The sequence below is a fragment of the Xiphophorus couchianus genome, chromosome 22, assembly GCF_001444195.1.
Source record: "Xiphophorus couchianus chromosome 22, X_couchianus-1.0, whole genome shotgun sequence".
NCBI lineage: Eukaryota > Metazoa > Chordata > Actinopteri > Cyprinodontiformes > Poeciliidae > Xiphophorus > Xiphophorus couchianus.
The window spans coordinates 17,707,677-17,851,855 of NC_040249.1; the positions used below are offsets into that span (position 1 = coordinate 17,707,677).

A 144,179-nucleotide genomic window follows, 5' to 3' on the forward strand; every position below is an offset into this window, starting at 1 on the left:
TGAGGAAAATCTGGTCAAAATAAAAACCATTTAAGTCCTAAAATTGAGATTATCTAAGGTGATTTAGTGAATTTAGCAACTCAAAAATTTAACTCAGTGGATTAGACCAAATCAGTAGTGATATTAATCATGTTAAAAAGTAAATCAGATGAATCTACTATAACTTTCCAGTTATTGTTATTTATATAGGGATTCTCAAATGTATAGGAATCAAAGCAACATTTCAGGTGTGTTTTTGATGAGAGAATGACATAACATAAAGCTAAAAAAAGTTGATATAACATTGAGCATAATTCAATTCACGCGATTGGGTCAATCAAAAGCAGCATTCAAAATAACCAACATCTGAGCCCAATTAACATTTTACAGCAGATTTTATTTCGAACATACTCTCATATACAAACCAGTGACTGAGAAAATGGCTCATGTAAAGCTGTACTCTCCACGTACAACATCCTGTTTGCCTTTTTTAATCTTTGCTTGCTTTCAAACCTCATGGATTTACAGTAAACTGGAACTGCAGGACATTTCTCTTGGTTAAATCATCATTTCAAATAGTCCTAAAAGTACTGCACTAATCTCCTGCTAAACACTGGACTACTGTAAATACCTGGACATGATACATCACATCGTAGTCAAGCATGTCCACACAGCTGAGGCGGGGGAGGAAAAAAAAAAAAAACTATTTACAGTACACAGCATTCAATTCAAACAAGAGCAAACTGGCCAAAATGTGTTAGATATTCCTAAAAGTTGACATCTAGAATCAAGTCTGTTTAATTTTAACTATATAACCAAAATGGTTTACTTTGGACACATAAGCGTGTAATCTTCAGAAGTGTACAGTGGCTTCAATCTAAGAAACAGGCATGAAATTAATGGTCTGTATCGCTCTACCAGCGCTGCCTCCAAACACACAGAACTGACATCCCAACCACACTTATCAAAAACAAAAACTCAAACTCACGCTGCACTGTAAATTTTTAAGACTGAATATATATTTTTGTTTATTATAAGTATTTGTAATTTTACATCCAATGTTAAAACCGACAACATTGCGACAACCAGCTTCCCCCCGCCCCCGAAAAACAAGCTTGTTAAAATAAATTTTTTTAAAGACCTTTTTAAAGCAAAGGCACATTCGTCAATATAGGTTTTTAAAAAGGAAAATAAAGGCAGGTCAAGCTAGCAGAGTCAGTCTGGGGAAGCTGAGGAGAGGAGCTGGGAGGCTTCTGTCTCAGAAACGCAACACGGAGAAAAACTTGGTTTAGCCGAGGAGGATCTGGGATGAGCGCGAAGGAAGATGGGACCTCATATCTCCGCTCCTCACTGCCACTTGTCCTGAGCCTCTCTCCTTTCTGTGGAGGTGAAGTTTGAGTCTGTCTGCAGGGGGCGCTGTGGCCAGTCACACCCAGGCCTGCCTGGATGGTGGGGAGTGAAGGAGGTCGGGACCAGAGAGCAGTTCCTCTTCCTCCTCCTCCTCCTCACAACCTATTTGAGGCTATTGGCTACATAGTCTGCGAGTCCAACAGGAGACCAGTGGCTAGTTTGAGGTGGGACCAGACTCGCTGCCTTACTGTCCTTCCCCTGCTGTGTCTCTATTGGTCCCTGATCGTAGGAGACTGAGTCAGAGAGTGAGGCTGTGGTGGGGGAGGGACGTGTTGCTCCGTGTCATACGAACACCTTGGCGAGAGCGTCCGCCCCGGCACTGGCGATGTAGCATTTAGACGGATGGAACGCCACGTCGTGGATCGATTCCTCGAATTTCTTTCTGTGAGCCGTGAACTCTTGGATGCAGGTTTTACTCTCCAGGTTCCACAGACGGATGGAGCAGTCGTGACCTGAGGACAAAACATGCAGGAAGTTGCTTAGAGGTTTGATATGGCTTTTAGCCCTGAAGAAATTTAATATTTTGCATGAATTAGGAGCAATGTTATGCTTCCTTGAACAGGTTAGAACAGGAGATACAAAACATGTTCATTGCCTTTTTTATACAAAATCATTCTTAGATAATGAGATTTCTGTATGCTCAGTCCTATTTCAAGCTCCTTTCAGCTGTTTTAGGGCCTCTTGTCACTTTAAATCCAAATTAGCTGCTCCTGACCCCCCAACTAAACTTTTACACTCGTGCGTGAAAATGGCTGCAAATAGCTGTGCAATTATACAACCCTACATCTTTGAAAAGCAGAAGTGTAGCCTCCTGCACTAGACACACTGACCAAAATAAAACATTATTTTTCTAGAAAATATTAAAAAGCAAACAAATGAAGCAATTTAATATTTTCTTTTTCCCCCTCTGAGTGCATGCAGTCAAATTAAAGCTTGGCTACTTCTACAATTTGAGATCCTGCAAGGAAACGTAAGGCTAAATAATACTTTAAGGCTTTCCGCACATCTTTACCAGTGGTGTTAATTAATGTTGAGGGAGGTGTAGTAAATAAATATAATTTAAAATCCTTGTTCGGCATAATTCACATTTTCTAAATACTGCCAGTTATTTTAGACTGGGTTTGAGTCAACCATTCAAGCCACAGAAGAAGAAAGCAGAAGAGAATGTTAGATACTCACTGCCTGACATGAGATAAAGTCCGTTTGGATCCACAGCTAAGCTGGTGACGGCGTCCAGATGGGCCACCATGGAGTGAATCAGCTTCCCGCTGTTATTGTCAAAGAATTTGATGTGTCTGTCCTCCTGCGCTGTGATGGTGATTGGAAAAGTTGGGTGGCTGAGGACCTTGTTGATCTGGCAGGGGGTTCCTGGTTAAAGGAAAAAAAAAAAGATTTAACGATGAAAAACACAGAAATATCTGACTCCAAACAAAGATGTGACAACCAGAGAAAGTGTTAGTCAACACAGATTCAATGGTCAACACAAGTTACTACATAAAGGGAGCGTCTTGCAAAGATATTCACAAATAGGCCTGTCACAACAATCAATAAATCTATTAATTGCATAATAAATGAAAACATGCTTAGTAATTTCCATTGTAAAAACTTTTGCAAGAAAGTCCTTTTAAGGTGTTTGATGCATAATTTTCAACATTTTGAAATGAGACTGCACACTGCAAGAACAATAGCTTACTAAGCAAGAACACTTGAAATAAGACAAAACTAACTTACAAGCAACTTTTCAGCAAGAAATTGGTGCTTGTTTTAAGTCAATAATTCCTTAATATTGATAAAAGAAGCATGAGTTCCACTGGCATATTATTTCACTTATAACATGGGATCACTGTCTTGTTTTAATAATTTGTCAGTGAAACTGGTACGTTTTCAATCAATATTAAACAATTATTTACTAAAAATAAACCTCCTTTGTCTAACTGAAAGTTACTTTTTAGTTTTGTCTTATCTTAAGTGTAGTAAGATGTTTACACCAGAACTAGACAAAAAATACTCTAAGATTTCATGTTTTTTGAAGAGCAGGAAAAGTTTAATAGTGCATGATCGACTTTAAATGATTCGGTTTCCTCATAAAATTAAACTTTGTTAGATCCGAATCACTGGGAAGTGAAGAGGAAAATGGCTGCACACAAATGGATGTAATTGCCCAGTAATTTAGTCATTTAAACAGTGAGTCAATGTTTGTTCAAGGTGCAACATGAACAATTTGTTCTACATTTTCAGCCCACCTCGGTTTATGCCTTGTGCAGCTCGTCCCTAAACTTACCTGGTTCCAGATTAGATTCCATACTGAGCACCAGCTGGCGGGTCTCCATGTTGAAGAGGCCGATCTGGCCGTTTGTAAAGGATGTGACCAGATGAGCTGGTTCACTGCACACCAGGTCCACAGAGGACGAAACTCCCAACTCTAGCAGAGGGTTAAACAAGTGCAAGTTTTAATTCATCAATTTTTAATAAAGACAATAAAAAGGTAAACTTAATGTATTTGAATCTGGTTGTTACTTTTGTTTTCGTTGAATACTGCGAGCGAAGGGGAGGTGGTGTTGGCGTCCCACAGCCTGACGGTTCCGTCGGCGGAGCAGGAGAGGAGGCGCTGGTGTGCGCTGCTGTACACCAGACCCCACACCGAGTCGGTGTGTCCACTCAGCTCCCCGCGCAGCACTGACGGGTCTGAAAACACGGGGACCAAGGTCACCTTTCATGCTTTGCCGCTAAAAATCACTCCTGGTTCAATCAAAACACACGCTGAGGTTACCGTAGGAGTCGTAGGGGTCGATGTTCGGGTTGGGTGTGTTCCAGCACTGGATGGTGCCGTCGACCCCTCCGCTGAAACACTGTTCCCCTGTACTGCTCATCACCACACTCAGTACAGCGCCTCTGTTGTGTTTTACATAATAAAATAGCAAACATTAAGTAATCTCTATCACAAGCTGAAAAAAAAAAAGAATCGACAAAAGTGCCGTATTTTACCTGTGGGCCCTGAAAGTGTAGATAGGCTCCACGTCTAAAGATGTACTCCTGCTGACAAAATGTTGATTAATTTAATAAAAAAATAAATAAAAACAAATATTTGAAATCTGAAGCAAAATTAAGCCTCCCATTGATTTACCACTGTGGGACAAAAATATAGCTTTATATGGTTTAATATGGCTCATATTTACTGCGACAAACATGAGCCTCAAATAGGACTGAGACTGAAATCATGCAGAAAAGGCTGAATAAAATCACTGCTGGGTAAGAAATTGAACATAAATAAAATAATCTTTATATCTTAAATATTGTACTAATATGCTTCTGATTTAATATTTGTATTTTTATTTTGTTTTTGTTTTGTTCCATTTTTTTCTGATGCAAGTGGAATAAAAAGTGGCCAAATTTTGGTGGGAACTCTAATTTTTCATATTTTTTTCCACAAGCCTTTTAATATTTTTAAAAAAATGCTAGATATAAATTTTTACAAATTTTTCCATTGATTGGTTTTGGAATCCCTTCACAATTTCACACAAGCTAAATGTATTTTTAATGCACAAAAAACAACATTTTGATTCATAAAATAGGATCATTTATTTTTAACATTCAGCGGCTCTAATTGTGCCCAATTTTAAGCACCATTTCTGGGTCATTTACATTTTTTTGTGACAATAAATATTTCATTGTAATTTCTACTTGAAACAAGTTACACTAGAGTTATCTCTTTGTTTTATTTTCCTTAAATTTTTTTTTAAGCTACATTTTACACACCAAGATATTTTTTAGCTGCTTGTTTTCTGTAATTAGTTTCAGTCATGCAGCATAAGTACAATGCTGAGATAAAAAAAAAAATAAAATAAAAAACTCATTTCATCTTTTCTAGTCTTGGAGCTGCTGGGTTACGTCCTTCTGCAGAAGAGTGTCAAATAAACACACAAAAAAGCTGCAGCTACAGGATTTGTTTTGCTCATATTTGGTAGGAAAAGTAAAAACCGTGGTATGAAGGTGAGTTAATAGAGAGCTGAAGCTTTCTTACTTCTTGGCTGGAGCGGTTTTCTGCAGGTTCCACATTTTGAGCGTGTGATCCTCAGAAGCAGTGATCAGGACCGGCTCCACAGGGTGAAAGGTCAGAGCGCGAATCCCGTCAAAATGACTCCGCAGGGTGAATTTGGGGTTCCACGTTTTTCTCATGGCATCTTTATTGTTGCCAATCTGAGGGAAAACAACAGCAAATTATAAAAGTGTAAGGACAATCGTACAAATAAATATCACTAAGAATGTTTCCAGCAGAATTAAATAGTTGATTTTCATGGTTATTAAAGTAAATCTGCAGTTGTACAGTTAGTTTAGGGAATAATGATATTTGTGTTCTACAAGAGTCTATCTCACTTAAAAAATATATATATAAAACACCCTTTGAATTTGACATTTCCAACACAAGTAAGTGACATAATTTTGCCCCATGCCACTCACATCATACACCATGCTGTCGGCCTCGTTGGCCACAGTGAGTCCAGCCAGTTCCCCCAGGCCCAGAACGTTCTCCAGGTCCTCCTCTGTGGCCATAATGAACGACTTTCCTGGTGTGGGTGGGAAAGTGAGCGCTTCAACTGCGGAAAGGACAAATAAAAAACATCTGTCAATCGGTGAAGAACTGGCAGAAGGGACAGGAAATGCGTTTTGTACTTAGTGAGTCACCTTCTTCTGTCCTGTTCCCCTCGTGTTCGCTGAAGCGCGGCACGTTGGGCCGGGACTGTGGGGTCGGCTGAGGCTGCATGTGAGACAGGTCCTCTGTGTCTCTCAGGTTAGCCAGCATGTCTTGCAGCTTAGAACGGTTGGGCCCTGTTAACGAGTTAGGTTCAACGTTCAAACAACCGACATGTTTGGATGGAGTGGAAGAAGAAAAAAAAAATAACAACCAGAAAGCGGTGGGTATATGCTGAAGCAACAGAGAAAAAAATGAATATAGAAGGAAGCACTGAAAAAAGAAAAATCAGTAAAAACAGTGGATGATGGGAGGCCAGTAGTAGAGTCCTGCAAAGGTAGAGAAGAAGTTAAGGCACATTTATCTTTAACGGTGAATTGTGGAGAGCAACAGTCATTGGCTTGAAGGTAAAACAAATTTTGGTCTTTATATATTTATTTTTAAGTTACATAACATTAAACTTGAAATAAATTCTAAAAACAACAATTAGAAGGACATTTTCCCCTTCAGATTCTTCAAACAGAACTATTTTATCTCCAATTTGGAGAAATGTGCTGTGAACCCCCCCCCCCAAAAAAAAAACAGAGCAGTGCTTTGAATTTATTGTTATTCTCTGATCCACAAACAGTGAAAAATACCAATGATTATTTCAGTAATCAATTATTCTATTGAATAGTTAAATAAGAAGTGGCACATTCTGCAGATTTTAACCACTGAAGCATTTTTGTACATCAGAAATACATTAAAATATGCACATAAACAAATAATAAATTCCTTTTTAAATAATAAACATTTTATTGCCTAAAATGCAATAACATATTTTCATTTAGTGTATGCAGCTAAAAAATATCTTGATGTGAAAAATGTAGGCCTTTCTGTGCAACTTGACATCAAGAGCTAATATGGCTAAACTGCTGAAAAACAAAAGGTGCTTATAATGGGGAAAAAATGTTTATTATTATTTTTTCACAGTAGTTGAACCTGGTGAATTTAAAACTATGCCACTTGAGGTCTGAGTAGAACATATTTAAAGACAAATCAGGTTTCTTTTTAATTTTATTTATTTTACTTTAAATGCAAAATGTATATTCTTTTTAGAGTTTTGGCTTAATTGCTGCTCTGAATGTTATTCTTTCAGCAAATTGACTTTTGGATTCTGTACACTTCTTGAAGAAATGTTTGTGTGAACTTTTACATCTATTATCTATTTAGCTTCATGCACCTGCTGGAAATGAGACTTAATGACTTAACTCATGAAATCCAACTACATGTCCCAACAAGCCTTTAAAAATAAATCTTAGTTTAGTAAAAGGCAGCCTTGTGCTTGTCAGTCAGTGGTCTTTGATATTTTAACTTCAGCTAGAAAGTCTCTCCACATGAACACCAAAGTGATAAAGCACCAAAAGAGTGAAGAAAAATCTTAGGATTTCTGTTAGATCATAACAGGAAAAATGAAAGCGAAAAAAGTTTGAGAAAAAAAAAAGGAGTTGAAGTACGTTGTTGATCTCATGATCAATCAAAGAAGGAAAAGTCTGCATGGAACATGTAAGAGCTCTCAGTTGGTAAACAAGGTTTAAGTGAGTTTTTAATCTGAGAGCAATCTTATTACTCAGCTAAGTCACTTCTCAAAAAAGCTTCTATTGGCTGTTAATCTATATCAGCAGCTATATTATTTGCTACTGGAGTATCAACATGGCAGGTGGACAAGGACATCAATGAAGATCATTATGTTGTTATGGCTACAAAGACAGAGAAACAGATGTCTGCAGAGATGGCTAAAAGCCCAGAAAGGAGACGGAATGCCTTACTGACACAAAGTGTTACTTAGTTGCTAACATTTAACAAAGACGAGATGATGGTGTGAAGATGAAATGAAGGGAAACAAACAAATGCAACAGACAAGACATGCATCAAGCATTACACTTCATATGGGAGGGGATTTAATGGCATTTGCAAGCACTAACTGGAAAACAAAGAACAGAGAGAGACAAAGGAAGGAGCGGCTAGAGGAGGAGATGAAAAAAGATGCTCTCTTTTGATCGGAGGCATTTTGATCGAGCTCAGAAAAGTCAGGCTCTGCAGAGAGAAGAGACTGAAGGAGGCAGCAATGTCTATCGGCACTTACTCTTCACCCCCTTTTTCCCCTTGCGCTCCTTTTTGTACTGCTCCTTGAGTTTGTTTATCACTCCCGGGTCCACATCCCAGGCCTCAGAAACGGGACCCTGCTCGTCCTTGTCTACACAGGGGAACAAAAACCAGACCGAGAGGCTGTTGAGGAGCTGCATGGCCGACGAGAGGCTGAGCTGGAGATGCAGGCCTCTCTCAGGCCCAGAGGTTTTATTGAGTTGGTGGGTTTTAAACAACTAGACTAATAGGATTCTCCAGATTCTCCTCATATTTTTTTCTTTACTAGAATTGCGTTCTGTTAAGAACTACTGTTGGGTGAAGAATTAATCAAATTTAGGAACAGTCAGATTTTTAAGCATTAAAAAAGATTTTTTTTTCACATAGTTCCTAACTAACGTATTGAATTTGTTTGCATTTTGTCACGTTACAACCAGAAACTTCCATGTAATTTAATGGGCATTTATGTCAGAACAAAACACATTAGTGCACAACTCATGTGGAAATAAAATCATTTTCAGTTTATTTTTGTAAGTAGAAACATGAAACTTTTTGAAGGTTATTATAATACAGTTCACAATTACTAGATTAAAAAATTAATTGATCATTATTTCAATAATTGAGTCATCACGATTAATCTGATTAATCATTTCAGACCTATGTAATTGTAAAGAAAAATGTTTGAAAGACATTAATTATGCATTACTTTTGCTGGTTTATCATATAAAATCCCAATAAACCACACTGAAGTTTATGGTTGTAACGAGAAACAAAAATTATTTTTGGGTTGCGAATATTTTTGCGAGCTACTATGTATTTTTTTTAAGGCTGATATTGATCTGGGTGGAAACAAGTGAAAGACACAGAGTGGGCTGGCTATGGGAACACAGTGGAAGACAAACTGTGGGTTAAACAGAGGCAGTCATGGTTCATGACCACAGCGTGATTTATGAATGAAGACTCCAGAAACATCACCAAACTGTTAGAAACATTTTAAGATAACTGCATCAAACAATAAGTGATGTGTTCTCATCAGTTTTTCATGTTGTTGACTCTGTGACCGTTTCTGATGTCTCAGACTCACCCCAGTCAGTGCCGTCTCCGGTCCCCCGGGACTCTGATGACGTGTCCATCTCGTCAGGATTCGACAGGAAGTCGAAGTCCTTCAGGGCCTCCTTTGTGTCGGGATCCTCACTGGTGTCCATACTGGCTGGAGATGATGACGACGACGATGAGGGCTTTTTTCGCACAATCTGAGGAAGAGTTTAGTTTCTTTACTCTCCATGAACATCCTGGACCAAGCTAAACTGTTTTGACGTAACAACGTAGACAGGTTCCTTACAGTCCTGGATTCCACATTAGTCCTGTCTTTCCCGTCGCTGTCTTCCTCCTCATCTTCATCACTGAAGTCTGCATTCTCGATGAATTTGAAGGCCTCCAGCACAGCGCTTGTGTCAGAAAGCTCAGCTTTTCTGCACAGACAAAAATACTTTTATCAAAACAGTTCCCAAAACACATAGCGCTCATGGATTTGATTTACACGACCCCAGGGTTTTTTATTTATACCAACACATCAACATGGCCGAGCAATAAATGAATCAGAGTTTCATTTATTGATTTAGTCTCTACAATAACAAGCACAACGGATTTTATGCTTAAAATTAGAAAAAAAAACATGTTTCCATGTTTTGAAAATGGTGCTAGTCAAACGGAAAAGTCCAAGTTAGAAAAACCTGAGTTATAACGATGGGGAAGCTTGAACCTTGATATCCGTACTCTATAACATTCTATGATAATGAAGGACAAAATTAATCAGAATGTCAAAATCTAATTTTCAAACTTTTTCCTTTAGCAGCTATCAGGATCTAATTTTTAAAATCAGAACCTTACGTAAAAATATATAAATAAAAATAGTAATAATGACAACCAGGATTTCTTTGTGTTTAAGACTTCTAAAAATCTTTAAGATTTAAATGTAATACCTTCATCAATCATAAAGACAGTGGTGTCCAAACATTTTGTCACATGGGCCAAAACAAACCCACATGTACAAAAAAACTATTTCAAGAAACATATATAAATAATCAAAGCCTGCAGTATTTTAATTAAATATATAAGGTTATCAGATGTTATTAGTAGGGCAGAGATGTGTGTATCATTGTGAATCTGATGCAAAGAAATTTTGCTCATTTCTCTTTTTGCAAATTGTTTTTAGTTCAATTTAAAAAAATTGACACATTTTTGTGTTTTCTCACGATAAGAGCAAGATTTGGGTCACGCCTTCTTTAAAAATGCCTGCTGTGTTTAGCTAAGTTCAATAAATTCACTAAAAGCAGATCTGGAAGAACAAACATCTTCTGTGTTTAAGTGGATGGATTGATATAATTATTCTTACTAAGAAATGAAAGAAAATGCAAGTCTGTTTATTAAAGACAAATACATTGTGTTTAAAACATTTTATCCTTAAAGGACATTTATCACTTTTTATTTTTCTCTGATTGCAAATAAAGACTCCATCTGATTCAACCATCTGAGCTGGTGAGCCATATTTATATCATTTGGTTTTATCCTGATATTTTGATATTATTTAGACAAATATTGCCCCAGCATGGTGGAGCTGATAGTGGATACAGTAACAGCAACATTCTGATTTAAGTTTGCAAAACAAACCGTATATGCCATGATCTGTTGAAATACTAAATAATAACTAACAAGAAACATCCAGTTATGCTATTTCAACAAGACAGTCAAAGTAATGAACCTCTTGGCAGTTTGGCATTTCTGTTGTCTGTCAATTATTATTAAGACAATCATCAGCTACATCTTTATTTAACCTTTATTAAATCATGCAGGACAGATTAAGAACAATTTCTTATTTACAATTGTTGCTTAGTGCGAGGAAGGAGCTGTTATAGCAGGCAAGATTTAAATAACAAACTAATATAAACATTATACCATGTATTCATGTTAACAAGGACAATTAGAAAGACATTACTAAATAATCAAAATAAATATAGAGTCACTAATCCAGCCCCAACTGGGAACGTCAGGCGGCACGAAGAGCAAAACACTGATTATCTGGAAGATGTTGGCAACATAAACCGCAGAGATCAAAGTTTCCTGAGATGTTTTGTAATATGTTTGATCACATAAAAAGAAACTGAAAGAAAAGCATGAAAGACATGGGGGGATACTTCTTGGAAAGACCTGTTCTAAACTAAATGTTTGCAGCTTGGAGCAAATAATGAAACTGAAACAATACAGCAGAATAAAGTGCATTTGCAGTTCCGCAGCGAGGAGGTAATCATCTGTCTGCAGCCAATTGGATGGGACAGTCCAGCTCTGCTCTGTCCCAGAACAAACAGATCTATAGATAGGCTAAAGTGTTTGTTTATCTAGATGTGTCTAAGGATCAATTCTGCACTCAGATTCCTTAAAACTGATTATCTCACAGCATGTCCTCAACAGATGCAGGATTACTGGCGTATACTCACCCTCTGGTCCCCTTTGGTGTCGAGTTCGGCCCGTTGACCGAAGGCTCCGTGCTCATCCGTTCTCCAGTCTTGCCGGCTCCATCGCCGGCGAGACCCAGCAGGGCTCGGACCCTCTGTGACTTTACATCCAAGATGGTGTCTGTGTAACCCACCTCCTGCAGGTACCTGCAAACAAGGTAGAAAGGGAGTTTAGAAAACAGAGGAAATAAGCAACCCCAGAAAAAAACGGAACTCTTCTCTTCATCTGCAGCCCACAGTAAAATTTACTCTGGCCTCCAGCCTGAAACGGTGCCTCCTTGCAGATAGATGGCACTGCTGTGAGGGCTCTTCCTGCTGCAGTGCTCATTAGAAACAGTGACCACCACACTGCCAACCCCTCTTTATAGTGCAGAACACATTTATTGCCCCTCCTGGTAATTTCTGATTGGTCATCCATGACGTTTTGATTAATTAGGGTATAAAGACTTGTGTCTCTTTAGTCACTGCCATGAGTGCTGGGGGATGACACCTAATTACAGCAACTCATCTCCATGTACGATAAAGAGGATGGTTAAAGGGTCAGTGTTATGCATTTCCCAGGCACATGGATCCATTTTATAGCACAATAAAGTAACTATGTGGCCTACAGTTGTTATAAAAATGCTATTTATATCAAAGGCTTTGAAATTGGCGTCAGTCTTAAGACGTTCCTCAGCTGTGTTGGGTCATCAAGGAGATTAAAGGATTTCTCAAACAGGCATGAAAGAATCAAAGTAAAAATCAAGGTATGTTTTTGATAAATAAACTAATGTTGAGGAACATACCTTGTTCTTCATCAAGGCATGTTGATTTACATCATTTGAGCTTTACATGATGTAAAGCTAAAAAAAAAAAACAAAATAAACTTTTAACCAAAATAGAAAAATGACCATTTAAGGCTTTTAAATTTTTTTACCAGGATGTCAAAACAATTTATTGTGTAAAGAGCTCTGACCAATCCTTGTGATTTTGTATGATTTCAACTTCAAATCATACAAAGTTCCTGTATAATAAGTTGGTCTTTATATTTGAGCCACTTTTCCAGCTTAAAGACATTAAAGCTGCAGACTGTAACTTAAAAAAACTATTCCAACATATTTGTTAAAAATGTCACTCTGTTGTGACAGCATAGTATGTGACACATAATCTGTGAAAAAAAATTAGCTCCAGTGCTCCCAGTTCTAACTGCAGAAATAAACCAGTCAGTCAGAAACAACCAATCAGAGCCAAGAGGAGGGTCTTGGCACTGTCAATCACGCCTGTGTACACACTACTCATAGCTCCCCCCTCACTCTCTACCATGCTACAGCATCATCCAGACAATTGAGCTTGTTGTTGATGCTAAGGCTAGTTAGCATGGCCACCAATGACAGCAGATAAACAGCTTTCCTGTAACGGTAAGTCGTTTCTTCGCCATTAGCACTTTTAGCAGCGACTACACGAGGTCAGGAAGGAGGTGGAGGTCTGTCAGGACATGGTGACAGTTTTAATAAATTTGTAAAATGTTACATACTGTTGCTTTAAATTAAATATTTTTTGTACCTGAGTTTACTAAAAAGATGTGAAAAACATGTTACTCCTCATAGTCTGTTCATCTCTCAGCGGTTTAGTTCATGCTGTCAGTTCTCTTGCAGCAAAACAAGCTTCTCATCAAATATTACACCAACCCCGCAGCGAAGGAGGATAAGCCCTCACAATCTGAGTGAGTGAGTGACTAATAGAAAGGGAATGGAGGGGTAAGAGGGCAGGGTGTTTTGGCACATTATTGATCCGTCGCTTCACACAGACGGCTGAGTAAAATGGCTCCTTTCATCAGCCGGCATGTTGGGGCAGATGAGGAGCAAAGCTGCAGGGATGATGTCAAAACTCACAGACTTTATAGAGCAATGTAATAACCACCCTCTAAACAAACAGGGAACATCTAAAGAAAACACAGATTTAGTGATGACTGCAGTTGTCCATGTGAGGGTGCTGTTCACCATCGTTTTCCTTCTGTTTGGCCACAGCTGGCCCAGCAACAAATGTCACAAAACCTGCTTGCCTGAAAAGAGCGGCTTCTTAGCCCCGTAATCTCAGGCTTTTCATTTCATTTAAACACATTCGGTTTGTTTTGGGCTGGAAGAGCTTGTGTACGTACTGTCTGAGGAGCTGCCGGCCATGTTTCCAGGACAGCTGATTGTTAAGTGATCCAGAAGAATCGTTCTCGTTGGCCTCATCTGAAGGAGAGAAGAGAGGCACAAATCAGAGCTTCACAAACAACAAAGACGAACAAGCCTCTGACATTATTTCCACTCGGCAAACAGCGAGAGCATTCCTGCATCGCTGCACTCTGGAGACGACACACATTCTTTACCAACTTTATAAAACCAAATGTCAAATCCAGTTGAACAGGAAACATTTTTCTCTTCAATCTGTAAAAGCTGGGACTCCAAACCCTAACATCGTTTCAAATTTACATAATCGAAAATATTTTTATCCCAACACATGAACTGTTGTGTGACAAAGGCAGCAGAAACCGTTGAAACAGCTTGAAGTAAAACAAAGCATCTGACATCTTGTAATGTCAAAACTCAGATGACTAATCTGTGCTCCACTCGATTACCATGAAACACTAGAAAGACGAGTGATGTCAGTAGCAACGAAACACAAGCTTTGTCTTCATCAAGAAGGAAATGCTGGTGCAAATAAAAGATGGTCAGCCCTCGAGCGAGGAGCAAATAATCATAAATAACACAGACTGTCTTGCAAAAGCATATTAACACCTGATCTCCACATATTGTCTTGTTAGAACCATAAACTCTAAAGTGTGTTCTTTACTTCTATCAAGACGCCCTGAGTCAATACTTTGCAGAACCACCTTTAGTCTACTGCAGGTTCGAACATCTGGAAACGGACATTTTTGCCCAACCTCCTGTGCAAAACTAGAGTTTAGTCAAATTGCATTTTATTACAAAACTGTGCAGTTTAAAAACTTTTATACAGAAGCACTTTTCAAAACATGAAAACACCTAATTGACATTCAAGCATTTTGAAAGACTCCAAGCACCTGTAAGAACCCTGTATTTTCTAAACCATTTAACTATCTCTGGCTGTATGTTTAGGATCACTCTCCTGCTGGAAGGCAAACCTCGGGCCCAGTCTCGAGTCTTTATTGGTTTCTGACAAAGCAAGTTCTTCTGCAAGTTTTCTGTGTTGTGGCAAATGGTGAAGCACTTTTTATTGCTTTCTTCATTGGTGGATTTCTGCAGTTTTATCTCTGAGTTACCTGGTGTGTTTTTTGTCTTCATCGAGGTTGACCAAGTCCAATCCTCAAAAGGTACTATCCTGTAAACACCTGAGTCCCCTTATTAACACATTATTCATCTCTGCAGAGGCCGGTTAATGAGCCATTTGATTCAGCTGTGTTGGAGATGGGATGCATCTAAACGTTGCAGGATATTAGGACTTCCGGTCTTCTTGTTCTCTACAAACCTCTTGGGACTTTACTGAACAGCTGCACCTACACTAAAATTAAATTAGATGAAGGTGGAGTTTATTTCTGAAGGTATTTTGGATTTTCGGTAACAATATAAGAGTAAATGCAGCTGACAAATATTCTAATCTTTAACCTTTGCAAAGCCACATATTATTGCCCTTAAACTACGTATTATGCTTCATTTTGTTGTTCTATCACATAAAATCCCAAGAAAATAATTGTAGCTTATGAGATTCATATTGTAGTATGGCTGTGCCATATGAATTAAAATTCAACTCTGATGTTTCTATGCCAAACTCAATTAGTTTTTTTTCTTAGAAAAAACAATACAAATGACAGAAAATATCTAAAAGAAACTGGCTTTTATTTAAATAACTGCTTCTGTGAATTGACCTGAAATCAAAGTCGAAATAAATACACGCGGTGGACACGCTTGTGGGAAGAAAAAAAAAAGGTAGTTCTTGGGTGGCCTAACATCACTCTGAACTATGGAAACCCAAGGAGCGTAATGGTGAAAAAAAAATCCCAATCTTCCAAAAAAATAAATCTTCAAAAACAGAAAATGTTATTCTACATTGTAGAAGATGACCTGAGAGCAAGTGTTGAGAGGCAGGCGGAGGTGAAGACGTCTCAAAAACTGTGTCAGAATTAACGCAGAGGGTGATGGGCTGGCAGACGAGCCACCAACACCTCTCTTCTTCACCTTCTCCAAATCATCAACACTTCAAGGGTTCTGCGCTTTGAACATTCCTCATGAATAGAGATGAGCAGAGAAGAGAGGAAGCATCGCTATCCTGGCTGATGGTTTGAACACGAGGAGCCGATAAAACCAGAATAAAATAAGAAGTAGGTGTTGTGCTCATAGTGATCATGTTTCTATTGTTCATCAACTAAAAATATACCATGGATCAGTATTCATTTTGTTTATTACACCTATTGTTTCAGTTCAATTACAGTACAGAAAATAAATAATTTTAAGCTCTAAAAATAATGTCCTCAATACTCCACAAATAATCCACAAAGCAAACTGTGAACCCTTTCATGAAAGCTGTTTTCTACTTATAAATGTTGTAAAATTGCCGACAGCTCGATGGATTAAAGAATAACAAAGACAAGCTTCCAGTGGAGTGCTTTCGATTTTTCTCAGATATAATCATTTCAGTGCTTGGAGCAAAAACAAAGTGTAGAAAAAATGAATAACTAAATAGTTGAAAAGCTGCATAGTGTCAGAGGTGAGTAAAATCTGAAAAGTTTAATTCAGGTGAGCAAATCTTTTGCAATTTGTCGTGACTGCTTGAAACGCTCATTTCTCAGGCATTTTTTTTCTCTTCTACATCTGCAACAATTGCTCTTTCGTAATTCCAAGGTTAAGTACGCTGTGAAGCAATGCACCAAAACGAACAAGATCCAACATGAATGCAGCCTTTTACATGTGCCAATGCTGTCATCCCAGGTATGTATGAGCTCAGCAACCACAGTGATTTCGAGGTTCTGTCGACTTACCAGAGTCGTAGCTTGGAGGTTTCATGTCGCCCTGATTTAGCTCCGTCCCGTATTTTAATTTGTAGTACTTTGCTCTGAAAGCAGAAAAAAAAGCAGAGTAAAAACTTGGGACTGGTAATAAAATCAGGAAAATATTAATAATCGTCTGTACTTTGAACCCTGTTTTCTGTTACTTGATAAATCTGATGAATAATTATTAAACTATGTCTCATAATATATTTACTTCAACGCTTCTTTGGCATCTACATAGTTTAAAAGCAAACAGACATTTCTGCAAATGTTATTTTGCTGGAGTCAGTTTTCAAGTTTATACAGCACGACAAACACAGCTATATTATATCATCAGCAGGAAGTGTTACGTTTTTCCCAGCTGAGGTCGACTGACAACGGAAGAAAACATTTTAGCTTAGCAGCCCCCTCCATCCACCACTGTGACGATCCAGAGGAAGCGACCTCATTAAAATTAAAGCCATTTCAAACAGGGCACATCCCACACTCAAAAAAGCCATTTCTGAAATTGCTTTCAAGACACCCTCGGAGACGTGACCTGTTGCTTAGCAACCAGGAGAAGTGGTAGTATTTCTGGGTTAAGGGTTCCTCCTGAGGGAAGGCCTGCAGTCATCTCACTGAGGCTAAGTAGATAAAAATAGGCTGTTAACAGACGGAGGACGATTGTACGCTGAACAACCCATGACGACGTGCCTCGGAACCAAACATTAACTAAAACTGGAGCTGACTCGGGGGAATGACGGGGCAAAAAAAGCCATCCTGAAACTCAGTTGACACAGTTGTGTTGAGGATTTTATTTGTTTAATCTCCCTGCTGCAAGATCTCACAAAAACACATGAGGTAAAGTAAATACATTACATTTACTCCCTACTCCAGGTTTGGAGTTTGATACTGCCTTATCTGACATGCCTGGCTACGCCTGCGTCAGCAACGCTTTGCATTCGTAGGATTCCTCATGAAGGATGTCATTTACAGTCTCAGACCTCTAACATCACCCACAAAGAAGTCATGAACATCCTATGTAGTTGAGTGAGGGAGCAGTTAAGACTGGAGAGAAAAACACAGCCTTAAATCACACTCTTTCAAAAAGTAACTGTAATGTTGATGCAGTCACTCTGTCTGAATTATTTTAGTAGCCAAGAACTCATATTTGAAGTACAAGTTCTCCCCATCTTTTTTTCTGTTTGTCTGTCGAACACCCCATCTGTACTCAATGTTTTTGTTCTGATTTCTACAATCAATCTAACATGTTGACTTCATGTCAGGTGTGTCAGAGAGATCTCCCTGATTGGCTGTTCTGTACAGTGAATTTGAAAACAACAACATCAGTATGTCAAACCAGGGCTTCACCATTTCAGGACAACATGCAGTATGTTATAAGGTTGGTGAAAGCCTCAATAATGACCCAAACTTCAACAAATAAACAAACACCCAGGTACAGCCAAGCCTGAAATTATTCATATCACTGGCATATTTAGGTTTGAAATGATCTTTTAATTTGACAAAACATTTCTTTTTCTTTTTTTTTAAACCAGTAGAATTGTAGAAAAGAAGCCTAACAGATTTACCTTCACAAGTGGAACTTTACAGGTTTTGCTATAACATTCCACAATATTTGCAACAACAAAAAAAAACTGGATGTCAATTATGATTTCTACTTTGATTATTGAGATGGTATAAATCTTTTTCACTACTTTCTATACAAATATAATGGATGAATAAAGTCACTCACATGCAGCCTTCACTCCTTGTAGCGGGGATGCACTGCTACAGGAGTTGTGGTCTCAGAAGCAGATACTGATTTGTTGACTAATGGCCTAGTATCTCTTTACAGGTTTCTTTGATGGTGATAGTGGGTTATTTAAAGAACACACAAGCACCATAGCTGAAGCAGACTAGCTCAGACATTTAATGGTTCACTCACCTCTCTTGCTTCAGTGCGTACTCCAGCATTTTGATCCTCCGAACGAGGTCTTTCTTTAGGTTCTCCTGGCCTTTCCTCTCCCCCTGCAGGAAGGCGATCTGCGCCTGAAAACACAAAATAAAAAGATTGTCAACTTACACTACAGCACTAAAATATTTCCAGTGGATATTTTCTAATAATAGAAGCAAGTTTTTGCACTTTAATTAAGAGTCAGCTTCATTAAAAGCCTTTACTAAAAAGAAAACCTTCATCAGGGAACATCTAAAAAACACCCTCTTGTGTCAAGATTGAAATAGAATAGTCTCAGATAAAAATGTGTGGCATGATGGGAAATAAAAAGCCTATCAGTGCTATTCTATTTAAATCTACCTCCTCACACCCTCCCACACACCAGTCGTCCCTCTCCCTCCTCAAATCCCCGTCTCTCTTCAGTAAGAGGCAGCAGCTGTCGGCGAACTCAGTCTGAGTCAGCATTACATTACATTACCGGGTACCACACACACTTGGACACACAGAAGCATGGCCACTTAGATCGATAGTGGGGCGAGCTCCAAAGCACAGTCCAGCACTCTTCACACAAGCTGCTGCAGAAAGCTACCAAAAAGCAGAATCACAGGGATTTTAAAAATTACCATCATAAATCACTAGAAGGTTTGCATGTCAGCAAATGGAGAGAATAGTCCATTATGTCTAATATGCATCCAATTTCACTTTGATACAATGATTTTTTTACTCTTTCTTATTTTTTTACTTCCTATCCTAGTCTGTGTCAAAAATATAAAAGCCTAATAAATCAATAACAATGTTTTATATACAGTTTTTTTGGCTAAATATATAGTGTAATTATATTCCTTGAACTTTTCTCTATTTTGTGATATTACAACTTCAAACTTCATTGTATTTTACTGACCAGACCAACAAAAGGAAGAGGGATATCTATGGATTACACTTTTATACACTCCCCTTTACAATGCTGCTCCTAAATAAAATCTTGTGCAACTAACTTTCTTCAGAAGTCACGTAATTACAAAGCAGTGTCCACTTGAGACAATTGAAGTCATTTTCCTAAAAAAGTCATCTGCACGTTGCATGAAGTCAAATTTAAGACTTTTTAAATGCCACCTTTTTTAATTTTACAGAAAAATCTATGAATAAAGGAGATGGTTGGGGAAACTTGCTGCAATGGACCTTTCCAAGCTCCGCCCACAACCGAACTAGAAAATCCCACGTGGCCGCAAGTCTCACAAACAAAGCCTCACAGCGCCTTGTTTCTATGTAAACATGGCTTATTCCACTTTGACTGATTCTCTGCAGTGTATTTCTGACTCGATTAGTGCATCATTTCTACCAGATTTTCACAATTTATCAGCTACAACAATGGACAGAGGAACTAAGAAGTTCATGTCATCTTTTTTGGATGAGTTCAAGGTGTTTGAGCCACGCCATGCCTTCAACATTGTGCACGTCACTTTCGCTCGATGAGGAAAACAGTAGATCCACACACCCTCTACAATATGGCTGTGGACAAGATCACTGATGCCTATTGTTCTTGCAAGGCTGGGTAAGTCAGGCATTCATCGTTTTGTTGGTTACTTTTGAAATCAGTGGGTGATTCCTGTGGTTTGTTGGCAAATGTTTAGAGTGTGCCTAGGCCTGATACACTGTACTTGGTGCTAGAATGGCTAACACGAGTAACAGTTTAGTCCAAAGCCTTTTCTGCTAAAATAAAATCTTTAGTGTATGTCAGATACAGTACACATTGCACATTGATCTGTTTAGCTAACGTAAGACTGTGTAGCAGACAGGCTTCAAGGTGTAGAAGCCTTGAAGCCACAAGGTGTAGCAATGTTCTGCTGATCTTAAGACGTTTCTCAGCTCCTGAGTCACATTAATAGCTCTGCAGAATCTGTTGGCATGCTGAGAAAGTAATTAACTAATTTGAATCAGCTGCATTGGAGAAAGCACACATCTGGACATAATTCAGTGAAATATGTTTCTAGAAAGCATTGACTTGGATACCAGGAAATATATTTATAATGTGAGCTTAAGATTTTTGTTAGTGGGGAGAAAAAGATGCACAATTTTCCTCCAGGGAAAATCCCCAAAATACATATTCACGTTTGAGGTTGTAAGGTGTAAAGATTTAAGGATACGAGAACTATTTTTAGGAAATTTTAGATTTTAAGAAGTAAAAAAACATACAAAAATATCAGTTAACATGCAAAACTGATCATGCATCATTGAGCCAAAAAGCTGCCAAAGAAAAAAAGAAGAGCATATGCTGTTGTTCTCCATCAAAATCCTTCCTTTAAAATCCATCTGACAAGATCACCAACAAGCACATTGAGACAAGCTTCTGTCCAACGTCAACATGAGAATCAAACTTTGTCTAAAGGGAGAATAAACAGACAAATTTCCTTCAGCTTGCTTCAAAACGCAGAAGGTGCCAGCATGAGTAGGCTGCATCACACTTTCACAGCACTCACAAGTAACAGTTGCCGCCTGCAGAAATGAGTCACGTCAGCTCGGTCTGCCTCCAACGACTATGGGCATCTTCACAACACCGTCACAATTCAGTGAACAGGACTGCCCTCAGAACAACCTTCCTGAAACAGCTCCAGTTCAACCGGGATTATTATAACTGCTGGCACTCAGTTTGACAGAGTAAACAGTGGAGTATTTGGCACCGATCACATGCAGAGAGGCAGAGTGGATCTTTCACCACTTCACCCACCACATTTCTACAACCTGAAGTTCTTTATTCAATCCAGTTTATGAGGATTTACTCTGGGTTTATTATAATGTGGTTCAAATAAGCAGCATTAAAAACCTAATACAACCTCTTACCAACCAATGCCAACATAAAAAGAGCTTAAATCAGATAAATGTCATCAAGAGGCACCGGTTATATTTATTAAGTCAGATACAATGGTTGAAAGGATGTTAAATAAAGTCAGGGGTTTGATTGCGTTGTTACATCACCTTTAAAAAGTGAGGGAAGGGAACAATAAGGCAATAGGAAACTAGGCTTGAACAGATCAAACTGTTCCACTCCATGGAAATTTCTCACTGTTTTCATTGGACTTTGAGAGTCCCTGCAAATAAATCACTCTGACTAAAAAGGCTGAAATCCAATTATCAGAGGGAGGAGAGTTTCTGAAAGCTCAAAGTGGTCCTAACAGCAACCTCATTAGGATAATTGTTGGGTTAGTTTTTTGTTTTACAAACCTGGGATGTTTATTTATTTTTTGTGCCTTCTTGGTTGTATTTGAGTAAAAACCCAGCTGAAAATAACCAAATACCTGTCCATGTTAGGTTCAAAGATATTTCATTCAGCAAGCCATTAACGTTTGAAAGTGTAGGCCACACTGCATCATTACATTATTGTACTCCTGTTTTCTACACGGTTGGTACTGGGTTGGAAATTCAGATTTTGTATCATCATAAAAGTAGTAAAACAAAACACCAAACAAAAACAAAGAACCATAACTGCAGCAGAAAACCACTCAGATTTATGACTTTCCTCTCAAAAACATGGAGCAAGGCAAACTAAAATATAACCTCTGACATTTACTGTAAGAAATGCTATGAAATTATAGCATAGATATATCAAGGTAATTAGCATGTGATATTGCTGAATATTTTGTATGTTATCTTTTATTTTTCTTCATTCTCAATGAACTTCAGCATGTAGCTCACAAATATCTGCAGACATGGAGACTAAGAGCAGCATATTACAGGTAGTCACTTCATAAATTAATGGAAAATTACGTAACTTTGCTTTGATTCAATATTTGTCTGTCATTTGTAATAGTAACAGTGATGAATCCCTGTTATATTTTGTAGCAGCTCTACATCAAATCAGAACCATTCAATCTTTTATCTTTTATCAGTGGACATGTTTCTGCGGTATTAGTTGATGTTAGACAGCTTACTGTTACAATTAGAGTGGAGCATTTATTAGGGCCATTGTGAGGAAAAGAAAAACAAATGTAATTTTTTTTTTTTTTTTTGGAGTAAATTTCCCTCCCAAAAAATTTAGAAATTTCTACATTAATTTCACATAGATACAAGAATAAACCTGTATTAAATTAGCAAAAAATTAGCATGACCAAAGCCAAAACCTTGTGGTCTGTGAGATGTTATGATATGGAAAGTGCTCCTTACACTTTGGAAAATATCCAGCTGTGCATCTGAATAATTGAACACGTAAAACTTAGAAAACTTCTGATGTTTTTGTCTCAAATGTCCAAGTTTATGTCAGAATACCTTGTTTTTAGTTTAAATCATATACATTTTCCTTCTTGACTTAAATATATAACTTTTTGACATCAGACACTGACATTTTTTCTTGTAAAAATAATCTTTTCTTTTTTTTTTTTTACAGAAATTGACTATTCCTATTTTATTTATTTTACCCACAACACTTCTTGGTGCATATAGCAGTAACCTTAACCTCTCATCTTGAGAAATTGCCGGAGTGACTGGAGTTTTCTTCAGCTCTGTGCAGCACAGAGTAATCCAAATACTGATGTGCACTGTTAGTTGAAGGCGTTTTCAACTAGAGCAATTAGATCACAATTTGGTTTTAAACTGTAGGTTTCCTCCTGTGGCACCGTGATATTTATACAGGTTATCCTGCATCGAGAATCTCATCTCCTGCTCGCGCCGCAGTCGACTCGCCTGTGACATCATTCCAAACGAATGAGCTCCAGCTTTTAAAGGCAAATGTAACACAGCATAAACCCAGGAAGTAATTTTCCAGGCAACCAAACAACTTGCTATAAACCTCACACCCAGCTTCTTCTGTCATAATGTGCACAGAGACAAGTCTGAAATCAAAAGTAGGAAAAACAAAACAATGAAACATTTTATCAATATGAGCCAGGTCTTTATCAAAACTACACATAAGAAAGCTTTTTTAGCTGTAGATGAAATTGAGTCTGCATCGATGGAGACGGAGAGCTGACCGTCCACTTCCTCGTCCACATGAAGCGCTGGACCGGGAACCATTTGGCGTACTGCCGTGTCAGAGATAAAGAAGAAGAGTGTGGGTCTGTGAGTCTCTGGCTCGGTTTCTCGCTTCTATCAAACATTAACCTCGGGAAGAATGTAATGAGTCAACTCTGGACATAAAGAGACACAGGAAGCATTTAATTCCCTGCCTCACACTGACTGCATTATTGCTCTGCTGGATAAGGGCCCCTCTGATGCATTGACCCAGCGCTACTCTGGGAGGAAAAGCAGCCAGAAGAAACAGATTTAGTGCAAAGTAGTAAAATTATGAATATTTTTTTTTTTTACTATAATAAAACCTTTTAAAGAAAAAGCTGCCTGTTGCTAGAAACTTATGTTTCTCTTCTGAGTTTAGCCATTTATTTAATCCAACTGGAAGACAAGAAACAAGAACAAGAACTAAGAATGTAAATGCTAAGTTTATATAAAACCACTAATTCAAAGTCCGAAATTTCCCCAACAACCAGATATATCCGGCATCATCCAGACGTCTGCTCCGACACAATGAGTCCATTTAATCTGGACAGAGTGCTTCCTTCATTCAGAAAAGAAAGTTCACAACTGTGGGAAATCCACACAAACAAAATGGTCACACATGCTGGCCCCCACTGGCCGCAAACTGGGAGAAGGAAAGGAGGGTGTTGGTGCAAATCCCATATTTACAATGCAAACGAAGCGCCATTCAGTTACCGTCGCTTTACGCTCACAGAGGACCAAGCAACACGATGACTGACCTGATAACCAGCCAAGTGCATTCCACGCATGCCTTTACACTAGTAGCAGCAGAGAGAAGAAAGCTGCAAAACAAGGCGAGGCAGGAGACTGCTGTGATCTGGTTACAGTCATGTTCTTTTCTCTTATAACTTCAAATTACAACCATACAGTCATGGCCAAAGAGTAGAATGAATCTGAGAAAATGAAATGGTTTCAGCGTGTTCCCAGTGAACCTGACTGGAGGGTTTTTCTTTCTATTACAAGGAAGGGCGTGATATTTTTTTTTCTATGCTGACAGACTGGATATGAGCAGCCTTCCTGGTTCTCATCTGATGTGACATCTGCAAATGAGGAAAAATCCAGCAGATAGGAGGTTCTGAGCTTAAACATTAACATTTTGCAATGAGAGATCATGGAACTTTACATTAAATGACTTTTAACTCAGATTTGTAACTTTTAATTGTGAAAAGTCTTCACAAGCATTTTGAATATTTTTGTGTTTAAGTCTCAACCACTAGATGCTTTTAATATCCAAAAGGAAGATCCCACTGCTCCAAATACATAGAAAGCTCTTGTGTTTTTATGCATGTTTTTTTTTTATTATCCAGTACAGTTTTACACATTTTTAATATTAGAATATACTGAATGACAAGCATCATCATCATGGTCACAATTTCATTGGTTGCAAAACTGCAAAAACCTGCTTGGATGCAATAGTTGGTAGAATGCTATAATCCTGGGTGCTTGGATCCTTAGTAAATCAATACAGTGTTTGTTCAGTTAAGATGCTAACGCTCAAGAAGTGGTGGGAATATTGAGTAATAGTAAAGAAAGAAAACAAAGTGTAGGCTAATCATACTAGATTTTATTTTTCTAAAGTCACATCACCCTATTTTTATCTATTGTGTCATTATACAGCCCTGTGGTGGGCACTGGTACATTGGTACATCTGTAGTAGGGATGCACACATTTGAAAATTTTGGATGATATCTGCATCCAGTGATAATTTTGCTGCAGCAACTCTCTCATGCATAAACCCAAAATAACCTAAGTATGCATCAATAAATCCAGTGGGAAAAAAGTCTCGGCACTACTATAGATGCTAATATCTACAATCTTCATTATTTTTGTACTTGGGGGGGAAATAGACAACAATGTACCAAGCAGAATTAAACTCTGGAACTGGACGTAGATATTTGGACCTTATATAACAGGTATCAATAAGTTTAACTTATAATAATTATTTTTAAATATGGATAAAGTGTAAAAAGAAAAAGTGCAAGTTTCTGTAGTTATTTTTATGGAATAGTTGTCATAAACTTCTACAGCAGATTGACACCAAAAGTACCAGTAATATTTTACTTATTTTTGTCATCAGGTTAGAAACGTTTCCAGTTTAATTTTTTTTACTTTTTTTATTTTTTTTTTTACATAATTTGCCACAAATATAAGCAATCCAGAGAAAAACATGTAATTCCTGCTTTTGTCAAGTTTGATGTTTTCATTATTTTTATACTTGAAATTTTAAACTAAATGGTGGTTCTTCAAAGATAACAAATTTCTTCTTATATAGTAACATTAATCTAAAATTAGTCTTTTTTGGTGAAAAGTTTGTGTAATAATTGTGTCTTTAACAAGTTTAATGTAGTTGAACGAAGGGTAAAAATGGCTCTTTACTTTGAAGTGATGGCAGACCATTTTCTTTTTAATGCTCCACAAAAAAAAATCCAGAAAAAGATTAATTTTACAGAAAAAATTTGGAGTTGCGTTCCACAGAAAAATATTTGAAACGGGAAATACTGAACCAGGCAGAGGTCCTCTATGTAATAACATTTAAATAAATTACATGCAAGACTTAAGCATGTTATAATTTGGTCTGGGACTCATTATTTTTGTCATTTAGGCATATTCTGGAATCACTTAGTTTAATCCAGTGTTCAAAGTATGTCTCCCACAAAATAGATTACAGGGCAAGATGCCTTCAAATGCTGAAATTCGATCCTGCTCACGTTCACAAGTAATGGATTTCAGACAGACAGGCTGACACGGTGAGCTGCTCTCACTCGGGTTTTGATTTCTTCTCAGCAATCCAGAACACTGAAAACGAACCAGAGAAAATCCTTAGACAGAAACAGCTCAGAACTGCGTCGTTCTGCCTTCCACAAACAGATTTCCACTCATTCAATCATGGATTTTCTTTTCACTCAAAGTTCATTTTGCTCCTGAGCGAGTTTCCTCACTGTGTGTGCAAGTAAAGGCGTGATGTAAGAGCTTTCAGGGCAACAAAAAATTATGCAACCCACCTGCGGGCAAAGAGAAACATACGACTGATTTTTTTTTATAAATACCTGGCATGATTCAACCCAAGGTATACAGCAGCTTCTACAGAAACTGATGAGACCCTAAACTAGAAGATAAGCCAAGATGATTTAGTACAAATTAAAGAGCAATTAAAATATCTTTTGGCTTATAAATGAAGATAGCTCAGAGTAGCATCTTATGTTTAAACAATATTCATTTTCATACAAAAATATAAACATATGCATGCCAAAGATGCTGCTGGTTCTAACAAACTTCTTCAAAAATGTTTTTTGTACATGCATTTAAACTTGTGCAGCCATCTTTAAAAAGAAATCACAATGAGTACCAACCTAAACCGACTGGTACATTATTGTGAAACTTTTAAAAGAAAATTAATGAAAAATTCATTATTTCCTGAAAAAAAAAAAAGGGAAAACATTAAATCAAAAATAGATCTAGGACGACTATTTTAGCTTACAAGCGCATCAGCTTAAAACCGGAGTGGGCAGGCGAGTCACTGGCATGCCCGCGTAACCAGATGAAGGCTGTTAAGTGTGAATGGAGGAAGGAGAGGGGAATTAACAAGCTGACAGCGAGGCATCTCGGCAGCAGAGTGAAACGGCTCTAGTGTCAGTTCTGGTGCAAAGCTCGGAGGAAGATGCTTTAGTTAGCAACACAGCTCCCAGAGGGCCATCATACAAGAAAACCCCTTTAAAAACTACTCACTATCGTCCCCGGAGTATTTTAGATCAGCTGGAGTAACTTCTTATCTGAGGACAAGGATATAGTGACAAACCAGCACTTCCACCATGCTATTTTTAAATCAGGAAACGAGAGCCTTTTTTAAGCTTTGCCAGGCAGTAGGTGCATGCTATAGAGCAAAAAATAACCCGCAGAGTGCGGGTGGACACGGTATCAACCGAGGAATGAAGGTGACTCCCTCCTCTACCATTCTGAATGCCACAGTGTGCATATGTGCACGGTTTGATGCACGCAATTGAACCACTGGGATAATTATGCTTCAGGCTTTGCTAGTTGTAAAAAGTAAATACAACTATGATGGGAAAGAGCTCCATGCAGCTTTCTGCAGAGCTAAGAGGGAGAATCAAACTGCAAAGGACAAATCCACACCTCGCACTCTGAGTCACCTTCAACCTTCTCTTGGTGTCTGATTATGGGCGCCTCGAGCAAGGAGATACCCCCATGGAGCAAAGGGTTTCCCCAAAGCTAAAAGAACTGAGGAGGTACACTGGATGGATGGCCTTCACGGGACGTAATCTGACCCAAGGCTGGAAAAGATCTTGGGACTAATCAGTAAAACAGCAAATGCTGGATTTTCATTGCACTGTTTTGTTGTACTGTGTTAGGATTTTATTGAAAATCCCGATTTTTGATTTTTAAGTCACAACAATTATTCATAATGATTTCTGCTTCAATCTATAACTGTGCAAACGATCCTCATGATAATGCATCCTAGCTGTGCTAAGAACTAAAACGAGACACTAATGACAGTTTAAGATGTGAAGTTCTACGTTTAAAAAGAAAATCCAGTTTTAAAGTATCTGCTTTTTTGGCAACAGCAAGACTGGGGAAAGAACACATTGAATGTCGTTCTTGTAACTTCTTCAAAACAGGTCAAAGCTTACAAAACCCAAAGAGAAGAAAGAGGCCACAAATCTCTGATTGCTGCATCTCTAATTTAATTAGAGACGCAGCTAGTAACAGCTGCATCTCTACTGCTCTACTGCTATACTATACGGTTGTAGTAGAGCAGTAGAAATGCAGCAATCAAATGTTAATTTCCAAGGTTTGAACATTAACAGAGCTGTAACAACAGAGGGAGCTTTTGTTTCGACCGAGTTGTTTCCCTTCTTTATCCCCTTAAGGAGCAAAGAAACTTGACCACACACCACCAACAGATTCGATTCAAGGAGTCCCTCTTCCGCTGGGCCGACGTTGGTTTGTCTGTCTTATCCAGGCCTCTGAACTGGATTATCTCCATTAAATATGTCAATATGGTGTCTAATTTTTGCAAGTAGTGTAGCTAGACCAATGTTAATCAAAAATCAACTGACATCAGGTATGCTATAGGTGCAGGTGTGCATGTTCCACCTAAAACATGCAGGGCAGTGAGCCTCAAGGACCAGGCACCATCAGAACCACTGATTATGCTTATTTATACAAGAAAAAAAAACAATTCAGTATCAGAGAAAACAATAATATTCAGCAAAGTTGGTTATTTTGATCACCAGGACAAAGTTGCAACTACAAGTTACAGCTCTTGCCTGTGAGCTGATAGGAAAAGATCCCACCTATGGAGTTTAATCATGAATGAGTTACTGAGAAATGGCAAGGCGACAGGTTTCTGTGCCCTCCCTGGTAAAGAGGAGTGGCCCCCCCCGGAGCTCCAGTTAACAGGCTGGTTGAGCAACATTTCTACAAGCGAGCTGCTTTGAGACACCTTTAGCTGTTTGACAATACAAGCACTAATTTTAAAAGAAAAGCAGCTTTTAACAAGCACAACACATCAGCTCAGACTCTAACGTAGCAAAGTAGGAGGGCATCGGATGTGGCTGCAGGAAGTAGTGAGCAAAAAAAAACAAAAAAAAAAACTACAATGCTGCTTGGCATTGTCCATTACGGTGTCCAATGCAGCCATCCATTATTCATCACTAAATGTTAATCCACCAACGTCTTCTATACAGACGTGCAGTATATGTAAGCATTCCTCAAGGGCAGCCCGAGGTTACTGCCCATAAGGAAGCTTTACCGTCTTCATTGCTCCTGCTCTACGGTTGTGAGGAAGTGCTAAATAAAGATAGGAAATGGTGACTAAGACCAATTTCCATAATAGACAAAAGACGTGTCCCTTCTGGGATCAGTAGGAGAGTTAGAGGGATTACAGAGCAATAATGAGAAAGCCAACCGCTGGTAACGGTCTACAGTCAGTCAATTACGGTCAGGGTTTAGTGCGACAAAAGCAAGAATTTAAACTGAGCGCGCCCCATTTTGCCGCCACAAACAAACTACCCGCAAAGCCGCGTAGCAGCCTTCCCCAAGCCGTGCCGCTGCTGCAGCGACTGCTCTGCTGATAAGCTCATTTCATGACAGCAGACAGGAAGCAGAGTTACAGCAGCCAGCCTGAAAGTGCTGCATGAGGCTGAGTCAAAACGTGGAATACGTCATCAATGTACAAACAATGCAGTGTCTCCCTCGCTGCCGGGTGATGTGTTCTGTCGTCTGGGATCCAGAAAAGGCACAATTACAACTGGGTCAAAAGTCGAAAGAAAAAACAAAAGAGAAATCAAGGTTTTAAATAATATATTGGAATAAAGCTAAACCCTGACAAAGGATGCCACGGTTCTCAAATTGCGGGACAGGTTCCACCATTAGCACGAAAGCTGATGAAGTGGTGTTGAGAAGAATGTTGGTGCTAATTATCTGTAACGCCATTAATCTTAGTGAGAACTAACAGGGAAAAAAAAGACAAGAGAACCTTCCTGTCTCATTAAATATGTTTTTAATAATCTGTATGAATTAATTTCTATGCTCTGTTATGAAGCGCTTTGTGATTTTTAGCTTTTAAAGGTTCTGTATGAACATGATTTATTATATAGATTGTTTTTGCTTCATCAGGAAGAAACTCCAGAGTTTCCCCAACTTCATTTTCATTTTCTAGACATTTCTTTTTTTTTAGGCTATGATTGACACCATTAGTGCAAAGCATTTTCTTTGCACCTGCTTGCACATTAGTAGGGCATTACCATCTGATGCTCCACGCATCACAGAACAGGTTGAACCTAAATGTTAATCCACCTTTCTATTTGGCTTTCTAACATGGCTTTCTATTTGATGGTGTTTTAAAGGCAAAGTTAAAGTAATGTTAAAATTTCATACATTTCCAGCTGAATATTTCTGTATCTTTTTCATCAGAAGCCTTCATAACATTTAGGACATTTGAATAAAGAGTTTCATATCAAATTGGACACAGAAAAACTGGTAAATGCTTTTATTTTTATTCAATTATGTAAGTAGCATGGTGTTAAAAGTTATTTGTAAAAAAAAAATACTGTTAACTACAGCTTCAACATAAAAGTCAACAATTGTTTTATCACTTCATTTCTGTCATTTATTAGCCCGTTATTTGCTAGTCTGGTTTTGAATTTTCCAAAAGTATTTATGTTTTTCATATCCATTCTACTTTAGATTGACTCCATTACAATACCTATAACATTTATATTTATCACATTTGGACCATATGAATCTATGGCACATAAAGATTATTTATCACAGTTTTGTGATCTGTGATTTGTTTTTTCATTTGTAAAAAAAAAAAAAAATCACATATAATAAATGTGTAAGAACTCTATGGTCTTCCAGACTTTTCTAAACACAGCTGTAAAGTTATTAACAATGAGCCAAGAACAAGTAGGGACAGGTAATAAGATTCTTTTTGACACAAAATATGTAAATATTCAGTCATCGCTACTATTCAGCTATCGTACAATGACATTAAACATACCCATTATCAAATAAGCTACTTCATTACACAAGCTACATTAATTGGTACAGCTGTACCATCAAAGAGCAGATAGTAATTGAATTCAATGATGTTTTCAAATTAACTGACTTCCATTAGTCAGATCAAAGTACAACAATCCCAACCATGCTGTCAGTTTTTGAGGATTGCAAATATTATCACAAATTATTTATTATGGTTATTATTCTGGTCTGGAAATAATATATTTCCTAACCCCTGTACTAAACAACCGGGACAATAACAGTTTATTTTTCCGCATCTGAAACACCACAGCAACACAACCACTAGCAGACGTTCATGACAGACAAATAAAGAGTTTGTTATTGCAGGTATACTTTGAATATGTTGCAGCCATGTGGGGTTTTGCCATCCGAGTTGGTGAGAAACTTCGGACTTTTGTCGCTTTGATTCTAACTGCAGGATACTTTATACACTTCTTTTCTTTTGTCCCTTTTATTTCAATAAATATTGGCAATAGAAAAAATTTGATTACATTCAAATAAAAATAGCACTACTCCGGTATATTTTTACTGAAGTAAAAAGTAGTCATCCAAGATATTATTATAAAAAGAATAAGAAAATATTTTTGGCATAGGACTATGTAAGCACAGAGTAACAGATGATGTCTTCAGAAAGAAAAACATATTTCTTTCTCACATTCTGGCGAGAAAACCCACAAACAAATAATCATAAAATGAATTTAGGCAGGAAAAAATGTTTTCTAATTAAAAAATGTTCAATGTAAAACTTAGAAAACCAAAACTCACAGTAGATAATGTTAGAACAGGGTAAAGGCATTATATAGTGTTTACTGTACTGTGTACTGATCTCCAAATGGAACAAATGGCTCAGCAGATAGAAAACAACAACAGAACAATAAAGCTTGTGTATAAAACAAGACATTGTTCTTAATTTAATGAAGAACAAACAGATTTTACGCAAGCAAGAACAACAATGCTTAATAATATTACTCAAGTAAAAGTAAAAAGTATGGTGTAATAAAATTACTCCTAAAAGCACAAGTAAATGTAATAACGAGTTACTACCCACCTCTGTCCAAACCAGGCTTCCCAAACTACGACCACTCAGGTCAATCTAATTTATTATACAAAAACTACTAGTTTACACCATTTCGTTAAAAAGAAGAAAAACGTGATAAAGCATCTGTTAGCCTTAGTATAAATACACAGTATGCTGCATTTATGCAGGGATGAAATGGAAGAAAACTTGTACAAAAGACCATCAGGACGGTATCCTCTCTTCAGGAGTGGCAGTAGCTTGGAAGCTAGCTTTATAAACAATCCTGACTCCTGATTCACGCACTGTTAAGAACAGTAAAAGACGGCTCCCAAATAAATCCGAACACCGTAAAAGTGTGTTATTTTTGTTTATTCTATGATTTTTACTAATAATTAGCACATAAAATGCATTTAGGCGACGTCCAATACGTTTAAGTATAATATATAAAGGAAGGGAATCCGTCTTACCTTGCTATACAATAACTAGTCTGACCGCTATTAGCTGTCATTACGGTTTTCGTTGTGACATTTCTTTAATATTAGTAATTTCTAAAGCACGTCTACTAAATATCTGGCAGGTTTAGATGTTTAAGAGCGTAAAGAGATCGGAAACAGCCGTCGTGCAGCTGAAACGGGGGTTAGAGGGCGCTGCAGCTCCTCCAGCTAACTGAGCTAAAGCTAACGAGCTAGCTTGGTCACCAGAACAATCAAACAGAGAAACTCAGCGGGATATAAAACACACAAATCAGCCAAACGATCATCAGTGACAAAACTACGTGACGTGTGCTGAAGCGTTTTTCACCTGCAACTCGGCCCGCTCCACCTCCCATTGTGCCCTCTCTACTTCGAAACGGGCCCATTCGTGCTGCAGGAAGTGCAAGATCCCCGGGATGCTGTACTGCGCTCTGGCCGCCTCCCCAGCGTCGCCATCGGGCAGCGGTCCTTTCCCACCGCCGGCTAAAACAGAGTTGTTATTGTTGTTGAAGAACACGCCGGGCCCTGCCTGTTCGTCCATGGCCGGGCTCGGTGAAGAGGTTGATCCGTTCTTGCCGATTCGATGTACTTAGATGTCAATAGGAATAGCAAAAGAAAAGAAAAATAAAAACTATCGACAACGCTCCGTCTACTCGACTCGGGGAATGAACTCACTTTCTGACAGCTAGCTGTCATCCAGTGACGACAGCAGCAGACCACGCCCACAGACTGATAGGGACGTTCGATTCGTTCACCGGACTATCCAGATATCACACTCACAGGAAGTAGCTAAATCTATTTCAACGGCGTAATTTAATGAGGGTCAAATGTATCACAATTTAATAAATAAGCATACATATATAGAAATGAATAATTAAAATGGAAATTAATTTTTTAATATTAACTATAAAGGCGCCTCTCAAATTTGAATATCTAAAATATTTTCAGTCTTCAAAGGTGAAATCACACGTGTGACAAGTTTTCTGTTAAGTTTACACGATTATGACTTCCAGCTAGTTAAACATTTCAAAAGTATTTTTCTAGAAAATCCGATTATTGCATAAGATGAAGAGAAAAATAATTGGAATACTGAAATCCAAGCCTACTGAGAAGCACTCAGAATTTTGTGTGGCGTGGGATTTAGGTAATCAGCCAGTGGCTCTGCTGTCATGTTTACAAAGCCCAGTTTGTTTTATGTAAATCATCCTCTTTGTATATCTTGTTAGCAGAAGGAAGCATGAAATGCTCTTAAATTTTTTTGGTAGAAGGCTGTGTTGACTTTGGACTTAATAAAACACAGTGGAGCAACATCAGCAGATGACATGGCTTTCTCACCTGCTGTGGAAACGTCATGCTTCACCTTAACTAACATGGATCCCACGCCTCTTCATTCTTCCTCCCTTACTCTAGTATATTTTTTTATTATATTTCTTTACAATTCAGTTAATTATTTTCTGGACTAATAATAATAATAATGTGAAGTCGATCAAATTTTAGAAACAGAAATGAGTGAAAGAAACTTTATTCAAACTTCCCAAAAATGATAAAAGTAAGCAATTAATGTTTACATGATTACTAGCAGTAAATAATAAAGAGGGTTAAAATTCATTCATGGGCAAAACAGTTAATGCAATCTGAAACAAAAACATTAAATGTCAAAATATCCCCAACACCTATTATTAGCAAAAGAAATACAGCATTTGAAGAAATTCTGCAAAATCTCAAATCTGGCTCAATAAAGTGATATATATATACAGAGTATATATATACTGCATATATATATATTCTCATTTTATTCTATCGTTTTCTGGATTCCACAACTAAGAGTAAAAAATAAAAGCTAAAACAACTGATGGAAATCAGCAGACCTGAATGTGACATACTGCACAAATTTATCAAATACATAAAATTACATCTGTGAGAAAACATAACTATCAAATGGTGGAGAAAATCGCGAAAGAGAAACAACATGGCTGAACCTAAGCCTTTAAATGATATTAATCACAGGGGAAAAAGTCAAGTCTGGATGTGATACATTCATTAAATAAAACTTGAGATGTTAAAGTAAGCTTTCTAAAGTGAACATTCAAAGGTTTCTTTGATGCCATTTACAAATTACCATTTAGACTAAGGATACTTTAATACAAAGCTGAGATGAAGAATAAATAAATACATTTAACAAACTGTAATGAATAGCAGATACGGTAAGTAGTACATTGTCATCAGGGAAAATACAAAGACAGACAGCATAAACTCTTTTGAGAGGGTAGAGTACATTGATGTGTTCAGAAGAAGCTCGTCTTGAGTTTAATAGTCGGCGCAGCCTGCACAGTTGGCTGAGCTTGCCTTGCTGCTGCTTTGGCTTTGCTGCTCGCCTGGTTAGCTCGAATAGCAGACTCAAGACGCATTTTAAGCTCAGGTGCTGCACCGATTACGGTCTTGAAGGCAGCTGGATACAGAGGCCCAATTCGCATTAAGTTTTGAAGGGCAAAATCGTGCAGGTTTTTAGAGACTTGAGGTGCGGAGGAGATCGCATTCTCATCCAAAAGGTAAGAGATGAGAGTAGGAACAAGAAGAGCCAACAGCTGCACTCCTGTTAAACAAGCAGACACATGCATCAAACATTAACGACAATAAGCACAGATGATTTAGAATTCAGACTTTGAGAAAACCCATTTAATATGGTGCAAAGTACACAAACCTAGACTATCACATTGGCCCAAGTATGTATTCTGTGTTCATTGATAATTATTTTGGTTTGCAAATTTTTAAATTTTTCAGGTGTTCAGATTTTTTCTCACTTCCTCTTACCATGTGTCATGATATGCTCTGATGGCAGATATGGGCACATGGTGTCTTGTCTTCTTATTGTTTAAAATTTCACACACTCACTGTTCAGGGTATGATTCAACATCAATTTGCTCATTGTCATCAGTAACAAATTGAAATGTAAGTCTGAATGTAAAAGGAGGACACTTCCTGTTATCAGGGTGTGGGGCTGAAGTGATGTCAGTAAATTACCATATGAATGTGTTCAGTGCCGGTCTGTGATGAGACAGAAAATCTGGTACAGCTCCCAGCTTGTGTGTGGAAGTTACAACAACTTTGTCTTTAATGAATAACGTTTGATCTCCAACATCTAAAGATTGTAACGGCCTATTCTGAAGTCTGTAAATCAAAAGCTGTAGGAGGCGTTTGTTCAAATTTCCATGTAAAAGGCACAAAATGGCAGCTTTGGACCAAAATGGCCGACTTCCTGTGGAGTTTGGCCTATGACTCCAAAACACTTATTGCAGGTCTTGAAACATTACATTTATATATCAAATTTCAGGCTGTCAGGGGGCAGGGCTTAGATCATGTAGCATTTGACTATTGAGTTTTGTTAGGAACATACAAAGGACCAATCAAAACATGTTTTGTGCCTCTGTGATTTTCCTTCTAGGAGTAATAAAAATGTTTATTTTTTGATGTGTAGTGTAAGTTTGAGGTCAGGCAACAACCCCTTTAACATGCACAAAAAGTCAGGATTTTTTTAACTTTACATCCTTTGTGCCTTATGAGCAAACTCACCAATATCAAGCTGATCGATCAAAATCCAAAGATGAATTTGATCAGATGCAGAGTCTATAAAGAGCTAAACCAGGATCAAAATCGGTCAAAATTGCAATTTCTATTCAATATGCCAGATACACTATTTGTTGTAAAGCAACAAAAGCACAAATGTTTTCTGTGGGCCTTGGGAAGTTCTACAAGTGTACCATATTTCATAGCTCTGTAAGATAAATGTGGAAAGTGTTTTCGAAGTTGTCAAGTGTCACTTTTGAGATATTTCTCTTGCAACTTTTGCAAAATGTAAATTATGTAAATTTTACACATGACTGAGCACTGTAAAATATTTGGTGAGTTTTTGAATTGTTAGACCTCCAAAAAGCCATTTCATTTGCTGGAAGAAAATGAAATGTTCATAATAATAACAATAGATAAATAACTTTGAGAACTGAATGTACAGTATGATGAATGTTATATCAAAATCAATAATAAAACTGACAGTGAACCGGTGCTTTGATTCTAAATTTAATCTAATGCATCTAATGCGTTAATGCTCTAGAGCACACAGTCAGAAGAACAGGACTTAGTTCGTTAGCAGACATACTGTAGCTTAGGCTAAATGATTTCATAAAAAAATATGTACATGCTACATAGGGTACTTGAGAAGTTCATTAAGTAAAATTATACTTACTGTTCTTCTCTTCGCCCATGCTGACCAGATTCTCTAGGACCCTGATTCCCTCCTGCACAGCCTGCAGCTCAGCAGCAGTTCCCGGCCGACTGCGTTCCACCGCCTTTAGCTTCTCCACCATGAGTGGAGCTAAGGCGTGGATGTAAGGAGTGGACAAAGCTCGGTTGGAGTGTTGAAACACTGACAGAAGCAGCTGGTAACACCGGGCCTGAACCTGTGGCAACCAGAGTTAATTTTTTCACCAATAACTAATACGATTTTTTCTGAAAATTCACGTTTTGCTACAATAGAGACACAATTCATGTGTTTTATTGTAATTTTACATGACAGACAATTGGAGAATAGAAGGAACATGATTTTTTTTTTACAAATAAAAATCCAAAAAGTGTGATATATATTTTTTCATTTATTCCCTTTTAGTCGTTTAATCTAATAAAGTGCAACTAAATTTCCTCAGAAGTCAAGTAACAAGTAAATAGAGTCCACCTGTGTGTAATTTAATCTAAATACAGCTGTTAAGAACATGCAAACCATCAGCCTGATAAGTTCCATTGAGCATAGAAAACATGTCAGGAATGAAGTTATGGAAAAGTTTAAAACAAGGTTAGGTAATAAAACAATGTTCCAAGATTTGAAGATCTCAAAATGCACTTTCAATACATACTCAATACATTCTCCTCCATACTTTCTAGATTTTATTTTTATTTATAACTCCCTTAAAAGCTCGAATTTGTGTTTGTACTGTGACAAAATGCAAGACATAGTTTATGTGCATTTCGTTGCTTACCCAGGGATCACTAGAGTTGAGGGCATTTCGGAAGCGGTCCATGCAGCCTTTCTGCAGGACGATGACTCCCACCAGCTCACTACTGGCTGACAGCAGGAAGAGAGTTATTGCTGTCAACATACTGACTTCATCCATGTCAGGTCTGGACTCATCTATAAAGATAAAACCACAAGGTAAAATTTTCACAATAATTAGAGTTCATGTTGTCTCATGGTCAGACAACTTACATTTTAAAATTTACATGCAAACAATTAATCAACTTAGAATTAATTGTCGATTAATGGTTTATTGGATTAAAATTAGCTCCAGCCAACCAACTAATAACATCTGCTTAGACCTGTTAGGGTTGTAGTTTGGCCGCCATACAGCAGAGGAAGCTGCTGGTCATCCCTTAGCCAGTTAATGCAGAAATAAAGATGGCGGGGCCATTCCAGAACAGAAAAAAGAAATGATCCAGTCAGGTGTGGAAAGCAAATTGTACTTTATGTGGTTCTGTTTTGAAATAGATACTCGACAAACTCCTTAAGTTATCACCTAAATAGCAGTCAAACAGAGCAGTGCCAACTTCTCATTTAAAAATGAATGAGGTGCTAGAAATGGAGAGCATAACAGAGAAAAATTGTAACATGATCCCAATAAGCAAGGTTGATTTTGAGGGTTGTTGTGAGTTAAGCTGCAATTCATGGAGTGAAGTTTTGACATTCCTTCAAGAGAAACCACAGAGGGTACTTCTGTATGAATAGCTCTCTGTAAGTGTTTCACATATTTGTTCTTCTCATCTTTTATGTTTCTATTAAGCAACCTAATATGTTCCTGTTTTGTTATGTTTAATAAATATGTTTAAGTTTAATCATGCATGAAAACCATAATTTTATAATAGTATACATTTAATATAGCTGGCACAAAATAATGCTAAAATGTAAACGTTTTTTGAAAATTCAGTTTATTATGAAAAATTTAGCCTTTTATGTCGTAGAAAGACAGTCAGCACTCTTGATACAAGAGAAAATTAGGTTTTTAAGTACATGACTCCTTATGAGCAAATTGTTATTTGATTGATAAGATCAATCAAATCAACTTGATCTAATCAAGTTGACTGTTAGATAAGATCAATCAACTTTAGATTAACTCAATCAATAACTTGCATCCCTAGTACATTTAGGTGTTTGCTTTACCTGGATGAGAGTATTCAAGCACAGACGCCAGGCTGCTCCTGACCAGGGTGGTCCACTGAGTCTGAATGCTCTCCTCCCGGGCCAATGGTGAGGTGATGATGGTCTTAATGCCCTGCAGAGCGGCTGATACAGGTACAGGCACAGAGTTGTCAGCAGCTTTAATTGCAGTTTCCTTTAGGACCCCAGTGATTAGGAAAAGCACTGTAGGAAGAATGGTTGTTGCTCCTGTCAAGGCAAAAATACCAATAAGTTAGAATGAACTTCCTGGATGCATTTGTGCCTGTTGTCTTCAGGTCTCACCAGTAGGAGAGCACAGCGAAGGCAACTCGGCCAGGATGGAGATCGTGTTTGCCACCAGCCGTGCGCTTTCGTCTGGTAGCCTCTGAGGCCTCAGAGGGGCATGGCTAGGTGACTCCTTCACTCGGGAATTAAGCTGCGGTATGTGGCGCACCAGGATGAACACAAGCAGCTCCATGGCTGCATAAACCAGAGACTTGCCAGGTACGAGCTCTCCCGTGTCCCCGCCTTCTCCTAAGCCGGTCAGAGAATCTTTTTCACCTTCATCTTCTTTGCCTGACCAAAAATTTAAAAAATCAGTTACAAAAATTAAATCCCAGAAATATTTGGCTTGGCTCTAGCACAGTACTCCTGACCTCTGTTGGCCCTTTGCTGTTGTAGGTGGTCCACTGCAGCTCTGATGGTCTCTTGCACCACCGCTGTGACCTGAAGCTGGACTGCAGGAGGATCCCGCGTCAGCAGCAGTCTGTGCAGCACATTCAGGAGCTCCACTGCCAGCAGCTGCATTAGAGGTGAGGGAACGGTTAATCAGAAATGCCGTGTGAAATGCAAAAAAAGAAAATTACTTCATCTGACTTACTCTTTCCACTGAGCTTCATAAAGAGCTACTAAAACCATAAATTTGTATACAGCCAGTGATACCCAAAAATAGAATCCAGGCCAACAACAGTAAAGCTGGAGGATCTGGAGCATATGTCAAACTCAAGGCCCATCTGTATACTAAGAAGACGTGGCACAAGTCAAAAGTCGTTGCCATTTTCCACAAACTTGGCCATTACAGTTGATTTTGATTGATGACGACATATTCTCCCCATTCAAGTTATGCTGCAAACAAGGACAGACTCTACCCTATACTTGTACAAACCCCAAAATACTTGCAGCTGGAGGTGCAGTGAAAGGTGGTTTTTAAGTGTGTTTTCTCAGATGGGTTTGTTGACATAAATGCATGCCACATTTTTTCAGATTTTTATTTCTAAAAACTTTACAGTCAATTTCCCCATTTTCCTTCCACCTCACAATTAAGCACTACTCAATTTTGGTCTATTTAAAATCTCTGCAAAATACAGAGAAGTTTGTGGTCTCATATATGTATTTATATAGCTACTCCAAAAATGTTCTTTTGAATTTAAAAAGAAAAAATAAATAATAAAATTTTAGTCAAATAAAAAATATTATGCCTTAGCTAAATAGACTATATGCAACGCCTCTGATTTTATTTCAACACATTAATATATATAATTTTTCCGTACCTGGTCCTCTGCCATATGTGTCTTAGCACAAGGAGTTTCTAGCAGAGTAAACAGAGCCTGCAAGCAGGACATCACGTGTTCGATGGGCTCCTCGGGCCGCGGGAAGCACAGGAACTCTATGCTGACACCTGAGTGACAGAACATGGACATTTTCCACTAACAGTTCATAGTTCTGTTCACTATTTTTTCCTAACATCTTCAAGCTGAATGTGAAAAACAGAAGAATACGGCTGGAAGTGACTTCTTACCCAGCATAAGATGCATTCTGTCTTTAACCAAGTCCTCCAGCATCTTTCCTGAGGAAGAGCTTCCCTGAAGAGCATTGGGAACTTTGGAAGGAGTTGATGAGAGATCCTCTTGATTATCATTAACTTCAAACCCATTGCTGTTCAACCAGAGGGCCACAGCATGCAGCACAGGGGCCCAAGAGCTGCGGTAGTGGAGTCTCGCTGTATCTATTGTCTCTGGGGTATAAAACGCTCCGCCTATGAAGATACACACATCCAATGGACATTATTTGTTTGGACAACTAAATTTATCACAAAACCAACACAGTTAGTGCACTTTGTCCAGCTGTGACAGTAATATGTCTTCTTTAATCTTTTGTACCTAAATGGAGGTTTCTCTTTTGTAGAGAAATATTTTACATTGACAAGCCTAGCTGTGGACTTGGTTAAAAAGTGATGGTTAATTTGTAACACTAAATATAAGTCGGTCCTAATCAAATTAACAAAAACATAAGAACAAAAAAATTAAATCAAAAATGCAAAGTTGACAATATTTCAAGGTTCTTCGCATAGAAATAGTAGAAATCTGGTTTGAAAAATCTTAAAATTAAATAAACACAAGTTTAAATGGAACAATAAAACCTAATTATTAGCTAACTAAACAAAATCTCACCAGTTGAAGTATAACTTTGAACATTTCAGATTAATTTTTGTGGTAAATAATCAGTTGTGTACCATCAGGTGGGAGCTGACTTGAGAACTCAGCAGGCAGAGTGAGCAGCGCGTAGTCTCGCAGCATGGCCAGCCAGAGTCGGCTCAGTGAAGGCAGCTCCGGCTGCACTAAGGTAATGAGGCTGTCTGGAGGAAGCACATCTGCACCCAGGTCATCCTCGTCTTCATCCTCATCTCCCCTTCTAACCGGCTTGGCAGGTTTAGCCTCTGCCTCCTTCTTGATTTTCATTGCCATTACGTACACCTGACCAAAACAAAGCAGCGAGCACGATCAGATTGAATTCTGTGGAAAAAAGAGACATTCTGTCATTTTGAAGCTCACCTCGGCCCAAGCCTTTAGCACGGCCAGCTTTTCCATGGTGGTGGCACTCTCACTGTACAGCTGACTGGAGGAGCTCTTCCCAGACTGCACCTTGTCCAGCGAGGAGACCAGCAGATTGTGGACTCGCCGCAGGTCATTGAGGTCGCTGACTACACCACTACCAATCCACGTACTGCATACCTGTAGACAAACACTGGGGTCAAATAGATCTCTAAAAGTCTCCCTGTTAGGGCGTGTTTACAGCGCAAAGTATTAAAAATGAATACAAAAAATAAATATTGTGTCTTACCTGGCATGCCTTTGCTGTTATATCAGATGGTGTATCAGGAGAAAAAGCAGGTCTCAGGGCAGCGCCAACCTAAGTGCACATAATTTGCATACAAAGTCACGTTTTTGTCATTTCCCTTTTTTCTCTAACTTTACTAACTGAGAACTTCTGGATACATTTCTAACTCACATTGGCCTGGTACTGCTCCAAAATAACATGACCTGGAAACTCAGGCTCTGGTACGGACGCAAACTTTTTAATTATGTCTTCCAGGGCCTGCAGACCAGCCATCCTCAGCTGGTTGCTGTGGTCGGTGGCTGCCATAAAGGCCATACGGATCAGGTCAGACAGATGGAGCACCAACAGATCTCCTGAATGGACAGAGATGCAGGAAGGAACAACAACTTTTGTGAATAATAAAAACCAATTCATAAATGATCAATGCAGGGGGAAGTGAGCTGTCACTTTCAACAAAGAAAAATAAATATCATGACATGTTATTAGTTTTAATTTTCTTCACTGACAACTCAGTGTCTGATTTTATAACCAGTGTTTTGATCTTCTGCTTTTGAACACATAAGAAAAGATCCACTTTCAAAATTTTAGAGTGTGGACTCAGGACTAAAAAACACCAAATATTGATTTTAAGACAAAAAAATAATATTTGCTCTAACAGAGGTGCCTTTTTCATACAATTACAGTAGCTTGCAAAAATGTTAAATTTTACACATATTCTCAAATTTAAACTACAAATTTTAATGTGTTATTAGAGCAACCCACTCGTTATTAGCTGGAAGGAAAATAGTAGCTGGTTTACAAAGAAAAATCTAAGAATGGTGTACATTTGTATTCTGCACATGAAACAGCCAGATGCAGTCTTGATTTAATCAAATCAATCAGGCAGAAGGGAAACCATCCTGAGATATCCTTTTTGTAGAGCAGACTTTCCTGGCACATGTAGGTAACAATCTAAAAAAAAATAAATTACTTAAATTAATTATCTGAGTGCCTCTGAGGCAGCAGATGTCCTCTGGGTTCTTGTGATGCCAGAAGAGAGCAGGAATCTATCTACCTTTATTTCTGCGTTCATGTGCTTTAGAAAAATTTAGTATTACAGCTGGTATGTCCTGACTCTTGTCATATCTGTGCTTTCACCCTAAAGACTATAGGCACCCTAAAGACTATAGTCTTTAGGGTGCCAGAAGGTGAGACATCAACCAAAAGTCTCACAGCTGTAGTAGTAAGGAAAGACGATTCTACAAAGTATTTCCATAGAAATGCATGCCATATTTTTTAGATTGTTTTAAAATTATACATCATTTTTCTTCTAGGGATTATGCATCCCTTTGGTTTGATCTGTCTCACCAAAATACAAAGACATTAGTGACTGTAACAAAGCAAAACATGAGGAAAATACAGGGTATGAATAACTTTTCCAAGTCTTTATCCATCCATTATCTATGTATCTTGCTTGTTTTAGAGTAGATAACATAAATACAGGCTCCTCCATCTATTACAGTGGAAAAACTCTCCCAGTTCTGCTTATTCATCTCCTGCCATGTTCAGTCTTTACTCACAACAAACATGGACAAACTATTTTCCACAACCTAGATCTCCCCAGAGGCAAGACCTTTTACTGTAGATATTCAGGCAAAACAACAACAAAAAACTCGTAGCATAAATCAGCAGGGTGGTAGAATGGTACCTTTGGGGTTCTTTGCTTGAGCAGAGCGAGCAGTTGCCAGGTCGAAGTGTGCCTTGTCTGCATTCTCACATAGCAGGATGATGCGGCACAAGCAGTCGGCAGCAAACACCCGCGTCACCCAGCGAGGCGCCACAGAGGGCTTGGACTTGTCATCGTCACCCAGGCCTGTGAACATGGTGTCGTCGTCCATCTCGTCTTTTTTCTCAGAGTCCTCCTCATCCTTTTCCACCTCAAATGCCACGGCTCCCCCCACGTCTGAAAGAGGAGAAGGGCGTTTTTATGACACAATGATTTTAAAGACACACATTAGGTTTTCTTATTAATCTGAGAACTTGCCCGTTGTTGCCGCGAGGACGTCTTTGCAGAGTTTGAGCCAGTGAGAAAGCTTCTCCACAGCGAGAGATGACAGCATGTGCCCCAGTGTGTCATGGATGTCAGAACACAACTTCCTGTCCGTCTCTCGATCCAGCATGCCAAACAGAACGCCTTCCAACCCGGTTTCAGTTATATTTAGATCTGAACCACACACCAGGATAACACCATAAGAGTTAGCATCTCAGTGAGCCAATATTACCAAACAGAATATTGCAAAAACACAAAATCCTACCAAGTATTTCTGGTTTACTCTCTAGTGCAAATATCTTAGTGCACCAGAAATAAGACAAAACTAACTTTCAAATAGCTTTTCAGCAAGAAAAAACCTTGTTTAACTCAATATTGATGAAAAAGAACTACTTATAAGTGTAATAGTCTGCCAGTGGAACTAATATGTTATCATCAATAATAAGGAAATATTGATTTAAAATGAGCTCCTACATCCTACTGAAAAGTCACTTGTAACTTAGTTGTGTCTTATTTCAAATGTAGTAAGATATTTGCACTAGAAACTATAGCAAAAGTACATGGTAAGATTTTGTGTTTTTCCATTAGATTGGCCTTATCCAACTCACTGATGGTTGCATTGTCCTTGCCATCTCCTGCTTTCTTTGCCAGACTCATGGCGTACTCGCACACCTCTGCGGCCTCCCGCTGTGCGAGCTGTCTAAGGCATGCTACGGCAGCACGACGCAATAATAAGTGAGAACTGCACAAGTGCACCTGCAGGAATCCCAGAGCAGAGTTAGAAATCCCAAATTAAATCAGCTAAATACTCTTTTGCGGAGTGAAACGTGCATCTTACACAGAGGCAGGGCACCAGGCTGGACAGGTTCACGTGTCGAGGAGCAAACATGTGCAGCTGCTGCAAACAAGAGATGGCAGCTGCCTGTACCAGGGAGTCAGAGTGATCCTGCATGATGGCACAACCGACCAGGCAGGACGAGCGGATGGTGGAAATAGTTGCTCCATTTCCTGGAGAAACAAATTAATTAGAAAACCAGAAGGAAGCTGTTTTTAACAATCAAATGACGCAGACAACTGGAGATGATGGCAGAAGGACTAATAAAAATCTTTATATCTTAGTTCAATCAAAGTTCCCTGGATTAGTTCATTTTTTATGTTGATGAACACCTGAGTGGGTCAGTTTGATCCCACCGGGGGCGTTGTGAACCTCTTTTATTAACTAAGAGTTAAAAAAATGTGTGTTCTGCACATTTACTAATGTTGGAAAGAAACATTTTTATGACTCAAATAAATAACAACCAAAAGAGAATCACATTGAGTTTTTCTGGATTAATCAGAGGTAATAGTCTGTTATATTTCATATAGTTTTTAAGAGAAGTTTATGCAATTAAATTATATATAGTTTGATCATTTTTATGACTATTTCTGACTATAACTAATGAAAAAATGAAACTACACAGAACAATATAAGATACAATTAACTAATATACAATGGCAAAAGCACATGGGTATGGATTTAAAGGCACTAAGGGGAAGAATTGGAAACACAGGGGCATAATAGGAGGGTACAAAGAGGAGAAAGGGGCAAATTGCGCCATAATCATTCTACAAACTCTTAAATCAGTCACATTTATTGATGTTAAAGTGTTTATTTTTTATGATAACTGGCACACTTTTAATTAAAACCATGGCTTAACATAGCAGACTCAAATCTTTATCTACTCTGCAGTGGATCAGCTTTTCTTTGCCATGCAGCAGACCTTAGAAACTCTCTCCACATCAGTCCTTGATCTAACAATATTGTTTATCCAGATAAAGGAGATAAAAGAGAAGAGAGTAAAAACACCCATTAAAAGATATTTATTTTTAAAAGGTGAGTTTAGAATACTAGCCTACATAGGTTTAAATTTTTTGTTACTGCCACCTGCTGGCAAAATATAGCTTTTGACCAAAATATACACTGCAAAACCCCAAAAACTTACCAAGTATTTTGGTTTTGTTTCTTCGTACACTTGAAATAAAACATAACTAACTTTTCAGCAAGATGTTGGAGCTTGTTCCTACATCTTGATATTGATGAAAAAGTACTAGTTGTAAGTAAAATAATCTAAAGCTATCACATTTTCCCATATTATAACTTATGGGAAAAATCTCTTGTTCCACTGGCAGATTATTTCACTTATAACAAGAGGAAAATGTGTTGTTTTAAGAGAAATAAACTGCCAGTGGAACAAGTACTTTTTCACCAACATTAAGGAATTAATTACTTAAAACAAGCTCTTATATCTTGCTAAAAAGTTACTTGTAAGTTAGTTTTGTTTTATTTCAAGTAGACTAAGATATTTGCACTAGAAACTAGGCCAAAAATACTTGGCAAGATGTTGTGTTTTGGCAGTGTAAAAGAAAACTGTTCTAACACAGGAAATATGGCGTAATTAACCAGACTTACCTTGTAATTCTGGTCCAACAGTGGTGATCAGAGCTCCCAAGCAGCGACCCAAACACTGGTGGACCTCTGTGTGAGAAGGCGGCACCGTAAGGAGCAGCGTGAGCACCAAGGAGAGCGTGGGCTCCACGTAACCTCGATACATTGGCCCGCTAGAATCCACGATAAGAGCCAGAGAGTGCAGAGACCAGGTCTGATGAAAGAAGAAGAAACAAACCAAATTTTTGAAAACAAACATTTTATACACTGATTTTAAAATCCTCTCCTCCTGTGTAATACCTGAACTTCATGGGAAGATCCATCCTGAGCAAGAGCCAACAGGATGCTGACACTGGTCTTCAAGTGCTGCCCAGAGCCGATCCCTCCGACGTATCGATGAAGACAGCCAAGAGCCAATGAATGGCCCGTTCTTGACACCACATCACGAGCCGACTTCAGCCTTCAGTCACAATGAAAAGACAAAATGATTTTTTCTCATCAACTGATTTCTAGCCAAGTTATTGATTAACGAGTTAATCATAAGTAAATATAGTTAATCTAAAAAAATTACATTGTAAAAACAGGAACATCTCAGGTAGAAAAATAAAAATAGAAAATATGTGATATGTTCATACTGTCTGGTTGCTCTTGAAGGAACGTAAAAGCTTTGCTGCATGAAGTGCATTAACTCAAGATCAACCTTCAACATGTTTCTTTCCATCATATTACAACTTTTCTCTGTTATCCCTCTGCTTTTCTGTCATCACAAACTCTCCTTTGTAACACATCAGTAATTTTTGAATGAGAGGTTGACATTCTTCTGCCATTCTTCATGCTATGCTCAACTGAGCGCCATTAAGGTAAAACTTAAGGAGCTTGTCAAGTATATATGTATAACAGAACCACATAAAATGCATTTTGCATCCCAAACCGTACTATGTTTGGATTGTTTCTCTTTCCTGTTCTGGTATGGACCCACCATCTTTGTTTCCATATCAACTGGCTCTACTTAAGGATGACCAGTGGTACTACACTACAACACTGACAGAAGGTTTAAGCAGACGTTATTAGTTAATCAGTTTGAGCAAATTTTAATCTTTTCAACCATTAATTAACAATTAATCATTAGTTGATTAAATTCTTGCATACCTATTTAATATTTTAAAATTCCACAATATTCTTACTTGTCAAAGCTGGTCTGTGCCATTCTGGCGATGAATGTGGCCTCTCCTACCACCTGAGCCATCCTGCCCAAAGCCTCTCCAGCAGCACAACGCAAAATGGGATTAGGATTGTCCAAAGCTCCCATCACCAGGGCCAGAGCTGACTTGCGCACCTCCTCTGGGCCCAAAGTGCTCTTGTTCTCAGCCAAACCCTTCAATCAGTACCAGATTTTAACGACAGTGTCAATGGTCAATGGTTTTAAGAGGACATACGGGCTGTTTCCTTACCTTGAGAGCACTAAGCACTGCAGTGAAGATGTTCAGCTGAACCGCCTGCTGTCGAACTCCTTTGGCCTGCTTTATGCACTCTGCAAAGTGGTCTAGCATCTGCAGCCTGAATTAAACCAATAAAAACATCAACAAGAAAAAGTTAAATAGTAAGAGAGTCAACACCAAGAGCCCTCCCTACAGTTTTCCTATTTTAACCAATTTACAAATGTATAATATGACAGCTTTACTACTCACCTGTGTTTGAAGGAGACGTGAGGGAAAACCACGCCAAACAGAGCAACGGAAGCGTCAATGACAGACACGCCCAGAGGCAGAGGCCCAGGAATGGCCTCACCAACGGGAACACGCAGGTAGATAGACGAGGGGTCATGCTCCAGAGCGCCGCTGCCAGAGGCGCTGTTGGGCTGCAGCTACAGACAAACAGAGTTATAATAGCGTTAAAAAAAAAACACTACAGGCTCAATATTCTATAGTGCAAAGAAACTCATTTTGGTTTTCAAAATTTATACAAATAAAATCTGAAAAGTGTGACAGGCATGTCTGTTTTTAGTCCTTCTGACTTTGACGAACAACGTTCTTCCTCTTTTAAGTCCTAGGAGTTTTTCCTCTAGCAGGTTGGCACACCTGAAGGCTCACGTTTTTGTTATTTTTTATTGTAAAATGGTTAAATTCTTCTCTGGAATGTGAGTGTCTTTAAACATAATTTTTATCCATATTTTCCTCTGGACTTTGACTTAGACAAAGTTTTTCAAGCTTGCTCTTTGTTTAGCTTCTCATCTCACCATTTTTTTGGCATGTAGGCCAAAAAGCTCAATTCTGGTTTTGTTTGTCCAATCATGATGCCATTTCTTTACTAACACTCTCTGACACATTTCTGAGGCTGTTGCAGAACAACTACATTAGTAACACAATTAAATAAAATGGGTGCACAAAGATGATATTTGCTAATTTTGTAACTTTTAAAGGGAAGTTACTGCACTGGATTTTATTTTGGGGCATCAGATTAAAAAATGATAAATGCATCAGTAAGTCACAAGTTTCAAATTTTTATTTGTAAAAAAAAAAAAAAAAAATGTGTTTCCAAATACATTAACACTACTTACATAAAACCCCTTTAAGTTGATAAGTAAAAAGATAAGGCTGGGCGATAAATCAATTTTATCAATTAATCAAATTTTAGTTTTTTAATTTTAAGAAAATCTGGATTTCTTTTTTCACCAAAACACTTGTTGGGTTTTCATAGTTCAGAGCAAAATCAGCATGCACAAGACCTACTTTTTTGAAAATATTTTTTATTTGTAAACTTTTTTTTCAGAATTGCAAAAAGAAAAAATATATATATTAAAATCAGAAATCAAATTTGGTATGAAAAATCAGCTATTTTATTTTTAAGCTATATCGCCCCGCCCTAGAAAAAGTGTATTCGTACTTTTCCAAGTCAATAAATGAGGGATTTTGGAGGAATGTCAGAGGTAATCTGAACTAACTTGATCCTCGATGGACTTGTGGTCAGTTTCCTGCAGCCAGGAGCCCATGAGCACACTGTCGTCATAGTGACACAAAGAGCGCAACAGTGACGTGGTGGTGTTGGCAGAGTTGTCAGTCAAAGTGAACTCTGCCACCAGTTCCCTCAGAAGAGCATTGAAGCTGCCTGCAAAAAGATTACAATGTTTAAAACAGTTCCTTAAAAAAACATCTGCAACATTTGCACAGAATAATTTAAAAGCAGCAGTTTTACCTTCATACGTCTTAGGAGGCAGGAGGGCCAAGATGTCATACAACCTGAGTCTCACCATTGCTGCACTTGCTTTTAAGTGAGCACCATGGACTTTAGTGATGGCAGGGACCCTGAAAAGCAACAAATAATCGTCATCACGTGTCTCTGCCTTTAACATCTTCAACTGGTGAAGAAATTTTACACTCACTGTGACATCATGGTCATTGCACATTCAATGGGAGTCATGAGTCTACGGATTACATCTTCAGTGAGAAGCTCGGGACAGTGCGCCACAAAGCTGCGCATAGCTGCAGAAAAGAGAAACAAACAAGTCAAACATAAGGATGTTTTAATACCCAATACTCTGGTAGATTATATCTCAAAGGGGACCAAAATTGCAACATTTGTTACATTTTCAGCTGGTTCGCCTTCATGTTGCGTTGGGTCAAACAAGCCAAACCCTTTAGAAAACCTGTGAACTGTGGTGGCACTACACCAACAACCACTGACGGAAACTACACGGAAACTTCTTAAGAAGACAACATGAGCACAACTTCCTTCGTCACAAAATATAAACAAAAATGGGTGGTGTCATATTTTAGCAGTTGTAAGATTTCTCTTTTGTCTCTAGTAAAACACCACAAGCCATTTCTCTTGCTAGCGATAGACTCTTGTGTTTGCTTTCATTGTATTTACCCAGAATGCCCTGCGCTACAGTTTACTTCCAGTTTTCCAAATATGAATTTGAACATTAGAGTTCACTTCTACCAAACTGAGAAGGTTAATCACACAAAGGTTCTTAGGTGGACCAGAGTTTTCTTTTTGGTCAACATCAGAGTTTGATTGCGCATTTACATCTCCCCAAACAAACCAGACTTTCCACACAAATGAACTGGAGCAGGATTAAAGTGGACTAAACATGGCTGGTGTGAATAAACCCTAAGAAAGCTGAGTTAATGGAGAAGGCTGAAAGTCTACAGAGGAGAGGTTTTTACCACACAGCGCTCCGGCCCGGCCCTCCAAAGTGACCTGCCAGGTGAAGGAGTCTCCTTTGGCCTTTTCAGCCTCCAGCTCCTTCTGGGAGCGTGGAAACACGTTCCTCCACAGCAGCAGCATTTTGGGAAGGTGGTAGCGGACGAGTGAGGAACCTGTAAATGTATTTAAACACAGATCAAAGGTGGTTGGGAGAAGAAACTGCAGGCAAACAGCTCAAAGCTTTTTTTATGAGACTCACCTAAAGTCATGAGGGCCCCCAGCAGGAGCCATCCAGCCTGCGTGCGCTGCAGGGACAGCCGGCTGTTCTGAGCCGCAGTACGCAGGAGGTCCTCAGCTATGCTCACCACCAGCTACAGATTGAGCAATAATTTAGCTTTGTATTTAAAGACACTTGAGGCGGTTAAAAGTGAGAGAAATTAAACTTTTCACACCTTGCCCTTGGAGTGAGGAATACCCAGTGGACACTGGTGTACACCTCCCAGTAGAGCGGCCATTGCGAAGCTGTAGCCGCTCACGGCCTCTGGAGAACTCTTCAGGTTGTTGATTCTCTCAGCGCAGCGGTCCAGCAGCGGAGACAGCTGATAGGGCAGAGCCACAGCCACACAGCGCAGACACCACGCAGCCGCCAGGCGCGCTGCCATGCTCGGGTGCAGCAGCACCGAGGTTACAGTTTCCAGAAGCCCTGGAATGTAAATATTTAGCGTAAATCCTCACTCCGAAGTTACAGAACAAAAGTTGGATTTCATGTTGATGTATGCGTCTTACCAATCGAAGGCTCCTGGATGAGCGGAGAAGCCGTGGCACTCAAGCTCTGCACTAAACTGCCTAGCTCTTTCAGGGCGCACACCATAACATGCTGACTGGCAGAGACGTCCGCTGCCCCTGCCTTGTTCTCCCCACTGATGTCGTTCACTACCGCCTCTGAAAGAACGTAGCAGGAAACAAAAACAAACAAGCAATTCAAGCTTGTTGCTTACTCTTAACTGTTAAAAATTCATAAAAAGATCATTTTCTTTAGAATGTGTGCAGCATTGATGGATGTAGTGGCTTAAAATCAACAACAATTTGAAAGTTTTTGATTTATTAAAGATAATCATAATTATTATATCATAACTGGAAAAAACTCCTTAAAAGTGTTAATGGACCACTACACACTGCTGTCACACATTCATCAATTAGGCTCTTAAATCATGTGGTTGAACCATTGAACCCAGAAATATTTGGACACTGACACTTGTTATCATCAGATGCATTTAAAGTTAATAAGATTAAAATGCATTCAAGCAACGTAAAAAATATTCAAGTTGAAGAAAAGTGCCAAATAAATCAGAATGTTGGTCTTAATTTAAAATAATCATATAAACAATAGAGGTTGTAGGAAATACAGATTTAAAGGAGGAAAGAAAAAAATCTGAAAAACTTCTTTGAATGAACAAATGTAAATATAACAAATCTAAATCTACCAGAAGTATTTATAATTTTATCTTTTCAAGAAAGTCGACATATAAAATTGCTTATTATCTCGGTCTGTTAATATTTGTTATTATTCTAATAGTGACATTAACTACACCTTAAGATTCTGATGTATTATAGACACTCTATCAATATAGAGTAAAGATAGAGAAAGGTTTTTTTACTAGCAATAATGTTTTTGTTTATTGGTGTAACTATCTTGGATGAAAGTTTAATGATCTCTAAACAGGTTATGAATGCTCACAAGAAAACCACGTCATATTACAATTGTTTGATCATTTAGTCATTATTATTATTCAGTTATCTTTAAATTATTTTTTATTTTATTATAACATGCTTTATTTGTATATTAAACCAACTGTGGTGTCATTGTCCAAATATTATAAACCTGACTGTGTTACAGTTTGGAGTTCTGAGGATTTCTGTTACAGAAATATGAAATATATATAAAAACTCTTGTACCATCAAATATACAAATAAAAGCACACTGGTCATTTTAAATGTCTAGAAATCATCTGAGCTCCAGACAGACAACAGTCAGGAGAAATTACACAAAGATTAAAAATAGTCTCAAGGACCAAATTTAAAGCCGCTTCTTGATCTGTGGAAAAAATCCACCAGGGTTCAGATCTCATTGTTTTATTTCCAATTAGCCACAAACATTTTTTACATTTTTTTTTTTTTGTTTTAAGGAGTTTCACAGATCAAACTGACTGGAAAAGCTTGAGCCGCAAGTATAAAGTGAACAACAAAGAGCCCAGAATAACATCTGGAGAAAAACTAACAGTGAAGTAAATTTTTTTAAGTTGTGTTATCAACAACAGCATGATGTCCTATAAGAGGTTGCACAGCAAATCAGAGTAAGAATCATCCTTTTGAATGAGATAATGGTGATTTAAAAAGACACTGATGTGATGCTGTGTACGGCGGAATGGGAACTATCTGGTGGTGTACTTGCAAACCTAATTATGCCTTGCTGTAAATTTGGAGGCACATGCAGTTTTTTTGCTGATCTAAGCCAGATGTTTACAGTTGGAAGATGTTATTTGCTCCTTGGGGATTATAAAGCAATAGCAGAGCATAAACTGGCAGACAAAAAGCCATGATGACTATAAAATAATGGAAGAATGAATAGTAGATGGGCTGTGTAGCTGATGGATGATAGTATTGACATTATGATGCTGCTTGTGGTTAAAAAGAGATGGAAAGAAGGAGGAAGAGGGCCACCCTAGAGAAGAAAAGACAGAAAGCCAAACTAGAAAAAGGAGAGGCATGTAGGACAAACTCTGTCCACCCAAAAGCAAAACATGCAATGATTCTGGAAAGTGAATGCAGAAAGAATTAAATATGATAACAATGGATGAGTACTTACTCTGTAATGCTCTGAACCGTGATATTTCCCCCCCATCCTCCTTACCCACAGCCCTCATTTGTTTGCTGATGGCTTGGCAGATTTCTTTGCCGGCGGCAATCTGAGCTTTTTCTCCCAGTAACCCCCCCAAGGTGGCACGCAGCATGAAAGACACACAGCGCCGCGAGTACACAGCTTCCACGTGTGTCTGGGTGGCCCGCGGGTGAGACACGAGGTCCAGAACGTGGGACAGAAATGTGGCAAAATTGCGCTCCAGCCACTGACCACCCAGTGTGGTCACAAAGACAACGTAAGCCTGAGGACAGAGAAGAGAACGACCGGTAAGTTGGACAAAAACCAGATTCTCACATCTGCATGTAAATTTTTTCTTCTAGCCCTTTAGCTATTTACAAAAGCATAAATACAAACATTCATTATTAATCTATGGAAGACAGTTCTGCAGTGGTTAGGCTTTAACTGGAAACATTTGTCCGTCCATGAGTGAGCATGAATGGACGGATTTATTGGAACGGTCTTCAATTCTTTCCCCTCTAAAAAATCCCTCCTACCTGTGTGACCCCGACTCGAACCTCCCTGCTGACCGACGCCCCACCCTTCAGCATCTCCCCTCCACTCTTCAGGAAGCCAGATCCACCCCTTAGGAATCCGGTGGCCATCAGCTCTAGAACCTCGTCCAGTGTGGCCCGCTTCACGTTCTGACGCATCACTGGGAGTCACAAAAAAACAGGTTGGAAACAACGAGTCTGTATAGAGAGTTCTGTTGACCCAGCTCAGGTACCTGCAGCTTGTTTGGGCATGAGAGCCGTTGCCATGACGGTTCCCAGCAGTTTGGCCACTGCCACCCGAACACCATAGTTGGAGCCTTCCAAGGCTTTAAAACACAAAGTGGCCACGTTCTCCAGTTCTGTCGTCCACATGAACACCGCCTCATTCTGCAGCTCCAGCAGGCACTGATCGGGCAAAAAGAAAGATGTGAGATTGTGTAAATAAATAAGTTTTCAGCTTGACTAGCCATTCAGAAACTCCTTAATCTGATTTTAATTATGAACAGTGAAGACACCAACATACTTAAGAGCCCTTACGACTTACACCACTATTCAATTTGAAAGTTGCTACAGAGAGAAGAAGACTCAAAGTTTGCTTATTTAATCTTAAGAAAGGTGTTTAAAACTGAAAACACAGGCATGTTCATTCAGCTTTTTAAGTCAATGCATTTTATTTCTGTGTAAAAAAATGGCTTTATACAAGAATCAAGGCTAAGAAAGCTACTGCAAAAATGTTACATTTGTGTAGTAAGTGTAGGTACACAAATACTGCACATCAAGTGAAATAGTACAGCTTAGGTTTGGTATTTTATAGTTTGTTGGCTGCTGGTTATATAGTCTAACAGCTGCCAAGAGGAAAGATCCCAATAACTCTCATTTCTATATTTAGCATTTAGCAGTTTGTTGATAAACGAGACCAGATGTCATACATGATAGACTGTTTAAGAGTGATGTTGGTTTATGGGATGTACAGTTAATATGAAAGATTTCAAGAAATTACTGGGTCTTTTAAACAAGTCACACTATTAGGCAGTTTTTGTAGCGAGGACTTAAATGTTAGATTAATGTTAGAATGAATTCTCATATAATTGTGGTTTTAAATTATTCAGTTAGAATACAGCTATTAATTGTTTTTTTAATCCATTCTTTGAAGTGTTTTCCAGATACTAACCTTGGCTACCGCACAGCGGACGGCCATGGATCTGTCTGTGAGCAGGGAGCGAGCATTCTTGTAGATGTCTCTGTGACATGAAGCTGCAGCTCCACCCAGTCCACTCAGCACCTTCTGCAGGCTGAGCAGGATCTCTCCTCTGCCTTGGGACTACAGAATTCATTAAAATAAATAATACAGATATTACACAATGGCCCTCTAGTAAAGAACTAAGTTATGTCAAAAACAAAACATCTCAGTTACCTCTGCACTCTTTAGAGCTTTCAGGAGATTATTAATGGTGTCTGGAAATGAGCTTCCCAACATCCGGCCCATCTTTTCATAAAATGCTCCAACACACGCCACTGCAGCACTGTGAGACAAATACCAACCAAAACATTGCTATACGCAAGCAAAAATCATTACAAAAACTCAGAATGATTAGAAAAAAAGATATGATAAAGACAAACTTTCTTATCAGGGTTAGTTACATTTTTCTTCCACTTTACAAGCTGCACTGCTTTGTATATGTCCATCACTTAAAATCCCAATACAAAAGACTAAGATTTGTGGAGATATTGGGCTAAATGTGGAAAATAAACATCATGTAAACAAAACACAGGATTAAAATAAACTGCACCATTAAATCCTAATGTAGGATTAATTTTCCATTAATGCAAGAAAGAAAAACATAACACCTCTTCCTTCTAACTTAATCCTCCCTTTTAAACACAAATTATTATACCGCAGACTAATGCATGGCTTAACTGCTAATACCCTTTGAGAGGGGTCAGTTGTATGTGCTTGAATTTTGAAAGCAGTAATGAAAAAAATAAGAGGTCCTTGTAAATGTCAAGAAGCTATTAATAAACTGTAAATATTCCGAAATGCTGTATCTTACAGTTTTGTTGGTAAGTATGCAGGTGTGTCATCCTTGCTTTTAATGATCTCATTGCATTTATCCAGAGTCTGGAACACGGTGAAGGTATCGCCAATGCTGTAGAGAGTAGCAAGGTTTTTAGCCAGCAGTTTTCTAGTTGGTGGTCCAGGGGCGCTGCTGATCAGTCCTGTTAACTGTTCCACCAGCTTCTTCTGCTTCTCCTTCACATCCACCTGCCATTCAAGCACATAATTAAAGTCACCGGAGGCCTGCAAAGGCAATTACTTAAAAAAAGCAACACTAACAATGACAAATCACCTTATTTGCTGCCACAAGCACTTTATCCAGGAATCGAAGCCATTCGAAGATGAAGACTGGTCTCTTTGCTTCAGTGATCTGAGCCAGAGCATCCTCATTGAGCAGCAGACTGTGAGCCAGCTCCATGGTGAGGATCAGCACTGTTCACCCTCGTCTGCTAGAAAGTGTACATTGTCAGGATAAAATGGCAATTTTCTGCCTATTTGGTAATTTAATTGCTACCCTGTTAAGTCTTGCATATAAAGGCATTGCAGATACCAAGGTAAACAGGCATCTTAGCAAGTTAATGTTCCAAAACCACCAAAATGATGAAAGAGTTTAAAGTCCTCTCAATGAAATGTCAGAGAAAAGCCCAGAGTGACTGGAGTTTCCTCCTGTTTTATGGAGGAAAGCGTAAAGCAGCACTGCTCTCCTCCCACTTATTACTGTGAAAGGAGGGCTCCTATATTTTACAACACAATCATTTTTTTCCAGTTCAAAAACAAACATTGATGGTCATAGTGTGAAAATGAACAATAAAATATGGTAGTGGCAGCATCATGCTGCAGGGAAGCCAGTCAACTCTCTTTGTAAGATAACTGGTTTTAAACCACAGTTAGTCAAATTTGAGCATCATGTCTGTTTAGCAGCAGAAAGTGTTGATTCTACCTTATTACTACATTGAAATGACCAGAAATGTTCTAAATAAAATTATTATAATGGTAAAAACTGGGTTGACTGTGGAACATTGAGTAGAGTAGTTGTCTTGCAATCAGAAAGTCATTTGTTTCTTCTTACAACAGTCAATGTGCCCCTAGCAAATGCCTTTAGCACCAAGTTGCCAACCGGTCTGCATTAATGGGTCAGTGTTTTAGGAATAGTTGCAGCTTTTCTTTTTTTAAACAAAAGCAATTAGATTATTTTTGCACTTTTTTAGTTAGAGACGTTGGTGTAAATACAGTAATATCATAAAGCTGTGGTAGTTCTCATACTGGTCCATGTCAACACTCCAGTATAATGTCACATCATCATCGCAACATTCAACGTTTGTCCATATTGTATGTTTTGCTGATGTACTGCAGCCTTACTGTGTTTCTTTTTCCATAAAGAGAACTCCTGACCCAGAGCTACTCTGTTTTTCTCCTATGTCTGCTTCTGGCTCTTTCAACATCTAGCTGCTTGCAACAGCTCAGGTTGAATCTGGTTCTACTGGGGGTTCCTGTTAAATGGGAGTGGTTTCTCTCCTCTGTTGCCACATGCATGCTTAGGATGAGGGATTTCTATGAAATAAGTGACTCAATGCAATCTACTGGGCTTCCTTTGATGACTTTTTAGAAATTGGTGTTTTATGATCTCCTGACTTTGAACTGCATTATAACTAGCTACATTTTTTTATTCCATGTGATTCTTGATGTGACTGCATCATGTTGTAATGAATTGGATTGAATTGAATGAAATTTGCTCATGTATGCCCTAAACAAAATTTTTTGTTTTGTTAAACCTTGAGATTTACGTTGATTTGGCGTCATATAAACTGATCTGAACAGGCTATAAATAAACCGGTTAAATGAGCTCAAAATGTCTATCATTTCTCGGACACTTAGCTTCATTTACATGGCGTCTGTGCTTCATAAAAGTAAAGCTTAGAAGCATGTAACACATTACTTTTTGGGTTGTTTTGTGCTTTGACAGTCGCTGACAGTTTTTAGCTGTTTGTAGCAACCTCAGCTAGCTAGCTGATTCCTATGAGGAACAAGCTGAACTCCGGTAACACGGCGTTAACCGGGGCTTTAAGATGTTTTCTGAAGTCTATCACAACTCCCAGATATCCAATAAAACACGACATCAACAACAGCATGCTAAAATGTAAGCTAAATATCGCTAAAATACAAATACTACCTGTGTTTCGATGATCCAGGATGAATGACGACAAAATATCAGCGGCGTTGCAAACAAGTACTTCCGGTGGGAAACTATGCAAACAACCAACATAACTGATAAATATTCGCGCAATTGACAAAATAAAGTTTTAAAACTTTTGCTTTGTATTAAACTTTAATTATATATGGTGTGTATTAATACATTTTCTATAATTATGTGTTTTAAACGGTGGAACTATTGACACATGGGTTCCTTGTAGATGGTCGGAAATGTTCTACGAACGAACCAAACACAGGGGGAGCAACAAAATTAATCAGCGAGCATTTGTTTAAGCTGATTCTCTCTTTAGTTTTAATTGTACTACGTTTTTTCTGCAATTCGCAATGTCGGACGAGGAAGAAGATTATATGTCGGATGCATTCCTCAGTAAAATGTAAGCAGTTTATGTTTCTACCGGTATAACACCGCAGATATGTAGCTACCTAGCAAGATATTGTAAATTATGTAATGATAGCAATTTTCAGCAGTATACAAATGATAAATATAGAATTAAAGAAGTATTTCTTTATTGAATTTAATTAATAACCTTCATTTACAAAAGTAAACTCAACAGGTTTCAACAAAACGGTTGTAGCTAAAAGAATAAATATATAAAATATATACATTTATCATCCCAGGAATTTTAGCTGAATGTAGAAAAATCTGCCTGTTTGTTAGATGCTGAATATAATATTAAAATCAGCATCTTAGTTGAGTAATTCTGTTGGAGAAAGGGCTCAGTGTAGGGAAAAGAAGGACCTCTGTGTTATTACCCCAGAGGAAGTAACTATTTACATTTACATAAGTAACTTTTGGAAAAAATATTTTATTAGTAGTTTGTACCATACTTTTTACTTTTATTTGAGTAATATTATTTTGAAGTAACATCTCTCTTGGGTATGCATTTCTGGCTCCTGTAAGTACAAAAATATTTTGTATTCTCTTCTTTTGCTACCAGCCTAGTGAAAGTAAGCACCCCTCATGCTCATTTAAAATATTAATAGAGAAATTATCTGCCAAATGTTTCTGTTCTCCATGTTTTTCCTGTTTATAGTCAGGATGTGAAGCCAGGAGTCAACATGGTGAGGAGGGTGAAGGAAGCCATCAGAAAGGATGAAAAACAAAAGGAGAAGAATATCCAGAACCGTCAGAAGAGCTACAAGGAACAGGAGAAGGAAAGCCGAGAAGCAGCTTTACAGAGCTCCATCAGCAATCAGAACAAGGGCTTTGCACTTCTTCAAAAGATGGGTTACAAAGCTGGCCAAGGCCTTGGAAAAGAGGGTAAGTATAATCTTTTCTAATAATTTTCTCTTTAATCAAGATTAGGCTCTTGAATCAAATGTAATGCCTCCGTCTTATGTGTCTTCAGGAGCAGGAAGGGTTGATCCGATTCCTCTAAGTATTAAAGCAGGTAAGCTGTTAATTTTTTATATCATACTGTGCTGATGTGTACAATTTGTTATTTATTGAGGTTTCTATTACTGATCCATCAGACAGAGGGGGTATTGGTCTTGAAGAGATGAAAAAAAGAAAAGCTGAGGAGGAACTCCACCATTATCGGCAGAAAGTTCGAGCCAAACAGCAGAACGAGGCCAAGTCTCTGGAGGATTTTAGGTGAAGCTTGCAAGAGCATTTGAGATGTCCCTGAGGAGCCTCCCTACTTACAGTAGAGCTGTTTTATTTTCTGTATTTTCAACGCACTTCAGGTCAAGAGTCAGAACAGAGAGAGAAGAGCGGAAGATTGAAGGAGAACTGAGGAGGAGTCAGCGGTCTTGCGAGCAGCTTGACAATCAGAAGGTTAGAAGAAATTTGAGTATAAAGTTCCTTGCAAATAAGTCATTTAACATTTTGTCACATTACAGCAAATTATATGCTTATGCTTTTACCTAATCATGTAATTACAGCTCTTCCTGCATCTTGAGGGTTGTTGTCATACAGGAAGTTAAATCTCCACCCCAGTTTCAAGTGTTTTGCAGCCTCTAAAAAGGCTTTCTTCCTTTATTTAGCTCCAACCATCAGATAAATAATTCAGACAAATATATTTCCCTGTTGAAAAGCAGCATTTTTCACAGCATAATGCTTCCTCCACCAGGTCCCACCATCACAATGGTGTGATCACAGTCTAGTTGTAATATCCTGCTGTATGTACAGTACAGACCAAAAGTTTGGACACACCTTCTAATTCAATCGGTTTTCTTTATTTTCATGACTATTTATAAGGCAAGAAATCCCACTTATTAACCTGACAGGGCACACCTATGAAGTGAAAACCATTTCAGGTGACTACCTCTTGATCTCATCAAGAAAATGCAGAGTGTGTGCAAAGCAGTAATCACAGCAAAAGGTTGCTACTTTGAAGAAACTAGAATATAAGGGGTATTTTCAGTTGTTTTACACTTTTTTGTCCATCCATCCATCCATCCATCTTCTTCCGCTCATCCGAGGTCGGGTCACGGGGGTAGCAGCTTCAGAAGGGAGGCCCAGACTTCCCTCTCCCCAGCCACTTCTTCTAGCTCCTCCGGGGGAATCCCGAGGCGTTCCCAGGCCAGCCGAGAGACATAGTCCCTCCAGCGTGTCCTGGGTCTTCCCCGGGGCCTCCTCCCGGTGGGACGTGCCCGGAACACCTCACCAGGGAGGCGTCCAGGAGGCATCCTGACCAGATGCCCAAGCCACCTCAACTGGCTCCTCTCGATGTGAAGGAGCAGCGGCTCTACTCTGAGTCCCTCCCGGATGACTGAGCTTCTCACCCTATCTCTAAGGGAGAGCCCAGCCACCCTACGGAGAAAACCCATTTCGGCCGCTTGTATCCGCGATCTCGTTCTTTCGGTCATGACCCAAAGCTCATGACCATAGATGAGGGTGGGAACGTAGATCGACCGGTAAATCGAGAGCTTCGCTTTTTGGCTCAGCTCTCTCTTCACCACGACGGACCGGTACAGCGCCCTCTTGACAGCAGACGCTGCGCCAATCCGCCTGTCGATCTCCCGCTCCCTTCTTCCCCCATTCGTGAACAAGATCCCGAGATACTTAAACTCCTCCACTTGGGGCAGGACACCCCCCCTGACCCGGAGAAGGCACTCTACCCTTTTCCGGCTCAAGACCATGGCCTCGGATTTGGAGGCACTGATCCCCATCCCGGCCGCTTCACACTCGGCTGCGAACCGATCCAGCGAGAGCTGCAGATCACGATCTGATGAAGCCAAAAGGACCACATCGTCTGCGAAAAGCAGAGACGAGATCCTAAGGCCACCAAATCGGATCCCCTCAACACCTTGGCTGCGCCTAGAAATTCTGTCCATGAAAGTGATGAACAGAATCGGTGACAAAGGGCAGCCCTGGCGGAGTCCAACTCTCACCGGAAACGAGCCCGACTTACTGCCGGCAACACTTTTTTGTTTAGTGCATATTTCCACATGTGTTATTCATAGTTTTGATGCCTTCAGTGTGAATCTACAATGTCAATAGTCATGAAAATAAAGGAAACTCATTGAATTAAAAGGTGTGTCCAAACATTTGGTCTGTACTGTAGGTCAAAAGGTTGAAATTTAGTCTTTTCCGGCATGACTTGTAACAAACTTCTAATGAAAATTCTTACAACTCTTTTTAAACGTAAGTTTCCACTTTGCCACAAAGGTCAGATTTGCAGATGGTACTTTTGACAACTGTTTCCACCTGAGCTGTGGATCTTTGCAGCTCCTCTTGGTTGTTTCTCTGATTAATGCTTGCCTTGGTCAGCCCTCATTTTAGATGAGAATACATAAAAAAAGAAGAAGGGGATTATACTTTTTGAAGAAAAATCTCATTATCATTTTGACTAACTCTTAAAGTAACTCTTCATTGTTGTGTAGGTTTTCTTCTTACACATGAGGTATGTTTTTGTCTCAGGGCATAACTGCTCCCAGAGAACCCTGGTATTGGTCCAAAGATGATGGTGATGATGAGGAAGATCCTGTTGAAGAGCAGGACGAAGAGGAAGAAATTCCAGAGCTAAATGTTGGTATTTATTTTAGGATAAAATCCCAGTGTTACCATATGAAATATATGCTCCATACCAATGTCATTAATGTGTTTGCTGTTAAATTTACCATTATATTACCGTCAGCTGTTTCGGTCTCTCTTACAGCCCTCTGATAAATTGGAAATTATTACATCCTATTTACGAGGAGTCCATTTTTACTGCTTATGGTGTGGAACCACATATAATGGTAAGGGTAAAACCATCATAAGATTTCTGTCTGTTTTATGCTCTTTTGCTCATGCATATGTTAACTTTCTGCAGATGAGGAGGACCTGGCTTCTAATTGTCCAGGAGATACAGCAGCAGATCACGAATGATCCTGAATAAAAGACATTTAGTAGATTCCTTCTTGAAAAAACAGCAACATATATTTGTTTCTTAAAATACCTTTGATGTAATAAAGATAATGTTACAGTGCAAATCGGAATCAACAGACTGTAAAAAAACTGTATTTGATAATATTAGTGGTAATTTGTGAAACGTTCATATATTGTTGAAATCTACTGTCAGTTTTTAAGTCTGTTTTTTTCTTCAAAAATGTGACAAAGTTGCATTTACAATTTTTTTTAAAATGATGGAGGAATCTCTTTCATATGTTTCAAAAGCAAAAATGTATTTTTTAGAAATCTTGTGTTGATGAAATTTGGTTTTTGTCATTTTCAAAAATTGTTGTTGAATTTGAGTTACTTAGAAAGAGGTCATATTGTTGACATTTTTTAAAAATACATAATTATCTCTGCTTTTAGTATTTCTTCCCCCTAAATATCATTATACTGGGCGCGTCTGTAAATCATTATTATTTCCTTCCTTTCATGACTGTTTTTCGTGCATTTTTATTACACTTTGTATTCCTTTGGCGTTTTGAACTACATGTCCCATCAACTGGAACCGTTGTGAATCCCTACTGGATTTAGATTTATTTACCAACTTTGAGCTGCGTGGTGTCCGCATTCATAATTTGCAAAAGCTATAAACATATTTTTACAAAGGTGATACAAATGAAGAGGCCAATAAATATCTTCCACGTGGCCAAATTGTTTAATACATTAATTAATTTTCATTCTTTTGCAAACTGTTCGGTCGCTTTTTAAATATTTCAATTATTGGAAATGTAAAGCTGGCTTTAAAAGTTAGATTTTTAATTAAAATAGTGAATGCATTAAACTCCACAGGAGTTGATATTTCAGACTGGACTTGAAGGCACCAAGGGTGACGTTTCTGATGAAATCGAAACTTACGTCTCTGCGGTGGAAGCAGCGCTGACATGAAACCAGAAGAGTGTTACCGGGTTAGAACTGTGTTTTCTCATATTTTATTGCACTTCAGAAGCTAATCTTATTCAAAATGGATTCTATAAACTACGTAGCGAGGCTGAACGAATACGCACAAAAAGAGCGACTGGAGCTGAGGTATGAGGAAGTTGGATGTGTTGGACCTGATCACATTAGAACGTGAGTTGGTGGCATTTTTTTATTTTTGCCTCGTTCTGGAAGTTTTCTTCTACCTGCTTCTCAATGTCTACTGTATCATTTGAGTAAAACACTCATCTTTATGAAAACATGCATGCTGTACAGTAACGTCAGTGAAGAAACAACATCACGAAGACCAAGGAACACAGCAGTCAGATCAAGGAGAAATATGTGGGTTAAATTATAGAACAATATTCCCAAGTTTTAATTGATTCAACAGCTCTGTTCTGAGAATAGTAAGAGGTTGGAACAGATGCAGACCTACAAAGACATGGTTTTCAATCAGAGTAGCATCTAAGAGACCCTATGGAAACTCTGGAGGAGCTGCCGAGATCCACAGCTCAAGTGGGAGAATGTGTCTGAAGGATAACTATCAGTATTCATTGAAGAGTGTGCAAGAAGAAAGAGACTATTGAAAGAAAATCACAAATCACAGAAATTAGCATTTGCTAATTTGTTGATCCATCCATATCCATACAATTTCTGTACAAGCTTAGCAACACAGAGACACACATTACAAACAACGATGCATATACACACACGCACACCTAAGAGCAATTTAGAAAGACCGATTAGTCTATCAGTCATGCTTCTGTGCTATGGGTGGAAGTCGGAGTACTTGGAGAGTAATCAGACAATCACACAGAGAACACAGAAAGAAAACATTGGGGACTAAGCTCTGGTTAGATAACACCAGCAGTAAACATTTTATCCATTTTTGTTCCGCAAAACTGCTAGAGCCGTACCTCTAAGAAAAGGTATTGAATTCAGACTTACCTACACTATTTGTCACATTAAATCTCCCAAAATGTGAAAAAAATAGCTAAGTTCTTCTTGTCAAACCATTCAGTCACATTCTTAAAGCAACTAATGCAGCTCTTCTGAATCTTTTGCAGGTTTACCTTAAAAGCTGTTGTGAATGGAAAGCCATACCCTGAAGGTGTGGGGAAGAACAAGAAAGAAGCCAAACAGAGCGCTGCTAAATATGCTTTGACATGCTTGTTAGATGAAACTTCAGTTTCTGTAAGAATTATTGAATTAATGCACATTTCACTTTTTGCATTGATGTGAAATACTAACATGTTTTCTTTGTTTGTTTTTTTTTTTTATCCTGACAGACAGGAAGTGTTGCAGAAGTTTCTTCTCCTCAGGTTCAGGTGAAAACTAACTACATGTGTTGGCTGAATGAATATGGACAAAGTAATAGGCTCATGATAAGGGCTGTGGAGAAAATCACACCTGGACCCAATAATTTATCTCAGTAAGAGTCCTTACATCATCCAGTTACTTTTACAGGTGTGAATTCAGTAGTACAAGTTATATAAAAGTATTCTTCTCATGATGGCGTCAGATATTGTAGGTTTGTTGTGGGAGACAAGGAGTTTCCAGCTGCTTTTGGGAAAACCAAGAAGGAAGCCAGGGAGGAAGCTGCCAGGCTGGTGCATCATGAGATATTAGGCAATGAAACCTTAGATGTAAGTACTGAGATACATAAGTTTATTATCATCTTATCCTAAAATATCAGATTCCTGGATTTAATTTAAATGTTTGTTTCTGATGGTATGTTTTTGTTTGTTTGGCAGACTGGAGATAATCGGGACAGCGGCACATCAAGTCTGCCTTATGAGGAAGTTGTCTCAGATATCAGGTGAGCCTGATGCTTTTCCCTGTGTTGGTTCTAAAAGCAGCCCCTCCAGGATGATGCAGTGTTTTTTTGTTTGTTTTGTTGCAGCCTAAAATTACCGATTATGCAACACCTTTTTCAAAAAGTTGCAAATTTTTTAACGTTTTATTTACACCATGCCATGATCTTACAAATCTTTTCTTCACCAAAAAGATAAGATTTTAACATGGTTAATAAGTCAAATGCAAATAATATTCTCAAGTACCTTTCTGAAATGGCACCCTTGATACAAATAAATTTATGTCGTGGGGAAGTTCAATTTCAAGATGGCTAAGGGGATTGGTCAAAATTCAGCCGGGTTACTGTGATTGGTCAGAAAAGAAGGAAATACATAAAACGTAAAGGTGATTAGTCATATCTGCAGGAAAGTTGAGATGACTGGTGAAAATTGCAAGTCAAAATATACAGTTGATGAGTTAATAGCCTTCCTACTAGTTAATATTTCAACTTCCTGGAGGGACTGTAAAATGTTTTATTAGTTATAATATTTTGTCTTTCAGTAATCGTGCCAAGCGGTTGAGCCTACAGTCTGAAGACAGCATTCTCACAGAAACAAACTTCGTTGGACTGGTCAATTCTTACTGTCAGAAAACAAGGAGCACCTGTGCGTTTGTAGAAGAGAATAGAAGTGGCCCCTCTCATAACCCAATGTGAGCATAAGTGAACTTCTTTAAACTGAATACATAGCACCAGGCTAATAAACTCTTTGCTTATTAATTTCTTCCTTTTGGGCATTACAGATTTTCCTACAAGTTATTGATTAACAAGGTGCAGTACTCCGTTGGTGAGGGCAAGAGCGTCAAGGATGCCAAACAGAATGCAGCTCGATTGGCCTTGTCTGCACTGAAGGAGCGGTCAGACTGGGACAGCAAGGTACCGATACTTAAGCTTTTTTAATGTGAGATCTAGTTCTGGTGCATTTAAATGAATTAAAATATCACTGAAAAGTTTATTCATCTTTTACACTGTTATATTACACACAGAGTAATATATTTAAGGTATTTATTTCAGTTCATTTTAATCACTATAGCTCTAAAAAGGTCATTTCTAAATAAGCACACAGTGCTGCATGTAAGAATATTCACAGAAAGTTTAATGGAAGCAAAACAATTAGTAGACAAATGTGCATAAGGAATAGGGACAGCCATAGCTTTGGGAAGACTGTGAAGGAATGTCCATTTGGGAGATTAGGGGCTGGCAAACTTATCTGATCTAACCTCGATAGAGAATCTATGTGGTACCATCAAAAGGAATAGGAGAGATAACATAACCAACATTACAGATGAATTGAAGGCCGCTTTTAAAGCAATCTGGGGATGCTTAATACCTCACCAGATCCACAAGCTGATCTCATCCATGCTTCACTGACACGGTAATTGATGCAAAAGGAGCCCAAAACAAGCATTTACTACACATTTCATGGAAATACATTTTATTTGGCCAACATTTCTTTTTTTTTTAAATCTTTGTTTTATTGGTCTGCTCATATTATGTGAAAAAGTAACATTTTGGTTCTGTGTTTTCAGGTAATTGGGTCTGATGATTGCACACAAGCCAAGCAGTCCCCTCCAACAAGCACACTGTAAGGCAGCTACCAGCTTTTGTCAAAGATACTAGAAAAATGTGCACTTTATTAAATTTAATCCTGATAAACTTAGTGTAAGTGGAGATTCAGTTTGGGTTTAAAACTCTGCATTGTTACACGATTTTATTAGGGTTGCAACCATACCCAACACTCACAAGATGAGACACAAAATTGAGCTAGCGAGAACAAGATGGGACAAGATTTTAATATTACTTTCAAGAAAACTTCAAAAGTCAAATTTATGCTTCAAAAAGGCCTTTATTCTGCATTCTTGGATATTTTTACCAACAAACACAAACTGCTGTCTTTCTTTTTTTGATTTCTTTTCATTACTTCAGATGTTGGAACAATACTTAAACAATTCAAATATGAAAATGCTTTATAATAAAAGTGTTATGCTGTTCTAACTGAGCCATACAGCAGATGGTTACACTTATAGTTGAACACGTCACTAATTGCGCATCTCTTCCAATCCTTAGGGACTCTGGTCACACAAAATCAGGCCTGGTGATATCAGCCACAAGCGAATCAATTGTTTTTATGGATCCATCAAACCCACCCAAAGATCAGGTCTGTTATTTATTTCTCTTGCTCCTGTTTTTCCTTTGCAGAACATGTTGCAACGGGTTTATCCATTAAAGTTTTTAGCCAACTCATATTTTTGCTTTGTGTTTTGAGCTCTTAAAACCTGCAGTGGCCCAGATGGTTCAACAAAATACTGAAGTCACAACACAAGACGGAGCACAGTAAAAAAAGCTGCAGCACAAAGATCTGATACCCTTTTGGTTGTCAGATTTTGGGGCTTTGCACTGGTGTTGTTAGTCTAATGATGAGGCCCCAAACCCTGTGGTTTCTCATATACTTATGTTTTTGGCTTAATATTAGACATGAACAAAACTTCCACTTTAGCATGACTTCCAACTGGCAACAACTTCCATTGTTAGTTAATATACGATCTATTATTTTTGATTTCCACTATAAGTAAAATTAAGCCATTTTGACTTGTAATGTTTAGTTGCAGCTTTTGTGTATTGTTGAACCATTTTGGCCAGCGTGTAAAACATCGAGATGGATTTTGAAATGGATTTTGAAAGTTTGCATATTTAGTAAAATGATTGTTTCTCTGCTTTCTCCAAAGGTGATAAGTCCAGTTGTGAAGCCTAAAATAAAGTAAGCCATCATCCCTACTGTAAAGCTGTACTTTCTTTCCCCAAATGTTAATGGTTCATTCTTTTTTTTTTCTTACCAGAATTGCTGCCATATTTCCAAATGCCAAAGACAACAGTAAAGAGGTAAAGAACGAAGGTAGTGACCATGACCATTTGTATCTATGGTTCTTTCTCAAAATACTCACATCCTCATTTTGGCTTTTATTAAGGATATGATAAATTTCAAAACCAATCAGAGAGGAAATCTTCAGAGTGTAAAGTCACCAACTCAGACAGTTTCAAGGTATGGAAATTTAATTGGCACAAGAAACAAAGAGAGAGATTGCTTTTCTTAGAAGATATAAGAGTAAATAAGACATGCTATCATATAGCTCATAACTTTTAATGTGTTTCAGTAGATTTGAAACAGACTACAAATCCATACAACAACTCGATAAAGGAGCTTTTGGTCGTGTTTTTAAGGCAAAACATAAACTGGAGGGAAAATATTACGCTGTAAAGATTGTGCGCTACAAAGAGTGAGTCAAGAATTTTTTTCTTTAACAACAGTGGGTTTTTGGGGGGGTAAATCCCCAAGACATGCTTTAAAAACACAAATCAAGGTGTAATGTTTTCTGAATGTAATCTATTTGTTGTACTTATTTGGATTAGAAAAACTCTGGAGGAGGTGAAGGTTTTGTCGGAGCTGAATCACTGTAACATCGTTCGGTACCACTCCTGCTGGCTGGAGGACACGGCCTACTCCTGGGACACTTCCACTGACAGCAGCAGCGCTTCACAGTGAGTCCTCTGCTCTCTGGAGGTCTCACTCATCAAACCTGGTGTTTATTTTATCTTTGTGTTGTCTACAGATCTTCCATTGACCTGTCTATGAAGTATCTCTACATTCAGATGGAGTTGTGTGAGATTAAAACACTGCGGATTTGGATAGATGAGAAAAACATCCAGAATCCTAAAAAATCCCTCAGAGACTCCAGGCGAAGAGACGAGAGTGTGGATATTATGGTGCAAATGGTCAGCGGAGTCAAGCACATTCACTCCAATATGCTCATCCACAGAGACCTGAAGGTGAGGCAGCTGGTCGGTTTCACCTGAAACTAAAAAAAATCAACAGTGACACAGAGCTTTGCAAAATGGCAAAAACTTAAGTTGATTCGATTGAGATTTTGTGAGCTAGACAACGGTTTTGACTTTATTGCCAACTGCAATTCAACAATCGATTAGCCGACTATTACCAATAAAATCTGTTAGCAATTGAAAGTATTACAGAAAACACAAATTATGTCTTGATAATCACAGTTTTTTGTGTGTTGCTTTTATATTTATTATAAAATACCCAGCTGTCTTTGCTGCACCAAATTCTGCTTTTAAATAGTTTATTCTTGGCTAAATACAGCCAGCATTTTCAAAGAAAGAGTGATCCAAATCCTGTTCTTATTGGTAAGAATAGACTACATGTGATTCTATTTTTTTCAATTGATTTCAAAAGAATTTGCAAACTGGATGTCTTTCTTTTCATAAAAGTTTTTTACAAAACCTTCTTTTTGATTTTGCTCTTCATCTCCTTTAAAAAAAAGTATGCAGTATGTATTGTTGTAGTTGCAGTCTAAAGAAATATTTTCTTTTGGCCCTCAAGTACTTTTAACTTGATATTTTTGGCTCATGTGACAAAAGAAATTATAAACCACTGAACTAGACCAACACAAATTGCTGATTAGTTATAAAATAGGGGAAAATTATTTATGGTTTTTCAGAGGTTTTACAAATAAAACTCTACATAGTAGGCAGAAGTAGCCACTGTAGGGTAGGCAGGCTATTCCAGTCTTGGTAAATTATTGGTTTCATTTTGTTTTCTTTTTTTGTAGTTCAGTGCATCTGAAAAGTATTCACAGCAATTCCCTTTTTCATATTTTTTTTATATTACAACATTATTCCAAATTGTATTAAATCAATATCTTTTCTCAAAATTCTACACACAAATACCTCATTTGAAAAGGTGGAGGAAAAAGGATGAGATTTTTGCAAGTTTAAAAATAATAGAAAACCAAGGAATCAAATTTACATAAGTACATTCGGGCAAAATCTGAACTATGTCTTTCTGTGCCTCACGAATCTGCGTGTTAGCCTGCTAACATCATGTTCAGCCGGAACGGCACAGTGAAGATCGGAGACTTTGGTCTCGTCACATCTGAGATTGAAGATGATGCAGAGAACCAGAAGGAGAGAAGAGGCTACAAAGGAACTCCACCTTACATGGCACCTGAGCAGGTGAGAGCAGCTGTAGGAATGTCTCTTAAATATTTCATGGACTGTCAATGGGTTTGTGTGGCTTTTGCTAATTCTGTCTCATTTTATAACAGAAGGAACGGAGGCTTTATGACCGGAAGGTCGACATATTTGCTTTGGGTCTTATATTTTTTGAACTCCTTTGGAACATACCCACTATCCACGAGAAAGAAAAAGTAAGGTTGTTTTTGTGTCTGGTCAGTCATGTCTTTGTTAGGTTGGAGCTGTGGGTTGGATGATGATGACCCTTTTCCAGGTGTCTGGCAGAGTCCATCAGCTTTTCATTAAAAATGTTCAAATGTTTCAAATATTTCAGCATGCCATGTCGATGAACAAGGTTCTCAGGATCTTTGGAGGAGAGACAGGCCCTCAGTGTCGCATTATATTTAAACCTCAGGGAAACAGAAAACCTTTCATTACAAATTAAAAGGTTCTACTTACTCTTATCAATGTAAAAAATAAAATATTTTTAACATTGGATATTTGTAACATTAAATATATATTTTTTTGTTTTACTGTGAAACATAAATTGATCAAGCCAGTTCACATCAGTGTAAACTTTTGGATCCTATTTAAGAAAAACCAACGGTGTCTTTACTGCAAACTTTACCAGGAAAACATTAGATGTTTATCACTCAAAGAGGGCTGTAATTACTGTTAACTATGGCAGTAGTGGAAGCATCATTTTATAGGGAGTTTTTTTTGTTATTTGAAAAGTGTTTTGCTGATCCTTCTTTGTTTATTTCAACCAGACTAAACAGTTTTCTTCTCTTTTATTGCTACTTGATTTCCAGATGTGGACTGATGTAAGAAACCAGAAGCTTCCTCAACCATTTCTGTATCATTTTTCTCAAGAGGTACTCGACTACTCTCTCAATCTATGGACCGTCTTAATTTTCACATTGATGATATTTGGTAGATTACAAAAAATATGTTTTTATTTTTTATTCTATTGGCACATAGTATAAGACAAATTATCAGCAATATTAAAAAATACATTAAGTGACCAATATAAAAAAACATTCCCAAATATTGTTATTAATTTTAGATTTTGAGACACTAGTGACTTTTATTCATTAGTAACTTGACAGGGAAAATGGCAACGAGGGGGAAGTTATACAGCAAGTGACCAGTGGTCAGGAATTGAACCTGGGACTAATGTATTGAGGACTAAAGCCTCCTCCTTTGGTCCAAACTATTAATTCAGTTATAATATGCAGGACTAAACAAGTAATCACTTTAGAAACTTATTCATGAAGCCTTGAAGGATCATAATGTTTAAGATAAACCAGGACCATAAAAGTTTTACAACAGACTTTAATTAAGTTATTAAATAAATCCTAATACCGGCTTGTTCTTGATGTGTTTTTCTTTCAGAGCCAAATGATAAAATCGATGCTGTGTGGTAAACCAGAAGAGCGACCGGAAGCAAGTAAAATAAAAACAGATTTAGAGCAGCACAAACATTTGCTTGCAGAGCTTAAAACCAAGCAGCTTCACTGCAGGACAGTAATCTGATTACTTCACAGACACATTTGGAGCCCTGACAAGGATGAATTATTAATTTAGTGACCATTTATGTTGGACTCATAAGTTTTTTAACTAGTGCAGTAAAACTGCTTTAAAGATGAAATATCTTTCTAAATGCTTGAGCTTATTGATTCGATTTAAGCACATTTGAAACGCAAGAACCTGAAGAATCTGAACTTGAATGTTTTTAAAGTATTTGCCTTTATGACGAAATCACATTCATGCAAAATAAATGTTTAGTGATTAAAAACAGAATGTGAAAGAAAATGTTCCACATTATGTAAACTTTAAACTCTTAGAACATTTTCAGATTGTGCAGTGCAAATAATTAACCGCATTTGTGTTTTTGATGTGGACACGTCCTTGGTCCATTATATACAGCACAAGTCAAAAGTTTACATATACTTTGGATCTGCATGAATCTCTTTCATTGTGATATTTATGATTTGATAATATAACCACAACTTCAGTGTTTTTAGAGATATGACTCTTTATTTATTGATAAATTCTCTTTTATTCAGACAGTCACTTTCATACAAACTCAGATATATACATACACCCCTTCCAGTATTTGGTCAAATGTCTCTTTGAAAGTTATCCCTAAACCACAGAGTATTTGTAACCTTCGACAAACTTCTGGCAAAGCTGTCTGGATATTTGAATCTTCATTTTTGCAGAAATAGTGGAGTTTAATTTAAACTGGTTAGTTTGTTGACACAGACCTGGTTAAGTCTAGAAATCATTAAGATGGTCAAGGTCTGGGCGTGCTGTGGTGGCTTGGGGGATAGCGCGACCCACGTTTGGAGGCCCTGAGTCCTCGACGCAGCCGTCGCGGGTTCGATTCCCGGACCCGGCGATATTTGCCGCATGTCTTTCCTCTTTTCCTTCCACCTTTCCTGTCAACCTACTTTCATATAAGGCACACTAGAGCCCACAAAAGACCCCCTGGAGGGGTAAAAAAATAAATTCAAAAGATGGTCAAGGTCATTGCAAGAGCTTATTGTTCGCCTGCTTAATTCACTCGAAACACGTCTTCATGTCATGTTCGTCAAGCCGGGTCCAACCCTCTGACTCAAACTGTGTCCTTGAAGGAGTCAGTATAGAGTCTGTGTTTGCTAGTGTTAATACATTTTGTATTTAAACACATTATTGGTGTGTAAATACACAGTAATAGTAAGAATGGAGGACAAACTCCATATGGACTTGGGGTGCCCAACTAGTACAGTCTTCAAGAGCTGCTATCCTGCAACTTTTAGATGCATCCCTTCTCCAGCACAGCTGCATCAAACATCAAAACACCCTGCAAACACATGAATGATGCAAACTCCAAAACATACAAACACACCAAAATAAAAAAAATCAACAGAAAAATGCTTCAACCACAGGACATAGAAGCAAAAGAGAAAATGCCACAAACAGCAAGAACCACAGCTTGTATAAAACACTTCAAACTTGCTCCACAAAACGGAAGTGGTCCTGACCACTAGGTGGAGTCTGGAGTAGGTAATATTACCTACATATATGCTGCTGTTGTATAATTTAGAAAAAGGGAAAGCATAATGCACCTTTTCTTTCTTCTGGGCATAATGTTAAATCATAACATTCTGTCTTTACTGATGATCGAGTCCCATAAGATTTCTGGTGGTCAACTCCCCCTACTGGTCTGTTGCACTTCTGCTTTGTGGAGTTTGCAACATTTTTATACTTGCTGTTGTATTTGCTTTTTTCTGCATTTTGTAAAATGTTTTCTGTTGCATTTTTTTTATTTAAATTTTTTTATGTTTTGGCGTTTGCACTGCTCATGTGTTTGCTACGTGTTTCACCACTTGTTGCGTGTTTGCACCTGTTAGACAGGCCAATGAGCTTTGCAGAGATCTAGTGACCATTTATTAATTTGATTCAGGTGTGTAGGACAGGGCATACATCTAAAAGTTTCAGCATGGTAGCTTTCGAGGACTGGCTTTGGGGACTCCTCTTTTATATCTTGACTTCAATTCAACAAGGAGTCAAAGCTGGATGTTCCAGACAAGAAGAATTATCCCAAACACAAATGAAAACTGGTTTGGGTAAAGATAAAGGTCTATCATTAACCTTTTGAAATAGCTAAATAGCTATAGAAAATGATGGAATTACTCTTACAATTCAGGGCTGTGCCAGTAAACTAACCAGTTTAAATTAACTCTTACCTTTTCTCATATGAAAAGAGATCAAATATTCAGAGATTTATACCAGAAGCTTGTTGATGGCTACAAACACCAGATGGTTAAGGTGCAACTTTCTTAGGGACATTTAATCAAGTATTTGTAAGAGTATATGAATATATTTGAGCCTGTACGTATGACCATCTCTATGTAAAAGGAAACAATCCATGATAAAGTCAAACTTTTTCAGCTAGTCCTCTTTTTTAAATGCTTTGATATTGCTTGGTGATGATTCTGATTATTCTTCTTTTCTTTAGTTTTATTCTATTTTGTTTTTCAAATTATGTTATATTTCCATTTTCATTGTGGTTTCAATCTGTTTTCGGGTCAGTTAACATACAACACAAAACGATTAATCAGATTACACAGTTGGTTATCAGCCCTGTCTTTAATATAAGTCGATTTTCAGTGTTTAAACCAAGTATATAGAGAGTTTTCATTAAATTCTGGTTGAGACCACAATCTGCAAAGAAGCAACTTAACCTGCATCTATTTAAGGTCAGACCAAAAATGGGGTAATCTACCAGCCTTTTTTTTTAGTTTTTACTGGTTCACCAGTGTGTAATTGCTACAAAACAAAAACAAAATTACAGTTTTGTTGTATTTTTAGTTCTGCAGCTTGTGTGTGCTGTGTCATAAGCTAATTGAAGCAGCATAAATTACTAATTGTATATGCTTTACAAACAATAGTAATTATTTCTGCAGTTTTGAGTTGTAGTGACCACTGAATATGAGATGAACAACATGCCCCTCATTGTATGCGCCCCATCTCTCTCTGCTCTGCTCACACCTCTCTAGATATAAATTAGCTTTTAACACACATTTTTCAGGCAGTGTTTCGGATAATTTTACCTCTGTACACAGTAGCAGGATTTAGTGTTTTGCATGGCATCACTAACAGTTAAGAAAATGTAAACACAAAATTCTAGATAATGGCCCAACTCTTAAAATATACCCATATGAACAACAAATAAAATGTCAGATAGTTTATTGTAATTAAGCCAGTCTAAGCATGTTGCCTGACTTCACATTCAGAAAGTTTTTATGGAAATTTTTGGTAGGTGAAAAATGTACAATACATTTAAGAATTTTCGTCTAGTTTCAAATACAGTTTGTCATTTTCTGTCACTTTTAGTTTCTTTGTCACACAAATAAACAAACATTCTCTATTTTTCACATGTTCTCACATCAAATCAATAAGCTCTTGCATTTTGAGGAATATTTATAACCGTTAATCATGACTATGTGCTGTGTGTGATAAGGTGTTTTGTGTCTGACACTTTACTTGATAGAAGAAAATAATGGATTCCGTTTTATCAGGAGAGGTTTTTAACAAAAATATCATTGTGAGAAAATAATCATGTTTTGGGGTTTAAATATCAGCTTGTTTAAGATCAATTTAATACTATTTCTGGCAGTTTTATGATGTTGCATCACAACATTTCTTATTGTCATAAAAGACCACACTGGAAAATAAAACCATGTGAAATTTATGAGGTTTGTCTGCTTCTGTGTGCTTACTTTTTACTTACAAAATCTGAAGTTAATTATATGATAAAACTTGCATTTAATTTTTGATAAAACTTGAATTTGTTTTGTTTCTCACCCAGTACTCTAATAATTCTAAAAGACTACATGTTAGTTACAGACCTTAATTGGCTGAAAAACTGGTAAACAATATGCTTAGTCAAATATATCATTTTAAAATATTTTCCAAATTGTGATAAGCAGAAAAAATAAAACTGAGTATTGAAATATATTTCCTGTTATTTTTTACCTAAAAATGTCTGCTCTGGTTCCCATAAAACAACAGGCCACCACCGGCTGAAGTGCAATCAAACAATTTTTGTAAAATGATGTTATTAACCTTATAGTTCTGACAAGGCATTCACTGTAGAAACTGTATATATATATATATACTATATATATATATATATGTGTGTGTGTGCTGTTTTTGGAGTAAAAATATGTCAAAGTAGTGCTAGTAATAGAAGCTATAATAATAATTATTATTAATAATAATAAACTGCACAAAAGAAAAATTGGGAACTTTAAAAATATGTAGGAGCCCTAGGTGTAGTCAGATTTCACAAAAGAGGCATTAAACACAAATCTTTTTAATATTTCTTCACAATCCTAGACGTCTTGCAACCATCGAAATTGTTCCATATGAACTGATAGAACTTCCGCGTTTCGCCAACCGTTTCCGGAAGTTGTAATGCTTAATTTCGATTCGTCCAGCTGGAGGACAGAATCGAAACTTAGAAAAGAACAAAACAGCTGAATCGAAGATAGTCTTGAACATAGGCTGAAGCTGAAGCAGAGACCAGCCAGACAGAGCCTGGACGCTGTTTACTGTATATGATGGAGCTCTTAGAGACTGGCAACGCAATTTCTAATATCTACATGTATGCACAGAGACGTGGTCTGAACGTAACTTTTGAGGTTCTTGACTCCGAGGGCCCCGATCATAATAAACAGTAAGTGTTAATATTTTCCTTTTGGGATTTGGGAGGGGGAATTAGTCCGCATTTGGACTGTGATGGAGAAACTTTAAGACAGGTAATAATAACTGTCGTTTAGTGGACTGGGCAATAAGAACCGCTGAGATCAGTCATTATATAATAAATGATTAAAATAGTTATTTATCAAACTTCTGCTGTCGTAGTTAGACTAATTCAGTAATAAATGTTGTTTTTATCAATGTATTATGTGAATTTTAACTTGTCACCTCGTTTGATAAAACGCCCCCGGGAAGTAAGCTACCCAGGTAGACTTTTATAACAGTGTTATATAATATTCAGTTTTAGATTACATCTACCTCTAATTGCTGAAAAGTAGAAAATAAGCAATTGTTTGTTTGTTTGTTTTCTTATAAACAATCAAATTAGCCTAATTAAACACAAATAGTTACTTCACTTACCTTATACATACTTAAATCGGTGCCTTGTCTCCAGGCATGGAGTTCAGTTCTGTTAGTGTAGTAAGTTCAAGTAGCAGAAGACCAACACACAAAGACAGAGCATTCAGTTGAGACCAAACAGTGGAGGTTTTGAGTACACATTGCTGTGGAGAAAGTATGAATGTATGACCACAAACTGCTGTATTGTATTTGGATTCTTATGTGGTGTACCAAAATAAATCCTACGGGTGAGTGAAAGAAAAATGTTTTAAATGTTTCAAATCCGAGAAGGGTGGTGTCTACATGTATTTAACCTGGTATAATCTATTACTTCTAAATAAAGTATTGGACAACTGCCTTCAGAATTAATTAATTATTTGATTAGTAAAAAGCAAATATTTAAATAAATCTTAATCTAGCTCCATATGACCTATAACGGCCTCAGGTGTTTGTTGGACAGCATTAGACGACAAACAAGGAAGACCAAGGAACACATATCAGGGAGAAACTTGTGGAGACTTTCAAAGCAGCGTGAGACAGGAAATTAGGCATATAACATAGCTGAACACCTTCCAAAATATGGTCATTAATAAAAGGTGCATCCCAGAGGCAGGAGGGCCATTTTAACTCTGGAGGAGTTGCAGAGATCCAATTATTTTTATTTTTTGCAAATCTTGATAACCAAATTTCACAAATACTTGCCCATCCAATTTTATTCAGCTTGACCTAATTGTAAAGAAAAAAGTACAAAAATCTCAGCTTCTAGACATGCAAAGCTGGTTGAGAAAAGTGTTACGTTTGTTTCTTATAAATGTTGTACAGATGATTTTGTCATCTTATGGATAAAAATAGTACTGTACAAATGAATAACATGGAAATAGATTTTGACTTAATTTTTTTTTTTTTTTTAAGATTCACTGGGAGATTTGTCGTAGATGGCAAACCCTATCCGAGTGGCGTGGGAAAAAACAAACAGGATGCCAAGCTGAGTGCAGCCCTGACTGCTATAAGATGTCTTCGTGGGGACCAACAACAGGACACAGTAAGATTCCTCTTCTGTGCGAAACAAAACTATGTGCAATAATTCAAAACAATCATTTTGGTCCCTAAATGGTGAATAACTGTTGTCTCGACAGGCAGAATATTCAGCAGAAACGTCTTCACCTGCTAGGCAAAATGACATTAACTACATATGTTGGCTCAATCAATACGGTCAAACAAATAGGGTGAATGTAGAAGCAGTGGTGACGGCACGGCCTGGACCAAATAATGCTACTCTGTAAGTCTACCACATTGCTGCATGATTCGTCTGTGCTATGAACTAACCACTTGAAATTCATAAATATACATTTGTTGAATTAGATGGTGTAAGTTTATAGTGGGTGACACTGAATACCCAGAAGCCTCTGGAAAATCTAGGAGAGAAGCAAAGGAGGAAGCTGCTAAGTTGGTGTACAACATGATAAATACTAGTCAATCTCCAGAGGTAAGTAGTGATACAGTTTATTAGACATTTAGATGCAAACATCATAGCATGCACATTTTGTGGGGAGTTTTGTGTATGTCTTTATTAGAACTGTTGTTTTTCTAGTGTGGGATGGTAATGCCAGACTAGGAAGATTCATTAAAACAAGAATTGGGTTTATTGTTTTCTGAATTTACAGTATTTTTTTTCTTTTATCCACTCAAATATTTGCATATTTTCTCCTCTAATATTTGTCTAAATGCTAATTTTGTTCCAAAATGCTTCCAAAAGCTTGTTGATGTTATTGTAGTCATCAACAAGCTTATGTCAAAATCCTAACTTCATATTTCACCACATTTCTTTTTGTAGTTTTTGGGATAATTAAAGTCGATTTTCTGGCCCAGACGTGACTGATAATCTATACCCTTTAGCATAATGAGAGAGGACAAAGCTTAATATCAGCCTGCTTTATCCATCCAGTTTGGATGTGTGTTTGAGATCACTGTGTTGATGGAACATCAATTCATCCTGGGCTTTCAGACCTCATTGTACTAGCCATCAAGCATGGTGGTGGCAGCATTATACTGTGGGGCTGTTTAGGTCCACAGGTGTTCTGGTGCATTTTACAAAGTGGATCCTTGTATGCATCTATTTGCAGTCAGACGTCTGAGCATCTATAATGAAACAAGCAATTCACTTGCACTAGTTTGTATTGACTTTTCACTAATCAAGCATAACATTATGACCAGCATGGGCACCCCGACTGTATTTCACACTCCCATATGCAAACTGATGCATTTTGTAATAGGACACCACATAGTTCCTCTGAAACCCATAATAGGCTGTGTTTTTCAATACTTTGCAAAAAACCACAGACCATATAATTTCTACGTAAATAACTTTCTAATACTTATCAGGCAGCATTCCTCTTTGTTAATTATCTTATTTTTGCTTTAAGGTCATAGATTCCCCAGTTCAACAAAATCAGATGGTCAATAAAAACTTAAATCGTCTCAGGTGAGTAAATAACAGCAGGTTATTTATTATGGGTGGAGATTTTTTTTAGGTCTATCAGTTCAGAATGCCACGATGCAATTATAAATTATCATTGTCACAACATGGTGCAACTCCCACAAACCTCCATTCATAATTAATAATTTAATGCACAATAGATTTTAGTTAAATGATAAAGAAGAATACATACCTTAGATAAAATTATGTAAAATAGGAACATAAAGAGTAGAACGTGGAAGTGCTTAAAATTCTAAGTTCCACACTTTGATTTTCTCGGATTATAGGTTATTAGTTGACATTCAGATAATAAAGTTTGAATGTTTGTTAATCAACTCTGAATCGTCCATGTCGATGTCTCAATAAATAATTGAAAATAATGTTTTATCCCTCACACCTGTTGTTTAATTATGATGTTTTCACATATGTGAAATTGTGTTTGTTTGTTTCAGTACAAAGACAAAAAGCCTGAGTATAAACTCAGAAGACAACAACTGTATGGAGCCACGGTTTGTTGCAATTATCCACAACTACTGTCAGAAAAAAAGCCTCAGTCTTGATTTTATACCAGTAGAAAAACGTGGACCTCCTCATAACCCTCGGTAAGAATCTTCTCACCTGAAACAGTTTTGCCTTTGCTTCTGAATTGCTGACTGATGTTAAAGTAAACATGCAGATATCAAGATCCTTTTTCTTCAATGCAGATTTTTCTACAAATTAAAAATTGAGACAAGGGAATACCCTGTTGCTGAGGGTAAGAAGATCAAGGACGCCCAACATAATGCAGCAAAGTTGGCCTGGTCTGCTCTTCAGGAGCAGTCAGACTATGACAGCAAGGTGGACAAAGTTCAGATTTCTCTAGTTTCAAGTTCAAGCCGACGGCAAATTAAAATGTTCTTCACTATTCCTTGGCATTTCAGGTGTCTGTCAGATCAACAACATCTGAAGATGGAGCAGCAGCAGCATCGCAATCAGATGCACTGTAAGACACTTCCTGACAAAAACAGCTGAACACATTGGAGAGCTGAATGTTATGGCTGTACTCATGTAGACATGCCTATTTGTCTCCTTTTGGTGTGATTCTCATCCTGGTCCTTTCATGGCCAGTCTTACCCAAATATGTTTCAATATAAAAATTATTTGGTGAACAAATACTTATAACAATATAGTATATCTGAAATCAAAACTGAGATGGCTGTGACTGCTGTCTGCTGCAAGTTAATGGCTGTTTATTCACGATCATACTTCTTACCTACTTATATTAAAGCAGCTTGTAGTAATAACCTTCCTATTAAGATTCATAATGCTGCTTCCTTCGAGGATGTCTCCAGCTGGCACTCACTGAGAGCGTCTGTAATCAGAACAGTGACTATAATAATAATACTAATAATAATAATAATAATAATAATAATAATGGAGGAAGTGGGTTGCGGTCTAAGAGAAATTCAAATGATTGGTTTCTTTTAAGAACCTTAATAGGAGCGCTGTAGAACAATAATTTTTAATGTTTTGTTAAAGAGATTCTTCTGAGCCATCGCAGAGCGAGATGACGGGCTCATCTGATCCTGCGGATTCTTCGAACCAGGTTTTGCTTTTGTGTTAAACTATCAATGCATTGTTTGATGCTTATGTAGACACTCATATTTTATCTATAAACATACATTTATAGATAAACATTGCAGACTTTTTAAGCATCTTACAGAAACTAGCATGAAATTTTCATGGCTGAAACAGCTTTAGGATGATAGAAATCCAGGTTTTGATCATCCTAAGCCTTCTGCAAAAACAAATCAGTATTTATACAAAATAAACACACTATAAACGGTATATACTGTGGTTAATATACCAAATTTGAACTGTACCTTTAAAATCTGCCTTGACGCTTCTATGTACTCTTGTAGATCATTAGTACATTAGCAGTTTCAAATCAAAGAGGAGACATTGCTACCAAGGGCTGAAGTTGTAGTATTTGCACTGTTTCTCTCTATATAGTTCAAATACTCAGATGTTCTCAATTAATGCTTTTCTATTTTTAAAATACACACATTATTGATTTTTTTCCCCAGAATGATGTGGACAACCAGGAAATCACAAATACAAGCAACCCACCAGTGCAGTCAAGGTATTGAAAAACATTTTATTCCACTAAAAATATAAACTTTAATAAGTATTAAAGACCGATTCATTTCTTTGTGTCTAAGCAATCTGTTTAATGCCTAAAGCTTCACATCAGATTTTAAGATCCTTGAATATCTTGGCGGAGGAGGGTTCGGTTGCGTTTTTATGGTGACGGAAAAACTGTTGGATCTGGATTATGCAGTGAAGATCGTTCCTGGAACAGAGTGAGTATGTAGTGCTGCTCTGGGCACAAAAACAGAAACGTTGGTTAAAGAGTTCAGGACAAACAGTGAAATTGTTTCCCTGAGGGTGGTTGTATTTATATTATTTTGATTTAGGAAAGCTTTGCGAGAGGTGATGGCGTTATCAGATCTCCAACATGAAAACATTGTCAGATACTACAACTGTTGGATGGAGGATTCAAAAGTGCAACAAGCAAAAGTCCAAAAGAAACTAAGAGAGTAAGAGTTTTCTCCTCTAGTTTCACATAAGTGAATCCATCTTACAGGCTGACAGAAAAATCACATTTTGCCTTTTTTTTTACCTGCAAGTGTCACATGTGGACAGTACCTCTTTATTAAGATGGAATTATGTAAACCTGCAACCCTCAAACAATGGATTGGTGAGAGGAACAAGGAGGAACTACCACACCCCCAGAGAGGAGCAGACAGTCTTCCTATTGCATTGCAAATAGTCAATGGAGTCGAATATATTCACTCCGAAAACTTAATTCACAGAGACCTTAAGGTGAGACTCAGGCTTTTACACTGCTGGTTTGATTGATCGGTAGGTTCCTTCTTTCCTTCGTTCCTTGGATTCTCCCATGCTTGTGTTCTACCTTCATTTTTTTTTCTCTTACCACATTTTCTCTCTTGAAAGTTTCATTGGGAAACTAATTTTAATTCTTTTCATTAAAAATGTGCATACGGCTTGAAGCAAACTGCATATAATCCAATGATGGGCACTTCACCTGTTGAGCAAAATTCACATTTTGCCCATTTTTGTACTTTTCTTTTTATTACTTTCGCTTGGGCTGCTTCTAAAAACAGCCCAAGTACTTAAAAACCATTCAGATGTTTTTTGGCAATAAGTTCAGGTTTTTTGATGTCTTGAAAATGAGCCATTTCAAAAACTTCCTGAATGTTAAGTCACAAATCATCAGGAAATGGTCCTATAAATGCCCCGTAGATACATGGGGCATCTATAATCATTAGCCCATGTTTTAGTATGTTGGTGGTTTAGTAATTTTAGTTTTCTTAAAGGATTAGTTGTTTGATCCAAGAAGTTTGATAATCACTTTAATCACTTTATTTATTTTTCACTTCTCAGCCTCCCAACATAATGTTTGGAAAAAATGGGAAGGTGAAAATTGGGGACTTTGGTCTCGTCACTATTGACAGAAGTGAAATCTTGATCGACAGAACAGAAGGACCAGGAACCAAAATCTACATGGCTCCTGAACAAGTAAGTAAAGTAATGTGCTAGAGCTAACACAAGTATTGATTTTATTGTATAAGAGAATAAAAAATAAAGGTGTTTAACCACTTAGACATTTAAAAACTAAAAACAAGATCTTAAAATCAATTGCAAAGGAAATGGACAACCAGAGTAGGGAATACCAAATTGGGCTGATATGTTAATTCTGAGTTGTCTCTGCTAACACATACTATACAATGTCAAATAATAAATTAAACAATTTCAGAAGGGCACTTTTTTGTCCACACAAAAAAGAGAAGGTGTTCTAGTACAACCTAGTACCTGCTCATAACTGATTACCTGCTGTGCAAAAAGCAAACAAAACCAATTCTAATATACAAGCTAATTACTAAGATAAGAAATAATTGTAAAATTAACTTTTTGGTGTTGTTTTAACAGGAAAGTAATAGATATGATCGTAAAGTGGACATGTTTGCTCTGGGTCTGATCTTTTTTGAACTCCTTTGGAAAATCTCAACTGGCCACGAAAGAGCAAAGGTTAGTCACTCATAAAAAGACTGATTTTAGAATTAAATAAATCACTCTGTGTGTTTTCTTTTGCACTGTTTTTCTTTAAAATGTGATGTAGAATTATTGCCTTCACAAACTAATTTAATTCACTCTTATTATGTCATAACTACTTTGTTACTATTAGATTTTAGAAAATGCAAGAAACAACGAGCTTCCCAAAGAGTTTTTACAGGCTTTTCCTTTTGAGGTATGTTGTATTTTTAAGTCTCTGCCAATTTATTCACTAAATGCACTTATTTCAGACACTATTTTATGGAGCCTGATACTAATCAAGGTTCATTGATCCTATTTTTGATTTTAGTATCGAATAATCAAATCTTTGCTGTCTGAGAACCCAAATGATCGACCTGAAGCAAGTCAAGTGAAGGAACAACTGGAGGAAACAAACCAACACTTGGACCAACACAGTGTGTGAATGTCAAAAGAATGAGAGTTTGGTTGGGTAGAAGGAGGAAATACGTTATTTTTACATGAACTGTGGAGAAAGTTGTCAACATGCAGCACTTTGGAGGAATTTTTAGCTTTGAAAAAAAAATTATTGTGATTTACTGTATGTGTCTTGCAATAATTACAACTTAAATAATCATGCTTGTTCTAAAAAAATCATGATTTGGGTCATTTTAGCAGCTGGTTTCCTTATTCTTCTCTAGAAATAGATCATCTTTATAATCTATGGGACAACTGGGAGGAAAAACTAAAGGTGGGCTTGTTGGGTTGCCAGAAAGAAAGCTGCATATTTTATTAAACTGTTACCCCTTTGAAACTCAATTAACTTCGGCAACATGACGCACTTTGATGCATAGAAAGTTAAACAATTATTCAGAGGATGCTCTTGTTTTTAAACAATGTACAAAAATGCATGCAATGAAAAATTTGTAATCCTTGGAAATTTTAGATTTTGTTAAGATTTTTTGGTTTTAAATTTCATTAATAAACCATTTTCTTCTGTTAATGATTTAAGACAAAATCTACAGTGTTTTGCAGTTTTGTTGTTTAGTACAAAACTCTGCAAACCCACACAAGGTTTAGAACCACAGTCAATACACAAGGTATAATATTAAATCTTGAGAAAATATTAACAACTAAATGGACAATATTTGGGGGAAAAAGATAGGGAGTGCATATATTAGAAGGCTAATAATTTGCTTTGCCAAAATAAAATGCATCCCAAAGCTAACATGGAGAAATAAAGAGCTAAGAGTTGAATAACCTTTTCTACATAATCACACTTATCCTCTAAGCTACTGGTAAAAGTTTCATATCAATAGGACAAGATTTGGGGAAAATACCAATATCTTCCCCAAATATTTGCATGTATACCGATCATGCAAATATTGGCAGGCTAATAATTTGCTTTGCCAAATAATGCATCCCCCTGCTAACTTGGAGAAATAAAAAACTAAAAGAGATTTCACCTTTGCTGCGTAATCACACTTATTATATGAGCTACTGGTAAAAGTTTCATATCAATAGGACAATAGACAGGGGATGCAGATATTGACGGGCTCAGAAATCAAAATCCATCTCCTCCTATATTAATAGACTGGACAGTTAGGGGTGATATCAAATTTTCTACATAATGGGCCTCTGTCATGCGTTAAGTTATTATGGTGTTAAAAGAAAAAGCGGGAAACTGCAAAGCGAGAACATATTCATCAGACACTGACTGTAAAACGTTCGACTCATATGTCTCAATAAAGGTGTCAAAACCGTATTTATTTCAATCCATGTAAGCCCTAAAATTCACTGTTTTAGGGCTTACATGGTTAAGAAACATGATAATCTTACAAATATTTTTAAAAGTTGCCTCTTTGGTCATATTTCTACGGAGCCCTCTAGAGGACATGGGGGAACATTTTTCTTTTGCTTTACCTCGTAATATGCTTACTGTAATATTTGCTGATCTATTTTTCTATACAGTCACAAATGTCAATTTAAAATTTCAAATGTATTTAAAGAGCCTCAGTATTTATTCTTAACTCTTTGGTGCAAAAAAAAATATTGAAAATCTATTTATTCACTGCATATCTGTTTGTGAAAGGTTGTGACGGAACTGCACATGAAAACATCCCTTTACTTGCTTATGCCTTGGGCTGGCCCTGGTCAGATGACTTATTACCCCGCTATAGTAAATAGTCCAAATAGTTTGGATGTATTTTTCTTCTTTCCTACTTACAGAAAGTTTCTGTTTAGGTATGTGGTGCATTTCTGTCCTAAAGAAAAATATATAAAACTTCAGATATTTCACAACAACATATTAAAATACATGGGAAACCTCACGAAAGCCTTGTATAATAGCAGAAAATACGATGGCCACGTAAGAAATGCTTACAGTATTAAATTATGCCGCATGAACTAATCAGTACATCATTTCGTGAGAACTCAAAAGTATTCCGAGGGAACACAATTCCTTAGCGAGGTAACTCAAAAGAAAAAAAAATTCCCCATGTCCCTTAAGAGGCTCCGTACCTTTCTGGTTGATTTGCAGTTTTCTTTTAGTTTGTTAAAGATTTGTGGCGCATAGAAACTGAGTCCTGCCAAAATGTAACATTTCTGAATTCACCATAGATAACCACAGTGAAACGATGGTGGCAACATACTGAGAGAGTATTTTGTTAGGAAGAAGGGAATTGTAGAAGAAAACCTGAGAGGTTGCAAAAGGCTTCAGATTGAGCCTTTTGCAACGGCCCTAAACATTTGACCTCAGTTACAGTGGGTTAAGATCAAAGCACAATCATGTGTTAAAATGGCCCAGTCAAAGCCCAGACCAAAATCCATTCAATAATCCTTGGCCATATCTGAAAAATGATGTTCACAGATGATCGGCATCTAATCTAACTGATCTTGATACAGTTTTCAAAGCCAAATGTTCAAAAATGTCAGTCTCTGAATATACAGAGACCGATATACAGAGATTCTCCCTTCAAAGAATCAACATATTTTTTTTCTGTAGTTTTATTTGTTTTTTTCTAAATGCTGCACAAATTTTGTTGGTCTTTTGCATGTAATCCTAATAAAATACACTGATTACTTTGGTCATAGTCGGACAAAATCTGAGAAAGCTTTTTTAAGCTCTTTTAATGCATTTGTACACTGTCCATGGAAGATGGAGCAAGAATGATGCGGCGGTTTACACACTAAGCATCTTTCATGGCTCAACCTGTAGGTGGAGCTGTTGTTCTGCTGTTCTGTGTGCAGACTCCAGGTCGCTGAGTGTGATCCAGGTTTGTTCACAGTGAGGGGGAGCAGAAAAGGGTGAGGGGTGTGTGTGGGACATTTAATCATGCCTCCGGCACATGCTGCATGATTAGCATCTCGGTGGAAAACAACAGTCACAGAGGCCAAAGAGCAGATCTCACACAATCACGCAAACACCGGGTGAGGCGCAGGTAATCAGTGCAGATCAGTTCTGCAGCTCAGAGAGCTACCTTAACAACCACAACAACACAGAGGAACCAAAAATATGTGCAGTTTATATAAACGAGACCTATATTTTTTATCGTTTTCTTGCCAAATCTTGGTCAGATCTTCTGCTTCACCCATAAATCTAGGGATAATTGTGTATTTAAACTCTATCTGAAGCAACTGAAAAATGTATTGGAGATACATCAGGAAAGTGAATTTCGACCAGCTTCAAGAAGGTGTTTACAAGAAAAACAACTATTCTGAATTATCTTAATCTTATGTTCTGTTATATTTATTGTGTATTTTTTCCATGTTGTCACCTTCCTAAAATAATGGCCTACGTTTTTTTTTGCCAAAAGGGATTTTTGTTAACAAATAACCTCATTTGTATTTCCAAAAAATGATTTAGGCAAAAACAAATCACTTCTGGCAAATTATTTTAGGAAGGTGACAATGTGGAAGAACACACAATCAGTATAATTATACATATTACGCATTTCATTATAGTAATATTAATTTGTTTTGATATATGACCTCTGTTTTATGTTTGTCTTTGTCTATTTTTGTAGTTTTAATTTTGAATTTATTAAGTGATCTATGTATGTTTTGTATTTTTAGCTGTTTATGTTGAATGTGTGAACCTCAGGAGAAGTAGATGCAGGGAACTTCAACTAATGTGGATCCAAATAAAAGAAATAAAGACATCTTGTGTCAACTGATGAACTTAACACTTTATTACTGGATAAATATTTGTGGTGATAAATTGTATTTCTGGGTGTGTAAACTTGCAAACATTTGTCCTCCTAACATTTTGCTCCATCTGAGCAGCATCTTTCTCCTCTAAGATAAGAAAGCCGGTGAGTCTCCGGTCCTCTGCAGCAGCCGCGCTCCTGTGAGCAGGGTTATTGGATGTATTGAGGTCACTTCCTCTGAGAGCTGTGTGGGCGCTGAAGCAGAGCTCCTGGTCAGTGGCATGAACCATGTATCCAGGGGTAAAATGGACCCACAAGTCAGAGAGTCTGCCTGCAGTCCCCAGGGTCTCGACGAGTGATTACTCAGTGCACAGCCTCATCTCAGAAGTGGCAACCAGAGTTTGTTTTTGCTCCGTGAGTCTTAGGGAACCAACCTCGCCCGGGAGCGGGCTTCAAAATCAAAATGAGAATTCAGGATTCATGAGAGGCTGTCACATAGCGCTGCCCTCCTTCACTGCTTGTTCATATATTTCTGTTATGCTAAAACCCACTTAACCTCTGGTGAACGGGAGCTTACTGGAGCATGAGCACATGACGCGTCTCGCCCCCAGGCTCCTGTTGGCTTTCACCCTGGACTTTCCACCTCTCTGCAGCCACATCCTGCCACTGTCCACAACACTTAGCAAACAGGACAAGTGCTGTTTAAAGCGCCTGAATGGGTTTCAGGGTTTTATTCTCGTATCATCTGATGCATGTGTTGCATAGAGTCCTCGTTCTCTGATTGCACCTAAAGAAACTTTGATATCATAGTATACACAATTAACTTTCTAGTTAACTAGTTACATTTACCTGAGTAACTTTTTGGGGAAAAAAATGCACTTTTAGGAGTTATTAGTAAGTAAGGTATTATTACAACACTGAACTGTTTGGTTTTCCCGGAGTAAAATTGCTATCACTGCTCTTACTTGAGTTAAACTTCTGGATACTCTACCCACTGTGAGTAACTGCTTAAATATTTTCATATTTTGCAAACCACAAATTTCAGCATATTTGGGGGGATTTTGTGCAATAAAATATTGGAATATTGCTTTAAAACATTTTGTGGCATGCATTTTAATTCAGGCCACTTTGAGTTGATAACTTTGTAAAACCACCTACTGCTACAATTACAGCTGCACATGACTACCAGCTTTGCACATCTAAAAACTTAATTCTTCAGAAATTCTTGTTAGAATAGAGAGGATATGTAAACATTAATTGTCTAGTCTTCCTATAGTATTTCAATTGGACTTATGTTTAGACTTGTTGAACTTAACTGTGTGCTGTTAATAGTTCTCATTATCTGATGTTTAAAACCCTGAAAACTATTGTATCCGTTCAGAATTTAGTTCAAGTTCATTGAATCGTCACTTCCTGCTAGGTTTGGAGTTTCACTCTGATGAACTGAAGAGGCGAAGGTCAATAAACAGATAAAGCACAGCTGGTAGTTTGTCTTTAGCAGCATCAAAACAGTTTTTGTTTGATGGCACTGACTGGACAGACCAGCACTCAGAAAAATGGGAAGGTCCAAGAAGCTCAGTGAAGGTCTATAGATTTACAGCAGCTCAAACATTCTATTTTTAAATTACTAGGGACGCCAACGTTATTGGCTCAAACAACAGTAGGAAAAGTTATTGAGCTGGGTTTACACATTTGTAAGACCTGGAGGAAACCCCAATCTGTCACCCTCAGATTAAAGGAAATGTGTTTGAATGTTCAAGAAAACCCACAAAGGTTTTCTGTCTGTAGCTGGAAACTCTTGAAACACCAGTGTCATTGTGGACAGTAGAGAAAATTAAGGAGTGTAAGTGATGGTCATGGTGCTGAGTTGAAAATCTATTTCAACTCAGCTGCTGACCAAAACAGAAAAACCTCCAAAATTGATGCTTTCAGGATCAACAGAAATGTCAGCTGAACAATCCAGATGCCTTTGAGAGAAAAGTTTTAGATGAGAAAAAGATTGAGCTGTTAGGCAAGAAAACAAGTACGGTAGTTGCGGACAAACTTTAGAAACATTTTGGCATTTTTTAAATCTGGATCAAACTGCCAGAAAAGTGCAAAAAAAATGCTAAAACACTGAGTTCCTTTAAATCAGGGCTAAAAACCAAGTCATTGAATGAATGGGAGGTTTAAACATCATTTAATTTGACAATGCAGTGTGGGAGATGTAAATGATTGTATGTTGATGTGTATGAGAGAGGCAAGAAATCAAATCTTTTATCTTCTACCTGCTCCTTTTTGAACAATTTGTGTAAAGTTGCATGCCAATTGGGATGGCTACTTATCTTATTTTTTTATGTTTTCACTTTTTGTTATCTGTTTGAATTAAATAAAATAAAAACAAACTCAAAGTTGTGTCAAAAACTTGGTTTTTAAAATCCCTGCAGTTTATAGAAAGTGTAAAGAATTCATGGCATGTGCAGCAGGACTTCAGCATCAACAGGTGACAAGAAGAAGGCAAAGTTTGAAGCTATAAAAGCAGCACAGAGCTCTTTGTCCACCTGACTGAGCTGTACTCAGAAGAAGAGATTGGATCCTCTTTTACAACACCTACAGTAAATCCTCCCCCAGCCTTTTATGCTGTGGTTACATAAAGCTCATCTCACATGAGACATCCCTAATGGCCCGTATCAAATGTGCTGTAAATCGCTGCACATCAGTCAAATGTTCTGCAGAGACTTTTTATCCATTTTCACCTCTCGCATACAGCAGCTTGCTCTCTCTGGAGACCCTGCCTGTCAGTACTGATCTTACACATCACAGTACTGTTTTTGCTAAGATGTTGCTTTTTTTACCTGCGATACACACACTGTCACAGCTGCTGTTTCAGTTGTTTTATGTTTTATTTTGGTCAGTTTTGGCATGAAAACACAGGTAAAAATGCCACAAACAATGTTCAATTTCTTTCTCTTAACCTTCCACCTAATTAATTATCTTAATAAAACAATTGTAGGTTTGATTCCAGCCTTTTTCTGCTGCACATTGTGTACCCCTGAACCACTGTGTATGAATGGTTGCATGTCTGTGAGTGTTATTCTACTTTAAAACACTTGAATTTAGTACATTAAAGTGCAAAACAGGTTTTAGTACTGATTAACCACTGATTAAATTATATATTTATAATATATACATGATAATACAATAGTTTGTCTCTTTTTTCTGATTGAAAAAGACAAAGAAATATTAAAAGTGAATAACAGAGTCAAATTCAGTGTATTATAAGAAAGGCTAAGCTATGTGTTACCTAACATGGTGTGTGTAAAAGAAATAATTGTTTTCAGTGCTTTTCTAATAGTTTTTTGTTCTGCTAGACATCTGCAGCAGCTGTCAGAGCCGTGCTGCACATTGTGAGGTCAGGTAAAATTACTGCAAATGATATTGCATTCTCGCTTCTGTCAGCCTGCCAACTGGCAACTCGACTGGCAAATCCAGCAAAGTCATTTGTCAACTTCCTGCCCTCTCGAGTTCCCACTTACTGGTGTTTTAAAAGCACAGGCCCCTGCTTACAGCACTGAAGGTCAGGGACGCGATGGCAAACTCACCTATAAATCTTTAATAGGCAAAGGAGTCGGCCCCATCTGGAGTTGAGCAGTTCATTGCAGAGCAACGGGGGTGCGACTGAAGATCATCTGCAACCACTTTCTCCTCTGTTTTCTTTTGCAAAAGATGACACTTTCTGACAGGCCAGCTGTTGTGCTGATTTCGGAAAAGACAGGTGAGAGATGATGCAATCACAGCGTTAGAGCTGAATTCAGAAGGTGAATGCAACGAGAAGGCAAAAAATAGCTTTATGTAAACTTTTTGTAGCAGGTTTATACCTTGATTTATTACAGCAAAAAATAATGTACATTTTTCAAATATCTTCACATTATGACCATAAACTTTAATGTAATTAATTGGAATTTAATGTGCTAGATCAACAAACATACAAATATGAAAATAAAAATGAACATTGTGGCATGCATTGTGTTTCAGCCCCTTTAAAGGGGCAATATCATGCATTTTCCAGCCACATACTGTCATTTTATAGCACAGTCATGTAACTATGTTACCTTCAGTTGTTATGAAATTGTTGTACGAAACAAGACTTAAAAGAAATTTGATTTAGCAATTTAACACCTTGAAATTGGGCCTCTGTCTCTTTAAGAAGCTCCTGCTCTTTCCAACACTCCGCCTTCATCGCTGCTGCTGCTAGTCTGGAGGAGCTGCCATATAATTCACTCTATCCATCTCACCATCAGCATCTTCCTTGAAGTGAAGCATCCCCACTGCATGATGCTGCCACCACTTTGTTTCCTTTATGTGCTAAGAGTGATGTGGAGTATAAATTTCTTCCCTAATTAATCCCGTGTATGTTGCTCAAAAAGAGCAATTTTGGTTTCCATGATCAGAGAAGATTATTCTGTATGTGTTGTGTCTCCTGCATGGCATTTAATAAACACCTCAGATAAGTTTTTGCAAATTTTCCATTAAGGTCAGACTTCAGGAGTGCATGACCAGTACTGATTCTGTCAACACATTCACTCTGATGTGGCCCTCTGGACTCCAAATTACATTAATAAGTCCCTCCAGTTTTTCACAAATCCGCACCATTCACACAAAATTAACACAAAATTAACAGATTCCCACATTTTATTCTGATTTTTACTGAAAATCTTTCTCAAAATTGGCCAAAAATATCGGCTTTATGTGACTGCTGCCTCGGCCTTACGTGATGTCAAGTTATAATCCATGATTGATGCCGCGATTACTGAAGAGTTACATTTAAAGTCATAAATTAGCACAAATATAGTAAAAGTTCCTTAGAAATATTAATAAATTAGCACCACAAAATCAGTGATTGCAAAAAAAACACAAAAACAATCACAAAATTCTGGTCAGCGTGAAAAGATGTTAAACATTGTTTAATTTTAAGAAACACTTATTGAATGCTGAAAGAAACAGCTACTTATTGATATTTTAACAGTTTAATTGGTTTTACCAATATATTCTTGCACAACTGACCCTTTAAGAACATTCAGATTTTTGAAATGACCCAAATTGAAAATGAGTTTGGTGGCTCTGATTTAAATGATATGGACGACTTGATGGAGCTTAATAATTAGGTGACTTTTTTGGAGTATTAGTAAAGGGGCTTGAATACAAATGTGTGCCATACAAAAAAATTTTGATCACTTTTCCTCCACCAAAACTTTGTGTCTGTCTCATAATGAATTCAAATAAAACACAGAATTTGTGGGTGTAACCTGACAAATACTAGTACAAGTTATTATCCGAAGCACCATTTCATGCAAACACAGCTACAAATCAATAACAGAGGCATCTACTGTACATATCCTCCTCTCTGCTTCCATTAATATAAAAGTTAAATAGGAGCCATCATGCACTTCTCCAGAGGTCTATGAAGTTTTATGTGCTTCTTGATTGATTTTAAGAGAAGGCGTCGACTCCTTCAGTCTGCTGCTGCAAACTGACTTTGTGGAGATGGATTCCGCTCCAAATGCTGTTAAAGACTGCAAAGGGATGTCATAAAGCCAACAATTAGGGTATACAGAGGAGCAAGGGTAAAAGAGAGGTGACTTAATGGCGTAGCGTGAATGATAACAGTAAATTCAGGTCGCATGATGGCAAGAGAGCCATCACGCTCTCTTGCCATCATGCGACAAGAGAGCCAAAAAGGACAGAAAAAAAGCAAGCTCATTAAACAGGGAGATAAGCAGGAAGATAGAGCGAATCCAGAGGAAATGATTGCGTGTGTAACGTTTGCAGATTCAGGTCCTCTTTCTCTTTGTGTCGGCCGTGATTACACGGGCTCGTATGAAAGCAGGCGAGCAGGGAGATGAAAGCCGTGCGAAACCAGGACACGAACAAAGTCAGAAAACAGAAAGAGGGGGCCAGCGCTTGAACACCGCGCCATGACAGACAGCCTTTGGGGCTGTTTTTATTCGGCTGCCAGGAGCTTTTTAGGATTCGTTTTATCTGCTCTGCCTTCCCATCCACCCACATACCCACCCCTCTGGATGGTGCTCCAGATGATTTGCGTCCAGTTTGGCTTCACTCGAGCCAACAGAGCCTCTAAAAGCAGACACACTCTGCCTCCCTCTCTGCAATCAGCCCGCCTGTCTGCTGTTTGAGAGCTGTTAAACCTCTTTTCTGCCTGAGTGGGTTTGTTCGCATTTAGGGGAAAGGTCCCTTCAGGTTTCAAAGATGGTTTTAAAATACACTTTACTTTTTCATTTCCATCTCTTTAGATTATGTTGTTGTTGCCTGGAGGGGAAAACATCAAACATTCAGCAGAGCACATTATGTTTGACACATTATTGTCATGGTTGCATGTTCGGAGCAGATGCACTCGATGGGAAGTTCAAGGATTAGCAACAGAAGGTTGAATTTGGTGATTTCTCCATTTTTTAGAGGACAAACTTAGAAGAGAAATTTATGCCACTTATGTGATCATTTGTGACATACTTGGAGCATGACTAAGAAATTCAGTACTGAGAGTTTCACATCACAAGAGCTGGGGATTTGATGATACTTGTAGACACTTGTATTGATCCTTATTGAAAAGAGTCTGCTCTGTCTGGTGCCTCCAGAAATCAATACCAGTCAAAATGGATGAAGCCTTTGTGAGGGAAAATTCAGTATGTCACAGTTTAAACAGGCAGAGGACTGAACATTACGAATTCTGTCTTTATAGCAGATAACTACACAGCAACAGTGAAAAGTTAAAGTACCACTGTGTATTTTGAATCACTGGAGTGATAATGATGATCCAGGGATGACAAATGTAACGTTTCTAAATATTTCTTTGTAAATATTTAATATGTTTTGGAGCATTTGAACAGGAGATTTCCTTCAGTGACAGACGGCTGCATCCTAAATGCACTAAGGAGCATTATCCTAGGTAATAGTGTTTCAGAAATGTCCCTGTTGTGGGACAATAAAGGATATTTCTATTCTATTCTGTAGTCCTGTTGCCTTGCAGAAAGAATGCGCTGAGTTCAAAACTCAAATAAGCAGAGTTTCCCTCAGTGTATTATAAGCCTCGTGGGTCACCAGGCTTTACTTGTGCCCTCACCAGGCTTAGCATTGTTTATTTATTTTAGTTTTTTTCTTAATTATTGCCATTTTAAAGACTTTATAGTTGGTGTTTAGGTATTAATATTAATATGTCTTTTACTTTCTTATGTGTGATATTTCAGTCAGTTAGAAATCACTTCATCTTGCTGTAAGACAAGTCCAAATCATGATCAATTCACCCCCATGCCTTTGCACTAATTGTTCTTCCATTACTCTTTAGGTTGAATGAACTCTACGGTAACTTAATTGAAGGTTTTTGTAGAGCCTGAGGTTTTGGTCTTTTTTTAAATTATCTGATCACTTAAAGGCATCTCTGTTTTATTTCAGTGATGATTTGCTTTTGTGACTCACATTTTTCAGTTTTGTGGCTGAGGTCACCAATTTTTATTTAGTGTTTCTCCTTGTATGTCAATGATCAAAAGACGCCAGGTGCTACGATATTACCGGTACTCCCAGAGCACAGACCCAAAGCATCACACATTTTCTACTATTCTTACTTGTGGACAAAATGTAACACATTTTCATCCTTGATTTCAAGCAAATCTCTCCTGAATTGCTGGTTGTAGAAAGGTCAATCTGAGTCTTTGATTCTGTTCAAAGAACACTGTTCAAGTGTTTTAAAAACTTGTATTGATGCCACTGGTGCACTGACACAGAACAATAACTCTTTCATACAGTATAGGACCCTCAGTACTTGCCGTAATATGATAAGATATCCTTTTAAAACCCCCCATGGGGATGAAGACCGCTGAATTACATTTATTTTGCAGCACATCTGGCTTCTCAGAAATCCTGTTAGAGATGGCTGCTTGTCCCCGGTACTGGTGATCAGCTCCTGTGTTCTTCATCAGACCCAAATTAGTGGCATTAAACCCAGAGAGCCATTTCATAACTGGATTTCTTGTTGCGTGTGAATCCTCGTAGGGGAACCAGTTCACCGCGTTGCCATCTGTCCTCCTCCTTCCACCCTCTGGAGCTGCTTTTCCCAGAAATCAACACCCCGTGTTCTGAATCACACTTGCCATCCTGTTGTCTGCATCTACTATTTATATGTTGTTGTAAAACACTGATTTTTCCCGAGTAAATTCTGAATTCATCCATTACAAGCATGACTTATGAGACAATGTGAAGTGCACCTTGTTTTATTGCTGCAGGATGTTGCAGCCAATTTTTATTTCCTGACATCTGGCCGTTCTTGTAACGGCTTCGATCAGCATGCAGGATGCTTTCTGACAGCCCTGTGCCTGATAAAACCTCAGGATCCTTGAAGTGCTGAGTGAATGATGTACAACCGAGGGGATGAAATTGTGAAAGCAGCAACTTCCTTGGACAACTTTCTAACGCTGTCACTCAGCATATTTAAGAGTTTGGACTGTAATAGAACAGCTCAGCGTCTGGGGAAGAAAACTTACATTAGAGCTAGTTCTGCAAACTTTAACTTGCTGTTGCATCCGTCTGTGGGGTTTATGGTGGAGAGAAGTGTCAATTAGAGCTGATGTGCATATCATACAGTCATTAGATATAATACCTTACAAAAGCATTGTTACTCTTTACGGTTTTCACATTTTTTCACACATAATGAACACAAATTTAAATGGGTTTTGTCGTGATTTTCTTTTATGATAAACCAACACAAAGTAGTTAATAACTGAGAAGATTAAGACTTTAAATCTGTTTTGTCAGATTTTACATGACATCTGTGCCAATTTTGGGTTCATCCATCAGCTATATGTGCTTATCTTACGGGGCGAGAGATGGGGAACATCTTAGGCAACATAGAGACACACCGGACAAACAAACATCCACACACTCTTATACCTAAGGGCAAGTTAGGGAGAAGAATTAACCAACAGTCATGATTTTGGACTGTGGGTAAAAGTTGGGGTTCACAGAGAGACCCCACACATCCAACCCATGTTGGGTTAATTGTATATTACATAAGTATATTAAATGTATAATTGATTAATTTAATTTTATTTGTGTAGATATTTTTATGCAGTCAAATAAACAAAGCATATATGAATTTTCACTATTTCTTTAAAAATCTCAGTTGAAATGTTAAGATTTTTATTTCTTCTATTTCTTTGCTTGCCTGTTCTGTCAAAGTCAGAGAGTGGGGGCTTCAGTCTTGGGTCAATTTTTGTTTCTTTTTTTAAAAGTGGAATTACTTTACATGCGAACAATTCAAATGTCCAACTCTATTTAAATAACCAAAGCGTTTTGATTACATAATAGTAGACTGTAGCAAATAAAATGGGAAATAACAAATTAATGCTCAGATAATAATATTTTAAATTATGAATACAGCAATGAGTATAATTTTTTTTAATTCAGTGACTAATATGCTTCAATAATAATTGATGTGTTTATACAAAATTCGCTGTTTGTTTTTTTAAAATATGACACATCTTTAAAGTATTTATTTATTAACTACGTTTTGGCACGGATAGATGCCCAGAGGTACAGTATTTGTTACTTTGGTAACCTTCAGCATGTCCATTGGGGGGCACTGTTGCATCAGGGTATAAAAACCACAGTTTGAGCTCCAAGAGGAGGGAAGTGGAAAAGCTGGTCAGCCAAGCGGTCTGTATTTGTATCCTCTTTGCAAGACAACAGCACTATACTCTTATCCAATACCAACCTCCACCTGGAGAAAGAGACGGCGCTCTATGTTCTGCGACAAATTAAATCAAAATGCCATTATAGAAAAGGAAGAAAAAAAACCCTCTGCAACCTATACAGGAGAAATGTTCCATGTTGACTCCAGGATCTTATATCATTTCAGAGAGGAGTAATGGAACAGTTCTCAGAGAGTCCATTAATCGATAACATGCATGATCCTGAATTACGACTGCTCTGCTAATAGAACTGACGAGCTTTTATGAATGATGGCTGCCTGGATGCTGATCCCAGTGGGAACAATAGATTTAGTCCAGCTATTAGCATATGCAATCAGTGAGAGGTTACATGTGTTGCCTATATTTTAGGATGAGAGCTCGAAGCATACTGCGTAATGTGCTGCATAATTTCCCTGCCCTTGCTCTGACCACTTTATAGCTCTGCCCTTCTCAGACTCCTCCGGCGGCCTGCCCCTCACATCTCACCTTCGCTCTTTTCACTCCCAGTTTAAATCCACCCGCTCCGCAGACATTTGAGCATGGATACCATCTTTCACTGAGATCCTGGCCTCCTTTCTCTCCACCCGTCCTTCATTACAAATGATCTCTCAGCACTAATGAGCACATGTCTAAAAATACCCTCGTTGTCCTGAGAGCCGGATGTGTCGCGGTGCGTACTGAGCATTAACAGATGTTAATGGGTCCAGAACATCAGAGTGCTATAATGAATAGAGGCAAAGCTACTCTGGCTTCATTCAGAGGGAATATATTAATATTCAACCTACATCCGCACCAGGCCACTAAAATTCCTTAGCCATAGATCCGGTTCAGACGCCCTGCCGACTCCTCTCCAGGCTACCTTCTTGACATACTGCTGGTGTTCCCCATTGCTATGGCAACGCTGTATGACCTTCCTCTGGGAGGTTGAGCTCGTGTCCGTGTGTTGATTGAAAGATTTTGCTCCAGCTGTCCTCTCATTTGTGGTCTTTGCAGCTCCATGATTTGACAGATGAGGGAAATTTTTCCGACTACACTCGATGTTGGCGATAAAAAAAACGAAGCGTGATGGATGGACCTGTCACCGTCTCAGTCTACTCAACTGAAATGGTTACATTATTGACCAAAGTGTCCAGTTACGATGACTTGCATCATAGAACTGGCTGCCAGGTTTTTTTTGTTTTTTGTTTACTTCTTTACTTCTTTTTACTAGGCTTATTATTCTCCTTACTAATGAGTGGCTTCTGGTTGTCTTGAATTATGTTTCTACAATGATGCAATAGTTAAGTATTGACACATTTCAGCAGCAAGGCAGTTCAAAGTACTGTACTTCATAAAAACATCACCAATTATGAAGCAATAAATATTACGTTTTGTCAAATACCATCATCAATACGCATCAAATATGGTGATGGATGTTCTATTTACTACTATTGTGTGTACTGTCTTTGTTTTTTATTTCCAATAGTAAGTACTGTACATGACTCATTGCTTTAGTGCATAGCTGTGTTATTTTTTACTAGGGTGAGACAATGAATGTGCAATGGTAGCCATTGACACAGTGTACTTTATTGCTCCTGAGTCATTGCTTCTCTGTCATACTGTATCTCTTCCTGTATTGAGTGAATAATACAAAGTACTGCCAATAACTTTGTGTACCTTTTCTGATTAATATGCTTGATCTATTTCTTCTGTGTTTTATCTTGTTTCTGGATAGAATCATTGGTTGTGTTATTGCCGTCACAAAATGTATGTTCTCACATAGGTACCTGTTCAAAGTGAGCAGTTTCACTCCACTGTTGCCACATGCTTGACTCAGAGAAATGCCTAGAATCAATAACTAATCAGATCTGAACTTTACAGTATGGTTGGAACAATTTGTGCTCTGACTGAATAGCAATTGGACCCTTTTCTCTTTAGAAGTAGCTTACGGTTACAGTTATTGGGATCTTGCTGCATAAATAACTTAAATTGAAATGAAATTGATCATGCCGTACTTGGTTTTACTGACCTTCTCCCAAAGATGTGCAAAGATGTGTTCTCAGTTGCCTTGGTGAAAATAAAATCCCAGCTGTTGAATTAGTTGTACAACTGTTAATGCTTTAAAGACTACTTCAATATGTTAGGTAAAAGCACAGGGAGTGGAAATCACAAACACAAATACACAACAACTTCATGACTCAGAGCAGCAGTTAACTAGCCTAGCATTGCAAAAACATGATTACTAGTCTGTAAACCCTTGAATTAATTTCAGTTTCCAAACGTTTTCAGCTGAAAAAACATAATTGCCCTCAGATGTAAAAACCAGCAATCCTTCAGTTGATCTTCAGACATGAGCATCAAGAAAATAAAACCTTTTCCAAACCCAGTCTGAATAGAACAAACACAAAGCACAGTTTTTAGTTTCTCTTTGAGAATTCAAAGGCTTCATGCTCTTGTTTCAAGTCCTCAGGCAGATGAAAACTTGTGGTTGGAAAGAAGCTTACGAAAAAACTACTCCAACAGGATGAGGCCAGACGCCAATAAATGACTCATCTGGTTCCTTTTCTGGGTTTCTGTGACAATCAGAACTGAACATCTTTAAATGTCATAAGAGACGATTACAAAGTTATTTTTGAAACGACAGTCAAAGTACGCCTTAAAATGCTTACTGAGCCTTTTCCGTCAGACATAATTGTTTTAAAATATGGATGTCGTGTTGTGTATACTTTTTAAGATGGCCAAAGAAGTCATTTTAGTTGTTGTTTTTATATTTGTCACATTCATTGTCTCTTTAGTGTTTCTGTTGCATAGTTGTAATCTGTTCTGAATTTGCTTAGAAGGTTTTAGGGAAAACAATAAGGTGTGTTTACATTAAAAGTTGGGTTGGAGTTTTGAAACTTACTCCAGAACATATACATCAGATTAACTAGTCAAGGTTTACCCCAATAAACCAGATTAAAATAAGGTAAGAGATAAAGATTGGATTCCTACAATCAGGAAACCATGATGCGGTTTAGTTGGACATTGCACAGTGATGCATGATGACTGTGTAGCCATGTGGACAGCGGCCCTGCGGATGATTTCACTGTGTGACCTCACAGTGACTAGATCAGAAGTGCTGAAACTGCAAAATCTTTACACTGGAGTCAGCTGTAACAAGGAACCCACACCCTTTCCCTTTTTTCTATAAGAAAACAAGGGGAGACATAGAAAGAACCCCCCCACACTAACACCTCCTCCTCTCACTCCTGCCCCAGGGTTAGAGTCTAACTTAAACAAGATGTTGGACATTCAACAGCCTCCTTTTCTCATTTGTCATGCAGATCTAGATGTAATGGTGGTGATCAGTAGGAGCCGACCTTTCATTAGATATCACAATCCAAGCTTCTCTCAAGGCCAAGGACAAAGATGGCTCCTATTTGCGCCTTAAATCATGGCCAGAAAGATAACCGGCCCATGCAGCGAACCACGTTGTGCGTATGGCCTTTATAGCATGCAATTCAAAACAACTCGCACTCACTCCAAACCAGAGCCAAAAAGAAAACAGTGAGAAAGGAAACAAAGACAGATTTGTTTTCTTCACCAATAATTAACTTTAGATTGTGCAGTGTGAAATGAAAGCCACTTTTTTTTCTTCTTTTTTTTTCTTCTTGCAACAGCTTAGTATAGGCTCAGGTTTGCAGACTGTAACGTGTGATAATCCCGTGGGCTTCCAGACTTTATAGCTGTAAGTCTTTGCAGAGTCTTGTTGATGGTTCTAATGCTGCGGTAACCTCCCCCTCTGCGTCCTCGTGGTCTGCTCTGTGTCCTTCACAGGCGGTAATCAGATACAGGGAGCTGATTGTGGAGCAAATGACCCGGGGCAGTCCAGCTGCACAAGAATACTTTTTCAGCCCCTTACATGGTGATGTCACCGCTCCCATGTGACAGGGCTCAGTTTCACTGTCAGATCAATTATTCACAGCGTTTAATTGGATCAGCTGAATCCAGATCGCTCCAGGGATCCATTTCCAGTAACAGCAGCTGCAAATAAACCCTGAGCCAGCAGACAAGGCATGAGGGCTCCAGATCAATAAACGCACACCGCAGCACACCTCATTGACTTGACCAAAAAGAAAAGAAGTAACTGCAACGAGAGTTTCCTTCACTGGAAGGGAAACAATCTATAAATTAGGGGGAATGTGTTTCCCTATTTTAGGTGAATCTAAGCAGAGGAAATAACCAGCGAGTCTCTGGTGAAGGCCGACAGCTGATGATGCAGCTTTCATTAATCACAGTTTGTTCAGCGGCGTTCACAGCCTCTTAGTCATCAGATATTTCCCTGCTCTACTGCAGGCCTACCAGTCAAAGGTGGCCTTTGTGCTGGGTGGTGCTGGGGGAGGGAGGAGGTGGAAGTGGAGAGAGTCAAAGCTGTGCTACTCTGACTTCTAGTTTCAGCATGCAGAGCATATTGCTCAGCTCCTATTCACAGAGTAAGGTGTGGAAAAAGAACAGTCCATTAATCTTTAGCTTCCCACTCTGCATTAACTTTTTCACATACTCCCACATTACGACCACAAATCTCCATGTATTTTATTAAGATTTTACGTGATAGTCCAACAGAGAGTAGTGCATAATTGTGAAGTGCACGGCACTTCTACAAATCAACCACAGCACACTTATGGATTCAAGTGCTTCTCCTTAAGCACTTTTTAAATATTCAATTCGTTTTCTTTGTTTTCAACCATGTTATAAATGTAAGTTGTCCACACAGGTGATATTAAAAAAAATATTTTCTTACTCTTGACTAAGATGTGACCATCTGCTTAAACTGACAGGACATAGAAAGAGAGCATTAAGCCATTGTTAAAAGATGACCACAGAAAGTCCATGAAGGAGACACAGTAAAGTATTTGCTCTGGACAGAAGTGTAGTTTTCTGATCTACATACAAAAGACTGAGTGGCACAAAATAACAGACATCCCCCTAACCACACCATGCCCTCACTAGAGCGTAGTAGTTGCAGCTTAAAGCTGTAAAACACTTGAGACTACCAAGGCTACAAAAGAAGGGTTTTGACCAACACATATCAAAGTATTGAGAATCTCTGACAAGACTTTGAAATATAAAAACCTTGCATCTTTTTTGCATAATATACCAAGAAAATACATTGAATTTTGTGATTTCAACAAGTCAAAATGTAGAAAAGTTTAAGTCGTATGAATATTTTTGCAGAGCATTGCACGTAAAGGTCTGAGCTAGCTCTACTCCAAATAGACACATCTATCTTTTACTTGTGCAATGCTGTTATGAAACACGCAGTACTATGATTTCTAATTATTCCATTCTCACCTCACTAACCATATAGTTAACATTTCTTCCTTATTTCGAGCACTTAGTGGTCAGTTTGTCAATGGAAGCCAGTAAATTCATGAGTGCAAACCGTTATAAAACCTCAAATATGAAATCATTGTGAAGTATGAATGTCTCTTTCATTCCTTTCATGTTTTCAGTCTTGTCAGTCTCTCAAAATCTATTTCATTTGCTGACTTTTGGAAGACTACCACCTGTTCCTAAGCTTTTGTTTAGGCGAGCTCCTTTGTTTTTTTTAGCTACAGTATACAAGTGGGCTTCTCAAGTGTTTGCGTCAGCAGTAGGACAAGCATTGTTCCAAAGAGGAGCTAAATGTGAATAAAAATCAATAGGTTTCCTGCATGGGCCTGACCAGCTAGAGAGCAGTGGTTTCCCAGAGTCCACCTTCATTAATCATATATGTAGGGAGGATGAAAAACGCATAGGTATGTACAACCATCAGTCTCATTCCCTGTAAGGACCTTGTGACTGGTGACCTCTTCTGTTTTTCTCTTCAACCTTGGGGGGACGTACCATGGAGACACAGCTAATCGGCTTTGTCGACCACTCAACTGCACCTCTAATAAGCCCATTGATCTAGATCTACATTGATCCGATGTGCAGGCTGGAGCTGAGCTTGGTGAGCAAGCTGTGTAGGCAAAACACAGGAGGAGACAGGTTGGAAATTGCTATCCTATTTCAAAATTAGTTTTCAGAGCATGAAATAACTATATGCTCTGAATTTATAAGGTAATGTATAAAAATAAACAGACTCTTTAATGCTATTGTGGCTCTAGTGGTCTTTATTCATTAGTAGCTGGACAGGAAGGACAAAGAGAGAAGAGGAAGATATGCAGTAAATGGCCAGGGCCCAGGAATTGAACTGTAGACTACTGCATTGAGGACTGCAGCCTCTGTAGATGGTGCTACCACTGATTTATGTGGTGCCCCAATGGGTTATTAAATTTTAAAATGGAAAGACCAAGTTTGAAAATGTTTCCAGAGTGATTTTGGCTGACTGCAAAAGTTTTAAAATCCTTTAGGTTTCTCTGTTGCCAATTGAAAACTGAAAGCTTCTAGCTATCTCCATAAATTTTCTTTGGGATTGAGGTCAGGAGACTGGCTAGGCCACTTTACGACCCTAATGTGATTCTTCTTTAACCATGGATCTTGAGTTACTGTCACCTTAGAAGATCAATCCATGGCTTAAAGTCAGTGCAGTGTTCTGATTCAGGAAATATGACTGTTCTCATCACTACATGACATTGTCCATTGTTCCCTCAATCCAGTCAAGTTGTTCTGCATCTTTAGTGGAAAAAATGCCCCAAGCTAAATGTTTCCATCTTCCTGAATGATTGTGGGGTTGTCACAGAAGCTCTTTGCAAACTTTTATGCTCTTGCAAAGTGAGACCTTCAACTCCTTCCACAGTTTTATGGATCAGGGTCTGAATAGCATGGTGAAAGTCCCATCCATGACCAGCGTCATTGTTATTGAGGAAGGAAAGTTTTTATTTAAGGATTTATATCCATTGTCCCTCAAGATGTCCCTAGCTCCAAAGCCCAATGTTTCCACTCAGTTTTTAAGAAAGGGAACTGAGGTGTATTAAATCCAGAAAAAAGAAGTGTTGCATTTACACTGGCTGCTGAGAAGTGGACTAGATCTCACCCTTCAATGAACTGCAGAGAGGATCATAGAAGTTTAGTGGTCTGGTACTCATGTGCTTTGTGGATCTGGAAAGGTCTCATGACCTTGTCTCTCAGGGAATTTTGTGTGGGGTGCTGTGGGAGTGTGAGGTATTTGGATTACTTTCAAGGACTAGTTGGTCCTTTCTACCCAAAGCATGAGCTATGTCCCATTCTTGGCACAAAGTTGAGCTTGTTCCCAGTGCAGGTTGGACTCCAACAGGGTTTTCATTGTCTTTGATTCTGCTTTTGTTTTCATTGGCCTAATGTTAAGGCATAATTGTAGAGATGAGAGTGTGTGGTTCAGGAACAACAGGGTCTCAATTTGGCTGATGCAAATGAAGTTGTTCTGTTGCCATCACCAATCAATGAACCTCAATTCACATTGAAGTGATTTGCAGTCATGTGTAAAGCCACGTGGAAGAGTTTGAGTATCTTGGTGTCTTGAACAAGAGATGGTAGGATGGAGTCAGAGATGGATCAATTAGTGTGCAATGCTTTACAGACGTTTGTGGCCCAACGGACATCAGAAAGCAGAGTTAATGGCGACAATAGTTCAATTATGTCGCAGCTTTATGCAGAAATACTTTCTACAAAGTCCTGGTTAGCAACTGTGTAGCCAGGACTACACAGTTGCTAGCCAGGACTTTGTAAAGGAAAGTCACAGAAAAACAGAGGAATACTGGTGAACCAGGTGTATCTTCTATGGAAAGACTAAACACAGAAAAAACTCAAAAATTAAATAGCAATGACAGCAAATAGCAAAAGATGCATAAATGGAGAGCGGTAGAAGAAAATAGCAGAGTGAGGGAAAAGTGGTCAGTGTGTCCTCCAGCAGCCTTACCTGCTGACAGCATAACCACTGAGCGAGGGCAGGATAAGAGTAAGTTCATATAAGTATACTGGATGTATTTGCAACCTCTTACATAAAATTCATAAAAACTGAAGTTTAACATTTTTCCCAAAGGTCTTTGAGATCTGGCAGCCATCAATGCTGCACAGAAATCCTGAGACCATCCTCAGAAACAGAATGATTCAGTGATTGATCGACTGGGGAAATAAACTTCCTTGGATAGCATCTCTGCAGAGCCCCACCTTGTTTACTCATATCTGTAGTCCTTTCTCCTGGCTGGCTCTTAAAGGGCAGAGGATAATTGCTTCCTCACATACTGTAACTCAGCCATCATCGTGGCTCTTACGTTAACAGCGCTTCCCAGATATAGAAAAGAAAAGTGCACTCTACTCTTTTGTAACAAACCTGACCTGACAGGAGAAAAGGCTGGGATAAGGGAGCAGGGCTAGTCAGAGCTGACAGTGGGTTAAATGCGTACGAGTTGCAGAAGTGAATTAGGGCAAAAAGAAAATGGGAGCCGGAATGGAACAGACAAGCCTGGGTTCCTACAGGGCGATTATGAAACGAGCCTTTACAGTGAAATGATTCTCTGTTCTGATGTTTTCATGAAACATTTCTATTTCTGGAATGTCCTCCTATCACCCTGGCCAGCCAAGCACACACACATCAAAACACGCTCAGCACACAGGACGTCACTCTGAAATTGATCGTAGATGGCAGATTCATTCATCCAGACATGGGAAGAGTGCATATGAGTGAGCTTTCCTCTGTTGTGGGATATGCACTCAGATATAAACGCGCATGAAAAGAAAGGACAAAGCAGCTTTTTTTGTTGTTGTTTGTTGACAGTGCCTTGCAAAAAGGATTAGTACCTCTCTGTCCTATTACAGCCACAAACAATGTTATTTCCTTGGGATTTTTCAGAGATGTCAAACTTCAGTACTCGAGGACCGACTTTTTGATGTGTCCCAAGTCCAACACACCTGAATCCGAGGACTGATTTAGCTACTGCTAATGACCTAATTATGTCTTTTGTATATCTTGGCTGAGAGACACGTCTAAAGGTTGTGGTCCTTGAGGGTTGGAGTTCGCTTCCTTTGGGTAAACACAAAGTTGAGCAAAATTACAAAGAGGAAGGGAAAGGATGCAAAGGTCTGTAGCAGAATCTGTGGTAAAACGATCTCTATCCAATCTGAAAGACGTCAGCGACCACCTTTTGCCCAATGACTGCTGAAGTTAGGCACCAACCCCACAGTGACCCGGCAAGAACAAGCAAATATAGACAATGGATGGACTGGTATCGGTCAGTCCATCACAGGGCAACATAGAGCCATCCAAGGCAACCATCCATGCATGTCATGTTTTGGACTGTGGGAGGAAGCCGGAGTGGCTGCTGGATATTATTCAGGAAATGTGGCATTTTCCCTCCACCTCAAAATTGAGCTCGGCGTTTTGTATTTTATAAAATTAGAACACACTGAAGTTTGTGGCTGTGGCATCATAAAGCACTTTTCTCAACGTATTTATTCCTTTCCCTTAGACGCTTCTGACCAATGCCCTTTATATTTTGTTTACATGCCTGAAACACACACTCACACAGCTGCTTTCCCTTTTCCTCTGTTCACATGCAAGACTGTAATTGGGTCTGACTAAAATTAGCCTTGCGTAACTCTCCTTTGTTTTCCCTGGGACCGATGTGGAAACTGTGCCGAGCAAAAACAAAAAGTCATAAAACACTTATGTCTAATTCCCTCCCATCACCCATTAACTCCCCCTCCCGCTCCCCTGCTGCTCTCCTGGCCCCGTAGCAACAAATACTTCATGTCCGCCTTCTCTTACGCGGTGAGATCACCAGTCTGTGTGCGTGTTGAAAACATTCTCAGCTCCCCTCAGCCAAGTCTGCCCTACCCCTGTCAGACAGCAAAACGCTTGCATGTGTAATTTTTGGCCTGCAGGTCTGATGAGCGAAAAGTAACAGTTGGTGTGCATGTGTGCATCGTCTGCCTGTGCCAACATGTTTTCTGTTCCTCTCTTTTTTGTGTGTGTAGCTGTGTGTTAGCCTGGAATGCTTTGTGTTTCTGGTTAGCAAATCCCTCGGTGATGTGTCTCTCTCTCGCTCTCTCGCTCTCTGCTCCCACCACCTCACCCACCCACTACCTCTGAGCAGGGTCAGAGGTCACGGTGCATATTGTCCCAATATGGAAACTGCTCTTCCAGCTCTCCAGCACAAAGACTGTCCACACTGAGCTCTTTGTTCAGGACCGCCAAAGACCCCAATCAGATCAACAACACTGCCTTCAAACAAATCAACAAAGGATTTCCATTTGTGTCCTGAATACACACAAGTACAGGGAGCAGCTTCTACCCTGACTGTAGTAAAAACACGTGAAAATACCAGAATGGTTCCTTTTTCTGTCTGTGTGTGATCTAAAATAGCATCTGGAACAGCTTTTGTGACAGGATGAAGAAGGGATGGAGGTAGAAAGAGCGTGGTGGTGGAGGTGGGGGCAGCGCATAAAAAGATGAAAATGGAGGGGAGAAAAACTGAGGAGGAGGAGGTATCTGCTGTAAAACCCAGTTATGCAACCTTTCTTTCTGTGGCTGGTGTATTGCATCTGCTAAAAATGGCAGAGGAAAACAGCTTTGCAATTAGCGCTCCGTGTCCTGAGGGTCCTGGTCTCCCCCAATCACGTCGCTCTGTCCTGTTCTCTCCAGCGTGCATGTTGCTAAGCAGATGATGTGACTCAGGAACACACAGTGCAGAGCAGACACAATGATAGCAGGGATCTGACTGTGCCTACGTGTGCTCTGATGTTTACTGGAACAGACCAGTTCTGTAAAACAAACCAAGCTGGGTTGTTGTGCCGCTCGCTCAGGGGCGTTCTGAGAACCCAAATCAAATCCAACTTTTTTTTATTTCAAAACATTCTAGGCACATTAACTTTTTCAGTAATCCAGGGTGTGGTCTCCACAACACGGTTGCTTCCTCAGTGGTAAGTGGGCTGTTTATGGGTCTGGCCCTGTTTCCTAACTCTCTGAGATAAGGACCACCCACTGAGCGCTCATCGCTCAGCACTGAGGGGAGGCTCCGACATTCTTCTGGTCGAGGAGTGATGTAATTACTCAGCATTTATCCATGTCTCCAGTAACATGATCATTATGAAAATGATCAACAGAGATGTACAATAGAAGTAAAGTGTTTCCTTTTGCTGCTCTGCTTGTTGACATAACATTAAATCCACTGTGGTGATCCCGATGCCTTGTGAAAGCATCCTTCTATCACATGACAGCCACAAGCTTCAGCTTAATTTACTGGGATTTTATGTGACAGACCATAATAATTTATTGCTTAACTGTGAAGTGGAAGGCAAATGCATGCATTATTTTCTGAATTTCTCACAAAGACGGATCTGAAGAGTGTGGTGGGCTTTTTTATTTGTTGCCCTTTACTCTGATACCCATAAAAAAGTGGTCAGTGGTTCAACCTGAAAGCCTTTTGGGTGTGCATGAAAGAAATAATTGCAAGTGTCTTTTAGCATCACTTTTGATTGTTCCATAGAGAAAATACATATATTATTACAGCTGTAAACAGTGCACTGATGTGTGACGTCTACGTTCTTCTTTGGGGACGTAAACTGTTAACACAGAAGTATGATTGCATTTAATTGGTAGGATGAACGACCACGCAAAAACCACGCAAAAACTAAAAACTAAACATATATATATATATATATATATATATATATATATATATATATTTGAGCATTAAAAACTGTTCTGTGAGCGTAACGTCCTCTAGCAAACCTCTGAGATCTTCAGAGAACAGCTGTATTATTTATACTCAGATTAAACTACACACAAGTGGACTCTATTTACTAATTTGATTGCACTGAATTGTATTTAGGTAGCACGGCTTTGTTAGCACTGCAGCAATTAGATCAGAGGTTTGAATCGGGCACTGAATATGTAAATATCTAAAAACATCTCACACTTTTCAGATATTGTGCTTGTGTAAATTTTTTAAAACCATGTTCCACAAAAAATGGCTGCAATGTGACAAAATTTACAATATAAACACGTAAAGAAGAGTCCTACTTTTGCAAGACTCCATTTACACACGTCTCCCCTCCCGAAACGTTGCTACAAGGAAGCAAATTTTCCCGGCTCAGACACCCTAGGTCAGGCGTAGCTTTTCATCGCCATTGTTCCTCTAATTGTTATAGAGTTCTTTACAGAGGCTTAATCTGAGCTCCAACTAGGCGGTTGGGTAATCCAAACCTTAAAGGATTGGATGTTCAGGTCAGGCAGCTCTGAAATGATGCCTCTGCAAAAGCTTTCAGGAGATAGAAACCAAGATGCAACAGCTGTATTCTATTGTTCCTCGTAGCCTTGGCTAATGGCCTCCATCCTGTGTGTGAGTGGTGGAGAATCTGTGAATGTGATACATTATTTAAGAGTAAACACAGAGAGGACGGGAGGCCCAGCATTGGTGGGGTGGTATTGATTGTGACAGGCTAGAGGAGACAAGCACACCTTTCTTAAGTGTCTTGGGCTTCTCACAATGCTCCCACAAATCAACTTTTATTGCTCTGGCTTTGAAGTCTCCACAGTCAGCAGCCTATCGGCCAAAGCAGCTTAGCAGAGATAGCCTGCAGCAGCCCCACAGTGAGCCCTCACGCTATCAATCGATCATTCATCACCAGTCCCTAAGAAACAAAAACAGAGAGCAGGGGAGGGAGGCGGTGTCACAGCTCACGACAGAGACTGAAAAGTCCAGGTTTTATCTGAGAACAGTCCACAACCTGTACTCTGCTGTAACATTTGAGGAGAGAAAGGAGGTAAAACTTTCTGAAAGGCTGAAAAACAACCTACTCTGCTCTATTTTCCCCTCCTGAATCCCCTTCACATTCCTGCCTGAACATACTTTTTGTCTTTACTCAAAATAAGCATCCCACGCCAATGTGCTGCCACCACCATGCTTCAGCATGGGTGAGGAGTGACACACTGCAAAAACATGCAATCTTACCAAGTATTTTGGTCTAATCTCTAATGCAAATATCTTACTATACTTGAGATAAGACAAAACGTACTTGAGTAATTTTTCATCTCAATATACAAGCTTATTTTAGGTCAGTAATTCCTTAACATTAATTTAAAAAGTACTTTTATTTTATTTAAAAAGTATTTAAATACAATACAAGTGGAACAATTAATTTTTTCCCATCTTATAATTTATACTGATACAATATAGGAGCTTGTTTTAAGTCAATAACTCCCTAACATTAATGAATATGTGTGAGTAGACTGCAAAAGCAATTAGTTAGTTTTGTGTTAATTCCAGTGTAGTAAGATATTTGCACCCTGAACTAGGCCAGAAATACTTGGTAAGATTTTGTATTTTTGCAGTGTAGAAAAATATTTGTGTGCAAGAAACATGGTGGCAAAAGAAAATCAGGGTATGAAGGATGGTATGTCACACAACTGATGGCTGAGTGAAATCCAGGTTTTAGTTGGGAGCAGTTTAAGGCCTGCACTGAACTGGAGAAACTGAAACACTTTCAGACAAGAGGAAGAAAGAAGACTTTCTGCTAGAGCTCGCTCTTTTTTTACAGCTTTCATTCTGCACCTTCCTCCTTTAGCAGATTTTCTGTCTTTGCTGAAGTAAAGGACCCCGCATAATGATGCAGCCACTGGCATGTTTCATTATTGGGATGATGTGCGAGTTGAAGGGTATTTGTGAGAAAGAAACAAATCCAGGGAGTCACAAGACAAGCAGGGGAGGGTGAGTATATTGCACAGCTCATGGCTTAGTGGAAAACGCTGTCAGGTTTGATTTGAGAAGAATCCACAGCCTGTGCTGTGCTGCAGAAATTGAAACGTTTGAAGAGGAGAGGGAGATGGCAAAATTTTCTGAAAGAGGTCGGATGAAATTTGCCCCCCACCCCTTCGTCTCCTCAGTCTGCTCTCACTTTCCCTCATCCAGCCCTCCTGCACATTCCTCTCCCCTCAGCAGATCTGGCATGCCCCACAGGAGGCGGCGGCAACAGCAGCAGCACAGTAATCTTTTCAAAAGGGCGGATTTGTACGGCCGCCAGGGCAGCCGTCCAACTATTTCTCATTTGGAGCTGGCCTGGAGATGACCCTCCTGTTGGAGCCCCACTCTCAGGGAAAAACAAAAACTCCAGCACCGAGTAAGGGAGCGCCTTGGCAACGCAGAGAGCCGGGAACGAACCAGAAAAAGGAAAACAGGGAAACCGCAGGCCTGCTCTCGGGAACATCTGCACCGCGTTCCTGTATAAAAAAGAAAAAAATTAAACCTAATACTGTCTGCATGAACCCCGGGGACCCTGCTAAAACATGGGAGGACTGTGTTTCAGTCTTTTTTTCTTGGAACTTGTCTGCATGTCTTCCCCCCCCCCCTTAGTCCATTTCCATCCCTCTATAACAATTTCCCAAGCTCCACAACCCCCCTTCTGCCCCGGCCTGTTCCTGTCTTTCCTCTCCACAGAACCCTGGCCTCTTGCACTTTCAATGGGAGCCCACCCTTGTCTCAGACAGGGGGGTGAGGGAGGGGGAGGACTGGATGGCCTCTCTGTTATGCTTGCTCAGTGATGGATGGACATGAAAACTCACAACCCAAGTTCTGAATTTCTGCTTTTACAGTGGGAAGCCAGGGTGGGAGGGAAAGGCATTCCATCACATCCCTGCAATAATGATAAGTTTAATGGCAACTGCAGTGACCTTCATCCAAAACCGCAGTCAGAACCACAAACGACGACTGCCCAGTAATTATCTGGGTGTTTCTTGCAGGAGAGAAACAGAAAAACATGGCTTTTGGAGAAAAAAGTGAAACAAAGACGGGACGTGTGGAAAAAAAAAATTTTTTCGGGGCATGAAAAGGATTCTGAGTCAGACCTAAGGCATCAAATTCCACATGCTGGGTTCAGATATCGTGTCTGTATGCAATGTTTACGGCCACAATCAGCCCTCTCTTGGCCAAAATGACGCCCCTGTGGCCAGCTTTTAGAGAGGGAGCAGGGATGACAACAAAGAAATCCCTTATGTTTTCCCTCTAAATCCCCTTTCTCACCCTCCTCTCACAAACTCACTGCTCCCCCCTCTAAAAAAAGAAGAAAAAAAACAACGCTCCAGTAAAAACTCATCACACATCTGCCAGATCCGCTGAGGCCTGCCTCCAATTATCCGCCCACCACGCTGGAATCCCAGGAAGGCTCTGTCCGGCAGAGCGTTTGATGTTGCCACGCAACATTTGACAGAGAACAGGGCGGCTTTGAAAATCCGAGTGTAAACTCGCCTGCCAAGTTTGACGTGCAGAAAGAAAGGACGGTGGTGGTGGTGGTGGAAGGCGCTGAGGGGTGTGGTGATGGCGGGCGGGGGGCGGTGGACAAGGAAAATGCAAGTAGATGGAAAGCAGCTGCTGATGGTGGGGAAACATTGCTTTAAATGGGCCCAAATGTGGCGGAGCTGCTCCGAATCTAAGCCAAGTGGCCTGGTTTTACCCTTCTGGGGCATTTTTCCATAAATAAGAACTGAGGGGAAGGCTGCAAAACAGATTTGATCTTCAGCCTCAGAAGGGTTTTGATTATGCAGCGCCTCGCAAAAGTATTCACACCATAATTTCACAATTTAGTCACTTTACAACTCCAAACATCAATGTATTTTATTATAATTAACTTGACAGACCAACACAACACACATTTGTATGCACAGCCTCTAAATAAGACTCAGTACAGCCCATTATTCCACTAATTAGAAAATAGTCCAACTGTGAGTAATTTAGGGTGCATTCACACCAGCCTTTAGGCCGCTTGAAAATATATCTAGTCTGTTAGCCTAGAAAATCTGGTTCATTTGGAGAGGTGGGAATGCACAATCAAACTCTGGTCCACCTACACACCTACTGTAGGTCTCAGTTCGATTGGATATATGAATGCCAAGCGGATCGGAGACCGCTCCAAAAGCAGGAAGCAGACTATAGCACAAGTCATTCCGGGGAAATTCAACCAAAACAAACACAAGAGTCAAACACTAGAAGGAGAAATGGCTGGCAGTGTCATGTAATGGTGGTGTTGAGGTGGTGAGGCAGATGCAGATGGAACCAGGTAGATGAATAATGATGATTTAATGAACATAAGAATCCAAAACAGTCCAAAAACACAGGCAGCACGACTGAGCGGAAGCCAGGGCTCAACGTCGGTAGCAACTGGTATCACGAAGGACAACACGAAGGACTCAGCGCACATTAGACAAGGACCCGACAAAGACACAGACACACAGGTGACACTAAATACACAGGAGGTAATCACGGAGACGAGAAACACCTGGGGACAATCAAGGGGAAGACAGGACAACATGGAAACTCAGAAACACAGAAACTCGAAATAAATACACAGGAAAAACACAGAACATGACTGGCAGTGTTTTACCAGTGACAAAAAAGAAATACAACAGTTAAAATCTGAGGCTACTCTTTTTTTGTTTGCACTCCTTCAGAGGTTTTCATGTCATTTCCTTCAGTGGTTCTTGGTGCAGCACCACCACAGGCGAGGGGGAAAATAATCTTTTCAAAGGGTTTGGTTCGTTTGGCACAGCGCAGCGTGAAAGAGAACCACACCATCTGAAAATGTAACAATGTGCAGTCCATAGCTTGCCACAGTAGTTGTTGGTAAAAGACATAAGACAATTACCTTGACATAGTAACTGCATTTACTTTCAAATATTTTAGATCTAGGCCTACTCTACGGTAAAATATGCAAATAATTTGTAGTTATGTTTCACAGAAAAATATGGGGATCTTCCATATTTGACACTTAGAGAACAACAGATTTTCCTTCGTTTGAATCTCATTCATTATCATTTACTTTTTCACGTGCTTTAAGCACACAATGACTAATGTAAAGTCAAACCTGTGTGCATGCTGTGAACCTCCTGAGGCAAATGAAGTCACTCTTTGTACCAGTTTGTTTAGAGTCTTGGCTTATTACAACACAAACAGCGCAATCTGGAAAGGTGACGCCTGGAAGGCATGATCTGTCATGAGACACGGTGGCAGCACTTCACACGGTGACCTGGCCACACCTCCGACACAAAGAAAACAAGTACAGTGGAGGAGCCGCATTCTTTCCCACGATTACTGCTGCAGCAAGGTAAGACGAACCGGATTAGTTGCAGAACAAACAAATAACGTCGTGCACACACACAAACACACACACACCTCAACCTTTCACTGCTGACGTTGAAACATCATATCTCCTCTAAAGTTACCAGGCTTTTGTGCCAATTTTATGCACTCAGTTGCAAATGTAAATGTTCTAAGAGATAAAAACTTGTTTTGCTGGACTTCAGCCTACATGTCACTTCCACTGCTTCTTGCAGCATGCTTTATCCTGATAATAACAGGAGCTCATGCCACATGGTGCAAGAAAATCATTCATGACTTGCACAAAACGGCCACTGTAAACTGAGTGACGACCCACGCCCATCGTTGTCTCTCTTTCGGGACAGCAGCAGTATTGATACTTGACTCTTTATCTCGCTCTATTTAAGCTACAGATAGGGTTACGCTCTCTCTTCCGGACCAGAAAAAGATCTCATTGTCCTCTTTGACGTGACGGGCCATATTATCTGCTCCAAAAAGGTCCGATTCACCGCTGCTTGCACAGCCCCTGGCCTGTTTCTACATAGACGCTTAACACAAGCAACATGTGACTCACACGGTGACATGCTGAATACATTAGTGTGGGGAGTTACATTACGAAGGAAGGAAAAGGGGGTGTTTTTCCAAGGGAGGAAAATAGGCAAAGTCAACACAGACATCCAGTCACATGTGTTCAACGCCAGAAAGAATGATGGGAAAACAAAGTTACAACCTCTCCAGTCTTTTTATTATTATATTAATTACATGCATCTAAGGATGTTTTTACACTTGATAGGCCGGTAGACTTGGTTAGATTGGGGACCAAAAATGCAACATTTGTTACATTTTCAGCTGCTTTCGCTTTCAAATGAACTAAACCAATTAAAAATCTGTTCCCCCCATCGCCAGTGGTGGCGCTGCACCAAGAAATACTGAAGGAACCAACACAAAAACTTCTGAAGAAGACACTGGGCTCAACTTCCTTCTTCATGAAAAGTAAACAAAGACGGAGTGGCATCAGATTTTAGCAGGATTTAGTAGGATTTCTCTTTTGTTATTAATAAAAGACACATGCCATTTCTCCATCAAATGCTGGACATGCGCATTTGTTTTGGTTGTATTTACCCAGAATGCCCTGCACAACAGTCCACTTACTGCTTTTGGAACAGTCTCTGGTCTGCTTGGCATTCACATATGCATTTGAATCACACCGGATTTCACTTTAATGGAACCAAGACCTAGATTTGTTGGCAGACCAGAGTTTGTTTTTTTAGTCTTCATCAGAGCTCAATCTCACATTCACATCTTCTCAAACGAACCAGACTTCCTAGGTAAATGGACCGGAGTTTGGATAAAGCGGACTGATCGGAATGCCCCTTAAGATAAATGAAAAAGATTTCATCATCACCAAACTCTAAAATCATTAGAACCTGACTTTCATTTTAAAAAACTGATTCTGCACTGTCAGATATTCAGGAAATATTAAAGGTGTGTATGACAAAGCTTGGTGGATTACTGCAGAACCCAACTTTTGCTGCAATAAGCTTTGTGTTTCTGACTTCACCAGTTTTTCACTTTACAAAGGAGAGATTTTAAAACATTTATAACAATAATCCAGTTCTTTAAGGCCCACTGACATATTTGTGTCATGTTGTCTGTACTTTGACGTTGCTGATTTACTGCTGCATTTGGGATTATTGATGCATTCAGTTTCCCACTTGTGAAGGATTTGTTTCTTACAAAATAATGAAATGCTTCAAATTATTTGCAAATCAGTCTTGTAACCCTTCACATGTTGATGGGCTGCAACACTTTCTTAACTAAGGTCATTGCTGATGTCTTTCCTTCCTGGCATTGTGTTAACAATGACCAGCAAACTGTCATATAGTAGAGAGATCCTAACATTATGATCAGTTAATAACATACACTTTAATTCAGAAATAATCACATCTTTAAGTCAACATTATGTACCATAGAATTGAAAGGTGTTTCGTGTTGTAAAACTGAAATCCAGTGAGCTGCAAAAAGCAACAATTTGATAATTTAGTTTGAAAATGAACGCATCCTTGAACTAAATAGATGCTTTATTATCTTCAAAGTGGCTCATTGTTCTTTTGAGTGTCCGAAATACACATGAAGCCAGGTTAAACGTGATAGCACAGCTTTACACACTCATGCTGTGGCTGGATACAAAATGGCGGAGGCATTTTCTGCATCCTGGGAAGCTCTTTCTCTCTCTCTCTCGCTCTCTGTCGCTCTCTTTCCCTTTTTCTGTGCTGAAAGTGAAATAAATAAATAAAGAAGTAAGCAAATGGTGTTTGAAAGCGTTCACCCAAAGGGGCATCAGCTGACTGTCTACAGCTGCTTTTGGCCTCTTGGAGTGGTCTCCATGGCAACAGCCCTTCCATATCTGGCCCGCTCGCCGCTCTCCATCATAACAACAAATCCCATTCATGCATCTCTGGAATGCGTCGGCCCCGTTTCTAGGAGGGAGAGAACGGAGAGCATTCGCTCAGCTGCTCCCAGGATGAATGTGGTTTCAGTCGTCGTTTTTACCGACAGAAAACACAAAACAGGGCAACTTTATCTGCGGAGCACCATCCGTTACACGAGGCGATTCAAAGAGCTCTACGGGGAAATAAAGGAACTGAGAAGAAGCAGCTGACATTAAAAACAAGAAGTGAGGCATCAAAGACGGCAAACTGTAAAACGCACATTTAAAAAACGTGCAATTAGATAAGGTGATAAAATACTGGTAAAAAATAGGCCTTTCTTTGAAGGTTGCTGTAAACAGTAATGTTTCAGTCCCGATTTAAATTACCCAGATGTTTCTGCTCATCCTTGTTTTACAGGGGTTTTTTTCCAGAGCTGAAAATGTAGAAACAAAATTTCTAGATCCAGTTTTAGCAACACTCAGTGAGCTAGGGTCAATACGCTTCAAGTCGGCATGCAACTCTAAAACGATTTAGGTTGAAGGCCATTCAGTGCCTCAGATTATTAGTAAAAGTATATTTGTAGTTTCTCCTTTTAGAAACAGGGAGCCAGAGAAGGGAGCGGCAGCAGTTTGTGTAGGAGCTGCAGCTAAACTAGTAAAGAGATCGCTGCAATAAACCAATCCACTTTTTCCTGTTTTGTTTATTTTTTCCTGTATACTGTATCTTATTTCAAAGGTAATGGGCTGATTTAGTTATAAATTTTATTTGGATGTTGGTATTTTGGTCTTTATGATGCCTTTGCTCCGTGCATGCTTTGTAGATTTTACCCTCATTGAGTCTACTTGATTCCTTAATGTTAACATTTCTTTTGTTGTTCTGTCTTCTGACTGTCCTGCATAAAACTAGAGGAAATTCAAACATCCACTGTTTGATATTCTGTGGACTCCAGTCTATTTCTGGTTCGGTATTCATGGATTCACCTATTTTTATCTCTATTTATCCCTGAAATAGAGATATTCTGTCAATTTCAGAGAAAATATAAAAAATAATAGATATTTTGGATATTCCAGGATGTCATTCATAATGTAGATGTTAGCTTCTGCAGTCATACGAAGACTGTGCCTACCAATGCATATTAAGATAGATTCCGTGCTTGAAGTAATAAAACGGGCAACTCTTAGTGTTTTTAGAGGCGGTCTCAAAGCATTTGTGGATTTCAGCTGTTTGCGGGTGGCTGTGGAAGATACTCCATGATTTTAATAAGGTGGGTCATACTGAATAAAAGTGACCCGAGAAAAAGCCTTTGAGGAATCCCACATGATTGTTGCTTTTTCCCATCAGATAAGACCCAATATAGATTGTCTAAACATATATCCGTCCACTTTGTCAGTGTTTCTATCCCTTAATCATCAATACATGCTAACCGACTGAGTCAGTTAGAAAAATAGAAATGTGGTTAAATAACATACTTTTCATGGTCAGAAACCCACTTTTGAAATGTTTCAGCATGCTAATTCTTGGTAATCTAAAATATTCATAGCTCATCACATACACCACGATCTCCAAGTTAATTTTCAAAATGAAAATGTGTATTTAACCCACAGTTGTTGTAATTTTGGCTTTTGTGTGGGCTTAAAAGCGATTTAGCACCAATCCTGCTGCATCTCAATCATTTGACACTAAGCTTTTCACTCATTAAGATGTAATTGCTGTTGTCAAGCAACTGGCACATCATTAGTCAAAAATTAATTACTTCTCTGCGCAAAGCAGCCTCTCAATAATAAGTCATTGTGTAAATAAAGACCGAAGGGGAGTCCTGAAGTGAGACCGGTAAAGGGCAAGGTGCGTATGCAGATCCACTGAAGGTGGAGTGACAAATTACAGCAGCTAATGAGACAAACTTGGAGTTCAGCGCAGTTCAAAGTTAGTTTGTCGGAGGACTGCGACATGCAGTCACTTCTGTCCATGCAATTAATGTAACCTGCCCCACATCTCTGGGAAGGCTCCATTAAACTCTGCTGCTCACTTTTAGTGTAAACTCGGTGATTGCAGAATGAGGTTAAGGTAAATATAAGTCACTTCAGGGAGTGATGCAGTCAGACTAACGTTTAAGAGTTTATTCGTGGCGCGAGGAGCTTGGCAAATGATTCTGTCTGCTTCCACGAGGGACAGAAACAGGGAACGCCTGATGTGGTCGTTCTAAAAGCATCTCTGGAAAGTTAACTGGTAATATTGAGTTACTCTAATCAACTACTTCATGCTATAGATCTTGTTTCCTTCTCTGGTCGCTCCAACAGTGAATGGATGTGCAGGGAGAACAGTGTGGTCTTTGTGTGAAGCACCCACCCGCCTCCGCCAGCTCCGACCTCCCTCCATCCGCCCCGGCTGGTAACCCAAGCTTCAAAGTCACGAGCTTCCCTCCCCCTCTCTCTACGCAGGTAACAAGACCAGCTGTCGCCATGGTTACGAGCCACCACCAGTCTCAAGATAGGGGGTGAGAGGACAGGGAGTGCTGTTGGAGGGGGAGGAAAGCCTCCCAATCACAAGGACAGCTCTATCATATCCAGCCTGAGCTGGGCGGCGAGGAGGCAATCTCTTTCTCCGCGCGACGTTTCTGCAACAAGATTTAGTCATTTTGCTGCTGTGCTCCTAAACACAATGCATTAGTGGAGAAGAAGAAGATGAAGATGAAGATGAAGATGAAGATGAAGAAGAAGAAGAAGAAGAAGCGCCTGACTGCAGCTCAGAATAGAATGATTAACAGCCTGCAGCAAGGAGCAAAGACTCAGCCACCAGTTACTGTGAGTCAGCTGTACATGTACACAGGCCATCTGGCTGCTAACTCACTGGTGATGCTATCGGCCAAAAAGGGAAAATATGCGCTGGGCGTCAAGACATGATGATCATGCAGCATCGAGCAGCAAATATTGGCTCATCCGTGTCGTTAATCCATTCAGAGGCTCTCAAAAAGTGAATTTGATTAACAGAGATAATAATAATGGAAATGCAACAATTAACGTGCGACTCTCAAAGAAACAGCTTCTTCATTTTGGGCCATGTCAAGATCATGAATGTTCTCAAAATGCCAAAATGTATTAACAAGCTGTTGAAATATTAAGAAATAGATAGGCCTGCATCTTAAAATTAAATGATATTGAATGTCTTTTCGCCTTGATCAGTCCCTCCAGGATTTTGCAATTGTTTTTGTGATATTTTTTTCAATCAAAATCACAGATTTTATGGCGCTAATTTAAAAATGTTTGCAAGGAATTTTGAAATATTTGCACCCTTGTATGACATTAAATGTGACGTTTTCTGCTAGTCGGCCTATTAATCATGGCGATAAATCGCCTCTTGAGGCAGCAGTGTAGCACAAGTAAGAAATATGGCCACCTGAAGGTGGACTGAGCAGTCACTTATACCTGGAATATTTGCAATAAACTCATAATTACGCATTACTGAAAAAAATAAAATAAAATAAGCGGAATCGCGGAAAAACTGGAGGGACTGATTGATGTAATTTGGTGTCTGGAGTCACATAAAAAAGCCATGGTGGGCCAGATTTTGGCCCCCGGGCCTTCAGTTTGACACATGTGCTTTAGACCCAGTAATTTCAGCTACAGTAGCTCATCTGTTGGATCAAACCACATGGACCAGTTCCTTCTAGTTAACCAGTGAGCCCGTGACTCTGTTAACCACTATTCTACAAAAGTGTCCTTGTTTTCCTTGTTCCAACATATCAACTTCAAAAACTAAATGTTAGCTATAGCCACTGAAAATATGATGGATAAATAATCAGAGTTCTTCACCTGTGAACGGTCGTAATGTTATGCTTGATGGTGTAATTCAGTTAATGTTCCCGTGTTGTGATACATCAAGTCGTTTAAAAGCCAGCTAAGTCATACTGTTGCTTTTCCATGCAAGTCCTACATGAAATACAAATGAATCCCATTTACATGCACTCCTCTTCGCTACTGCGGCACATGACAAGAATGCACATCCGTCTGTTTGGTGATCTATATTGAGAGAGCGATATACGAGGAGGGGATGTGTGACTTCTTCTGAGCTTTCCACAGACGTAACTGGAGCAGCTTCAATTCGTCAGCAGCTAAGAAGACGCAGCAAACATCCAAAACAAAGCAAAGAAAAATTTATGAAATATTAACCAATTCTGAAAACCAGCCCTTGTGATAATTTATTCAGGCGCACAATTAGCACCGGTTAATTAGCATCGGTAACATTCTCGCATCAGTCCTCATCAGAACAATGCCCCCGCGTCTCTTTGAAATGCAAAACCCCTGGAAAATGCTTTGTCCTAAACATGAAAGACACTTAGACAGCAAAATAATAAATTCCCCACAATGCTTGGCTCATCAGTATCATCATTATTCTTGTGAACAGGGATCTCGGGCAGCCTCTTGCCGACGAGTATGAGCGATGAATCACTTCCATCCCCGGCCCACGCTTCTCCATGCATAAATTCTCATTTGTTCCTGCATTAGGGTCATTCTTCAGTAATTGTTTGTTTTACTTCTGATGATTGAATAACAACCTCACGGCACTGCCATGGTACCACATGTTACTATGGTTCGTGGGATTATTTAATTGGATTTTCTTGTTTCCTGGGAAACAAGGTAGCCATCTGTATTGCTCAGCAACCTTACTAATGTACACTTTAATGGTGCAGAGGCTTTTTTTTTTAGACCCAAACAGCTGATCCTAAATATAACCAAACGGGACAATACAGAAGATATTTCAACATTGCACCGAGCTGCAAGCACAAAGCTGAATCCACAGATTTAAATTTAGGAGTGTGTAGTGGGTGGACCAGAGCAACGGCGAGGCTGAGTGTTTGTTTGCAGGGAGAAAGAGGAGTGCTGCGTCCATGTGAACTGAGGGGTGAATCATTACGAAGATAACACTCAAGCTGTTAGCTTTTTGCCGAAGATGGTCGGGGCAAAGAGAAAAAGCGGTGCGACAAGTGGCGTGTAATTACAACGGCTCGCTGCCTCGGTTCGGCCCACAGGAGGCGGACACTCTCAGCAGCCACCACAAATGGCAGCAGCGACACCGAAACGTCCTTGAGCTTGTCACTTGGGCTGCGAGTACTCCTCTATCAGAAGCTTCCAGACTCTTGGTCCACACGATGACTGAGTGACTAATCGCTTTGGTGGACAGGGAGCCAGCAAAACCCAGAGGGGACTGTGCCCTGCAAAAGTCTTTATACCACTTGAACTTTTCCACATTTAGTCATGCTAAGTCCAAAAACTTTGAGACAGACAAACATAAAGTTGCATAAACGTGAACTGAAAGGAAAAAGTGAAAAGAGACTTGTGTATTTGTATCCATCCTGCTGAGACAATACTTAAATTCATTTTTTGCTGTAATCAAAGCTGCAGTCCTTTTGGGGTGTGTCTCTTCCAGCTTTCAACATCTAGAGACTAAAATATTACATTTCTTCTTTGTAAAATAGCCCAATCTCTGAAATTTCTTGAAGAGCATCAATGTTCAAGTATTGCCAGCATAGCTTCTTGTCTAGATTTAGACCTATATATATTTCTCTACCAGCTTTGCATATGTAGAATCTATCTAAATGCCTTCTGGAGAAAAGTTTAATATCCAGATGAGACATGGATAAGATCTAGTTGAAGGGCTCAAAGTGCTGGTTTCAAACAACACTTTATTGTCAAGTATGGTTGTGGTTTCATCGCGGCTGGCGCTGTGGCTCACACCATGATGAAACCTGGAGTCCATTTCCACATTCTTGCCTTTCATTTCAACCCAGCATCAACCCAAACATTTATCAGAAACTGGTTTTGTAATTAAAATTTGAGGACTATGCTTAAACCAAGAAAACAAACAATTTGAGTGGAGTAATTTTGCTCTGAAACTCACCTGGACGGAACTATGCCAGAATCTTGTTGATGTGCGGATATTCTTTGCTATGCGCTAAGGGAGTTTATTATTTCCTAACCATTCCCTGATCATGCACTACTTCCTATTGGTCTATCACGTAAAATACAGAAAATTTGAAGGGTCATGAATTCTTTTGCAAGGCCCTGTCGTGGATAAAACCGCTCGTTCAACGTGATCTTCAGAAACGGCTGGCGGCAGAGGGATAGTGAGGTTCATGAGTGACAGAGAGACTCTCAGAGATGAAGACTTGGCAGGCAGGGTGGGGGAAGATGAGTGGGACATGAAAGGGAGGACTGTTTGGTGCGCCAGCGGCATATCAGAACCCACCTGACTGCACAATAGGTGATATCTGCTCATGCGGGAGTTCACTTCCTCCCCCACTTTTCTCCCCTCTCTGATGGTGTCCAGGTGGTTCGATGTGAAACTGGCGAATAGTTCTGAGAAATAAGTCTGTGTGTGTGATAAATCATGCAGGACGAACACCATGCAATATTGATGGAGCTGCTTGCAAACTCTTCAATTATATAAGTTTGCCTGTGTGCACGAATCTTTTTGCGTCTGCAGTGGTGTGTTTACAGCTTCATGTGCATGTGTGAATGTCTCACGGCTCTGCACAGCTGGTGTTTTTAGAGAGCAAAAGAAGTCTGTCTCTCCCCTTTATCTGAAGCCGGAGATGACCAGAATATTAATGGACTACGCAGAGCGAAGCACAAGCTTCGGCCGGGCAGATTTTTAATTTTTTTTAGTCATCATGAAGCAAAGCACAAATAAGACCAACGCTGCTGCAAGCAGTGTTCAAACTAGAAACATTCCAGTTCAACATCTGTCATGGCTTCTACTGCAAAAATATAAAATATTCGTATGAGCAAATAATTGAGCCTCAAGGTAGATTGCGTTTACTTTTTCAAAAGTCTTATTTCATCCCATACCCATTCATCACATGCCGCCTACATCTCCTCGTGCTTCCTTGTCCTCACTGCTCCATCCTGCCACATGTTCTCCCGTATCAATCATCCTCACTCCCACACCGCAATCATCCCTGTGAACCCGCTCTGCACGGAAAAACCCAGGAACAGAGGCGAGATTAGACGAGAGGGTATGAACGAGTAAAGCCTTCAAACAGGAGCGACGCGGACAAGCCGGACAGATGACACTTCTGACATGGATAGCGGTCTAAGAATACAGCTGTGCTGACAGGGTTTCATTTGTAGCCTCCCATCAGGCAGCAGAGAGTGATGCCGGCGACAACTGAACCCACAATATGTTGTCACAGCGTCATTTGTTCCTACTGTGTCATGTTCTGCCGTTCACATATACCCACTACGCATCTACTTTGCCATTTGCACTCTTTCTGCACATGTGCTTTTGTCTGCTTTTATTGGCACGTTGATGCCAACAATTAAACTGACTGGAGCAGCTCTGCTACAAGTCTTTCCCTCCAAGGATATTTAGTCCTATGGCTGTGATTGCCATGGCAACCGTCTCCTCTTCCTGCTGCATCACTGCTTGCCAACAACAAAAGCTGAGAAAACAAAGAGAATGTGTCGAGAGGAAATTGGATTTGTGTTTGTAGAAAAACGTGCTGGGTTCGCTCGTCGTCATCGTTGGCTCTACAGTGACTTGCGAAAGTATTCATATCTCTCCTGCTTTTTGTCATATTAAAGCCACAAACTTCTATGTCTTTGACTGGAAGCAGTAAAAACACAAAGGAGTGCATGACTAGTAAAAAAAATAGAAGTGGAAAGAAATTGATTTTTGTTTTTTGGTATTTTAGATAGAAATCTTAAATGTGTGATGTACATTTTCCATCTTTTTAAATCTGATCTCCCTGAGGAAAACCAGTGGAAGAAGACTGGTATTGGTTTAGCATGGAATCGCATTTGTTTTAGTTGTAATTTAGTATTTTATTACTTATATGTTTCTATCTTTGCCACATAGATTTAATCTTGGTTTCATTTATGTTATTAGTTAGAAAACAGATGCCATATAGAGAGAATTTATTTGCCAAAGGCCAGACCTAAATTTTTGAAAATTAGGAAAAAAATATTACGTATATCCCAAAAGTATTTCATTTTTATTTTATTTTACTTTGTAAAAGTTGAAAACCGTGTCAATTAAGCAAATTCCAAGGAACATATATTAAATCTGCAAGTGCTGTTTTTCCACATTGCATAATATTGAAGGGTGAATCAGAAATACCACTTTCAGCTAAAAGTATTTGAGTACGTGGTTTTGGTGCAGAGCAGGCCAGCTTGCCTCGGCTTTGGTCTGTGCTGGACTTGGGCCAATGTCATTTCACAGAGCTAAGCCTTGTAAGATAAGATGGTGGGGGGGGCATCAGACCCTGACCTGCTTAAATGAATGGGATGTCACTTCTGCTTAAAAGCACAAAGCTTGTCCTCTCTGCCGGTGAGGCTGTGTTATTCCCTCTGTAAGTGTGCAGCGTCTAAACAGAAAGGACACATCCAATCCCAAGAAAAGGCTCTCGCAGTCCTCACCTCGCCTGCTGAAATGTAATAGGTTTCCCCCTCCTTGCTGGGACATGGAGTCAGAGCATGTGTTCAGTGATAGCATTTTTTATTAATCCGGCCTGGGAAATAGCACTGAAACAGTTGTACCTCCTGAGTCCTGCAGAACTTTGTGGAGCCTCAGGCAAATGATCGAACAGTCGGATTTGCTCCCATGGCTTACATAAACAGAACAATTTGAAAAATGAGAACTCAGTGGAACAGATAGTTAAATATTTCAGCAAGATTTTTCACATCCGGATAGAAGAACCTAACTTAGCACAGATGTTCCCAGGGGGGTTTGATGGGTTTTTTTTTTTTTTTTAGAAAAACAGTAGCCATGGAAAAATTAGACATGGCCGCCTTTTTTGGTCATCAAGGAAAATGTATTTTTGCAGACCAATATTATTGGTGTCAAATCATACATAACTGGACCCATAGAACCCATACTTACTGATTTGTGACTCAAACATCAGATATATTTTCTTCATTTTTTGTGGGTTTTTTTCTGGTGGACATTTTCCAAACTGGCCGCCATGGTTGTAATGGAGTAATGGATGCTTGCACTAAAAAGGACAGCAGTTACTGCCAGTTTTGTGCAAAGATAACTGAAAAGTTAGGTTTTAATTTGCTTATCAATCTTAGCCCCACTAATGCTGAGCTGATAGTGGAAGCTATTGCTACCCATTAAGACGACTGTCAGACAGATCTTCATCTCTGACTGGTGTGAGACTCACAAACATCTGATTTTTCCATATATTACTTTAAAGTTGTATGAATAGGATGGGTATAGTTGGTGAAAGCATATGATTTGACATATAGTTCATCCAAGTCATAAAAATGTGTAACATCTTATGGAAATAATTGGCTTAAAAGGTTCAAAAATGTCAGCCATATTGAAAATTGCCATCGTCCTAATGGCAAATATGAAAAACATACAACATGGCAGGTGACCATGCAGATTTTTCTGCTTACATCCACTTTGAAGAATTTTTACAGTAACATGCTGCACCACCAGGAGGAGGTTTTAATTAGTCATGTTGGTGGTGCCAACCCAACCTCGGCCTGCTCACAGATCATCTACAGGTTACTCTGCTCAGATGAGGGCGAAAGATTGCTTATTTCAGACGTCGGGATAGGGGGTGTTGCCTTGGCAACGTTTTATGGCTCTGGCACCGGCGAGTTCAGAGGCGGAGCTTGGCGCCGTTCTGGGAGGCAGCAGGCACACAGGTGCCCTAGCCCAAGCAGCTGCCTCTCCGTCAGATAAAGAGCAGCTTGTTGTTTTCTCCCCTCTCTCCTCCAACGTACACGTCAGCCTCCCGCGCCCTTTTCACTTCACTGTCTCTTCTTTCCCCACTTTTTTCTCCGTGGCCTTTGATCAGGGATTGGATATGCCGGTAGAATGACAGACGCAGGAAGTGCTCAGAGGGGCAGGAGGGGCCAAGGGGCCCTGGGGGCCATGGCTCTCTCCACAGCGCTCTCTGTTTACTGGGGCCTGCGTCATTCCAGGCCTGGCCCTGCTCTCTCAGAGCCTGGCTTTCAGCCTTCACTTTCTAGATGGTCTATCTGTAAAACTGGTCGGGTCACAGCAGCCTACTGATCACAAAGTGGGTGAGAGGACTGCCGAGTGAACACCGCCCTAGATACGACCCAGAAGAAAGCAAAATAAATATGTGTCCAAATGTTGGATCAAGACCACCAATCTGAGTCACCTCTGAGTTCTCTTGACTTCTTAAACAGGTTGTTTGATTTAGTCGAGTTAGATTTTTAAGTTCAATTCAGTTTCATTTCAGTTTCTATACAGCTTAGTGTTGGCTGTAGTGAATACAGCCAATTCACAAAAAATATCAAGTGTAAGTATTTTTCTCCTCTCGAACAAAACCTCGAGAGACTCCTCGGTTTGGAGCAGCGCCTTTCTGACTCGAAACCATATTGGAAATAATCCTTCTAAAATCCACAAGTAAACGTTAAAAATTAATATTTTCTGCATGAAGTGCAAAGAAAGCAGAATGCAACAGGATGCTACATATTACAACAAAAACTAAAGGAGGGCGTCGCATGGCTCAGTGGTAGAGCAGGCGCTCCATAGGCTGCGGTCCTCAATGCCGTCGTCCTCGGATCGATTCCTGGCCCTTGGCTGCATGTTTTTCTCTTCTCTCTCTGCCCTTCCTCTGTTCCAGCTGCTGCTGAATAAAGAGGACGAGAGGCAAACAGGAAATACTTCATAGAATGTTTACAATTAGTTTTGTTGTACTGATCATATAGAGCACTGATGCAGTTATTAAAAAAGGGCACAAACCCTTTCTGAGTGATTAAAATTGCGATTCTTCACATAATTGAATACATTTGTCAGGATTACTTTATTGTCACAATAACTGAAACCTAGCAACATGCGGTGCACTCTTCAATCAATCAATCAATCAAATTTTATTTGTATAGCACATTTCAGCAGCAAGACATTTCAAAGTGCTTTACATCATTACAAACACAGAATCACAATGCAATATAGAATCAATAATCAAAACAAAGCATTAAGTCAAGTTCCATCCATAAATTTGTAATTGATTACATTTCAAATACAATTCTAAACAGGTGGGTTTTTAGTTGAGATTTAAAAGAAGTCAGTGTTTCAGCTGTTTTACAGTTTTCTGGAAGTTTGTTCCAAATTTTTGGTGCATAGATGCTGAAAGCTGCTTCTCCTCGTTTGGTTCTGGTTCTGGGGATGCAGAGCAGACCAGAACCGGAAGACCTGAGAGGTCTGGAAGGTTGATACAACAACAGCAGATCTTTAATGTATTGTGGTGCTGAGCCGTTCAGTGATTTATAAACTAACAACAGTATTTTAAAGTCTATTCTTTGAGCTACAGGGAGCCAGTGGAGGGACTTTAAAACTGGTGTTATGTGCTCTATCTTCCTGGTTTTAGTGAGAACGCGAGCAGCAGCATTCTGGATCAGCTGCAGCTGTTTGATTGATTTGTTGGACAGACCTGTGAAGACGCTGTTGCAATAATCAATACGACTGAAGATGAATGCATGGATGAGTTTCTCTAGATCTGGCTGAGACATTAGTCCTTTAATCCTGGAAATGTTCTTCAGGTGATAGAAGGCCGACTTTGTAACTGTCTTTATGTGGCTCTGGAGGTTCAGGTCAGAGTCCATCACTACTCCCAGGTTTTGGGCCTGATCGCTGGTTTTCAGTTGTAATAACTGAAGCTGTGCATTGACTCTAGATCGTTCCTCTTTAGGTCCAAAAATAATAACTTCAGTTTTGTTTCTGTTCAACTGGAGAAAGTTTTGGCACATCCACACATTTATCTGTTCTAAGCATCTGTTCAGTGATTGGATGGGCTCTGAGTCACCTGGTGACATCGTAATGTAGAGCTGTGTGTCATCTGCATAGTTATGGTAGCTCTCTTGTGTTTTTCATGTTTAAAAGTGACCTATTATGCTTCCTTGACCAGGACAGGCTTATGGACAATAGAAATCTTGCTCATTACATTTTTTGCACAAAATCATTCTTAGGTAATGAGATTTCAGTTTGGTCATGCTAATATCAGAATGAGTTGTTTTAGGGCCTGTTGTCACTTTAAATCCAAATAAGCTGCTGCTGGCCACACCACATAAACTCAACGTTTCCACTCATATATAAAAATGGATGCAAACAGATGCGCAATCATACAAACGTACATCTTTGAAAAACAGAAGTGGAGCCTCCTGCACAACCAACAAGAATGCAGCAAGTGGTTTCTGGATGGCAAGTCAACAACAAAACACCTGTCCTTTCCAGCAGCCATTGTACAGAACATACAAAAGTAAAAGCATCTCACCAAACGTGCTGGAGCTCAGCTTGAGTTGCTAGGTGACAGTTGGAGCTCTGCTGGGGTTGCTAGGTGAGGGGCAGTGCCTGCTGAAGATTTTTGAAACAACTAATTTTCCAGACACCAAAAAACATTAGCCTATTTAAGCGCCTGGGCTGTTTTTAGAACACAAATGAAAGTACAAAAATGTACAAAATGTGAATTTTGCATACTTCATCCACTTTAAGTTAACATTTCCTCCTTGTTTGCTTCATCCCAGCTTGTTTTTCTACATTTGGGTCGTCCACCTTCACCTTCCTCCTCACCAACTTACAGAGCTGGAAAGTTTCCAACAGCAGGGTGGCCATCCAATACCACCCCTCTGAGCAGCACCTGAGTGGCCTGAGCACCACCCTGCCCTCCTCCCACTGTTTACCATCCGGCTTATCCTGTTTATTTGACTCGATTACAAAACAGACTCTGTGAGTGATTTGTTTAAAGTGGCCCGTGTTGTCGTTTATTCCACGAATCGGAGTGTATTTGGTCACCGAGGCCAGCATGATGACATGTCAGTGCAAGGCTAACACAGCGCAGCTCTTGTAGTCACAACTCAGCACAAACTGCAGCCTTGACAGTTTGCACAAGCCGTCCTCACATGTGTGCGGACTGATTGGAGATAACGACACTGCGTGATCAAGATGAAAGACTTGAATTAATGAGTGACTCACAGGACGTTGGTGCATTTCTTCACTGTTTAACCAACACATATGCAGACCTTGCAGATTGTGGAATATTTGTTTTCCTTCCCTTCCTCAGAGAGAGGATAAAGTTCACATTATCCCCCCTCTTAAACCGCTCAGAATATTTTTGGAGCTCCTTCAAAATAAGCATGGAGCACTGGAAAAATTCAAGGCAGCTGTTTTGTGCTTTCAAGGCTTATCTTCCCTTGTAAAGGCATCTCTGAGCTTCCAGCAAACACAGCAACCAGCTGTGGCCAAGCGGAGGCAAAAAGCAGCAGATTGGAAATCAGGGAAATATTTATTCTGTCCCCCCAATAAAAGCTTCTCCTCACCCGTTTGGGTGAGCAGACAGAACTGTATATTCCACACACTAACTGTGCAGTAATTTGCCTGGCAGCCATGAGCTGGTGTGTTTCTGAGAGTCCTCTTGCCGCTGAAGGATTACAAACTGCTCAAAGCCTCTGAGAAGGTATGTGGGTTTGGATGGGCGATGTTTTTCCACAGCGGTATTGGAGTTAATTCTGTGCTTTGGCTCTGAGCTGCAGCTGGGAAACAACTTCTCCGTGCCAGAAGCTGTTTATTATTGCGGAGAGCTTTTACCCAAAATGGCCATTCAGCTACTGTGGTGTCCGTGTTGTTCTGACCTCGTTGCGTAGAAACCAAGAGATTGGCCAAGTCGAGGATAAGCACGAGCAAAAAGCTAACATGTGCGCCCACACATGCACACGTTGTTTAGATAGTGTGCAAACACAAAACCAGTCACATGTTTGGGGAAAGCTGTTATTTCAACACTGACGCAGCACTTTTGTGTTGAAGTCATACATTATTGCCCTGCAAAAGTTTTCATACCCCATTAATTTTGCCACATTACCTCACATTGCAACCACAAACCTCTCTGGAAAAATACAAAGTGTGGTTTGGATTTATATTTAACCCTCCCCTGAGTTGAAGCCTTTTAAATCTATATTTCACTTAGAGGTTGCAAGTCTTTTAGGGCAAGTCTCTTTCAGTTTTACAAGTCTAGAGCTAGAAATTTGACTTAGACTAGAAAAACCATCTAATTATCTTGACAAGATAGAACTGGAATAAAATAAAAGTCGATGCCAATAAAAGATCAAGAGCAGGAATAGCCGTCCAACGATGCAGTTAAATTTCCCTGGTGACACCGAGGGGTAATTACTACTTGGGAAGTAAAGTCAAGAAATAATTTAAATGTAACCTGTTTGACAAAACGAAGTAGGCTACAAGACTTCAAAAAACAACACTTTCTGCCTAAGTCATAAAGTTGGACATAGTATGCAAAGTTTACTTTTAGCACTTTTTTGTTCTTCCATTTCAGTCTTTACTGCTTCTAAACAATTGCTTTAAAAAAACACTCCACTGCTTTTTGTCAACAAGTTAATGTTTAAAGTCTCTGGAAAATTAGCCATTTCAAAAACTTGAAGGAGAAATTGTCCTTTTGCTCAAGAACATTATGTGGGAGTAAAATGATTGTGGCCTCGTTAAACTGTGAACTTAAACCTGGTGTGTGTGGTGTGACCTTAAACAGGCTGTTCATGCTGAAGGATCCTCTGGCTGAATTTAAACAACAGCATGGTGTGGGTCTAAATCCCTTTATAGGGACGTTAAAGACTTAGTGCCAGTTATCACAAAACTTTAATGAAGTTGATTTGCGTAGTTTTGCGCAAATCAACGCAAAACTACGCGTTGATTTAAAAATTGATTTAATCAATTATTATTTAATAATGATTGATTAAATCATCAATTATTATATTAACTCATGTTTTCTTTTCTTTTAATTGCGACATAAACTGTGCAATGCTATTCTAATTTTTTTATTTGGAAAAAAAAGTAGCAACGACAGTAGAATTCTCCTTCAGTTTTACAATTATGCACTACTTTCGTGGATAATCTATCACAAAATCCACTTAAAATGCATTTACGCTGCATAAAGGGCAAACGTGAAAACCTTCAATGGGTAATAATTAATTTTGCAAGACACAAAATTGTCTCCATCCTATTTGGAATTGCTGCTTTATGTTATGCCAAGCCTTTTAATGTATTATTCCTTGGCAGCACACTTCAAAAGGACAAACAGCATCCTGCCATAGAAGCAAATCCTCATCAAAACAATGAAAGAGCCCAGGGAAAATTAGAAGGCATGCACACAATAATGGAGCAGCGAGTAAGGGATGGGTTAACGGTGCACTCAGAGCTTTCATTTCCTCTTCTGTTCCATCTGAGCAAACAAGGCGGGTGACCTAACAGAGCAACGAGGGGCGGGCTGGGCTGGGCTGGGGTGCCGTGACTGGAATATAACCAAACAGAGAGGCAGGAAGGGGAAGGGAAAGGACAAGCCGACCACGTGACGGCGAAAAGCCTGCAGGCTGCTGTGCTGGGAAAGGCAGACAGATAGAAAAAGAGAGAGAGAAACAGAGAGAGAGAAAGACATCCCCCCATATTGACGCTGCCGTTTCACCACAACAGTTCTGGGAAATGGCCGTCGTCTGTACTGTAGCTACTGTTTACATGGAACTGATTCAGCTCGCTTATAGCATTCATCACCAGATATCCCTCGCCTCCTTGAAACCCTTCAATCTCTCCCCCACTTTTTCTTTTAATTCTTTCTTCTTCTTTTTTTGTTTTGCATACTATCAGACACAACTTTAGGTTTCATGAATGAAATCATAATATGCAGATAAATGCGAACAGCAAACGCATCGAGGGGAATGGTAAACACGAAGCCACTTAAAGAGAGTCGGGGGAGGAAAAGCGGTGATGTTCAGGGATAGAAGCAGGGAGGGGGGTGTGGGTTGGAGTCTGGACCAGAAACACTGGAGACATGAGTCATGGCGTGCAGTCTCCCAGGGGGCATGTTGGTGCAGTCTATAAAAGGAAATAGAAAAACAGCGGCTTCCCTCGCCCACCCAGGACTAGGTTATGCCTTATTAAAATCTGATAGCTTATGACAGCAGCTGCTTTGTTTAGCCCAAGCCTGAGTATCACCCCCACCACCTTTTTTTCTTCCTTCATCGCAATGGAGAAGTGAATGTAAATGAAAAAAAAATAAAGTAAGCTGCTTAGAGTCGGAGGAGTTATCCAGGGATGGGAACGTGCAGCCGTAAGCAGGTCAAAAGTATCTGAAAGTGGAAACGCTTCGTGGGAGCTTCTGCCTTTATTTTCGTCTCACTAAAGGCATCCCACATCTGTTAAAATAAGTTGATGAGTGACATGAACTAGTTAACTTGGCTCCTTAGTTTCCCCTTGGCTACCCTGCTGTGGAGCTGGCCTAGATTAAACATTGTTGGATATCTGGGACAACCGCCGAAAAAAAGAAGCAAAAAAAAAAAAAGCTCTGCTGTCTGGTGAAAGTGACCAAAAACCAAGCCCTACCTCACGCATGTACATTCAGTCTTACAATTAACTAAGCACATTTGCGCAGACGCTATTTATAGCCTCAATTTCAAGATATTTTCTTAATGGTTTACTACAGAAACAAAGTGTGAGCCCATGAATGTGTAAAGAATAAACCTCACTACACTCTTCCTGACTGCTTTCCCGGCTCATACTTGGTTGATTATTTGTATTTTAATGTCTTAGGCCCTCTTCAGTAACACATGACCTTTAAACCAGAATATAAAGCTCAGCTGTAAATAACATAAACTTGTTTTCATCTAAAGCGCCTGGCAAAAGTTTTCAGTGTTTATGTGATACACAAACACAAAGTAGTGCATATTTGTGAGGTGGAAGAAAAATAACGATTTACAAAATAGTTAAATAAAAATCCACAGTGTGTTGTTGATTTGTATTCGGCAGAAGCTCTTTAAGCTTCAAATCTTTCGGGGAACGTCTCTAACAGCTTTGCATCTTTAAAGATAGAAATTTTGCAATTCATCTTTGTGAAACATCAATTTCAGTCCAATTGGATCTGGAGTATCTGTGAATATTAATTTTCAAATCTTGCTGAAGTTTTCTAAATATATTTTGGTCTGAACTTTAACTAGGGATAGAAACAGGGAGCATATGTGTTGATCTGAACAACGGTATTATATACAGTCTATTTCAGCCTCTTGAAGGTTTTCTATCAACTCTGGCCAGCTTCTTTGTCCATGTTGAATAAAAGTGTCCCCACAGCATGATGCAGCCACCACCATGTGTCAGCTGTGTGTGGATGGTGTGTTCAGGGTGATGGTTTTTCACATATTGGCCAGAAATTTTATTTTTGGTCTCATCTGACCAAACTACTTATGGTAAACTGCAAATAAGACCATTGCCATGCATACCTTCCATTATATTTTCAACAAAGGTTAGATTCATGGAGCACAAAAATAATAGGTGTCTAGCATTTGTTCCACACTCCTTCCCCTTTCAGCTGATGCACTGAACAGTGATCAGGGAGAGTTTAAGTTCAAAACTTGGCATATTGTTTTTCAATGTAAAACAGCAAAATATTGCCATGTATTTTTTGCATAGTTTCTGCTTAAAATATTTTAGCACACTTGAAAAAAGACAAAATTATCTTGCACATTTTTTTTCTGAAAGATATAGGAGCTTGTTTTAAGTTTATAATTCCTTAATATTGATTTTTAAAAAGTACTAGTTCTACAGGAAGATCATTTCACTTAAAACAATGGGAAAATGTCTCATTTAAGTTTTAAAAAATCTGGATCTAGTACTTTTTTAAAATCAATATTAAGGAATTATTGACTTCAAAGAAGCTCTGATGTCTTAGTTTTGTCTTATTTCAAATGTACTAAGAGATTTGGACTAGAAACTGGACCAAAAGTACTTGGAAAGATGTTGTGTTTTTTTAATCCTCAAATAAACACAGTGAGACAGTGAGGTAGGAGGTTGTAACGTGACAACCATGCACTCATACACACACACACACTCATACCTATAGGCAATCTAGAGGAAACAATAACACTGTGGGTCATGTTTTTAGACTGTGGGAGGAAGCTGGGCTACCTGGAGAAAATCTACACAGCAAACTGCACGCAGAAAGACCCTAGGCTAGGATTCAAACTTTTTGCTGTACTCCTCTACTTATTTCTTGTCTCATTAGTTGCGCGAGGAAAATAAAGAAAAATGTCTCCTATAAAATGTTTTTTTTTTGTTCTTTGTTTTTTTTTAAGCCTTCTCCATCAAGATTTAGTTTCTGGTTAGCTGCCAAAACTGTGCAAGTTAAGTACAAGTAGGTTTAGCATAACAGCCTCATCTGCTAACATCTGCAGAAACGGTTTAATCCAGTTTGCCTGGTTTGGTCTATGTAAACTCATATGACCTGAAGGATTTGTTCAAATATATGGAGCGACTGAAAGGAAAAGCCCACAGTAAAATGGATGTTCATGGTGATAAAAGTAACTGCTACTCTGTTTTTTGCATTTACATGGCTTTCCTTTGTGTCTGCCACATAAAAGGTGACTGGCAGAGCTCCATGGTTGCCGGGGAGGGAGAGCCAGCGCCACCACAACACCTGCTCCATCTCCTTTCCCTCCTACCTCTGAGAGCAATCTGCCCACCTGCTTCCATGGTGAAACAGACACACCCTGCTCGCGGTTCCTCCCCCCTAGCCTGCAGCTAAAGTGGAGCTAGTCTGCACAGGAGCACAGATGCAGACAGAGCTCCAGCATGCCTGGCCACCATATCCTGGGAGGGAGGGATCAACGGAGCTGTGGGTCTTTTGTGTAGCTGCCACCACTAAAAAAACGCGCCCCGCAAGGTTGTGTTTGCTCTCCTTTTCCCCCCCACCTGTCATCAGTAGTTTCTTTCATCTGTAGGGTGCAGCCCGGAGACCATTCCTCGAGGCAGCCAAGACATTAACTCAGTGGAGAGAAGGAGGTAAAAACGACAGAGCTGAACCTTTTCGAGGTTGGAGCATGGTGTACAAAAAGGGGGTTAAGCCGAGGAGCTCTGGCTACTCGCTGACGAACACCCCCGTACTAGTTGTTGTGATTGTTGTTTTAATGATTATATTGTGTATTTACCTGGAGATGATGATGACATTCCCTTGGTGACTGTTATTAAAATGCTCTGTGCCATGGCTCGTCTGATATTATGAATAAATTAGTAAGATTTAGTGTCTGTGTGTCATTTCATCCTATTTTATTCTACAGTATTAAAACGGAAAACATCTGTATTCCACACACTTTGCAGTATTAATGGATATATGACATGAAGGCTCTTAGTGGATATTAAAAGGTCTCTGACAAAAGAAATACATGAATGACAAATATTTGTGGTTGTTTTATTATATTGTGAGACAAAAATATGAAATGTAGAGGATGTAGAATACATTTTCTGGAAATAGTTCTTTATCACAAACAAGGGATTGGGATTTTATCAACATAGATTTATAGATAATTACATATATAAAAAAAAGTGACACATGGTTTTTACATTTTCTTAATTAAAAACAGGATTTCTGCAAGTTTCATTAACATAATTTAAGACTTCTTGAAGACCATGAAATTTTAAACCGATATCGCCACAGAAATAAATCTGAACTTACCCATGACAGCAAAAATGCTAGCTAGCAAGGTATGCAGCCAGCTAATTAGCGATAGCATCAACACTCTTGAGTCTTCTTCTTTGGTTTTACCGGCAAAGAGCTTTTAATGTGCATTAACACCACTTTCTGAAGCGGAGTGTGAACCAGAACGGAAACCACAAACTTCTGAATTTACAAAAATCTCAAAATGTTAAAACGTGATTAGATCAACCACGTACACAAATTCATGTAGGATGCTTTCCTATTCTTTTTATATTATAATTAAAATAGGTACAACAAAGATATCTGAGTGCAACTTAAACTTTTTGTTGACATAAAAGTCCAGCGTGAAAAAATATACAAGATTAAATGGTCCTGCCTAAACAAAATGTCAACTAAAATTAGCATATTGAGGGCTAACTTATAGTTAATTTAAGACGTTTCAAGCCCTTAATTTAGATACAAGAATTTGAGACTTTTTAAGGACACATACATTTGCATTCTCCCCTTTTTACCCTGACACACCTGAAGAAACTCCAGCACAACTTTAGAAGTCTTTAAATAGGTAATTAATGTGTGTAATTTAATCTCAGTAGAAATCCAGCAGCTCTGTGAAATCCTTAATGGTTTCTAGAAGAGCATCAAAGAATAAACACAGCAGACCCGTCAGGGAGAACATATTTTAGAAGTCTAAACCAAGGTTACGTTGCAAAAAAATATCCTAGGCCTTCATCATATCACACAACACTGTTGAAACCTTCATGTGAAAATGGAAAGAGTGAACTTAACAAGATATTGGCAGCCCACCTAAACTGACAGGCTGGATAAGGAGAGCATTAATCAGATTCAGAGGAACTGCAGATGGGAAAATCTGTCAATGGAACAACGATTAGTCATGCTCTCCACAGATCCAGTCTTTATGGAAGAGTGGCAAGAAGAGAGCCTGAGAGGTTCTGTTCAAAGTTTGCAACAAGCCGTGTGGAGGACATAAGAGAAGGTGCTCTGGTCAGATGAAACCAAAATTTAAATTGTTGGCCTTCATGCAAAACGCCATGTGCGCCAGAGAAAACCTTTAAGAGTTTAGATCAAAGCATTTCCATGTGTTACTTTTGCAGATGCTGTCAAATCAAAGCTGGAAAATGGGAAAATATTTCAGTCTCTAGACATACTGACCTGCAGATGTAACTGCAACAAAATATGGTTTTTATGAAGTTTAGACTTATGCAGGCTGTTCCATATTTTCCTTTCACTTCACGTTTATGCAAAACTTGTGCTGGTCAATGTAATAGCCGTTATAATAAATACCAAAAGAATACTTTGAAATTAGTCGCAAAATGTGTGGGGAAAAAATAATGTCAGAATATTTTACAAGGCATGATATTAGCTCTTGAGATTGTTTTCCAGTAGGCTGAGCTGAAGTGTTGCAATCCACAAGCAAATAAAGAACATCGTAGAAGTTCAAAGCTATCATTCTGAAGCATACTTTGCTGTCTAACATTGCTAACTTGTTTTTTATGTGATGCAACAGACAGAAACTAGTATTGAAACAGTAGAGGGGTGTGTTTTTGTTCAGTTTGTGTTTGTTTTTCCTCCGGCAAGATGAGAGAAATGCTGGTTCAGCACGCTGTAAACGGCCCACAGGGGCCCGTTCTTCAGCATAGTCCTCCTCCAGAAACTGATTTCACCGCGGGGCTTTGGCTCACCATCCCAGCAGCCCTCTGGCCCGCATGACAACAGGCGTCCTGTTTTCCCCTGCAACATAGCAACACTGCCCTCAGCGAACTCCTGACTCTTGACAGTTAAAACACACTGCTGGCCAAGGTGACAACAGCTTTGCATCGGGCATGATGAACACACCTGGGGTGGGTCACTCTGGCTGTTAAATCAACATGATGTCACTGGAGGAGATTTGAATACATAATCATAAGCATGGGCCACACATTTGCCTCATCGAAGGCAAATTTTCCAGAGAGGAATCTTAAACAAAAGTGCTCTGGGTGCTAGTTTAGGTTCGCTGACGGAGAGCAGCTGAACCAGACGTTTGAGTTTAAAATTTTATAGCTCCAGGGACAGTTTGAGCCTCATAGGGGCAACAGCAAGGGTGAAGACTGAGACAAACAAGTCTACAGGCCTTATCGAGCAAATCTGAAGCCTTTTGAAAGATAGAATCCATTATTTCCCCATTACTGTGTCAGGACTTTGAGTCATTGCTGAAGACATTCAGAGTTGCTGCATCAGAATAGGTCCCAAAGAGACAGAGAAGACGGCAGGACATGTAATTCACCACCGTGTCCTCACATCGCCTTCAAACAGCCTGTTGTTTGTCCTGAAGGACAGTCTTCTTGCGTTTATATGCCCTCATACATATCAATTACTTGCAACTTGGTTTGTGTCATCCTCAAGGTGCCTGAAAATTAGGTTTCAATGTCAGCAGAGAGACACATTCCAGACGAAAATAACCCAGCTTTCACCTCCGGGCTGTTCAGCCTCCCCCCCTCCGCTGTCACGAAGCAGCAGCTCAACCTGAATCTCCTCCCATTTAATAGCTCTGAAATCCAGGCTTGCACAAGCAACGCATTCTTCTTGCATCAGCAGATGAACTTCTTTCCATATAACAGCGGAGCTGTCAGCAAACCGTGGCTAATGTTTATGGAGTGAAACAGGAGGGGAAGTGAAGCTGCACTGTGTGCCTCTTTGTTGCTCGAACTCGCAGAGGATTGAATTCCTGAAAACTTGTACAACAACAAAAAAGAAAAAAAAATGGCGTCACCCCTCACTCTGAGTCAGAGATGCAGTGTGCCCTGGTTGAACTTCCTGTTTCAGATATAGGGTTTCTCCAGCCGAGCCACATGCAGGAAGTGAGTCACACTTATTCACCAGCCGTCTGCAGGCTGCAGACTCTTCAAGCCCCAGAGTGACAGGCCATGGAGGGGACCAAATTAGCTTCTGAAACTTTAATCTCCTAAAACTCAATTATTTAATATCTGAGCCACCCACATCAAAGGAATACCTCAGCTCTCTCCTCTCCAGCTGCCTTGATAGAGGCTTTTAACACCGTCTCCTGAAGGATTCACCTATGGCTGCCCTGCGGTTTGAATGACGCTCTGCTGCACTCGTGCAAATCAGAGAAATACCACAGTACTAAACTGTAGTGCACTTAAACCTGCGTCCATTAACAAAACATTGTCCGGCTGCAGAGCAAGACCTCGGCGCACATAAAAAGAGCAGGAGGAAACAATTACCGTGATTTGAAATGACGAGAATTTGAAAGGAAAGGAAATAAACACAGGGTTCCCATAAAGTTTCCATTTCAAAGTCTCATTATTTTTCTAGTTTTAACTTTCTACAATTTCTCCCAACAACTGTTGACATTAGAGTATAAAACACTTTGATTTATTCATCTTTATGTACAGATCAAAAAAACAACACAATTCAGAAGTCGGCTTTGGATTTAGTAGTGTGGTAAAGGACTATTTCACTTCTTTTTTCTGGTATTTGGACAAACTTACACTGGCACACAAAAAATGTATAGTAATCTTTTGAAATCCTGAATGAATGTGGGCCTTTTTTGCTAGTTTATTAGTAAAAGTTGCATGAATTTATCTGTAGGTTCTGTCTGTAACTTAAAGTCCAAAAAAATCCATGAGTTGGTACGAAGAATTGTACAAACTGGCCATTATCTAAAGAAATATCAAGATAAAAGCTTTGTTTTTCAGAAAATGCTTATTTTAGATCATTATTAAGGAATAAAATCTGGAAATAACCAGTTCCTTTTTTCCATTATCCAGAATTGGTGCAATTCTGGATAATTTTAAGGCTCTGTACTGTATACATCTAAAAAGTATACGTTTTTTTTTTTTTTTTTCCACTGATGCCATTAAAATGGTTTTTCTAGAACTACTTGTTTTGGTAAATTGAGACTTGTCTTGAGCTTTCTGGAGCAAAAAGTCCAGGTGGTACTGGCATGAAACATGGATCGCGTGGGATTGTGAATGTTTGAAATTTCAGGACATTTTCAAATAAAAATCTGGTCAGAAAATTGAAAATGGGTAATTTTTATGGCCTTCAAAATAATAATGAATAATGATCTAAATCTTCTGGTGCAATCATTGCATATGTTATCTATCAGGCAGGAAATCAGCCTCCTTCCGCTGCCTTCAAGGTACAAAGACCTAAATCTAGAGGAAAACGTAAACGGTGAGGTAAAAAGAAGAACCAGAGCTCTGAACAGTGTGGAAAAAATTATATAGAAACAGCTCACACCCTGTAAACGTATCATATGCCTGTATTAGCAATGCAAAAATAAACTTTTCCCCATCTTAAATTACATCCAGAAGTATAATTTATATTGAAGAAATGTTGGAAGACAGAGAAATAGGCCCGCAAACACATCAACCTTTGGAAATGAGGTACCAAATGATCCCTACCTGGCCTTAACTTTTTGTCTCACACAGCTTCATAACATACATTCCTAGACCTGCGTAACAAATTCACTCAGTGGAAAAGTGGATCAGAGAAATGGAAAGTTAATCCCCCCAACCGAACCTGTCCAGCCTGAGACAAAAGAAAGAGTGGGGGCTGCTGCAACCGCAGACAGGCACAGGGGCTTTTCTGTCTCTGCAGACTCAACTGTAAGAGCTCACATATCCAGCTGCAGAGTCAAACGCACGCAAAGCTGGACAACAGACCTACAGATATTCAACAGTGCCTGGTGGGCTCCTACTAATATTCTGGCTATGTTCGTGTTTACTGAAAAATTCTTTAACATATAAGTGATGTATTACATAAACAATGACTTGAGGGCTTTGTAAGGTGAACGTCTTTTAAGGTTAGAAATTTGACCTTTTCTTGTCCCCATACAGTCATCATAGTTTAGCAAAAGCTAAATCACCTTAAGCTTCCGGTTTGAAATTATCTGGCCTTGACAATAGCCATCAGAAAACGCTCTATCAAAGTTAAAACGACAGAAAATATTGTTTCTATGATTACAAAAAAGTATATCACAGTAATGAAAGATTCTATAATATATAAATGTTTTTATCAATGTCAGAAAATGTTCAGTAACTCCTTAAAAATGTTTTATTTACATTAGAAAATGTTCTATCACTGTCACAAAATGGTCGTTGAGTTTTAAGAAAAGCTTTATTAACTTCAGAAAAAATATTATTAGTGTTAGAAAATGTTGAATCAACCCTGGAAAAGGTTCTGTCTAAGGTTCTATAATGTTGGTTTCAATATTAATCCTATCAACAATAGAAAATATTCTATGGTTAAAGGCTCTATTAATGTCAGAAAAGGTTCCATCAATGAAAGAAAAAGTTCTATTATGCTCGGAAATGTTTTTTTTAATGCCAGGAAAGGTTCTATAAATGCCAAAAGTGGTTTATCAAATGTTCTATTAACATGTAGAAAAGGCTCTATGAATGTTGAAAAAGGTTCTGTTGACATTAAACAGGTTGATAGAGGATGTTCTATGGTTATATCATCACTTTCTTTCGATTTGACAAAAGGTTCTGTCACTTTTAGCAAACGTTTTATTAACATCAGGAAAGGTTCTATTTATGCCCAAAAATTTATTAAGGATATAAAATGTTCTGTCACTTGGTTTAAAGATTATATCAGTATTGGAAGCTGTTTGATGAGTGCTAAAGGTGTTAAAAGGTATCAGTCTTAGTAAATGTCCTATCAGGGAGGGTGTGGGGTAAAGGTAGAGCGATTGAACCAAATATGGAGGCTATTAGTACTCGATCATCCAGGGTTCAATTCCCAACTCTGGGATCTTTGCTGCATGTCTTCCCTCCTTCTCTCTTTGCCCATTTCCTGTCTGATTTGCTAAAAAATAACAGCTACTATAGTGCCAGAGAAAACATTTTCTATCAATGGTAGAAATTTAGAAAATGTAATAATTCATAGAAAAACATATCACAAGGTTGAGTTAGGATGTTTAATGTCAAAGGTTATGGCATCACAAAAAGTAGGTTTGTGATGCTTTTGTTGGCTAAAAACCATAAAGTAGCATAACTCAATTTGTAAAGTTATAACTGAAACTAACAAGCTTCTGCCACAACATCTTTTGGACAGACGAAGCCAAGATATAGATGCATTCTAGGGTATCTGACCAATAGCTGAAGCCATGGGTCAATGATCCCAAACACATCAGCTAATGAACAGAAAATGAAAAGAATCATGTTGAATTGGTTTGGCCCAGTCTAACCGATCCAGACCCCAGCGAGCTGAATATTTTAGAAAGACAATCTGGCGAATATTCCTCCACAATGACGTGAGAAACTGATACAGTCAGAGAGAAAGCAACTACTTCGAGTTATTGCTGTTAAAGGTGGCTCTACAAGTTGATAAATCTACATAGCGCTCTCTCTCTCTTTTTTTTAATTATTTTCACCATGACGGTAACGTATGGAAGCTTTCTGTTTCTGATGACTGTGCCTGGCACCATCCACCTGGAACAGATGGCTTTTCAGGCAGACCATATCAAATGTACCCAATGACGCAAAGAACTCATGATCTCATCTAAGCCCACTTCCATTCTTAATTTCCCGATGTTGTGCATATGTGTGGAGGAGTGAGCAAGCGAGTGCTGAATTGAGAAGTATGTGCATACAAATGCAGATGTGTCCGTACGGGTGCAGGATGCAGGATATTCTCTGCTCGCTTGAAAGCCTTTTCAAAGTGGAATGACTCTATCAAGGGAACAATGGGTATTCTGAGCCCAGCAATGTGACAAAGGTTCACACTGACACGCTTTCCTAAATTAGGCTGTTCATGCACAGGAGGGAAGTAAGCGCCGCTCCTATTCTTCTCTTCTACTCTGGGGTCATTGTGTAGACAGGAAAGGCCACGGAGACATATGACTTGATATGCTCTCCAAAGTAGGCTAAGGGCACTCCACTTGCAACTGAGAAAACGCTTTTTCTTACTGTGCCATAGGAGGAGAAGTGATTTTGTAATGCCGTGGATACAATGAGTTGCAAAAGTATTACAAATAACTTGAACCTTTTTGCATTTCTTCACTTCAGAGCCACAAACCTAAATGTGTATTATGGAGATTGTATATGATAGACTAAAGCAAAGTAGTCGACAACTGGGAAGTGATGCATGGTTTTAAAAGTATTTCTGTCGCTGAGTCACTACTTTGTAGAACCAACCAATATAGCTGCAAGTCTTCTTTGCAAAACTAGCTCAAGCTCAGTGAGATTAAATGGAAAACTTATGTCAGGACTTTGACTGGGCTATTCTGATCTATTAGTATGTTTTTCCGTTGTAACTCTGGCTCTATTTTTATTGGTGGAGGGAGAACCTCGGCTCCTTCAGACCAGCAGCAGCAGCAATTAGAAAGCGCCTAGTAGAACTGCGTATCTGCTGAGCTCATTATGAAAACTTTTTCTAAGTGCAACACTCCTACTAATCATGTAGACAGTTTAATGGAGACATATTGTTGTGATGACTTCCTGAAGGCAGAGTGTCGGAAAGAGCAGGAGCTTCTTAAAGAGACAGAGGCCCAACTTGAAGATGTTGATTTACAAAGCCAAATTACTTTAAGTCATGTTTGATATACACAGCATTTTTCTAACAACTGAAGGTAAAATAGTTACTTAATTGTGCTATAAAATGGCACTTTGTTCATGGGAAGTTCATAATACTGGCCTTTTAAGTCTTTCACAGCTTTTCTTCCTGGATTCCCAGTTTGTTACAGCCATCTAAGCACCAGCTCTGACCAGTTTCCCTAACCC

At 39.0% G+C, this 144,179-nt stretch overlaps 5 protein-coding genes and 1 long non-coding RNA gene across 11 annotated transcripts; 4 read left to right on the top strand and 2 right to left on the bottom strand.

The window, feature by feature from the left end:
* Window positions 1–355: 355 nt before the first annotated feature.
* Window positions 356–33,383, bottom strand: LOC114138524 (striatin). Of its 4 annotated transcripts, none has more exons than XM_028007845.1 (17): window positions 33,019–33,383; window positions 18,627–18,730; window positions 16,694–16,767; window positions 13,853–13,931; window positions 11,698–11,862; window positions 9,546–9,675; window positions 9,288–9,456; window positions 8,205–8,315; window positions 6,073–6,216; window positions 5,848–5,984; window positions 5,411–5,586; window positions 4,375–4,422; window positions 4,160–4,281; window positions 3,907–4,074; window positions 3,671–3,811; window positions 2,569–2,757; window positions 356–1,841 (listed from the first exon to the last, which is right to left on the bottom strand). In XM_028007845.1, the coding sequence occupies exons 1-17, from the start codon at window positions 33,229–33,231 to the stop codon at window positions 1,672–1,674; spliced, it is 2,340 nt and encodes a 779-aa protein (XP_027863646.1). In that variant the 5' UTR covers window positions 33,232–33,383; the 3' UTR covers window positions 356–1,671. The 4 variants fall into 4 exon arrangements, with proteins under 4 accessions (XP_027863646.1, XP_027863645.1, XP_027863648.1 ...); XM_028007844.1 differs by having other exon boundaries at window positions 4,375–4,425; XM_028007847.1 differs by lacking the exon at window positions 8,205–8,315.
* Window positions 33,384–34,196: 813 nt separating this feature from the next.
* On the bottom strand, window positions 34,197–58,315 carry heatr5b (HEAT repeat containing 5B). Of its 3 annotated transcripts, none has more exons than XM_028007198.1 (36): window positions 58,244–58,315; window positions 56,366–56,522; window positions 56,069–56,280; window positions 55,432–55,540; window positions 55,189–55,338; window positions 54,251–54,422; window positions 54,021–54,178; window positions 53,518–53,767; window positions 51,393–51,548; window positions 51,059–51,309; window positions 50,866–50,977; window positions 50,627–50,779; window positions 49,840–49,939; window positions 49,653–49,762; window positions 49,402–49,565; window positions 48,149–48,324; window positions 47,912–48,017; window positions 47,645–47,835; window positions 46,761–46,920; window positions 46,485–46,674; window positions 44,874–45,043; window positions 44,644–44,791; window positions 44,030–44,209; window positions 43,694–43,948; window positions 42,178–42,359; window positions 42,010–42,078; window positions 41,721–41,900; window positions 41,402–41,642; window positions 40,688–40,924; window positions 40,440–40,567; window positions 39,546–39,690; window positions 39,193–39,465; window positions 38,893–39,117; window positions 37,718–37,869; window positions 36,931–37,144; window positions 34,197–35,283 (listed from the first exon to the last, which is right to left on the bottom strand). In XM_028007198.1, the coding sequence occupies exons 2-36, from the start codon at window positions 56,489–56,491 to the stop codon at window positions 34,976–34,978; spliced, it is 6,153 nt and encodes a 2,050-aa protein (XP_027862999.1). In that variant the 5' UTR covers window positions 56,492–56,522; window positions 58,244–58,315; the 3' UTR covers window positions 34,197–34,975. The 3 variants fall into 3 exon arrangements, with proteins under 3 accessions (XP_027862999.1, XP_027862997.1, XP_027862998.1); XM_028007196.1 differs by having other exon boundaries at window positions 53,473–53,767; XM_028007197.1 differs by having other exon boundaries at window positions 53,473–53,767; window positions 56,366–56,519; window positions 58,244–58,298.
* A 173-nt stretch (window positions 58,316–58,488) lies between these two features.
* On the top strand, window positions 58,489–63,310 carry gpatch11 (G patch domain containing 11). Its single transcript, XM_028007442.1, has 8 exons — window positions 58,489–58,658; window positions 59,319–59,545; window positions 59,634–59,675; window positions 59,758–59,878; window positions 59,971–60,061; window positions 62,150–62,257; window positions 62,388–62,469; window positions 62,544–63,310. The coding sequence occupies exons 1-8, from the start codon at window positions 58,609–58,611 to the stop codon at window positions 62,597–62,599; spliced, it is 777 nt and encodes a 258-aa protein (XP_027863243.1). The 5' UTR covers window positions 58,489–58,608; the 3' UTR covers window positions 62,600–63,310.
* A 113-nt stretch (window positions 63,311–63,423) lies between these two features.
* Window positions 63,424–71,993, top strand: eif2ak2 (eukaryotic translation initiation factor 2-alpha kinase 2). Its single transcript, XM_028007441.1, has 19 exons — window positions 63,424–63,733; window positions 64,648–64,774; window positions 64,870–65,012; window positions 65,103–65,226; window positions 65,335–65,399; window positions 65,936–66,085; window positions 66,176–66,308; window positions 66,962–67,017; window positions 67,500–67,590; window positions 68,159–68,190; window positions 68,270–68,312; window positions 68,399–68,472; window positions 68,579–68,707; window positions 68,841–68,969; window positions 69,041–69,257; window positions 70,314–70,457; window positions 70,550–70,651; window positions 71,270–71,332; window positions 71,853–71,993. The coding sequence occupies exons 1-19, from the start codon at window positions 63,627–63,629 to the stop codon at window positions 71,991–71,993; spliced, it is 2,070 nt and encodes a 689-aa protein (XP_027863242.1). The 5' UTR covers window positions 63,424–63,626.
* A 4,434-nt stretch (window positions 71,994–76,427) lies between these two features.
* Window positions 76,428–84,676, top strand: LOC114138578 (interferon-induced, double-stranded RNA-activated protein kinase-like). Its single transcript, XM_028007939.1, has 17 exons — window positions 76,428–76,686; window positions 78,021–78,150; window positions 78,245–78,387; window positions 78,471–78,594; window positions 79,532–79,590; window positions 80,037–80,186; window positions 80,289–80,421; window positions 80,505–80,566; window positions 81,103–81,169; window positions 81,651–81,706; window positions 81,807–81,926; window positions 82,041–82,163; window positions 82,254–82,449; window positions 83,032–83,166; window positions 83,578–83,676; window positions 83,834–83,896; window positions 84,011–84,676. Exons 1-17 carry the CDS (start codon window positions 76,568–76,570, stop codon window positions 84,122–84,124), a joined length of 1,893 nt encoding a protein of 630 aa, XP_027863740.1. The 5' UTR covers window positions 76,428–76,567; the 3' UTR covers window positions 84,125–84,676.
* A 45,514-nt stretch (window positions 84,677–130,190) lies between these two features.
* Window positions 130,191–136,020, top strand: LOC114137598 (uncharacterized). The gene is made up of 2 exons (XR_003594039.1): window positions 130,191–130,410; window positions 135,362–136,020. It is a non-coding gene; the product is annotated as an uncharacterized LOC114137598 (long non-coding RNA).
* Window positions 136,021–144,179: the final 8,159 nt, after the last annotated feature.

What these genes read in the sequence shown, in the direction of transcription:
- eif2ak2 (XM_028007441.1), top strand. Translation starts at nt 63,627, where the DNA reads ATGGATTCTATAAACTACGTAGCGAGGCTGAACGAATACGCACAAAAA. An exon ending in GGTCAGACTGGGACAGCAAG is followed by an intron (nt 66,309 to 66,961) that starts GTACCGATACTT and finishes CTGTGTTTTCAG; the next exon opens with GTAATTGGGTCTGATGATTG. An exon ending in CTTACATGGCACCTGAGCAG is followed by an intron (nt 70,458 to 70,549) that starts GTGAGAGCAGCT and finishes ATTTTATAACAG; the next exon opens with AAGGAACGGAGGCTTTATGA.
- gpatch11 (XM_028007442.1), top strand. Translation starts at nt 58,609, where the DNA reads ATGTCGGACGAGGAAGAAGATTATATGTCGGATGCATTCCTCAGTAAA. An exon ending in TCCTCTAAGTATTAAAGCAG is followed by an intron (nt 59,676 to 59,757) that starts GTAAGCTGTTAA and finishes CTGATCCATCAG; the next exon opens with ACAGAGGGGGTATTGGTCTT. An exon ending in GTGTGGAACCACATATAATG is followed by an intron (nt 62,470 to 62,543) that starts GTAAGGGTAAAA and finishes AACTTTCTGCAG; the next exon opens with ATGAGGAGGACCTGGCTTCT.
- heatr5b (XM_028007196.1), bottom strand. Translation starts at nt 56,491, where the DNA reads ATGGAGCTGGCTCACAGTCTGCTGCTCAATGAGGATGCTCTGGCTCAG. An exon ending in ACGGTTCAGAGCATTACAGA is followed by an intron (nt 51,549 to 53,472) that starts GTAAGTACTCAT and finishes ACGTTCTTTCAG; the next exon opens with AGGCGGTAGTGAACGACATC. An exon ending in TGGAGCAGTACCAGGCCAAT is followed by an intron (nt 42,079 to 42,177) that starts GTGAGTTAGAAA and finishes ATGTGCACTTAG; the next exon opens with GTTGGCGCTGCCCTGAGACC.
- LOC114138524 (XM_028007844.1), bottom strand. Translation starts at nt 33,231, where the DNA reads ATGGACGAACAGGCAGGGCCCGGCGTGTTCTTCAACAACAATAACAAC. An exon ending in GGGGAACAGGACAGAAGAAG is followed by an intron (nt 5,985 to 6,072) that starts GTGACTCACTAA and finishes TCCTTTCCGCAG; the next exon opens with TTGAAGCGCTCACTTTCCCA. An exon ending in AAAACCGCTCCAGCCAAGAA is followed by an intron (nt 4,426 to 5,410) that starts GTAAGAAAGCTT and finishes ACATTTTGTCAG; the next exon opens with CAGGAGTACATCTTTAGACG.
- LOC114138578 (XM_028007939.1), top strand. Translation starts at nt 76,568, where the DNA reads ATGATGGAGCTCTTAGAGACTGGCAACGCAATTTCTAATATCTACATG. An exon ending in AGTCAGACTATGACAGCAAG is followed by an intron (nt 80,422 to 80,504) that starts GTGGACAAAGTT and finishes TTGGCATTTCAG; the next exon opens with GTGTCTGTCAGATCAACAAC. An exon ending in TACAGGCTTTTCCTTTTGAG is followed by an intron (nt 83,897 to 84,010) that starts GTATGTTGTATT and finishes TTTTGATTTTAG; the next exon opens with TATCGAATAATCAAATCTTT.